The sequence below is a fragment of the Calliphora vicina genome, chromosome 1, assembly GCF_958450345.1.
Source record: "Calliphora vicina chromosome 1, idCalVici1.1, whole genome shotgun sequence".
In the NCBI taxonomy this organism is placed as follows: Eukaryota; Metazoa; Arthropoda; class Insecta; order Diptera; family Calliphoridae; genus Calliphora; species Calliphora vicina.
In genome coordinates, this window is record NC_088780.1 from 42037063 (window position 1) to 42181241 (window position 144179).

The window sequence follows — 144179 nt, forward strand, 5'->3', positions numbered from 1 at the left end:
TCGAAAGTGATATTGAGGATGACATTTATAATGATTACATGGAAATAGATGAAGGCCATGATCTTAGAATATATGTATATAAGTGTACGTAACTGTTGCAAAATATTTACTAAATCGAACGATAAACACAAATATTGCACACTAACGTTTTGTTGCAAGATTTTGAACATCTTTGTCTAACATTGTAATAAACCTTTTGCGTATTTGGAAATGCGTCAATCATGCACTGCCTGACTTCAAATTAGCCACGTTCACTGACAATGATATCAAACTTTGGTCAGATTCCCCTTATTGTGTAATTCCCCAAGATTAGGCAATTATTATTCGAATAATTCGAATTATTCGAACAAGTTAAAATCTCTTATTCGAATTATTCGTTTTATTTGAACAAGACAAAAATCGAATAATTGTAATTACTTTACAAAATCTTCTAAATAATTAGGTTTTGTGATATTTATTACAGAAATATAAATTTGGATATAATTAGAATATAACTTTTTTAGAATTCAATATTTTTGTTTAAATACTGTATTTTTCTTTGTTTTGCTATTTTCTGAATTTGATCTGTAACGGTTTACGAATAGCTTAGTCGTGAAATGTATATGGAAGCTTTTAGGTGCTCTGTGGAAGAATATGTAATGGCTGTAAAATAATGTCTTAGGAGGTCTTGAAGTTGGGCCTCGTATTTGTTGCAACTGGGAATGAGTGTGTGTTCCTATCTGGAATATTTAACAAGCTATATACATTTATTTTTTAAATTATTTAATACACTACTAAAAACTCGTTGCTGTCTTCTTAATACTTTTTAACAGATTATGTAACAAATGCAAACGACTTAATTAAAACTGTCATAATGTCTTAATAAAATGAAAAAAATAAAGATTAAAACAATGTGTTTTTCTTTTTTTTCTCTCATACTCTCTCATCTCCTTTCATTTTTTTTAACTATAAGCTGAAATTGCAAAAAGTAAACATCTGGTTTTGAAACAGATAAAACATACACATATCTACTAAGTATGAGTATGTATAGAATGTATATTATATATATAAAAGAGACTAACATTTTAATTAAAAAATCCTTAAAAATAAACTCAAATAAGAACCTCTTATGCACAATGCCTGTGCTATAATATTGAAAATTATACAAGGTTGATGAGAGAAAAACATCAACAAATTTGTATAAAGATGATCTAAAGAAACATGTTTTAGAAAATAATAAATATTATGCAAGTACGAAAGTCATGTAAAAAATATAAATACTTATTAAGTTACTCTAATTTTGAAAAAAACATATTAAATTTTGCTCTTCCAAACTTTATGGCTGATACAACCACTGTTGCCAAATAATTCCGGTAAAAATCGTCAAAATTGGATTAGAATATGGCCTAATCGACAAAATATAGGAAAAACTTTAGAAAAAAATAATCCAATAAACAATTCACGTATTTAAAGATTAGTGTTGTAAAATATGTATATGGAGGATTTCATGTCAAGTGAACCAACTTCTGAAATCGAATAATTCAGACACAATTTTGAAACAAGATCAAAATTTTAATTTTTTTCCGAAATCAAAAACTTTTTGACTTTTTTAGAAAATAAGCCCTCAAAAAAAGCTTATATATTTTCCTTGATGACCTATTTGGTCGCTTAGTGGGATGCAAGTTCGATAGCTATCAAAATAAATATTTTGTAACTCAAGACATACAATTTTTCACTTTTTTTGTAACTTTTTTTTCAAAATCGGCCCATTTTTTAATTTTTTATTTGCTCAAAGAAAGCTTAGGTTTATTTCTGTAAGAGCTTTTTTTATTAGTGAGATTCGAATGGGATATATAATAAAATAAATGTTTTGACTCAAAAATGTTATGCCTTGAGTTGCAAAACATGTATTTTGATATAGATCCCACTCGCATACCATAAAGCAACCAAAAAGCTCTTAAATGAATGGAGATAAGCTTTCTTTTGAGCACAAAAAAATGGGCCCATTTAGTTAGAGTTTTTTTTTTAAAAAAAAGAAAAAATTTTATGTCTTGAGTTATAAAATATTTATTTTATAGTTAGATATCTCGCTCGCCTTCCATAAAGCGATAAAAAACTGAATGAACCTGAAAATGGTAACAAGTTTCTTACTGCCATAAGTAACCAAACCCTTTATCGACTGACGGTACTTATATGTACCATAACAACAATATGAGTTTTTTATATTTTGGCAGATGCTGACCCAACGGTACCAGGTCCTTTTCGGTTCCTTGCAGGTCCTCAAAAAATTTTGTAAATAACTTTCTGAAGTCCTTGTTTTCAATATTTCATAAAAAAAAAAATTAAACTTTTTCAACGATTTAAAGCCTTAGTCAACAAGTGGTTAAGGATGTTTGATATAAAACCATTTTTATATCGAAAAAAGAACTTTTTGTTAAAAAATAAAAAAAAAAAGTACATTTTGTTAAAAACAAAATAATATTTTGAATGAATATTATTAATCCTTACCTAATATATAAACAAATTACACATTGGAATTATATATGTATATTATTTATCGTTTTATAAAGTGTTGCAACAATTTTTTTCAACCCCATTTACTTAGTAAAAAAATGTTGATATCTTGATTGTTTCTAGAAGATTTCATCCCAAATATTATAAAAATAGCAAAAAACAATATTTCGGTGTGTTACAAATATCAATAATGAATAATAACTTTAGCAGTTATATCTAATTTCAATATATAAATAAGCAAAATATTAATTTAACCATAAAATTAAAAATCACCAGATAACGAGTTATTAAATGCTTACCATAAATTAATTGCTTGATGTATGGGGTGCTAAAGTTAGCAAAATACTCCCACATATTCTTATAATTGTGAAAAGTTATAATGGGTTTTATTAAGTTGTGTTTGAGATTCGCGCTAAAGTACTTGTATCTTATTTTAATTATGCATATTAAGTTATGATAGATAAGAAAAAAGTTTTGTTTTTGTATAAACGTGTTCAAGTGTTCATTGCGAAAAGTACATTATTACAGAAAGCAAAGTAAATTATGAAAAAGAAAAATAAAATCACGATTCTTGTTTTAATTAAAATTTATAAAAAAGTGATTATGAACTTATTTTGTTACAATATGTACCTTCAATAAGTAGTTTTAATAATAAACACTTATTGTTGAAAAAGCGATAATAATTAGTATTTCCTTTCATTGTAATATATTGTAAGAAATTTAAAATATTTCTATTTTTTTTAATACTAAATTAAACAAAAAATATCACAACACTTTTTTTGAAAAAGTAGTAATAATATTTTAACTCTTTCAGCCACGCATTTTTGTGTATAAGTTTAAAATCAAATCAATTGCATTTTTACTTTAATCAAGGTTAGTTTATTATAATCCATGGTAGGCGTTCATATTGTTCAGGTTACGATGATTTTCGTCAAACAACCCGAATGTGAACAAAAGAGCGTAAAAATACACACAATTCATTCAGTTTCTTGATGTTGTTGTGGATATTTTATTTTTTAGCCAAAAGAACACACAAATTAAATGCCTCTTTTTGCCTACCAATGATTATAATAATTGATTAATCCATAATTTTTTAAATATTTGTAAGTGTTCTTTATGTAGGTACTATCATCAAATAAAAAAATATTTATTTTGGGCAAAAGAAGTAGGTAATAATGGACTTTGAAGTATTCTCTATATGCATCGGTATTTTTTGGAGAAAAGAGCGATTTTTCTAAAACACTTTTTTCAATATAATTTTGCAATACAATTATTTTTTTTTTCATGACATACATAAAAAACATATTATTTTATGGAAAAAAACATAAAACAATATTTTTCAAAACCGTATTATTATATAATGATTTTTTAAAATCGTCTTGTTATATGGCAACAAATCATCGTTGCGTATACAATTCCGTAACAAACGTTACTTTATTTTTTGTATGGAATTCATTTGGCCATCATGAAATTTAAAGTGAAATTGAAAAAATTCTAGTCAATTTTGAAATCTCTGATTTTTGAAATATAGAAGAACTGGAAAAATATATATTTTACTAGATTTAATAGAAACCTTTGACCAAAATGATTATTTTGTCAGGCAAGAAATTTTGCGGGAGGATAGGTATGAAGTTAATATGGAATATGAAGAAATTGAAGTTGTTGAAGATCAATCTTCGGAATATGTTGTCAAAAAATTGGATGACTTTCGATGTAAAAAATTTTCCTGGACAACACCAGAAGTAGGGCTGAGCTGCAATCGTCCATTTTTTTATGAAAAACTGTAGGTAAAATATTTCTGTACTATTTAAATTAAATTTATTTTAAGATTACTTGCAAAAAAGCAAGCAAATTTAAACTTGTACACAAAAAATTTTTAAAATCAATACGAAAACCCAAAATTTTTTTTACATTGAAGAAAATTATTAGCTACAGTCAAAAAAACACATTTCAAAAAAAAAAATTTTAAATTTGTGTTTCTTTGATCAAAACTATGTCATTATTATAAAAATAATATTTTTAAAACACTCCCAGAAAAATATGAAGCGAAAGCGTTAAATAGAATAAATTTGTCTTCAGTGAAGACTAATTTTGAATGTTCTTTATCATATAAAAACCAAATGCTGAAATTTTGAGCAAAATATGATAACGTTAAGAGAATGCCAGTTATTTGAAGTTTTTTATTTTGTTTTGAGTCAAAGTAGCAATATCTAAAAAAAATACTAAATGCTGAAAAAAAATCCATTTAAAAACAGTTTTTAATTTTATTTATTTATGGATGATTAAATTTGAAATATAAAATTTTTCGGACATCTATTGGTTGTATAACTTAAGAATTCGGGATAACTTATATGCCAATTTGAGGGGTACGTACCTGTTATGTATTCGCTCTTAGTTATTGCACATTATAGTATAAATAACAAGGTTTTTTTTTTTGCTTCGAAAATATTGAATTTTTTTCAAGTAAATGAACTAAAGCAAAACTTCCCGCTTTAGTGCATTTACTTGAAAAAACATACTGCTGAAGCACAGCGATTGCTCACCAAAGCTTAAGATGAATGTGTTCCATCGGTTTCAATGTGCCAGAAATGGTTTGTGTGGTTCAGTAGTGGTGATATTGATACGGAATACAAATATTGCCCAAACCATATAAACAAGTTTTAAGACTTAGAATTGCAGGCATTACTCCATGAGCTACTCAAGCAGCAGTTTCAAAACTTTTGTGAACAGCAGGATTCATCCAAAAACAGGGAAATTAGGTATCGTACGAATTGAAGCTGAGAATTCTCAAAAGACGCTAAAAAAGAAAATTATTTTTGCACCGAGTAATTACTTGCGATGAAATATGTATCCATTACGATAACCTGAAGTTTAAGATATCGTATGTGAAGCTCGGCAACCAGCGGAATAAACATCGAAGCCAAATATCCATGGCGATAATGTAATTCTCGGTATTTTGTGGGAACAAAAGGGTCCTATTATGAGCTTGAAGGGGAGATCGAAAATAACACGTCCATATACCAAAAAACCCAAATTGTGATTCATATTTTGTGATAAAAATAACAGATAAAAAATTATTTTTATTTACATGGTTTGGTATGACTTTTATTCGATTTTGTTGTTTTTAATGGTTTGATGTGAGACAAACAATTTAATTGTTCTTGATTAATAACTGTTACTTGCTCTTTTATTTACCTACTATATAAAATAACATAACAAAATTATCTATATATATAAAAGAGTAACGTTTAGGGGAGAAAACGTGTAAAAACTGTATTTTGGTACTTTTTTGGCACCCTATGTATCTTTTAAACCAATAAACATAGAATCAAATTTTAAATCGTATTCTTTACTTATCAAAAAATAAAAAATATAACTTTGGTACTTTTTGGAAATTCGAACCCTTAAGGGATAAAAATTGTGTTTATTTTTGGTACTTTTTCATAAAATATGTTTTTCTATAATTTGACATAGACATACGAATATTTTATTATGAGCTCCCACCACGTTACAGAACTTTATTTGAATAAAATTGTACCACCTCAATGGGGATAAAAAAGATACCAAAAAGGGGATAAAATCGGGAAAATACAAGCTGATATGTATCTGAGTGAAGTTAGTGTTAGGAATAGGAGATAATATTTAGGTACCAAAATGTGTGAACTGAACTATAGGTACTTTTTTGTTCTTCTAATGGTACTTTTTTGAAATTTCTATAACAATGGACTTAGAAACATGAAATTAAACATATATGGTCCTAAGTGAGTGAGAATTCTAAGGGGAGACCTTTTGGTACTTTTTTTTTATTCTAATGGTACTTTTTTGAATTTTCTATAACAATGAACTTAGAAACATGAAATAAAGCATATATGGTCCTAAATGAGTGAGAATTCTAGGGGGAGACTTTTTGGTACTTTTTCTTTATTCGAATGGTACTTTTTGTAATTTCTTCACCAATGAAGCCATGAAATTAAGCTTATGTGGACCCGAGTGAGTGGGAAACCACAAGTGGGGCGATTTTTGGTACTCTTTATATATTCTAATGGTACTTTTTTGAATTTCCTATAATAATGGACCTAGAGTTTCCAAAAAATCGAAGAATTTCAAAACCGCGGTTTCGGTTTTGTGATAATTTATTAAATATTAAGTATTATAGAAACAAAATTAGTTGATAATATAGGAAATGATATACAAATCTAAAGTTCAAACTTGACGGGTTATGGTTTAGTGAATGCGAATTTAAAAGTGATAATCAATGATACTATTTCCTTATTGCAATGGTACTTTTTGAATATTTTTGAATATTTAAAAATTTAAAATTAGGAACACATTTTGCATTTTCTATAATAATGGACCCAGAAATATGAAATTAGACATTTACAATAAGATTCACAAATTGAGACTTGATAGTACTATTTCATTCTTCTAATTGGGGTGGCGAAGCGCACCGGGTCAGCTAGTTATAAATATTTTTAAAAAATTGTAGAAAAAAGTAACAGAAATTTGTTGGTTTAAATTGTGGTAAAATATTTTGTAAAATTGAAACCGTAGAGAAAATATACATAGAGCGGAAACTAGAAAAAACTCAAACAAAAAAATTACTCAAAAAAGTTACATATACGAGTGTTGTTTCTGTTTTCACATAGTTTTTTTATTAATACATTCTCACCACTTAGGTTTTTGACAACTGAGTTAGGACTTTGACAGCAGAGTTTCCGCTCTATGTGTTCTCTATGATTGAAACTTTTTTAATAATTGTCTAATGTTGACGTTTTAATAGAGTGGTTAATATGTTTGAAAACATGATTTGTTTTATAAAACTTTAGATATTTTGTGAAATTGAAAATTTTACATTCAATGAACTATAAATGTATGCCTTCATTTTTTAAATGAACGCTAGGTAACAATAAACAGGTTGAAAAGTTTTGCCCCACCCGTTTATAGATTTTCATTAACTAATGAATAAACTACTATCAGTTAATTTAAGCATTTTTAGAGTGTATAATTACACAGGTGAACAACAAAATTAGGTTTCACTAACCAGTATATAGATTTGATGCATCGTGGTACAAAAAAGGTAAACTATTTTAATTCTAAGGATAGATTTTTCTAAAAATGTGAATTTTTTCATATGTTTCTCCATATAATTTATGATAACTTAAAAAGGGTTAGTCCGATATTATTGAAGTAGACTTAGAAAAGTTCAAAAAAGCCGATTAAAATGGCTCAGTTGTTTCGGAGTTATAATACAAATTGAAGCAAAAAATAAATTTTTTACGTGAAAATTGCAAAATTTTTGTGTTTTAAAAAACTCATGAAAAATTAAAGACGGCAGAAATTGTAGACATTGAATTCGCTCATTTTCACAAAATTGTATGTGTTTACAAACGTGTACTTTGGGTGTAAATTTTACATGTATTTTGTTTTTGTTACAATAAAATATATACACTCAAAGTACACGCTTGTGAGCACATACAATTTTGTGATTTGTTTTAGATTCATTTTATTAACTACTGAGCCGAATAAAACGCAATATATAAACGGTTTAAAGATTTATAAATCTTAAATTTTCTGAGTTTTTGTTAAAATAATATCGGATTAACCCTTTTGAGTTATCATTAATTATGTGGAGAAACGTCTAAAAAATTCACAATTTTACCAAAAAAAAAACGCAATACATCAAGATTGTGTAGTGGTTGAAAAAGCTTTTAAAATGTTTTCGATTTTGTTGCCCTGTGTTATCTGAAAAGAGAATAATATGCAATAGGAACTAAAAAAAATCTTTTTTTTCTTTGAGAATTATTTGGTAATTCTAAATTTCTACTTACTCTTTCTAAGTCTTTGTTTTATAAAAACAACAAATTTGATGTTAAGTGCAAGCATTTGAAATGAGGTTAAATGCAAAATAGACTTAAATAAGAAAACAAAATTAATGATCCATGTAAATAATTGAAACACAAAAGCATAAAAACAAAAGAACAAAATTAAAATATAAGGAAGAAGGAATGTTTAAGAATACTACTTAACTAAATGAAAGGATTTTTTTTAATATACTAATTAGAAAAACAAACAAAAAAGGTACAAAAAGAGTATATTTTTTGTTATTTAGGAAGATATGGGTTTAAATTTCCAGTATACTTTTAGGATACATAAGAAATGACTTAATGAAAAATCGCCAAAAACAAAAATGATAAATCACCAAAATGAAACGTTACCCATAATTTATTATAAAATGGCTCATAAGGAAGAAATGTAAAAAGGAAAAATACCCCAAAAATGTAAAGATAAATCTCCAATTTCTTACATATTTATTTAGAACTCTGCATTGATTTAGCATAGAAAATTTGTCATGTGTAGTGAGATATCTTCCGGTTGAAAGTGTTTTCTCCTTTGGGTTGTGTCTAAAGTCGGTTTCGCTGATATTGCATACAAAGTCTTCAACCATAACATATGTAATTTTCCATGTTATTTTCATTACAAAATTATGGAATATCACAATATTAAGGTCAAGCTTCTATATAACATTTGTCATAACATTGTATGCGGTTAGAAGAGCCATTTAAAATATTTTCAAAAAACTTAAAATAATGTTTTCTTTGCAAATACTTTAACTTTACTTGATATTGCTATGAATTCCTCTGACTTTAAATCAAATAACAGAGTTAAAACTATAAAATTAAAAAAAGACTATTTTAGAAGAAAGTGCGTTTAATCCAATAAAAAATACAAAATATGTAAAATAAATTTGATAAGTCCCAAACAAATATGTTCCTATATTTAGTCGATAACACACTTCTTCATACCAAATAAGCAAAGAAATGCTTTAACAGACTTTGAAAATATTTTAAATAGTGGATTTTCCAAAGTTTTGGTAACCTACACAATTTGTTAAATGAGACTTATCACGTTTACACACTCAGATAACGACAAAGTTCTTAATGAAGTTTCACAGCGTTTATACTTTAAATTTACAAACTTATGGAGGTGTTTGCATTAATTATTTGCCATCTGTGTATAACTGATTTGTGGTAATTGTTGTTCTTGACACATAATAAAGGAAACTGCCATGGTGTCATGGTGATTTTTGTTTTCAAGGACACCTACTTTGGTTATGTAAATATGCTTGGAATATTATTTTAATTATAGCGTAAACATTTTTTTATTTTCCCACTGATGGGAAAAAACCGTAAGCCACATTTTAATTTAGTAAACCAGAAAGTTGCTGTGAAGGAGAATATTGACGTTTATAATTACATCATTATTATTTAAAAAATATAAATAAATTTTGTATTTATTGATATGTAATAAGTAAAGATTGTTTAAATACTCATATTTATATATATCTGTGGAATTTTTGGCGATTGGTTCTGTTTACTGAAATTTAATAATATAAATCAAAAATATAGTGTAATTATTAAATAACAAAAATTTAACAGTTGCTTCTTCAATAGCTAAAACCAAACGATGCCAAATTTAAAGACAACCGGACTAAATGTTTAAATAAGATTTTTTGTTTTTTTTATTTTCTCTAGAAGACAAGATTTATTTCATATATTAATAATATAACATGTTTTGCTTATTAATTTAAAAATTAAGTAAACTTGGTTATTACAACTTGAAGAAAACCCAATAATATTAAATTCCACGTAAGGTGGTTTTATTCCAAAAATTTTCGTTTTACTTCTTGTGAAAAAGCAAAATATTAAAATAATCCCACTTTCGATCAGAATAGAATTCTCGCACCATATCCCCTCAGGATTGAAAAATTTGCGGAATTCCCGTGAAAAACTCGAATTACTACATTTATCAAATATACTTGTTATGATTGACAAATATAACTCATACGCTTAGGTTGTGAATGCGAAAAATTCATCTGTAACTATTAGACAATTTGTAATTATGCAGTGCACTGTATATCAAAACAAAAAGCAAATGCAGCATCATTTTAACAACATCATAACACACACAACACTAAAAAAATTAACTGATGACATGGATGACTTGGAAAAAAAATCAAGTCATTTAAATCATGTATGAGGCATTTGTTGTATGAGATGATTTTAATTCATTTTGTAGTATTTATTGTGTGCAAACAAATAGACTATAAAAATACAACTGAAATTTATATTTATATTATATTTGTAGGTCAAAATAAAAATACGAAAGTACATCAATCTGTTTTTCAATGTTGCTTTGAAAAATTTTACAATATTTAGTAATATGACCTGTTATATTATTACTTAAAAAGGAATACGGGGAATATAAGCCATAAAATGCTAATAATTTTCATGGAATTAAATAATACATATTTTAAATATTATCTGACTTAGGTACAACCGCTCGAATATTATTAAGGGACATTTAATAATTACATTGCTAAATAAAATAAAACACCACGAAGAAAGCCAATTGGCCTATTAGACGGTGTTTAATTAAAGCAAATGAAATTAAAGTATAAATCGTTAACGGTGAAGCTTATAACATATTTAATGATATTAAAGACAAACGTGTTTATTGTACTCGTTATAAAAACGGGTTTAAAATTAATGAAGTGTCTCTGAATCTTTCGCGGCATAATTGCTACAAAAATATAAATCTTCGAAAATGTTCCAATGGAACAAATTCAACTGCCCAACGATTTGAAGAAAAAGTGTAGGCCATTTATTAATGCATTTATTGCGTAACTTCACAGAAATTTTTTTCCTATTTTTTGTTTTCAAATAAAATCTAGGAGGATTGAATAATTTTAAGATTCCAGAAACATCAATTGTATTAATTTTTGATGTAGAATCGACTGGTGAAATCAGATTTACTATATATTCAACCGTTTTTGCTCTACAGAAAAATGTGCTCACCACAAGGAGTGAACATTTTCCAAAAAAAAGGACGCCATTTGTTTTTATACCCTTCACCTTCGTGAGTATATTCTGGATCCTTATAGATAGCGGAGTCGATTAAGCCATGTCCGTCTGTCTGTCTGTTGAAATCAATTTTTTGAAGACCCCAGATATCTTCGGGATCCAAATCTTCAATAATTCTGTCAGACATGCTTTCGAGAAGTTTGCTATTTAAAATCAGCAAAATCGGTCCATAAATAACGGTGATATGAGCAAAAAACCGGGACAACCTTGATTTTTGACCTATTTTTATATTTATAAACTAACAATGGCTAATACATTGAATTAATTTATATTGTACAAATGTTTCAAAATAAAAGCTAAACATTTTTTAAAAATCCCGCACCCAATAGGTTTATACAGCTCACCTCCTCTGACTTTGATGCTATTTGGTATTCATGTTGTCCGTACCCATACATAATTTATAGTTCAACAGAAGTTCCAAATTCGCTTGAGTTTGAATTCTGCAGATGCTCAAAATTCACACCTTCACAACTCATTAATACGTTAGCATAAGTAATTAATCCAAGACAATTATTTATTCTAACGTATTGTTATGAATTTTTTTTTTTGCAAAATTGTGAAATATTTTGATTATTTTACATTTACTAACATTTGATTAGAAAACATTTAAACAGTATGTTGGTTGATACTACTAGGTGTTACTTCCCTCATTATAGCATGCTAGAGATTTATTTTTGTTTGCAGACTATCAATTCTCTCACTCAATTAGTGTAAGTATGTACTTATGTTTGTAACATTGCAATTACACTCATTGAAATTATCAAATTCATTACCATATATGGTAATAACTTTGGTTTCATAAAATTATTTCTTTTTGTCTTTTTCCCACAAATGACCAAACAAATATACATACCATTGTCTTTTACACTCCTATTACATATATTAATTTAACAACGCATTTTTTTTGTTCTAAAACGCACTTAATCATCTCATTAAAACTTTCAAATTCATTATCAAAGTGACCGTAAAGACAAAAAGTCAAAGTGAAGATAAGTTTTTTTCTTAAAATTAATAATTTTGTTTAAATTAGTGAACATTGATTGATGACAAACAGAAAACAAGGAATTTATAAAAAAAATATAATTTTATTAAAGGAAAAATAAAAACCTAAACATATTGTGTTAATAAAACAATAAATAAAAGACATTTACAACAGTTTTCTATAAGAAAATTATTCTAACAATTATCTAGTGAAAATTTCGTTTATAACACAAGGTGAGAATTTTATTTCATTAGAAAAGCATGTGTCCAAATATAATATAGGCTTTTTATTTTTATTCCTCAAAGGAAATCATTTTCAATTTGGTCGTGGATTTCTCCAAGACCCAAAAATCATTTGGAAAACATCAAAAGTCTGGTTCAGTACCCAATTTCCAACTCGTGGTGGAAGGTTTCCACATAAACCACACGTTTTATTAGTGAGACACCAAAATCTACCAGCTTCACCATGTGATCATTGGTGATAATCCAGAGTTTAAGAAAAATCACATTTTCACATATCAAAACAAAATTCTTCTAAAAAACATAAATTTGCTAAAACTTTGCTAATCTAATTCAAATTTCTAATTAATAATACATAATTGAGATTTTCATATAAAACTACATATATTCTAAAACTTAAACTAATCATGCACTTAAAATAACCTAATTTTTCATAAAACAAGTTTTTAATAAAACACACAAATTCAATCTAACTTATATTTAAAACTATTATTGCACAACATTAATTAATTAAACCTAATTCATCATTTCTTTAAACAAATTAATATTATTTAAACAAAACTACAAAAATAAAAATCTGATTGTGAATTAATATAATAACTTAACATTAAACTCTAAATTATTGTATTATAAATCAAATTCAATATGTGAAAACATTTAAAAGTATTAAAATCAAATATAAAAACATAACTAAAACACATAATTAAAACACAATATATAATTTTAAAATGAATTAAAAGATGAAATAAAACAACTATATTTACTTAAAATTAATTTTTGTTATCTAATACTTTTAAATGTTTGAATTTGTATATGAAATCATAATGTAAAATATAACTATAATTTAATTTATACTAACATAATTTTTCGAGTGTAACTTAAAATATCTTTTATATTATTTTATTATTTGCTAAACCTACATCTTAAAATATTTTAATTACAAGAAAAAGTTTTTATTTTACAAGCAACAACAACATCACCATCATTATGAATTGATTGCTGGGCCCTACAATCGGAACATCATGAAATGGAACAAACATTTTATTTTGGTTGTGAGTAAATTATAAAACCCTTTATTTTTGTAATTTGTATTATTATCATAAGTAATTCTCTTTTTTTTTGTTGGTTCATTTACCACTTTGTTTCTTCATACTCATTATTTTTTTTGTTTTCTTTAATTTCTTTCTCATTCATGCAATTCTGTTTTTATGAATGAATAATTATGATCTTTATTTTGTTTACCTTATGATCTTTTTTTTTATTTTCTTATTTTTTTTCAATAAATACTTTTAATTGTTGTTATGAAGTATAAAAAGATGCAATTTTAATTTTTTTTACTATATGGGAAGGATAGACAATGCAAAATGTTTCTTTTGGTAGATAAATAATAATTTCATTTTAGGGACAGAAATTAAATTCAGGGTATGTATTCTGTCACGGCGTCTGGATGTCTATTAGTCAGTAGGGTGGGAAAAATGTACCCCAATCGGCACAACATCTTGCCATCTCAATAGCTTTGTTATTTAAAATATTTGAAGATTTTTTTTTACACTCTGTGGTAGTTTAAGCAAAAGAGTGTATTATATGTTAAGCGTCTATGAAACCGGGTTAAGAACCATTAATGCCACTGAGCTAGCTAAACATCATAATTTTGCCCTTAACCAAGTATTCTAATATATATTACTATCTTTTCTATCAAGGCGAATCTTCGACAATTTTTGTTATTGTTTTCGTATACGACGCGTAACAGTATCAATACAAAAACCATTTCTGACAATAACTAAATACATATTAGCAGGATTAGTATCCTTTGAAGAAAAATATTTTGAAGTATTTTATTTTCTTTAAAATTAATTGAAAATGGGATATTAGGCATGTTAGAAGATATCGGTACTTTTAAAAACAACATTAAATATACTAAAAAAAAATTTACACAACTGGTATCAACTGGTTCAATGTATAAGAGATATTACAATCTTGTGATCACCTACAATTCAAATACATATAATTTATTTTATCTCTAACATCACCCAATAAAAAAAAATTAAATTATAAATTGTTTATAATGAATATTTTTTCATTCGCAAAATGGATTTTAATTATATATTCACAAAATTGAAGTCATTGAATTTTATATAAGATATTTTTAGAAAACTACAGTACGACCAATATTGTAAAAATTAAATAAACAGCTTAAAAGTTCTGTGAAACTGAAATTAGGCGATTTTAGTCCAATTTGATGTCCAATTTGAAATTTGGACCTCGATAAATAGAAACCAAATTTGAATTTATAGTTTGGAATAGGTGAGCTCCGGTGCTATTTCACAAATGCTTGTTTCCTCCCAATCGTTTATAAGACAATATTCACAGAGGATGAAATGAATTCATTGTTGTAACTCTTACTCTTCAGTTTTTTATGTTCAGCATAAATTAATAACGCGTATGTATTAAGAAGAAAAACAAAACCAAGAAATGATATCGCCTACGAAAGATGTTAATAAAAATAAAAAAATAATTCTGTATTTTCCTTATAGGTTTTCATTTTTAATACATTTTAATTATCTTCACGGTTTTGTTTGGCTTTTAATTTTTTTATAGATTCTGTGCGCGTACACTGTTATGTGTTTTGCCAATAAAAAAAAATAATTTTATAAATTTTTGCAACATTTCGCATATACACATTATTTTTTTTTTTGTATTATGATTATGAAATCGTAAATTAACCCATAAACGACTACACAGTAGGTAGGGTGTTACTATAGACTAATTAGCGGTTTTCACAAAGGAATTTTTAAAATTTAATTATTTATAGTGAATTTTAAAAATATTCTAAAACAAAGATACTTCAGGGAAATTAACAATATGACTTAAAATGTATTCCTAGTATTCATAGTGAATACAAGGATTAATGTAATCACTACAATGTTTGTTATGTATACTAGACATGCCCTTAAAAGATAATACTTTATTGGAGGGCACTTGGGATCTTCAGTATACAAAACTGATTAAGGTAAAATTTAAAGCCAATCATATAATCCATAACCACGCGCAGAGAAAAAATATTGTTGTCCATGGTTACTGTAACCATTTAAATAGTGTTTTAAGTTTTTTAACAATATTCTAGTCACAGTAACTATTTACATGATTGTGGTAACCATAATATGGTTAATTTGCAATTCACATGATTGTGTCAACCATATATATGGTTACAGTAAACAAGTATATGTTTGTGACAACCATTCATATGATGAAGCACTTATCATATTATGTTGCTCTTGGCTCATAATCTGAGAACAACATATTATGATAAAATTATTCATCATATAAATGGTTGTCACAAACGTATACTTGTTTACTGTTATTAAATTAAATTAAATTAAAACCACTCAAGGCAAAGTTTTTTTTGGAGCAGGACTATATCATTCATTAATATATAAATACATATGTCTGCTGGTATATGTAATCTACACACATGCTCGCTTAGTGCAAAACCGTCACAACTCAAAACTAAACACTTTCTAAAAATTATTGTCTAACTGAAATCCATCAGATAATTCAACAGCTTTGCTAATACATATTTCGTAATAACTATTCGAAGTAAAGTAATTAACGGTAAGGTAAAATATAGTAATTCGGTTCACACATATTTGAAGAACAATAACAATAATGTAAAGATCATTTAACTCGAAACTGTATTTTTTGAGTTATGATGGTCTTGCATTGGTTGGCCTATATGTTTATGTTGATTTTCTTATTATTACCCTTAAGCTATGTTAATATTTCTTTTCCACAATTACAAACCTATACCTTTAGGCAAAAATAAAAGGAGGATAAAATGAAACAAAATATTTAATTAATGCCAACGTTCATTTAAAGACTTTTGTATTTCCTTAAGATAAAATGTAACTATTATATATTGTATTTTTTATATGATGTTTATATAGGCCTACATTAACGAATTTCTATTAAGTAGAGAAATAAAAATTGTTAATAAAAAACTTATATATTTTGGTTTTGTAATATATTGGTATATTTCCGACCTCTTAATTAAACTTTAATTTTAGTGTTGCTCTTGGGAATTAATCAACATTATTCTCTTAAACTTAATATACATCGCATATATTTATGGACTAAAACTTAAGGCGTTATGAAAGAAATACTTAGTCCAACAAATGCCACCACATTTAATTTATAAAGGATGTTCTATATGAGAATATACTTATATTTCTAGTTCCTTTTGTCAAATTTACATAAAGTAAATTCTACTGTCGAAATTAGCGCATAAATTTAGTTTAGGGATAAACACAACCAACTTTCTTACAAACCATTATTTTAGACTTCTTATTGAATAGCGTCCCTAGAATTCTGAAAGGGCATGTTAAGTAGATAATTTTCGTAGAATAAACATATAGTCCAGCTGGTCTGAGGTTTTCATTACAGTACGTCAAATTTTTAATTTTTTGATCGAAGTTAATGTCTGAGAGAATTCTTATTGTCAGAGTTATATTGTAAAAATTATGTAAAAAACGTGTAACTTTTTATAGGGACGATATAACTGCGAGCTAATTATATCTGTTTATTCGGAATTTCATCACAATTATAGCTTCACAGAACCGCCATATTTAAGAAACGAAAAAAAAATGGAGCAAAATAGAAAAAAAACACCTAAATATCTCTTGAACTAACAGAGATAACTTAAATATACATGCATGTTTTTTGCAGATATTCTGAAGGACGGGCGTTTTTTTTTTTAAATGTGAGACACAAGGTGCTGAGTAATTTTGCTAATTAAGCGTAACGATCATTATTTACAACTTTGGTATCTTTGGTGACCACCACTGAAATTTTCAGGCAAACATTTTTGTAGAATATTTTAATCCTTAAATGTCCTTTTGAAAGGACTTTTTTTGATTTTCTCGAAAATAGGGTCAAATTGACCACTAAATAGAGGAGATAGGGGGTTAAGATCTTCCACAAAAATTATCCTCATAAAATTACACAATATAACTCTGCAATAAGAATTCTCTCAGACAGTAATTTACAACATATTGTTACGAAATTGTACTTCAATTTAAATATAAGTGTTTTAACGGCTGCATAAGTATGGCAAAACTAAATAATTAATGATTAACATCGAAAGCTCTAGAATTTGAATATTCTAGTTTGAAGATCATTGTACAAATAAAGCTTTCTAACTAGATGGTAATGCAGCGTATATAAACTGGCCGTAAGAACACCAAACGATTGAGTTTAATTTGAAGCATCATTAATGAAAGACAGCAACTGCATTAACAGTTTATACTTATAAAGTTTGTGTGTATTTCTGCGAATTGATAAACATGTATAAAAACACTAAGTGACTATTTAACCTTTAACTTATGAGGTGGTGGTAAATTTACCACCCTCTCTTCATTTTTAAAGTTTTTTCAAAAAGGCTGGCGAAATAAAGTGCCTGCATTTTTGTTTCAAATAACATTTTGCTTTCTTTTTTAATTTTTTTTTTAAATTAAAATTGTTCTATCTTATTGTTAAAAAGCAAATATTAACGAAAAAATGTTTTTAAAGTAAAATTTTTTGCAAAAATTATAACGTGTAAAATTTACACCACATCTGTGAGTATGTCAAACATTTTCACGTCATAAGTTAAAGGTTACAACTGTTGTTGTATACATTTAAATAAATAAAGAGTTGTTACAAATTTCAAACTACTAAACGGCTTTTATTTGCAAACAAAAGTATCCGGTTTTGTTAAAGGAAATAAACCAATGTTTTAAAAATGTTAAAACGTAACAATATTTTTCATTTAGTATAATTCTACCTTCGTTAAAAAAATTAAAACTTTAACCCAGTGTAACAAAAAAACTCAGACCAGCTGGACTATAAGTTTACTTTACAAAAACGATCTACTCAACATGCTCTTTCAGAATTATACTATTCCAAATATGCTGTTGGACAGTGTTATTTTTAGGTATTTGGTGTGATTTAAAAATGCGATATTTTTTTTAATTTTCAGATCTTTGGAACATTTGTATTGTAGCTATGATATTTTCCCATATTTTTGGAAAGATATGGCTAACGATCCAAAAGAACTGCTCATCTTTTGAGGTAAAAAACGAATCAAGCCAATATCGGATACTCTGGTCCCAGGTGAAGCGTATCGCAGAGAGGGCATTCTTCATCGATCAAAACAAATAGTAGACGGACGGGGCACGGTCTGCACTATAAAGTGGTTGAAGCAAGACTTCATAACCACTTCATTCTAAATACTTTTTAACAGATATTGCAACATGTGGCCGAGCTTCAAGCATCATTTAAGATATACACAATCGTCTTTCAATATCTCTCGGCTTCAATTCATATGGTACCAAATTTCACTGCTTTTGGATGAATCCAGCTGCTCCTAAACATTTTAAAATTGCTGCTGGAGTAGCTCCTAAGTTATATTTAATTAGTCAGTATTGATTTTTAATATATTTTTTTGTAATGTTTGGTATTTCATAAAATCTGTTGTTTAATTTAATTTTCAAAGCTTCACACATCTATTTTAGGATAATTTTTTCTATGTATTTCATTTGTTGCATGCTTTTGTATTTTAACACGAAATTTGTATAATATACGAAAGTAATAATAACACAAAAACTGATTGAATTTCAGGAATTCAGTATTGCCGTTTTGATGCTAATGCTAATTGATTTGGTAAAATTTTATTGAATTTGCCTTATATTTCAAAAATTTAATATTTATTCAAATTCAAGGCAACACATACATACGTTTTGTTAAAAAAAATTTAATATTAGCTTTAAAACTAATATAATTGAGGTAATTGAAGTGATTGATCAAACTACAGGTTACAATTTTTCGATGAAATATTGTAATATGAACACAATTTATGGGGTCACAAATGTATACCGTAGAAATTACAAACAAAATGACAAACTCATGGGTGGCTTGGGAGTAGATAGTGCTTTTATTCATACAAACTAATTATATAGTGCTAAATTGCCATAAATGGGAACAATTTCATATTACATGACGCCCTAGATATTTAGGTGTATGATGTTGGAATTTTTTTTATTTCATTGATGATGAACTCGTTTTAACTTTTATTTTAATTTTATGTTTTTACAAATATCATAATATGATATTATTTTCGTATTTATGATACAATGTATACAATGTTTTTGGATTATCCTTAGCTATAATAAATATGCATATAATATTTATTAAACCCTAGTGACAACAACATACATATATTGTTTAAATACGAAAAGATTTATCCATAAACTTGACAACATAAAATATATCGCTGCAGTTTTAATATGAATAAAAACATGTATTTTCATAGCTACTTAAATAATTTAATATTAATATATGCAATAAAATGTGGTGTGTTTATGTCAATACCAGTTTTTGTGAGATTTGCATTTTTAAATATTTTAGTTGCGTAGTCAACACAATTTTATTCAAAAAGAATAAAAGTATTATTCAAAAAGATTTACTTAAATATACTATAAAAATACTAACAGTAGTTGGGAGTATTACTTAAAAATACGTGATTTTTTTCAAATTTGTATGTTTTATTTTGAAACACTTATACAATAAAAATTTATTAAAAGTATTCATAAGTATGAACTTTTCCCATCTTTATGGATTTCGCGCCAAAATATCTGCTCAACGAATTAAGCCAATATCGGATACTCTGTTCCTGAGTGAATTGTTTCCCAGATAGAGCGTCAGATGGGACAAGGTCTGCACTATAAAGCGGATAAGGCCAAATTTTCCAACCACTTCTTCCTAACTAGTTTTGAACATTTATTTTTAATATACGGTTTCATGCCCAGCCGTATATTTTGGGATTTTTCGGTTCGGCTTAGGTTCTCTGTGATGGTCTGGTCAGACTTAAGTACCTCATAAAATATAGGACACTTTTAGTTCCACCAAATATAGAGTATTCTTATGCCCAGTTTTTGACTTGTTATTTAAATACGTATTTAGTTAATTTTTACTTAAAATTAAGTTGTATTTTCAGTGCTACATAATTTATCTTATTTAAATAAGATAAAAGAATGGTAGCACTACTTAATATCAAAAATTTATCGATAGTTTTGCTTAAAACAGCTGTTCAACCAAAACCAAAATTGATACATTTTACACAATAAGAAATAAAAGTTTATTAAACAATAAAATTACGGGTAGGAAAATGTCAAAAAGAAGCTCCAATTGCCCCGCATCGGAATTGTAGTTTTTGCAAGACGCCGTTTTTAGCAAGGCGCTGTTGTTTGGTTTTTTTCACTACAATAGAGTGAAAAAAACCAAACAACAAAAGTCAGCTGTCAAAAACATATGGTAGTTTATGAAACTTAAATAGAATTTAAATGTCCAACGTTGGCCATTTAAGTATCATTTAAAAAAACACTGAGAATTTCATTTTCGTATTTAAATAGAACTTAAATATAATTCATATTTAAATACGAAGTCAAAAACTGGCTCTTAGCGCCGTAGATATTTAGCTTTGGTGTCTATTCTGCTGTTTGGTATTTTTAAGTCATATACCCAACATGTATTTTTTCAGAACCAAAAGTAAAAAATGAACTCTGAAACCTTAAAGGTGTAAGTATTGTAAATGACATACCATACTTAAACCTCAAACCGGCCAATTTTATTTTGAGCTAAAAAATATACAAGGTAATATTTTGCAAAAAAATAGGTTGGAATAAAAACAAAAAAATGCATCACAATAAGTAAATTGTTTGTCTCTTTACACATATTTACCGTTATAACGGGAAAAATAAGCAAATAAGGTAGCATTCAAACATTTAACATATCCCTCCTAAATTCCAGACTTGCCGGTTAGAGGGTTAACTAATATTTCTATCGATGGCATTTCATTCTGTTGGTAACTATATAAACAGAAGTCACCTATAAAAATTTGTCAATATCTGCTGATACATTTTTCTATCAAAATCATCTTATTAGATTTATCTGTCACATTGAAGTTCAGAAATTTCAATAGCAAATTTATGTGGTTTTGAAAATATTCTATTATAAAATGAAATACGAAATTAACGGTAAGCTCTCTTTTGTTGTCTTATTTCTGACTTTCTGGTTGAATTTTCCGTTTTGGTGTATTTAGGGACTTATAGTAGAATTTTACGTATAATATTTTTGCGGAACATTTTAATCCCTTACATCCCTGTTGTAATGGTGTTTGTTGCTCTTTTTTAAAAGAAGGACAAAAAAGACCCATGCCATGGGTATTTAGAGGGTTAACATATTATACAAAAATGTTCTTCGTAACATTTTACTTAAATTTGCTGAACACATTTTATACCTAAAAGTGGTTTCTTATGACGATGTGCAAGAGTTGGGAAACTTTAACACCCCCTCAAATGAAATTCAGATGTAAACTTTCAAAACGCCGATACACATAACTTGATACAAAAAACTTGATTTTGTTGTATAGTGTAATTTTAATAAAATCAAATTCAAACATTTTTATATAACTGTTTGTCTGGTGAAAATTAAAAAGGAACCAACACATGTACATTTTTGTTACTAACACATGTTTATATTTAGGTACTTTTTCACTAACACATGTTTAGTGTTAGGTACTGCTGTCAAGGAGTCGGACTACTTGTTATACTTTGTTTCGTACCATAAAACAAATTTCCAATATAATTTAAAATGTTGTTTTATTATTTTAAGAAAAAGCTTTTGGTTTTGATCTTTTATGTATATTTTGTTTTTTTTTATTGAAAAATATTTTCAATTATTTGAATGTATATGTTGGAAAAAGTTTTGAAGCTTTTTTCAAATAAAAACAAAAGTTCTATTTTAAATAAAGTCGAATTTAACAAAAATTAAATTTAAAATTTCTTTCATATTGAAAACAAATGTTTTTATATAAACCATTGGTCTCCAGCAGTACGCCCGCGGGCACCGTCTATGTGTGAGTTTCTTATATATGTGAAACCAAAATTAAAAAACGAACATGAGTTATTTTACAATTGTTGCCTGTGAAAGATATTTTCATAAGATATTTGGTTCAGTGTACACACATCGTAACACTAGAATACGAAGCAAATCTATTGTTGTGAGAGTTTGGTTAACAATGATATAAACTATTAGAATAGAATTTATTCATTTTTTTTTTTTTTTTTTTTTTTTTTTTCAGTATCTTTTTCTTTATTGAATCTTTCTTTTTAGAAATTTACAAATAAGTATTCAAATCTTAACCTAAACTAAAACTAAAGTTGTTATTGCCGCTGCAATATCCAACATGAGTGCTCGATGATTATCTGGCCAGATCCAGTGTTTCCAATCGCCTCAGTCGTCTATGACCCTCAAATGACAGCAATTCCCTGGCGAGGGGGTTTGGATGATTCATTAGTTTTGAAATGTATTTTAGACTGGAGAGTTTGATCTCCTCGCGTATTATGGGGACATTGAGATCCCTATGGATATTACTATTGCGAATGTACCATGGGGCACCTGTTATTGTCCTTAACAGTGCTGACTGCTTCCTTTGCAATTTTTCAACGTTAGATGAGGAGGCTGTTCCCCATAGCTGAATGCCGTATAGCCATATCGGTTTTATAATTGTTTTGTACAAAAGCACTTTGTATTCCAAGTCTAGAGCAGACCGTGGGCCAATTAACCAGAACAGTTGGACTGACTTTAATTTTATTTGCGTAACCTTGGCTTCAATATGGTGGGACCATGTTAAACGGCGATCAAGATGGATACCGAGATATCGCACATGGCTCTGTTCTGGGATTTTGATATTATTTATCTGTATGGAAGGGCAACTTTCTCGTCTTAAAGTAAATGTAACGTGAATACATTTTGTTGCATTGACCTTAATTTTCCATTTGTCCAGCCATTTTTCCAAATCGCCGATGTGAGACTGGAGTTGTTCAGAAGCTATTACGGGATTTTCATGTGTACTTAAAAAAGCGGTATCATCCGCAAATGTAGATGTGTGAGTCAGTGCGCTCGTGGGCATATCTGCAGTATATAAAATATATAGGAACGGCCCTAGAATACTTCCCTGTGGTACACCAGCGGATATTTTTCGACGTGTTGAGATCACATCCTTTGATCTGATTTGGAAAGATCTTTCTTGTATGTAATTTTTAAGCAGTTTATGTACGTTCGCAGGTAGTAATCTAGTAATTTTGTGTATTAGTCCATCGTGCCAGACTTTATCGAAGGCTTGAGATATGTCAATAAATAATGCGGAACAATACTGCTTGCTCTCGAAGGTTTTCCGAATAAGTGTAGTTATCCGATGTACCTGTTCGATAGTACTATGTTTCCTTCTGAAACCAAATTGATGGTCAGGAATAATGCAATTTTCGTCAAGGTGCACTATAAGTCTCTCAAGTAACAACTTTTCAAAAAGTTTTGAGAATATTGACAATAGGCTAATGGGACGGTATGATGTCACTTGAGTGACATCTTTTCCCGGTTTCGGTATCATAACTATATCAGATATTTTCCATGAGGATGGGAAATATCCAATACGTAGTATTGAGTTAAATATGAACAAAATAATTCTCAGTGCTGAGTTGGGCAGATTACTTATCATCGTGGTAGTAATTTTATCTATACCAGGTGATTTTCCAGCCTTAAGACCTTTGACCGTCGTCCTCACGGCAGAGAACCGGAATTTTAGTGGGGCTGGCACCACATTATTTATGACATTATCTCTAATATATGAATTTGTATCATTTGGGGTAAATACATTCTCCAAGTGATTGGCAAATGCTTCGATTTTTTCTGAAGTATTTTTTGCCCATTCTCCGTTCTGAAGGCGTATGGGCGACTCATATACAATAGGGCATTGCATATTTTTCACAGCTTTCCAGAGACTATATTCTGTGTTCTTAGTAGGGTCTAAGTTTCTAAGATAATTTCTCAGGTTAGATTCTTTATTAATCTTTAAGGCGACGTGAAGTCTTCTTTGGCACTGATTAAGTTTAGCCTTTACGTTCGGAGATCGCGATTGTTGCCATTGACGTCTGAGGGTTCTCTTTTCTTTGATAAGAGAATCAATGTTTTTAGGACATTTTGAATGTCTGTAATTCCCCAGGGTGACTGGGGGCGTGGACACTTTAACGGCGTTTGTTAAAATGTCTGTAAATATATCGACAGCGGATTGTATCTCATACTCATTTTTCAATGAGATGTTTTGTGGCAAGTGTGAGCTAACATACATTTTATACTTTAACCAGTTCGTTTTCTTGTTAGGGAAACAAGAGTAAGAGTTTTCCAATTTACTTGGAACTGCTAATAACGTTAAAACTGTAGGCGAGTGGTCTGACGAGAGGTCCAGCGAAGGGATCACTGAAATAAATTCTCTTTTTATATTCTTGATTACAGCGAAGTCAATTAGATCGGGAATCTTATTGAGGTCTGTAGGCCAATAAGTAGGTTGGCCACTAGATATGGCATCTAGTCTGTTAGACGATATTGCTTCTAACAGTTGCCTCCCTCTAGGAGTAATAAGGCGAGAGCCCCAAAATGTATGTTTTGCATTGTAATCACCAGCTGCTATAAATCTTGGACCTAGAGTCCTAAAATATTCGAGAAACTGCTCTCGATTAATATTATACCTAGGAGGACAATATATTGAAGATATTGTAACTCTACCATCAGGTATATTTATAGATGTGGCCTGGATGTGATCCGTTTTATATTCTGGCATTGGGAAATGCCTAATATCCTTTCTCACTAATATAGCTGTTCCACCACAAGCTCTACCACTTGGATGTTTTGTGTCATAAGTATAGTATCCGTTAATTCTGAAACAGTTCTTTATGGTAAAGTGTGTTTCAGAAACGAGTAGTACATCAATTTCCTGAAGGTGGAGAAATTGTTGTACATCATTCTTATGTTGGCTAAGGCCGTTAGCATTCCAAAAACAAATTCTTAGAGAATTCATTTTTTATTTAGCAGGATCTGCATGAGCATGCTTTGATTCTGCATCAATTGTTGAAACATATTTTGCATGTTCGTCATGAAACTGTTCATGGTTTGAATTAGATTCTCAATAGAGCTTTGAGAGTTATTGTCGGGTACTGGTACACCCTCTTTTAATGCATGTGCATATGAAAATAATGGGGAATTATTTCCATTGCTTCTTTTCATTTGGGTAACTGAACCCTCATTTGTCGTATGGGCATACGATTTGTTTTGATTATTGTTTTTTATGATACTTCTATATTGAGCACTAGAAGCATCAGGAAGGCTTGGAAAGTTAGAAGCCGTATATTGAGCATATAAAGGTCTTCTTGCCTTCGTTGATTCCTGTATGCGTAGGAATACTGGGCATCCACGGTAGTTTGCGGTGTGATTTTGACCACAGTTACTACATTTTCTTATATTATCTGTTTTTGAGTGGGGGCATTCTTGACTTTTATGAATATCTCCACATCTTACACATACAGAAGGTAATTTGCAGAATGTTCAGGTGTGACCGAACTCTTGGCAATTAAGGCACTGAGGTGGACCTTTGCGCTTAATTGGTTCTTCTACAATTATTTTACGATTTAGAAGATATCTTAAACCGTATATTGGATGAGTGTCACCCTTTTTCTTTAATTGAGAAGAGTTGAAAGTGATTTCAACTCTAAAAATTGGTTGAGGAATTTTATTTTTATTTATTATATTGTGAATGGACTTCACTTCAAAGCCTTCAGACTCTAGCGCCTTTTTAATATCATCAGTTGGCTCAGAACTATCTATACCTTTGATGACTACTGTCAAACCTTTTGCACTTTTCAGTTGATATGTATAATAGTTTCTTTTCTCGGAATCGAAATTATCAACAATCATTCTGAAATTTTTTTCCGAATAAGTTTGTACCTTTGTCTCTTGAATATTTCCTTTACGTAGAGAGACCACGTGGAAATTCTCCTTACCTACAAGTTGGGACAATTTGTTCACCAAAACATTTGTAGTAGGTTCGCGCAAATAAAGAGGAGGTGGCTTATAGTCTTTTACAGGCTTTGCGGGTTTTTCTTTACTTTCATGATTGTCAAGAATTGCAAAACGATTTTGACTTACCGGATTTTTCTTCGCCTGTTTTGGATTTGGTTCCAATTTTGATGTCCTAGGACTGGACTTGCGTTTAGTTATAGTGATGTAACGGTCCATTCCTGTTAGGATTTTTCCCGTATTTTTCACTATACTATTTTTTGGTATGGCACCAGTATTTTTTAATGTAAAACTCGATTGATTTTGCCTATCATCACCGGTTTTTATAGAGTTAATATTTTCATTACTACTATTTGTGACATTGATCACAGTAGCATTACTTTTTTCAGCAACCATTTGAGTTGTTGTTTGTTTTTCTATAATTTCTTTTATGTTGTCTTCTACACAATTGTTTTGTTTTGGCGCACTAGAGAGTGGAGATCTCTCGTTTGTTGTTGTTCTTACACTTAAATAATTTTTGTGATCTTTTGGATCATATGTATTATTATTGTTGTATGGAGAGCTCACAACAATGTATGCATTATTTCCATTGCTGCTGAGCCTCCTTTCACTTGTTGGAGAGTAAGAGAAACTCATACACAAACACACAAACACTACACTCTTTATTTAGGGTTTTATTTATGTTGTTGTTTTTTTTTTTATTACTTTTGCTTTGTTTTTTTTTTCTGATTGTTAATATTTGCATTAACAAACAGTTTTTTTTAATTTTATTTTGGCTGTTTAAATCAATATTTAAATATATTTATAAGTATTTAATAAGCGTCCATTCGCTGTTACTTATCTTTGTATATATATTTTTTTTTTTTTTGTATTTATCTTCACAATTATTTTATTTATTTATTTGTGAGAGCGATGTAAAACACGTCTATCCACTGTAAACGGCAGAAAAAACATCATGATTTATATTGATTACGTGACGTATGAGTGTTAATTAATATGATCTACAATTTTTATATTACTCATACGCATAGTGATGTAAAATATGAATGCAAAATTTACACTTCGCAATCGTTTGAAAATAAAAGTGCAAAATAACATAAACGAATGAAAGTTGGTTACCCACATTAAAAATATGTAAATAAAATTATTTATACTTTTTCGCGTAAGATGACTTTAATGATTCTTTTTATTTCGATAAATAGTCCGATCATATATCATAATTAGCCAAATAAATCTCGACTTAAAAAAACACGCGTTAGGGCCTTTTTATATTATGGCAACGATATACAATGACTAACACTAATGGAGAACCTAATGGTTCGAATTATTCGATTTTTCTCTTGTTCGAATAAAACGAATAATTAATAAGAGACTTTAACTTGTTCGAATAATTCGATCACACTTTTAAAATTAATCGAATTATTCGAATAATTTAAATTTTTTTTAAAAAATTAAAGAATGAAGTTTTGATGTCGGTTTTTTAATATTTTATTGTTAAAGAAAAACAAAAAATAACGTTAAGTTAACAATTCAAGTATTGATAATGTTAAAAAACATTCGAAAACAAAGTACATCATTAAATTTTCATCAGAAGCATTCTGATCAGATTAACTCCTGAACAATCTACAAAAAAATTTACTAAGAAATGCTTTCGATTTATTAAATATTTTGCAACACTTACGTACGCGGTTAATAACATCACTTCAATATATTTTAAGATCATGGCGTTTCTATTTCAAAGTTATCATTATAAATGTCATCCTCAATATCACTTTCGACGACCGTTTCAAAATCACACTCAACTCCACATTAATCTAAGTTAATATTTTGATTATTAATTTCGATTCTTCTAATATTTCGCCAGCTAAATAACAAATATTTTATTCCGTACATTTTATTTTCACTGGTTCAAGTCCTAAGTTAAAAATTTTGAAAGATTTGTTTTTAGAATTGTAACTTCTTGCAGTAATATTTATATATTTATAGAAAAAGCTATCGGAACACTCATATACAGTGATCGGAATCCCTTTATCTTTAGTTATTTGTCGAATTTCAGAAATAATAAAATTTTTGTGAGTCATATTAATTATTTAAATTTGGAATTATGAGAAATTATATATGAACATTTATTCGTTTATTCGATTATTCTGCATAAAATTGTTCGAATTATTCGTTATTCGAAAATGACCATTTTTAAATTGTTCGAATAATTATTCGATTAATCGAATGATCATTAGTCGAATAATACCCTAATTAATACGCAGTACCCACTACATTAAGGTAGTATTTTATTTCAGATTGCTTCTTTGTCTGGCTAATTTACGTTTTTTAATTTCAAGTATAAAGTTAGACCTCACCATAAAAAATTAAAAAAAAAAAACAAACTGATTCCAGTTTGCGAGCGTAAAAAAAAATCCCTCATATGCATATTTTGGATGTTTCTACGAACTGATTCCCTCAAGGATCGCAATCATATTGTTTTTCGCGACGCTACTCTTGATTAACTGCATCGTGCATCGGATAATACCATGTTGGAGATATTCAAGCACATATCCTCAATTAATATCATAGCCTCGTTGTAAATTTCCTCGCTTAGTTGCTAATTTGGATTTGATGTTCTAATACGCATCTGATGCAAAATATCATCACATATGGCATTTTGCACTGGCTCCACAAATCAGTTGGTTTAGATGGGAAGCATGTTGAGATAATTATCGAAAACGATGTTCGTATTTGATGAGCATTTGACGAAAGCACAGCATGTCCAAGGGTGTATTTCCTATGAGTATCATTATCTAACAATCGCAAGCGTTATAGATCGCAAATCTTGGAATTTGGATGTTGGTCCACAAACGTTTAATAATAGCAAACGCAATTAGAAACACTGATCGTTTCTTGAATGTACTGTGTAAATGCGACCTAATGCGTCGTCCTCAGTTAAGTACACTCTTTGACCATTTTCCAGATGTACGGCTAAATGAACAATACTTGGATGTCTTTCATGAATTGCAAATGAAAAAATGTGCCAAATTGCTTTGTTACACCTAGCATAGCGGCCCATTTGCAATTGAGTGACTTCATCGATGGAATTCTCAGCATTAGCCCAGCCATGGCACTGCCTTTGGTTACATATTTGCAGAGGTATTTGATAAGTGGGAGTATTAATTGGCGTATTAATGGTAGAGAATAATTTTTCTTTCTGTAAAAAACTTTTGTGGGCTATTGAGAACATTACCCAAAATGGTCCTGGCGTTCTGCGATTTGCTTTCAGTAAAAACTTAAATTGGATTACTACGAACATTTCCGAAAAAAACAAATCGATGCAGCTGTTTTGCGATTATATATGAATCAAAAAAAAATTGGCGTGGTCAATTTTTCTTTCAGTTAATACATAAATTGGACTACTACGAACACTCAAAAGAGCACTCACTCCATACATATTATAAACATTTTATTATTAATTAATACTGTGCTACACCAAAATATATATATGTAACTAAGAGGTGGTTGTAGGAATGGCGAAGCACTTCATAATATTAAAAACACCATACGAATCTACATAACTCTATAGATTTGTGGCTATAATTAATTAAAACAACGTCCAGGGACTTTATGACATTCAACATTATAGCAGGCTACATATTACCTATACTTTCATTTACAGCATATTCAATTTGAAAAAAAAAACTCATTCATATATTATAACAAAAACGACACAATAACTACACTTTTTTATTTATATCCATAAAAAAATTGATTAATATGCATTGATGTCAAAACTTAAGTTTTATTTTAACAGTATCATTATTGTTTTGGACTACTACATATCTATATTATTTTTTATTTTTACAACACGTGTGATCTTTATTGAATGAAATATTAAGCAAAGTTTTACAAAAAGTTAAAAATTAAAACAAAAACAGTTTAACAATTTATTCCATTTAATTAAAGCCAGTTAAAGCTGACAAAAGGGTAAAATTTTTATTTCACACAAAAACTTTTATAATGGAGGTAATTTTGGGATTCAAATTGAATTTATCTTTATAAAAAGTAATAAAATTTAACACGAAATATTGTTAAAAAATTTGCATATACTACGGTTTAAAACACAATAATAATACAATTAATATCTTGGACAAAGAACGACTATAAACATAGTTTTTCAATAGTAAAAACTATAACATAGTAGGGCACATTAAATAGTTTCAGGCACATAAAATAGTGTCACCAACATATATTATGATGTCCATGATATCCCAAGGCCAACAATTGTTCTCGGTCTTCTAAAAACCAAATACTGAACATTATAAATTCGGGATTTACAAACCGGTGTTTGTTTTTAATAATTTATACATATGTCATTTTGACGGGTACATTTCTGTCATTTATTCTAACTTCGTCCTTGAACATCTGTGTACACAACAATTTTTTCTTGTGCTTACATAATGTCGTATTTTGTACTAATGAATCGTTATATGCAGGAAGTTTTGCTTTACTTCTTTAGTTTAATAAAAATTACCAAGGATTGGAGGCATTACTCCATGAAGATTGTTCTCAAACTCAACAAGAGCTTGCAAAATCATTGGGAGCTACTCAAGCAGCAATTCCAAAATGATTGCGAGTAGCCAGATTCATCCGAAAGCAGGGAAATTGATTACAATACAATTTGAAGCCAAGGGACCTTGAAAGATTATTTTGTCCGAAATGATGCTTTAATGCTAAAAATCAAAATCAATTTTGCGTCGAATCATTACTGGTGATGAAAAATTGATTCATTACAATACCCCGAAGATTAAGAGATCGCATGTGAAGCCCGGCCGACCAGCCGAATCGACACCAAAGCCAAATATCCATGGCACTAAGGTAGGAGAAAAATGGTTCTATCTATTATGAGCAGCTGAAATCTGAACAAATCATCGTAGGGAACCTTGGTAAAAAAACTTCAAGAATATGCGTCCAGGCATGAAATAGTAATATTCCATCATTACAACATTTGCATGATGGGAAATTTTGCCTCACCCAAGACCGTGCCTCGTACGACTACTATTTGTATCACCGGTACAGAACGCTCTCTCCGGGATATGCTTCAATTTGGAACAGAGTATACGATATTGGCTTCAAAAGATGAGCAGTTCTTTTGGCTCGGAATCCATATGCTCATAGCTAGCAATGGCAAATAATTTGAAAAACACCCACATTTTAAAGTCATATACCCTATAGTAAACTCAAATAAATCAGTTTTTGAATGGAGAAAATTTTAGTGTTGTATATAAAAAATATTAGAAATATTAAATTTTAATTTAGTCAATGTAACACTTTTAAATATTTTTTTTTAAAAAAATCAAAAATTTACGTGGAGAACATTTCGGAATGTGCATATCTAAACATTGTATTTGCAACATGAAAGTATTGTTTTAAAACAAATATTTTTTCAATTATGTAGTTCAAAGAGGACAAATTACCTTTCAAGAGAATCTTAACTCTATACAATCCGACATTGGTAAGATACACAATACCACAATATTTCAATGTCCAAATGACTCTATAGCGAACAATCAAAGACTTGCTAAGTCTTTAAACTACAGCGGTTTTGTGTAAAAGTAAATGTGTAAGCAAACGTGAAACGCGTTATCGGTATCCCAAAAATAAATGCAGTTTGATAAAACAAGTATTGATTAAAAATTCCAATGTACATACTTAAATTTTTTGTTTTTCTTGAAAAATTTAATAATTTGAGGAAAAAACTTAAATGAAAATTTCCAAAAAATTCATCAGAGTTGATTTTTTTTTAAATTTTTTTAAAGACATCACACTTTTCGTAGTTGATTTTAAAATCATTTATTGACATATAAAAATTCATTGTAAATATACAGGCAAATCCCGGTATAACGAATCTCACTTTAACGAAAATCCGATTTAACGCACGGTCAAATTAGTAACATTGACTACCTTATATAACGAACGTTTCAAAAATTGTATGCTCGATATAACGAATGATGAGAAAAAAACAAACAAAATCCAAAAAAAATTGACTACGAAAGTAGTAAAGAATGTGAAAATAAGAAAATAAGTCGTTACAGTACCGTTTTCAATGGTTACTCTATTAATAGGTGCTGCCATTTTTTCTATAGTTGTTTTAATTGCTTGTTTTCACAATATCGAATGAAAGATTTCATTTGCATTCTATGCGAAAGAAAACTGATTCACATAAACATGAAGTTAGGGAATCCAAAATCAGCTATCTTTCGCTTAGAATGGGAACGAAATCTTTCATTCGATATTGTGAAACAGGCTATAATTCACGTGAATTAAGTATGGGAAACTGTAGAAGAATTTCATTGAAAGAAAAACTAAAAATTTGGATGAATGAATGAAATATGGAATAACAAAATTATCAACATGTATTTTGAAGAAAATAAAAACAAACATTTTATCGTGACTAAGTGTTTCCTGTAAATTATCTTTACATAAATTAAGTGGAATCTGGAATCTTCAAAATCTGTTATTTTAAATGTTTGTCCCTGAGTTTAATTTTCTGCAGGTTGAATCATTTTCAGAATCGAAATCCCTTACAATGAAGGCTTTATTAATCATGGATAATGCACCAAGCCATCCTCCAGAAGAACGATTAGTAAAAACTACTAAAAATATAAAAATTTGGACGATATTCATGCCTCCTAATGTCACACCGCTCATCCAACCTAGGGATCAAAACGACATACGTTTAGTTAAATTCCAATATAGAAAAAGTTGTCCAAAATTAATAAAAAAAAAACATCTCGATATAACGAATTTTTCAATTTAACGAATGGGCCTGACAACATATCGTTCGTTATACCGGGATTTGCCTGTACTCTATGCTAACTCTCTTCTAAGCCGAATCGATCTTCTAATTAGCAGGGGCCAAATTACCGCATTCGATATCGAATAAAATTTATCTTAATTTTGCTATTTGAGATTATTTAACTAGCATTAATCTTTTAAAAATGTATGTATTCAAATAAAATTCATTAAAATTATGTTATATATATATTTACAAAGTCAACTCCCCGAATTTAATAACAATCGGTTCATAATTAGTCATAGCTCCCATATAAGGCCAACTACCGAAAATCATTTCAACGAGTATAGATTTCTTAAAAATATTGGTATTCAAATGAAATTCAACTCAAATAAGTTTCATGTATACAGAAAACATGCTCCAGTAGACATTTTAAACGAAAACAGTTTGTAACAGTCATGGGCAAACACATACCACCATGAGTATATTTGTGTGCGTTAAGCAGCAGAGAGATGACTGACTGTAATAAAAGAGAGAAAATCATAAACATAAAAAAATCCGCAACATAACCTTGCTTCTACAAATGCTAAACAGCAACTGATTTGATTTTGATCTCTGAGATCGTAACAAAGCAACAAACAAGTGGTCATTTCAGTAAAACACAGACACACTAATACACACAAGCTTATAGTATAGTGTGTCAACAAAGCGTCAGCAGAATTTTTTGGCCTATGCACGCGTGCATTAGAATCCCAATTTTGCTCGTGACTGGTTTATAATCTTCTTCTCGGTGTAGGGTATCATATGGTCGGACTTGACCGAATATACTTTTGTACTGGTTTTTACTGTGAACAAATTTTTTCTACTTTTGTATTTCTTAGAAAAATATATCGTTGCATATTTAAAACAGAAACCGACAATTATTATTCGATTTTTTTCTTTTAATCTATTTTCAGTAAAAAAATTTAAAAATTTAGAAATGAAAAACGAACTTTTTCATCTAAAGATTCATCCAAGTATTTCCTGACAATTAAAATTCAAATGACTATTTATTTATTTAATTTAAAAAAGATGCAAAGTGTTTTTAACATAGACTTAGTTAGTTTCAAATATCTAATAAAAGTATGGAGTACTGGCTGTCCCGATGCGCTTCGCCACCTCAATTAGAAGAGATATTTAGTACTATTAAGTCTCTCTTTGAATTAATAATAATTCAGGATAAAATGTCTCTAGTTTCAAGTTAATCAAGAATTAAAAAAGTACCATAAAGACCCACATTTTGTATTCCCAATCAGCATCATGAATTCCTAATTTCATATTTCTCAGCCCATTATTATTGAAAATGCAAAAGAAATGTTCCACAAAATTTACCTTTTGCGAATTCTAACCAAAGTACTATTACAATAAAGAAATAGAACTATAGCCAGATATTATGCACATAAGTAAAATAGCTTAATATAATAAAAAGTACAATTAGAAGATAAAGTACCAATTTTCACAATTGCACCCCTGTCAAGTTTGAAATTAAAGTAATTTCCTGATTATAGGTTCAATATTATAAAAAAATTAAAAAGTACCATTTTGAAGAACGAAAAAGTACTCCTTAGTATGGTTTAGTTCTCCTTTTTTGGTATCATAATACTACTGAGCTCCCTTTTATTGAGTATTTCTTTACTTAGAAGCATATTAGCCAACTTTAATGTATATAAGCTAACTAATTTAATTTTACTAAAAAAGTACCATTAAAAGAAAATGTAACAATTTTTCTTTATCCTCATGAATACCCGTCAAGTTTGAATTTTAAATTTGTTAGCTTTCCTATATTATCAACTGATTTTGTTGCTATGACACTTGATAACACGGTGCTACGATGAAAAAAAAAATTGGAAAACGACCTAGCATAGGTTATAGGGCTTGCTGAGTACATTAGAAATTGTGTCAAAAGATTTTCAAAACACCCTCAAATTCAGAAGTTATTCCGAAAAAACAGTTTTCAGTTATGTCCCTGAACTTATCGATTTGTAACTCAGTCAGTCTCTGTCGGACTTTAAATTTTTTAACGGGGTTAAAACGAAAACTGGTTACGCTTTAAAATGACGTGCATTTTTTGATATATTTGTTAGTTATAAGTATTGTTTTTATTAAGAATATCTAAAAGAAAAACAACATTTATCAACTGTTTTGATTTTAATCGCTTTTCATTGCTTATTTTGATACGGAAGCTTATACGAATTTATACCAATGTATTAAGGAAATTTAGTTCTTAACAAAGCAATTTGTAAAAGTTATTCAACTTTTCATTAACACCTTTTTTTAGTATTTTTGCCCCCAGCCCATATGAATAAAAAAACAAAAAACTATAAAAAAATGTTTTCTACAATTTTTAATTTACAAGATAAATTTTGTGGAACTTTTTTAAAAAGTTTAATAACTTTTGCAAGTATAAACCGAATTTAATACTAATATCTCGTTTTTGTCTACATAAAATTGTCTATAAATTACTGTGCAAAAAAAATTAAAATAACTATTGTTGAATTTGAAAAATTAGGAAAAAAATAAAAACGAAAGCCAAACTATTTATAAAAACTTAAAAAATTTCTAGGAAAATAGATCTTATACATACATTTTATACATTTACCTAACTAAAATTGTTTAAAATTTTGAAATCGGTCTAAAAATGTGTGAGTTTGAGGTACTAAAGTACTGCGATTTACCCTAAATCAGTTTTTTCAAAATAACTAAAAATTTGGAGGGTGTTTCAAAATCTTTGAAACGGTTTTAGTATGTCCCCACCTAGGCCTACAACCTCCATTAGGTGGCTTTTCAAGTTCTGACAAAGAGTGTCATTTTGTAGCAGAGTGTAGTTAATAAATTATCTCAAAACCGACCGAAACCGATCGGTTTTCCATTTTTTAAAAATGAAACCGCGGTCATTATATTTACTAACATTTATGTTCATACTATTGCACAGTGGTTCCGCCCATAGGCCAAAAATAAATAAAACGATCACAAAATATTTAGACAAAATGCAAAAAAATTGTGTCTTAAATATCCAATCTTTTTAATGGCAAACCGGTTTTTACTGAAAATCTAACGGGACTTTTTAAAAATAAAATTGAAAGCATGAGCAAATATTCATTTGCAAAGCGCAGCTGAACGCTGGAAGAATAATTCAAAGCAAAAGTGCACTTCAAAACGGTCTTGCAATTGCTGTAGTCTACAAAATTAAATTATTTTCAATGGATTTTGAAGTTAAAGGTTTTTATTTTATCTTTTGAAAATAATAAAAACTAACTTGTGTTGTAATTCTTGTGAAATTAATGTTTTAGTATAACCTATATGTTTGTTACTTTTTTGTAAAACTTCATTATGTTTACTTAAAGTTTTAGTTGTGTTCCCCCAAGATTCCCCCGTAGGTTTCTTTTTCATTGTATTAATCTGATTCTTAAGATAATAAAAGTGCTGAAGTTAGTTGCGGAAATATGCGGATGGGCGTGTAATCTGTAATATACTAACCCGCCCCACAGAAGAATGCTTCATACATTTTTTTGCAAAAAGTGTAAGGAGTGGTTGTAGAGCGCTGAAATTTGGCACAGATAATTATATGGACCAAACTAAGAAACAAGTAAAATTTTATCAAAATCGACCACGCCCACTGCCCATACAATCCAAATAGATTTGTTCGCATAAAATTTTCCCTATTCAAGTAAAAGTCTAGAAATTTGGTACATATATTTTCTGAAACAAAAGAAGAACGTAAGTTTTATTAAAATCGGACATGCCCACCGCATACCGCCCATGCAATCCAAATGCAATACATTTTTGAGCAAAAATTATAAGGGGTGGTCGTAGAGTATTGAAATTTGGCACCGAGAATTATATAGACTAAATTAAAAAAAAAATTAAATTTTATCAAAAAAGTCCACGCCCACTGCCCATACAATCCAAATTGTTTTTTTCGCATAATATTGTTTATATCCAAGCAAAAGTCTAGACATTTGTTACATACATTTATTGAAACCAAAAAGGAACACATGTCGAGTTTCAATAAAATCGGTCACGCCCACCGCCCACGAAACCCATACATAGATAAGAATTTTTTGGATATTTCGTTTATTATTCGACAAAAAATGTTAAGTTTTCATCCTGTTCCGAAAACTATTCATTTTTTAATCGAAACAATAAACTCCCACCTTTCATTTTATTAAAAAAAGAGCTTGGGGGAAAGTGGGGCTACATTTTTTTTTCTCCATGGAAAATCAAAAATACAATAATAATTAGAGTCTTATAGATTTGGGCATGTCTTCTTAACGGTTTATGGTTTCCCCATAATTTTTTTTTACTGATGTTGAAATGTTATATTTTTCAAATATGTTAAAGGAAAATGGTATTATTAGGAAAATTATACCACTGAATTGCGTGAAAATATAAGTAAATTTTTGCTAACACCCTTGCATGGACTTTAGTTCAATTTTCTAAAAATAAAATAAAATAAATTTTTTCTTAAAACTATAAGTGTACATTTCATCTATAAACATTTCTCTACAAAATTGCATCATTTGATTGTTGAAATTAAGTGTTTGAAAAATTGACTTTTTGACACCAAAATCCCTCTGTGCACCGTCTTATTTTTGCATCGGTACATAAAAATCTGATCCATGGAGCTGAGGTAAGCAAGCTTGTAGTAGTGTCAATAGGTGAATTATCGGAGGAAGCAGCTGAAGCGAAAAATAAGCATATAAAACGTTTAGGTTGCAACATACCCGAAAAATATCGCGCAATGCTACAAATACAGAACTTCTAAATAGGCTGTTTTAAGTTCAGATCCATTTATTTCTGGAGGCCAAACTTACCAACAAAGAAAACAAGTAGTTTAAGTCAAGGCTTTTTAAATTTGATTAATATTTGATATATATCAATGCCCTATTTTACCTTACTACCTTATATTACTTAGTAATACCTCATATTGCATTATATAACTTTGTATAACTTTTTAATTTAGTTTTTTTTTTCAGTGTATAATTCAAATGAATTAAAATGGAATAAAAATTTACTTAAATTGTTTAAAACAAACAAATTTTCATACTGAAATATTTTATTTCAAAAATTCATAAAACAAATCTAAAAGCCAATTAACCCTTGAAAGATCAAAGGGCTACTGTGGTTACAGTTGTTAATATTTTTTCTTTTCTGCAAACTTTAAGTTCGTCGGGCATGCTATGAGGTGACAAATTTTGAAGACCCCAGCTTTTTTAGTTTTGGAGATATTGATTATTGACCGCTTGTTCATATAAGGGAAACCACTGTGTATTGGTATCTCGTTTAAGATTTAGTTATTTCTATCTGGGGATCAAAACTCTTCAAGACAGCAGTAATCGAAATATTAAGTTTAATTTAGAGAAATCGTGGTTTTGTATTCACTACACTTTAAAATTGCTGAGTCCGTCTATACATAAGTATAGGACGTTTTTTCTAACAGAAGTCGAAATACTATTGTATTTTGCAGAAGACCACAATCCTTTGAAAATCTTACTGTTGGGGGTCTGGTGTATTGTTATTATTACTCCAAACTTGTTTTGTACCCATTTTCAATAAAAGCAAACATAAGGCTGTACAATAATTTGCATTTAGCTACTTTTTCCATTATTTACTTTTTTGATAACACAGCTAGGCTATTTTCTGTAATACCTTTTATACTCCTATATTTTTCCAATTTATTTTCAATGTTTTTCATGCTCTTTATTTCTGTGTTAAGGAAAAACAAATGTTGTCTACCACTGCGCTATAAATGTGTTTTTACAATACATTAACCTATTAGATACCAATTATTTTTTTTAGGAATAAAATATATTTGTTACAAACTAGGAATAAAATAGAATGGAATACCTGAATTTGAAAAGGAATTTCTCTTAACAAAAAACTATTGTAATTTAATTTTGTAATTTTGAGCATTTACATATTATGCTAGGACAATATGAAAAAAAAAAATGAGAAAAGTAATTCCCAGGTATCGAAACACCTGATGTACATATGTTTGCAGTATAATTCACATATGATAATGAGAACATTAAATACACAGAAAAAAACTAAATTTCGTATTCAAACACAAAATTTATAAAATCAAACAAATATTATACTGAAATAGCACCTATCACAAAATTCACAAAATCAAACGCTACATTTCGTAATATTTTTATTGAAAGAAAATATTTTTTTTCTTATTAAAATATTATTACTATTAATAAAATATAATATTTGAATATCCTCCAAATATCAAACAATTTTTTTAATAAAACAATAAAAACAAATAATTGGTTTTTAGTACAAATTCAAACAATTTTAAATTTAAATCAATAAAAATATTCATACAAAATACAATTAAAAATTAGTAAAATTTTTATAGAAAATACTGTTATAAATAATGTTTTCTATAGAAAATACTGTTATAAATAATGTTTTCTATAGAAAATACTGTTGAAAATAATATTGTCTATAGAAAATACTGTTATAAACAACATTTTCTATAGAAAATACTGTTATAAACAACATTTTCTATAGAAAATACTGTTATAAACAACATTTTCAATAGAAAATACTGTTATAAACAACATTTTCTATAGAAAATACTGTTATAAACAACATTTTCTATAGAAAATACTGTTATAAACAACATTTTCTATAGAAAATACTGTAATAAACAACATTTTCTATAGAAAATACTGTTATAAACAACATTTTCTATAGAAAATACTGTTATAAACAACATTTTCTATAGAAAATACTGTTATAGAAAACGTTTTCTATAGAAAATACTGTTATAAACAAAATTTTTTATAGATAATACTGTTATAAATAATGTTTTCTATAGCAAATACTGCTGAAAATATAACAATAAAACAATATTTTGAATAATACAATGTTTTTAAAATAAAATAATTTTATACACATTTTTAATAGAAAATATCCTGGAATGAATGCTTGAGATGTCAGCCAAACTTGCACACTTTCCATATAACGGTAATCCAATAACACTGAATATTCTTTACCTACGAGAATTCATTATGAACTTTATTTATTAGCATATTTGTATTATTAATTGATAATCAAGCGTACTTACCATTTATTAAGCATTATCGCAAGAAGAATAGCCGGAATTGGCACCCAATCATCTGGAAATCTGAAATTGCACCGGGACGCTTAACAGTATTGCCAACTATTGTAATATCATACTTACCGAACGTTAAGCATGAAATCCAATATTATCGACGTCATTCAGTTAAACAATACCCGGTCTGGACAATGCAGACCACAAAATGGACAAACATTTAAACCCATTTACATAAAAATGTTATATTTTTTTAACATTTATTTTTCCAACTGTCTATCAAATTACATAAATTTGTTTTTGTTTCATAGTAAAAAAAAAAATATAAAGTCATTTAAAAAAAAATATTCGATTCTATTAAAATGTTTCTTAAAACCAAATAAAATATTTGTAAAGAAAAAAAGTTGTTTGTATGGAAGTGTTGCCTATGGTTTAACAAATTATAAAAATGTTTCGTAATATAAAAACGTTCTTGGTTTGCAGTACAATAAATAAAGAAAATTTAAGAATAAATATGCATTTTTGATTATTTAAAAAGTTGTCAGAATTGTTAAAAACAATATTTAAAATCAATAAATATGTTAATAAAACCAAACAAGCGTTTGGTTGGAAATATTTCATTCATAATTTTTTCTGTGTAACATTTGTTTTTAAAATATTTTCTTATATTAGCCAGCTTTAGGTATATAATGGGTTAATAAAGTTCAATCAACATCATTGTTATACACTAACAATGTTTATTTGTTTTTTTTTTGTTCTATTTCGAACATCAAAACCAAGTAAGTGCTTTGAGAACCATATTTTTCTAGCAATATTAAATATTGTGCTTTAAGTATACACGACCAATGGTGGCTGCTGTTTATTTTCAACGATTAACCTAATCCGGCAATGCGTTGCGAGTTTTCGAATTTCTTATGGCATATTCTTTGCAAACGAGCCACAACATTGATAGATACTATGTCCTGATATAGCAAACAATTTTATTGCAATAAAGCTTTGTGGTAATAAAAAAGTTCTTTAAGACTTTAAACTTTGATGATCATAAAAATTGCTGGAAGCAATATTATATTTTTTATATGTAATATATTTTGCAATGCTATCAATATTTATGAAGATGATTTTTCAATTATGTTTAAAGTTGTACAATAAAGAAAGCATTGTAGAAGTATCTGTGGCTGTCCTATTTATTTTGGGTAATACAAAATCATAATATTAATAGGCAAGTCGATTTCTTTAGACCCCTTTTACGCTCACATTATACATTCAATTTGGGCAAAAAATATACCATTTTAAAGGGATTTATTCACAGAAGTGCAGAATATATATTTTATTGAAATCGGTTCAGTTTTTTAGGAGTTATACGCGTTTAAAGATGTTACTAACACATATGCAAAATCGTGTACATGTGAACCTTAAGCAAAAAAGTAAACAAAGCAATGCGTGTTTGTGCAATATGTTGTTGTAAATAAATAAGAGAAACAATTAAACAGTATTGATTTCGCTCTGTTTTAAGTGAGAGTTGTTATAGAAAACAAAGAAGAAGACTTTAGTAATTTAAATTCGCTTTAATAAATATATTTTGAAGGTGTTTTTTTATTTTCTAACTCCCATATGCATAAACAATTTTTAAATTTATCAAAGGTTTATAAAACAAAATTTGTTTTATAAACCTTTGACAAATTTAAAAAACTGTTTATGCATATGGGGGTAAATATGTAATTGTAGATAAGTAAATATTTATTTTATAATTGTGACGATTTTCAACGGTTTATCACTGCATAAAGTTTAATGAAAAATGGGACGGGTCGGAATAAATGGTGAGTCGCCTCCCATACAAAGTAAATAGTTATTTCTAAATATTTTTGCTCTTTTACTTAGTGTAGGGTATTATATGGTCGGGCTTGACCGACCATACTTTCTTACTTGTTTTTGTTTACAAATTTGTTAAAATTAAAGATAATTGGTAGTTTATATTTAAATTTTTAGAGGTTGCACATTTTATTTGAATGTTCTGAAATTGCTCGGATTTAGGGTAAATTTAGTTTTTGATCACATAACATTATTTTTAACAAATACATTCCGTAGCCCATTTTCTAATATTAACGATTGTATTGTTTCTAGAACATTATCCCTGTTATATATGGGGTCAAAATTGTTCTCTGCACTAAAAAATATTAAATATATGAAATTTTTTTATTTGTATGCACTCTACTTGACTATATTATCTATTAAGAATAGGTACAGGTTCTCTGTGATGGTCTGGTAGATAGGACCATTTTGCTCCCACCAAATACCTTAGCGATACACAGTGGTATGAGAAAAAAATAGGGAAATAAATCTGTAACTTCTAAACCCTTAGTCCGATTTGAATGAAATTTCACAAATTTCATTCAAATCGGGCGCAAAGGGGAAGTGTTGTTGAGTTTAAGTTTTGAATCCGGACTTCATGAGCGCACTCGGAGCTGGGCCAGAGGTCCCCAAAGTAGGACACCTCGGGTATGTTCAATTTTAAAAGTAATCCTATTTCTTCGTTTGTGTTCCGCTTTCAAAAAACTTACATATATATAATCTTCTCATCGAGCTCTACATAAAACCTCCGCGTAGCTATCAATTATTTTTATAGCTTAGGAGATATTCGCATTTGGAAATTAAATTTTCAACATTTTTACCCACCCTACTCCAGTTTTTTGATGACCGCTGTTCCAAATATTTCCCGATTTTCTCCACTTTTCTTTTATAGGATTAACATTAGATGTATATAATAGCTGATGGCCTAGGTAGCCAGTGCTACTATTTTATATATTAATCTTGTATTTATATAAGTTTAATATCATGTAAATAAAAATAAAATAGATGTATATATCAAATAAAGAAAGAATTGTTTAAAAATCATGACTAAGTCCAAAGTTACATGCATTTGAATTTAAAAAAAATAAAAATGCGATTTTTCGCTATTTCGCTATAACAACTCGCAGATAATTTACCTAATATAGAAATTCATAAAAATGTTGCATACATAACAACATTTTTATACCCTTTACCACCATAGTGGGGAGGGTATAATGCGTTTGTGAAGATGTTTGTAACGCCCAAAAAATATTGGTCTAACACCTATAAGTATACTGATCGACTTATAATTACTTTCTGAGTCGATTAAACGATGTCCGTCCGTCTGGCTGGCTGTCCATGTAAATATGTTGCTATTTTGAAGATATTTCGATCAAATTTGGTACATAAAATTTCGGCCTAAGGAGCATGTCTATTGAAACTGGCTGAAATCGGTCCATTATTTCACCTAGCCCCCATACAAATGTCCTCTCGAAATTGGACTTTATCGCTCATAAATATTTAATTTATGTATGTATCTACACAAATTTCGCTCCAAATAAGTTTTATATATACAAAATTCATGTCACCAAATTTTGTTACGATCCATAGCTCCCATATAGACCCGCTTCCGAAAATCACTTTAACGTGTATAAATCTCTTAAAAATGTCGGTATATACACCAAATTCAACATAAATAACTTCCATAGTGACATAAATAAACGACCTAATTTCATGGTGATTGGTCCATAACTGGTCATAGCTCCCATATAAGACCTATTTCGAAAATCACTCAGGAATATAAATTATTGATATTTTAAAAGACAAATCTTTTTGCTCATTTACTTGGTGTAGGGTATTATGTGGTCGGGCTTGACCGACCATACTTTCTTATTTGTTATGAATATAAATAACAGTGGTAGGTAAATGCTCAGCGAGTTGTTAAGTTTTCCCTAATTAATTTGCCACGCAAAAAACATAAGGTAGACATGTTATATTAGGGTGGCCCTTAATAAACGAAAGTTGGATTTTGGCCATTCTCACCCTCCAGTTTGGTGAACATTAGCATCCTGAACAAAATTTTAGGTAAATCGGTTGGGTATAAGACGTGCCGCAAGCCCTCTGAAGTTTTGAGATGCATTTACAAGGGGAAAAAATGAATTTTTTCAGTTTTTGTAAAAATTTTGCCATTAAAAAATTACTTTTGTAATTTAATTTAAAAGAATCGAAATGTGTACATACGTAATTGTCGTTCTAATGAGATATAAAAAGCAGAAATGTTAAAGTTAAAGTTATTCAAATTTTTCAATATTTGGAATTTCTCTTGGAAAATTTCAAAATTTAAATCGCAGGTACGGAAAAACTGTAAGAGATATTTTCATAATTTTTTCACATTTTTATTCCCTATTGTGTTAGCAATAAATCCCAAATGAGATTAACAAAAAATTCTGAAATTTGTTTAACAAAATTTTTAAAAATTTTAAAATGGAGTTTTGAAACTGCCGTTAAAAAAATTTTTTTTTTTGTTCATACCTAAGAATAGGTTAACGGTATGCTACGAAGATAAAAACTCATATACAAGTAAATATGGACATATTTTAAGTAATAATTAACTTTTATTTTAATATTTATCAAAATATGTTAATTTTGTTCCTACGTTTCTTGTTCTAGTTGCCTGAGACACGTTAATGGCCTGGCGAATTTTTAATAACTTAAACATTTTATGACCAATTTCTGTTTTTTATGTCTCATTAGAACGACAATTACGTACACATTTCTATTCTTTTAAATTAAATAGGAAAAGTAATTTTTTAATGGCAAAATTTTTACAAAAACTGAAAAAAATAAAATCAAAACTTCAGAGGGCTTGCGGCACGTCTTAACCCCAACCGATTTACCTAAAATTTTTTCAGGATGATTTTTTACTAATGTTCACCAAACTGGAGGGTGAGAATGGCCAAAAAGCATCAAAACTTATGATACACAACTATTTTTCATAATTATTAGCACGTTGTTACTTTTAAATACAAACAAACGTTATTTACTGCACAATTTCATTTTAGCAAATTAAATACAAAGTAATTATTTCAAAGCCCCACAAATTTAAGTGAATGGAAATTATAATTTGATTGCTATGACAACAAGAATACAATACAATTACACATTTATCATTTGGTTTTTATTATGCTTCCCCATGAAAAGTGTTATTTTTAACAAAGATTAATTTACCAAACCAAAATTGTCAAAACAAAAAAAAACTAACAAACCATAGAGCAAAGCAAAAATGCACACAATCAAAAATATATAAAACCATAAAAAAAGTTAACAATTACCAACTGAAAGAAATCAGTTTAATTAAATGGTACTTTTGAATCTTAATTAACATAAAAACTTCTACTTTTCATTAACGAGAAAGTAAAACCAAATTAAATTTGCAACAAACAATAAAAAATAAACATTAAAGAACATAAAAAAGGCCGAAGGCTAAAAAAAAACCGAAATTTGCTTAAATTGAAATCCTCTGCACACACAAAAATAAAATAATAGTAATGACAAGATGTAAATACATATATGTTGGCTTCATAACGCAAGAGTTTAAGATGCCATTAGCATCTTAGGTTCGTTTTAATCACGTTGGGAAAATGTTGAAAATTTTACTTTTTATAGAGAAAGACAACCCAAATATATGACAATGATATTATTTATTGGAAAATTCAAAATTAATTAAATTTTTTTGCAAGTAGCAACTGTGAAATTTGGCACCTGTCATATATTTGTATTCCGATTATTAAAAATATAATCTAGAGAAATATCCATACTTAGCGGAAACTCTTCTGAAAAGCGCCGAAAATTCGTTCAGTGGGTAATGGAGTAAAGTGAAATCAATATAAATTTTACGAAAAAAATCATCTTCTCCGATGAAGCGCTTCCATCTGAATGGCGTCGTGACTACACAAAATTGTCGAAAATCCTCAAGCATCAACCGGCTTTTTTACAATGCAATAACAATTTCAGAACTGTCTCAAAAAAGAGACATTCTTACTGAGGCACTCTTTAAAACTCCCACATACACATTTACCAAGATGAAATATAATTTTGTTTTGCCTCGATTGTTGAATATTATGTTAAAATATCTTTTTTTAAAATTCAGGCGTTCACAATTATTTTTTTTTGTCGCAAAAAATTTGACTCACCCTAATAACCAAATATTGGACATTCATTTTAATTTCGAATAACAGAACAAAAATAATTATAATTAAAAAACTTTACTTTACATTGTACTTTGACATATCGCACTGGTTCCCCTAAAGAGAGTCAACTCAAAAATTTTAAATTTTCACTTTTTACAAGAAATCGATATACAGTGGTAATATATACCCACTTTAAAAATCTACACTTTCATTGTAATGTAGTAAAAAAAAACATTTTTTTTTACTCAACTGAAAACTTTTAAATTTTGAGTTGACTCTCTTTAGATATCAGCATCAAATAAATATCTTGTAGGGTGAGTTAGTTTCGGTCATTATAGAACTAAAGCGGTTTCAACCACCTCACCAGGCATCCGGTGCATGAGCCCCAGGAGGAGTTCTGTGTATTAATATAATTTTTTTACATTTCCAATAAATTTATCAAAACAATTGTCGTCCCTTATTATTCATTATTATTGATGTTTTAACACAAACCAATATATTTTTTGAAGCACAAAAATTAAAAATCTTAACAAAAAAAGTACTTAAAATACCAATTAATTACGCCTGTCTCTGAGGAATGATATTCTTTTATTTTCTGAATGGTTTTTTTATTGAAAATTGGCAAAATCGGTATATTATAGCCAAAATTATGAACCAAAATGTGAGACAGTTTCTATATTGTTTATACCGTAAATATGTATTTTTATTAAAATATTATTGCAGTTTTTATTATTTTATTAATTTTACTATTTCTGTCACATAAAAACGCAATGCGTTCCTACTTTAGAGAAACACAAATCGATTTTTTGTTTGGAACTACACAAGTGAAAAATCCAGCTGATTCATAACTTTACGATACAACGAAAATAATTCTGCCTTTATTGAGATACTTAAGGTAAAACTAGTTTGTCTTTAACATATAGCTAACATCAGATCTTTGAAAAACTATGTTTGTTACCAATAACAAGTTGAAATTTACCGCTGATACATTTTTTATAGTAAGTGAAAATATAAAATTAAAAAAATCTGGTTAACGAAGTAAAGGTTTTTTACAAAAAGCACATAAATCTGGCATATTCTTTAATGTGTTGCAAATTTTTTACAAGAATGTTTTAATATTTTCAGCATATTATATAAAATTTATAAATTGTTCAAATGATAAACGTAATCATAAGTAGGTGTACATATAAATAACTCGATCATGATAAAAATCACAAATATTTCAATGAAACAAAAGCACAATCACGACTAGTAAATGGAGTTTTTAAATAAAATGTTTAACAAGCAAAAATAAATTTATTTATTAATTCATTTATCTCATCTTAACTTGTAGCAAATGCCAGATTAAATTTTATTTATTATACACAGTGCAAAATATTTAATTATATTTATCTGAAGTGGTAGAATAATCCTTAATAGATTAATTTCAAATTAAATAATTATATGAATTAATAAGTATTTAATGGTTGGAATATAAGCAAAAGTGCGAACTGAAATAATTTTTATTTATTTTTCATTAAAATTAAGCATATTGAATTCAATAATGCTATACTCATTAGCAAAAAAAACATTAAGTATAAAATATGTAAAATATGCAAGAATATATGTTTACATTTATATAATAACAATGAAAAATGTTATTTTAACGCGTTTTGAATTTGATGAATTTTAATATAGCATGAATTCCATAAGACATCACAAACAAATGGATCATATTCGGTAGACGCATACTCTTCAGAGTTGTTTGGACGTTTGTGGGGAGGATATATTATGTTACTTTTGAATACTGTCCCAAAACCCACCTTAAAGTAACCAATCTGATCACGCACATTTTCTGAGTCGATTAAGCGATCCGTCCTTGTAAACCTTGTAATCACAAAAAAAGTTTGTGAATCGACACAATTATTAACAAACTTTTACTTTATTCCAAGAACGAAGCCTATTGAATTTGATTAGAATCGGTCGATTATTTCTCCTAGCTCCCATACTCTCATAAATACCTTAATTGTACATATATCCAAACAAAATTCAGCACAAATATTGTAAGTTTTACTTAAACCTAACTCCGACTACTAACTTTAGTGCTGATATTCCATCGTTTAGCATAGCTCCCATATAAGTACTCCAAAATTTTATGAATTAGCATAAATCTCTGAACTATGGAAATCTTCTATATAAATAAAAATCAAATGTCGTTCGTTGGTAATTGCATCAGTTGAGAACGGCAGGACCGATTTAAACAATTTTTTTTTAAAATGTTGACCATAGTCCAACTTAGGTTTTTACGAAATCGAAAATTGACCACGCCTACTTTTTTCGATATATCCAAAATCAAATAACGGCTGCACCGATTTGGCTAATTTTTTGTTGGAATGTTCATAGTAATCCAAATTAAGATTTTACTGAAAGAAAAATTGACCACGCCAATTTTTTTTCGATATATCCAAAAACACAGGACGCCTGGACCGATTTGGCGATTTTTTTTTAATGTTCGCAATAGTCCGCAGAAGTTTTTACAGAAATAAAATTTGTCCAAGTCCACTTATTAGATACATCAGCAAAATACATCGATCTGTGATCACTCATATTTCTGACATAAACTCGACTTTTTATATAAAAACTCAAATAACTCGCTAATAACTTGGCCAATAAGCGTCTAATCAAGAAAAGAGGCTCGATCTGTGATCACTCATATTTCTGACCAAAAATCTATTTTTTATATAAAAACTCAAAATATCTAAATTCGCTAATAACTTGGCCAATAAGCGATTAATCAAGAAAAGGAGCTCGATCTGTGATCACCCATATTTCTGAACAAAACTCAAAATATCTAATTTTTTTTTTGTATAACCAACACTCAGGGGATACCCCTATATATGCAGTGCATTGTGTTGATGGCAGGAAATAAAGTTGTGAGAAGGAGGAAAGAGGGAGTAGTGTTTGTTGACGTTTGACTTGAATTGATAAATATTATATTCCGCCGGAAATACGTTGGCAGGTAAAAAGAGTTTTCCCTATAATGTGTCGTGCGATCGATACTCAAATTAATAGTAAATGGGTGCGATCTGTGTGATAGTCGTGTGTTCCGAATGAAAGTGCGCGTATTGGGTATAAGATTACTTATGTCTACTGTATTACATTAGTAATACCACAAAAACCTGCCTGTTCTTATTTACTTGCAAATAAAATATTTAAATTTGTGAGCTTTTTTATTACAATTGACTGGACTCAAAAAAAAATCCTAGTTTTCCCGAATTTTTCAATTTTTTTTCTTGACAAACCATCTCCTGAAAATTTCGAATCGAATAAAAAAAAAATCAGACAAATCGCTCCAGTCGTTCTCACGTGATGACATTACATACATGGACCATTTCATTTTTATATATATAGATATATCAACGTATTTCATATACACAATTTCACAATTTCATATTGTGTCTTCTTTTGAAAAATGTACATACAAACAAAAATTTCTAAAGTTTGCTAAAAAATATATTTCCAAAACGACTGTGAAGATTGAAAACATGTTAAGCCTTTCTTAAACGTAATTTTATTGAGGTTTTTCGATTTTTGGGTTTGTTGAAGAAACTAAGCCATTTTTGAGTTACACGAATATATGTTGTGCGACCTCCTCCATAATAACTACTCATTGGGATCACATTTGGTCGGAGGCTAGTGAAAGGCTTATGGCATATTCAAATCATACAAAGGTATTTAAAACAGTATTGCCTTTGGGATTACCTGCTTTGGGATTTTACAACAAAAAGGTTACATCCTAAATTTCGACATAAAATTTCTGAAATTTTGAACCAAATTTTGACATATTTTTTTATATGCAAATGCATGTTTTTTCTCGAACGTCCAAATACAATGTAGGCTAATTATCCATCCAAATTGAACATTTTGCTGTAAAATGGCATCGATTTGTTAGTACATATTTTTGCATATTTTGTTATATTTTACTTCTTATATCCATTAGAGTGTCTCTTAGAATAAAATTGTTTGAAATGTTGAGATGGTACCCGCTGAAACTTTCGTAATGACCTAAAATACCACCAACAATTTTTCTAAAATTTTGCCATTAAGTAATTACTTTTGCAATTTAATTTAAAAGAATCGAAATGTGTAAGCAATTGTCGTTCTAAAAAGATATAAAATACAAAAATTGGTTAAAAAATTTTAAAGTTATTAAAAAATCGCCAGGCCATTAACGTGTCTCAGGCCACTAGATCAAGAAATGTAGGAACAAAATTAACATATTTTGAGAAATATTAAAATAAAAGCTTATTTTTACTTAAAATACATCCATATTTACTTGTATATGAGTTTTTGCCTTTTTAGGATACCATTAACCTATTCCAATTTGTGCAGATTTATGCTAGTATAAGCTTCTAATACATCTGATTTCCTGAACACTTATTCCAAGGGACATGAAAATTTCCATCACCTTCTCTTCCTTTGAATTATTTTAAGAAATATTTTAAGTCCATGACTCATTAAACTGATAAGTCTGTATTCAATACATTTCTTAGCGTTACTTTTCTTTAGAAATTAACCCGTGTAAAATATGTGGTTAAAAAGTTTAATTTATAGTACTCTAACTTGAAAAGAAAACAAGATATAGTAAGACAAAAAAATATAGAACAACCAAAAAATTAAAATCGCGATATTTTCAAAACATACATACTCATATATGCGGTATATAGTCGGGCTTTACCGACCATAATTTTTTACTTTTTTTCTAATTTCTAAAAACACACGATTTAAAATTTTGAAAAAATTTATAAATGTATATTTAATTATTTGTATCTTATGAAGCTGATGTCGGATTTTGTTGATTTAAGATTCATTTGAAAGATTATCATTTTAGTGATTTATGATGCATTTGAGAGATAATTTTAAAATTTTTCAAATAATTTTAAATAGTATATACAAGTATTAGTGTGACAGGAAGTCCTTACTAATAAATATTTCTTTATATTCAACAGTAACATAAAATCAAAATTTTTTGAAATTTAAAAAATGTACATATCCAAAGGATTCCAAAGTGTTAATCATTTTTAAACAATTTTTAGTATTAGTTTAACTTTTAAACTAATATTTATTAAATGATTTTATATTAGAATAATTGTAATATTTTATGTATGTATTTTTAATTTTTTATATTACTTTTTATTCTTAAAATCACATATAATGTAATTTAATATATTTTTAATGACTAATAAAATAATTAGAAAAATTAAAAAAAAAAATATTTTTTTTTTTACTTCAGTATTTTTCACTTTATTTTGTTCGGTGGGTTATTATATGTTAACATATTTGAAATCTAGAGTAAATTACCTTTTCAATGATACCAATAACTTACATCAAGACCCAGTGGTTGATTTATCGCCCCTTTTAACATATCTTTGCCCCTATGTGCATTGGATAATATGAATACATAAAATTACATACTATTTCGATTTTTTTTTTTAAATCGTGAATTTTTCAGAACAAGTAAAACTAAAAATGGCTCCATAGAGTATACGAATGCCAAATTAAAGCAAAGTCTGAAGATCCACGCCAAAAAATGTAATTTTATATAAATATTTTCTGGAATGAATGATACTATGTAGTTTTTGATATATTCATAAAGATGTATTCAAAGTAACATGCAGTAAAATAACACTGTGCACGAAATTGGCACTTTTTTGCTGTCAAGATGGGTACCTAGTGGCTTAAACTAATTCGGGTACGTTGATTTCCGTGGTGCTAACCGTTTTTTAGGTTATCTCGTATTTTCGAGATATACGCTTTAGTTTTTTGAATAAACTCAAAAAAAGGAAATTCCGCAATAAAATTAGAATTTATTGAATTACGGAAACTTTAATTTCATAATAATTTCTATGATCCTTAACACACAATGTATATTTTTTTGCTAAATACTTCTGCAGAGATAATTCAATAGTTATTTAATACAATGAATATCACGAAAATCATACATATTACTTACATTTAACTGTCATTACAATGGTATGTAATAATGGAACTCATCCATGATTCTTGACAGCAGCCTTCGAAAAAATTACAAACGAAAGAAACTTCAGCTGGCGCCAGCTATATTTCAATTTGCAAAATAATAAAAATAAATGTGTGCATTTGTTTGGATATATAACAATTCTTTAACTTAATATAATAGCGGAGTTCACTATTAAGTGCGAATAGTTTACCAACATTGTAAATGCTGGTAATACAATAACAAAATACAAAATACGTGTTTTAATACTGAACTCCGCTATTATATGTATGTAAAAAATGGAATTTATGTTTAACAGTAGTGCGTCCGTAAATTATGTACTAAATAGTATATTAAGCATCAGCATTTAATGAACTTCATATTGAATATTTTACTGCCATTATAGTTTAATATTAAATGAAAAGTTATCTATATTTAATAATTTTATTTACTGATAAAATTTCCATTATATTGTTTGCTTTTACATTTGCAACATGTCATATGTTTTAACGTATGTATGTTTCATTTTCGTTCGTCATAGATTTTTTTTCTTTTTTCCATTTACCAACTTTCATATCTACGTAGTATTCAGATTCTTATGAAAACATTTTAATTTTACAAATGACTTCATCAGCTTTTGTTTACTTTATTAAAATACTTATAAATTATGTTATAGACCAACATTTTTAATAAAATTGAAATTAAAAATCATCTGACATGTAGGACAGAAATTGTAACATTGTAAAGGCCTTGTTGTCTACTTATACACGCAGAGAAAAAATATAGTTGGGCATGGTTACTGTAACCATTTCAATATTGTTACAAGTTTTTTAACTATATTATAGTCACAGTAACTATTTACCATATTATTTATCATATTATGTTGCTCTCGGCTTAAGGCTTGTCATAATCTGACAACAACATATTATGATAAAATTATTCGTCATAAATATAGTTGCCACAAACATATATTTGTTTACTGTAACGATATATATGGTTGATACAATCATGTGAATCATAAATTAACCATATCATGGTTACCACAATCATGTAAATAGTTACTGTGACTATAATATTGTTAAAAATCTTGTAACACTATTTAAATGGTTACAGTAACCATGCCCAATTATATTTATTCTCTGCGTGTAGAATGTATTCATTGCATATAATATACATATGGGGGATTTCACGACAAGTGAACCAACTTTTAAAATCGATGTCTTCCGATCGCACAGTGGGAGAAAACCCTAATTTAGTGGAATTAAATTCGTATCTTCTAAACGCTTCGCCAAATTAATTTCATTTATATGGAAATATTGCAGGCAAGGGGGTAAGCTAATAAAGTAATGCAAAATTCGTGCTGCTACTTCAGTAGAATGAGCGGGAGAGGCTGCTAAACTACACTACCTCGGAAGAAATTCTAAGAAATTATTTTAATATATCGGTGGCATGTCACAGTGTCCATTGACATTATGTCCATGGACATTATGTCATTTTGGTAGTGTCACAATGTCCATGTGTAAAGTGTCGTAAAGTCCATGGACATAATAACACTTTTGGAGTGACATAATGTCCATGATATTTAAAAAATAATTTAAGTATTTATGTTTTAATTTAACTTCTATCGAATTTACCGTTGTAAATTTAAAGTAGTAATAAGACGACAGCTGCGATTTTTAGTTATCTGTTATCTGAATTTTGTGGAGTTCAGACGTAACAAATTTAAAGTTTAAAAAAGTAAAAGTGTTAAAGTGTTAAAATGGGTAATGTAAAATATAAATATAAACTTAGGAATAAATTTGACAAAAAAAGAGAGTTCAATAAAAAATTTAAGAACTTTCCCTTCCAAAAAATACGTTTTAATAATTTATTTACAAGAAAGGCTTTATTTAGCGAAGCCGCCTGCCGAGTTCTATGGAGAAGAAAGTCCCTAAGAGCAGAAAAACTTTATTTACAAAGACAAGTTTTTTGCACTCAGTAGCATGGCGAGCAACTATTCGGTATCGCAGAAAAAGGTATTTCTTATTGGCGGCCTGTGGCCGCTTTTAGGGGCTTCCTCCTCCATGGAACGCGGCAGGTGGCTTCGCTACATGAAGTTTTCTAATATATGAAAATATAAACTGTTACTAGGATCAAAAATTTTATAAAAATTAGTTTTTCTGAACAAAATTTGGACATTATGACACTTTCAAAAGTGTCATAATATCCATAAGCAAAGTGACATAGTGTCCATGGACATTATGACACTACCGAAATGACATAATGTCCATGGACATAATGTCACTTTATGGGGTGTCATAGTGTCCATGGACATTATGTCAATGGACACTGTGACATGCCACCAATATATCTTTCAAAAAATTTAAATTTTTTAAGTAATCTCATTTATAGCAAGTAACTATTTCAATCTATAGATTTTGGACATTTACCCTATTGCCAGCATAGGTCGAAATATTCATATAAAATTAAACTTTTTTTTAGTTCTATTAATAAGTTTATTTTTAAAAACGAATAACAATTACACTGTGCAACAACCAAAATCGGGAAATATTTGGACCCGCTGTCATCAAAAAACTGGAGTCTGATGAATCACTACGAAGTAATGGATCCAACAAAAGTTGCATAACATCTTTCGATAACGGTTCCACTTTTTTATAGCTTGCAGATGAAGTTCTGGACAATGTGGATATAACACAGCGTTAAAACAAATATATTAATATTGACATAAAACGCTTTGCAAATGTTTAAAAGGACTCATAATTTTATGTCAAATTTGGTATATGGGCATTTGTTTCTAGCAACTTGTAAGTAGTTAGAATTACATAAATTTAATTTTTATATAATGTAATTACCAATAGCACTTCTTATATACAATCTTAAAAAAAAGGATGAAATTTAGTACGAGATTTTATATCGTCCCAACGATAATATTTTCTTAAAAAAATTATATAAATTCACCTCGCACTTTTTCGCAGCTGAATTTTTCACCATATGTAGTCTATAATATAGCCTTGATATTGGTAACAAAATTAGGACTGCATCTCACAGCATTAGTAACTGGCAACCTTCTGAAAATTCAAAAAGTAAAAAAAAAATTCTATTAGAATATAGCTATTGGTTATCACAAACAGCGGAAAATATATTTTTATTTTTCTGATTTACCAAGTCTCATATTCCATCTATATAAAAAAAAGTAAAAATACAACTTAAAGAAAACCTTGTACTATCGTGCTTAATAACAACTTTGAAAACAATTCTTCATAAAAAACATGTCTGAAAAATTGTTTACATTTAAATAGTTGCCAATACCAAACCACTGAAGTTATTAATAAATATTAAATATTTTTAAGTACAGCAACAACTATAGATTAATATTACATAACAATAAATTACAATTTTACAACAAGATCGGTCCAGAACTCTCTGAGTTAGAGGGGGTCAAAATTTGACATTTTGACCAAACATGTGATTTTTCTCATCCATGTAACTTATTACCTATTGTTCTTAGCAAAATGTGTTCCAAATAGTTTAGATAGCTATTTCTTCAATCTTTCAAAAAAAATATTCAAAAAAAAAATAAAAAATTCTTAATATTTTTTTCCGAAATCAAATCTTTTTTAACTTTTTTTTCAAAATGGGCCCTGTAAATCAGAGATGTCCAAAGCTAAAACTGTATTTGTATTGGTGAGCGAAAAAGAGATTCACTGAAAGAAAATTTTAGTGAACTAAATAAAAGATGCCAATATTTTTAAGGCTTTATTTGTTAATAATAATCAAGTCAACAAATTGTCGGCGAAATATTATCATAGCTCATTAATGGGAAGTTCGATATTAATCATTTTCCACAAATTTGTAAATATTTAAAATATGTAAAATATTTGTTTTTTTTTATTTTATTACGTTGTTTGGATTAAAATCATTTCAAATCTGAAAAAGAATTGTTCATTGAGGTGAAAAACCAGACAAATCTTCAATGATTTTTTAAAGTTCGAAATATATTAAACAATCCAAATATTTCTTTCAGTGATCATGAACAAAAATTAAAAAAAAACTTAAAAAATAGTAATGCAACCGCTTAGTATGTTCATTCGCCGCTGTCTCAGTGACTACTAAATCAAAGAGAATAAGAATATGTGTATGGTTAGCTTGCACAATTGTGCTATGAAATGGGCTTGATAATAAAGTAGTAAACCCAAAAAAAATATATTATGTCATATTGATAGTGAAAAATTAAAGTGCTAATAAAATTACGAAGCTTAAGGCTCAGGGGCAGAATATATTAAACTACAAATGGACAAATATAGAACCAACAATGTCCATTTTCTGACATGGTTAATCTAGTATTTAACTTTTTAGTACTTCCTTTAAGTAAAGCAGATGAATTTTATGAACATATTTTCTAATTTTTTATTTAAAAATAAATATAAACCAAAATTCTTAATTTATAATATTTTAGCTTTTTTTTGGCTTTTTTTCTAAAGCGGTTTAGCTTTTTCTGGCCTTTTTTTGAAGCCAATATAGCTTCTTTTTTCGCCAGCTCCTGGCAACACTGCATATGAGTGTCCGTTTTCATGATTTTCTTCATATTGTTGGTATATGAAATGTTTTGCGTGTGTAAAGACGTATATACCCAGCAGTTTGGAAAGTGCCAATTGGAAACCTTGCATTAGCTATATTACTACTTGTACAACTAACTAGTTCGATGTGGCTGCTAAAGTGGTAGTTAAATGGTTATCATTTGCATTACATTTCAGCAGCATATTCAGTAATAAACAATAGTCAGATATTTGTCTTTAGTTTTTGAAAATAAATTCAAGAAAAATAAAATCTTATAAAATATACCACTTCGATGGCCACGTGTAATGTCGAATGTGGCCGTTTGTGTTTTCATTCTCAGTGATGATGTAGAAAATGCAAAAATAGAGAGTAGACTCACATCCCTGCAGTTCATCGCACTAGTTCCGCAACGTCGAATTAGTTAGCCACTGAGAACTACTACTAGTGAATTTTCAACCCACTCGCAACGTTATTGACTGGTGAATTTAACACGGGGATGTCATTGCAGGTGGCCGATTGGCACATTCTGCATAACACTTCACTATTAAATTCATTAGTACAAATACTCCAGCATTTGATAAAAAAAGAAAAAATAAATTTTTCTTATAAACCGATTCTCACAAAAGTTGGTAGAAAGGTTTATAAACTAGTTTATGTCCAATTTTATTACGATATTGATTATTAGAAGAAAATTATGAACACTAATTTTCTGAGGGGTACATAAAATTAATTTGTGCAAAATTGTATTAGAAGTGACAAATAATCAACATATTTGGGGCGGCATTTGTATGGAGACTAGGTGCAATCATGGACCGATATTTCTCATTTTCAATACAAACCTTATAGATAGCTCCTTTCTTTTGGGCCTTATCGTGTTTTCAACAGATTGTCTTAGAATCTTACTAGGACCCAGAATATATATACTTTATGGTCCTACGACCAATATTTCGATATGTTACAAACAGAATGACAAAATCAATATAGACCTATTTGTTTGACGATGGGGATAAAACGTTCCTGACATAGTGCACACTAGACAGCAAAAAAATTACAAAATTTCATGTATATCTCGACTCTGCGAAATATGGCCCAAGAAAATGTGGCTCAAAGTGAAAGACGAAATATGACCCACAAAATTATTATGATCACAACAACTGTAACATTTCCGGAAAATAATTAGGTAAATTCTCTGCGAGATGTTAAGTACACCTATCCCTCGATTTACACGATTGATGCGTTCCTGAAAAAATCGTTTAAATCGAAATGAAAAATGTTTGTATGAGAAATCGTGTAAATCAAAAAAAAGACCCAAATACGAATAAATTTAAAATTTTGTTTAGAAAATTCATTTATTTTAAAGTAAAGTATACATGTAGTTAAATCATTTAATAAAACAAAGTAAATGGAACTCATAAAAAACATGTCAGTTCATAAAAAAAACAATTAGAAACATATTTCTATTATTTCGTCCCCTCATTAATACAATAGTGTATAAGCATATACGCCATTTTTTTATTGCATAGTAAGAATCTACATAACTGATTCTATATTTGAAATTTGGTGAAATTCTACTTCCACAATGTGGGTCAAAAATATTACTTTTGTTCTAGATGTCTACTAACACAAAAATTTTAAACTTAATTATTTGGAAATGGAAAAAGTCCTCTTTACACATTTCAAATTTCATTTAAATCGGAATAACCGTTTAGAAGTTACAGATTTATTTCCCTCTATATTTTTGTTTTATACCATAGGGAAAAAAGCTTCTGAACATATGAAATAACACCGCGACTCTTAACAGTATTACCAAGCATTGTAATGCCATAATAAACGAACACAAATTATGTACTCCAATATTCCTTGACGTCACTAACTTCAACAATGCCCGGAATGTATAATGCAGAACACAAAATTGCTATAAATTGAAAACAATCTACATACAACATTTAAATATATCGTCACCTTAAATGCAAACGCAAGTAACTACACTTTTAATGTTTTTACAGGTGAATCAAAAAACGTTATAAAATCAATAATATTAAGGTACTCTTGGCAATTTTTTGCGAAATTTACTTATAGTATGGATACGTATTTTTTTTTTAAACCACTTAATTTCTTTTTGTTTGAGTTAATTTTTTCCGAAACAAGAACATTAGTCTTAAGTGAAGTACACATGTTATCTTTAGAAACACATAAAATGATTTAGAGAAATATTTAGAGTGATCTCACAACACATGAGAGATCATATTTGCAAATTTATATTTGCTGGAAAATGTGAACAAAAAAAAAAACTTGCTTAAATCTCTTAATATATTCTTTTTCACCCTTTTTTTTAATGAAGTGGAGACTTACAGTATCCATTTTAGAACCTTTTACTATTTTATTTAATAGAATTACTGCAAAATAAATTTTCCTACACAGTGTTATATTTAGAGTGATGTTATATAGTTTGTCAGTTCGTGTTTAACATTGAGAAATATTCATCTGGGTAACAAACTATTTATATATTCTTGATCCTAATGAATATCAGTCGATATTTCAAATAGCACTATTATAAATCCATACCCGAAAATCACTCAAAAATGCATAAATCTATTACAAATACCGTTCAGATTGAAGTTCCACATATATATTTTATAAACAAAGAATAAATTATTAAGTTCATTTCCGAAATCAAGATAAATTGTATGTAGCTCTAAACTATTTAGTTAATGAATTCATTATAAATTAGTTCATAGGCTTAATTCCTCTGTATTTCAAATGTATTGAATGAATTCCTTTGAGAATAAAATGGTTATGCTCATGCGGTGACATGCTCTTATATTTGATTTTTGTCTATTGAAATTACATTAAAGTCTGCATAAATGCAGATCGGAACAAAGTGGTAATAAATATATATATACTCGTATCTTCTAAACTACTGCTCAGATTGCAAACTTATGTACGAACACATCGCAGAGGAATACACAAGCTTTTGGAAAGTTGTCAGGGTTTCAAATGTAACTACACTTAAGAATTGTTTGGATATACAACCAATAATGGTACATTAAAACATCATTGTTATGTTAGTAAACCTTCTAAGGTTTTTTTTAATAAAAATACTTTATTTAAAAAGTATTTATGATATTAATTTTTTAAACTAAAAAACATGTAAATAAAAGTTATGACAATCTGATGGTATCAATGGTTTTAGGTCATGGAGATGTTGTCACTTTTTCTTCATTTTTAAATTTCTCTGAGTAGGTAATGGTGGATTCCCGATCTACAAATTTTCTTCCAGTAAATTTGTGCGAAGTATCCCCTACTATATTTGATACGACCGTTTGCAGTAAGAAATAAATACATTCGTAGTTATTTAAGTTTGAATTTCTTTAATAAAGTTGTCATTTTTGATCGCAAGCGTATACAAATTTGCGTGAGCATATAGTTTGGTAAAAAAAAAGCATAATCAACAACTCGATTTTGAGTGTGCAGTTACGTTCGTTTGCATTTAAGGTGACGATATGTATACTGTGTGAATAACTATTTTTCCAACTGTTTGTCAAATAACTTATTAAAGGCCATATTCATAAAGAAAGTTTTTAAATTAAAACGGTTTGAAATCAAATTTTGTATGGACATTGATTAAATTTAAATTTTTTATGAATACAAAAATACATAGTAAACAAAAGAAAAAATATTCAGGCATTTTAAAAATATGTATGTTAAAAATATTTGTAAAACCAAAAAAAAAACAATTAAAAATAAAATTTTATTTATAATTTTTTTGTGTTCAAATATTTTATCCAATTTTGCAATTGAGCCAATAAATAATCAGGATATGCACATGCTGTGCGAGATTTTAGGATTACTTTGAACATATTTGCCCAATTCACAATTGGTGTCGTAGCGTTGTATCGTTGTATGTCGTAATTTTTTTTATTAATGTTTTGTTTTTGTTTCGAAAAATTTGTTTGAAAAATATTTACGACATACAATGCTACAACACTACGACATCAATTGTGAATTGGGCAATTATTTTCTTTGATGTAAAATAATTTTATAAAAATCTGATTCTGATTCCTATTCTGATTCTCTCATATGTGATGAGAAAAATTGTAAAAGACATAGGATTGAAGATTCGCCGAAACAGTACTATACAAAATGTACAAACATTTAGTACGTCTCATATTCTAAAATAATTAAATAAATTGAATTAATTTTGTTTATAAAATTTCTAGCAGGTTTTATTATACCCTACACCACCATAGTACGGACAGTATTGGAGTAAGTTCGGGTAATATGGTATAGGCGGTTAATGTGGTATAGCTGCTCTTCTCTAAAACTAAGAGCATAAGAGTAGCGGTACCAAGCTTAAGGGTTTTATGAACCCAAAAAATTTACATTGGGTAAGTGTACTTCATTTTTGCAGGTCATGGAAATAGTCAGTTGTAAAAAGTCAGCATTATCTTGTGGTAGACTTTTTTTGTTATCTGTTAAAAATTAATTTTTTTATAAAATCACGTGTTTTAAACTTCATTAATTTAATTTTAAAGTCAAATGGGAATATTTTGCTATTGAATAATACATGCAACAATATAACATATTTAGTGTATATGTTTAATTTTATAATAATTTCAATAAACCACGTAGTCGGCTAATGTGGTATAGCTAAAGAATTACAAGCAAATAATATGCCAAAGAAATGTGAAGTATGAAAATGGGCAGCGGAAGATTTGAAGAACGCTATCTGAGTTTTTAAAAAAACAAATGGAAATTTGTTTCGCATCAGTCATTCAATGTCTCCTACGAAGCGAAGAATGTATTGAGGAGCTTCTGGTAAGCTTGGTCAGCCGCCAACATTAACCGAACCCATTGAAGATGATTTAAATAAAACGCAACTCAATTACAAATTAAAATACTATGCATCGGATAAGTTGTTTAGCATACAATATTAACAGAACATGGTATACCACATTACCCGCCAATTTTTTCAATGGCTTGTTTATGAGCTTTTTCTCTTTTTCCCAAATTTCTCTAAAACTTGAACTTAAAATACTTTTTTACTTCCATGGATGTAAACCTAAAACTTGTAGTAGAACACCAGCTGAGAACTGTTCCAATCGAATTAAGATTTTAAAAATTATAGTCAAATAAAAAATAGGTATACCACATTACCCGAACTTACTCTATGCTTTTGTGCTGATGTTTGTAATGCACAAAAATATTATTCTAACATTTACATGTGATATAAATTTCAATTCTCGTATTTTATGAACATGTCTTCGGATTTAATTGATTTATGATTCATTTGACGTAAAATTATAATATTGAGATCAAATCTAACTCAAATAGTTTTTATATGCACAAAAACCATGCTACTAAATTTGTTTGTGATCTGTCCATTATACTCGGTCGGGTTTGAACGATTATACTTTCTTGCTTATTTTAATTATTTTTATTTAAACCTTAAAACCATCATTGCTGTAGACTAGAGTGCTCCAAAAAAATAAAATTGCGAATTTTGACCGTCCCCCCCTCTAGAATTGTTCTATGTATTGTAGAAACACGTTGTGTAAAATATTAGGATGATAGGATAACGTTAACTGGTGGCGCAACGACGCTGAAGTTTTGAGGTGCATTTACAAGGGGAAAATATGCATTTTTTTCAGTTTTTGTAAAAATTTTGCAATTAAATAATGACTTTTACAATTTAATTTAAAAGAATCGAAATGTGTACGTAATTGTCGTTATAATAAGATATAAAAGACAAAAATTGGTGAAAAAATGTTAAAGTTATTAAAAAATCGCCAGGCCATTAACATGACTCAGGCCACTAGAACAAGAAATTTATGAACATAATTAACATATTTTGAGAAATATTAAAATAAAAGCTTATTTTTACTTAAAATATATCCATATTTACTTGTATATGAGTTTTTGTCCTCGTAGGATACCGTTAACCTATTCGCAGGTATGACCAAAAAAATTAAATTTTTTTAACGGCAGTTTCAAAACTCCAATTTCAAATTTTTAAAAATTTTGTTAAACAAATTTCAGAATTTTTTGATCATCACATGGGGATTTATTCACATCATAATAGGGAATAAAAATGTGAAAAAAGTATGTCAATACCTCCTATAGTTTTTCCGTACCTGCGATATAAATTTTGCGATTTTCGAGAAAAACTAATTTTTTGGCCATATTTTGGGGAATGACCAGAATTTCATTACTGTAATGATTTTTAAGTAAAAGCTATCCAGAATATTATAGTCCAGGTAATTTTAAATATAGTCTGAAAGTTTTACTAAAATCGGAAAACTTTAACCCTTAAATCGTGAAGGTCAAAGGTCAATTTTTTCAATATTTGGAATTTCTCATGGAAAGATAGCGAAATATTATATATTTTTGGGCCGATTTTGATGAAACTTAAGAAAAATATAAAATGAAGTCTAGTATTCACAATAACAGTACAAAAATGGAAATTAACCCTTAAGAGTACTTGGGGTCAAAATGAATGTGTGTTTCGTGATATTAAAAGTTGAGTGTCATTTGGACCCCAATTGCTATTAAGGGTTAATTTCCATTTTTGTACTGTTATTGTGAATACTAGACTTCATTTTATATTTTTCTTAAGTTTCATCAAAATCGGCCCAAACATATATAATATTTCGCTATCTTTCCATGAGAAATTCCAAATATTGAAAAAATTTACCTTTGACCTTCACGATTTAAGGGTTAAAGTTTTCCGATTTTAGTAAAACTTTCAGACTATATTTAAAATTACCTGGACTATATTATTCTGAATAGCTTTTACTTAAGAATCATTAGAGTAAGGAAATTCTGGTCATTCCCCAAAATATGGCCAAAAAATTAGTTTTTCTCGAAAATCGCAAAATTTATATCGCAGGTACGGAAAAACTATAGGAGGTATTGACATACATTTTTCACATTTTTATTCCCTATTACGTTGTCAATAAATCCCCACGTGATGATCAAAAAATTCTGAAATTTGTTTAACAAAATTTTTAAAAATTTGAAATTGGAGTTTTGAAACTGCCGTTAAAAAAATTAAATTTTTTTGGTCATACCTGAGAATAGGTTAACGGTATCCTACGAGGACAAAAACTCATATACAAGTAAATATGGATATATTTTAAGTAAAAATAAGCTTTTATTTTAATATTTCTCAAAATATGTTAATTTTGTTCATAAATTTCTTGTTCTAGTGGCCTGAGTCACGTTAATGGCCTGGCGATTTTTTAATAACTTTAACATTTTTTCACCAATTTTTGTCTTTTATATCTTATTATAACGACAATTACGTACACATTTCGATTCTTTTAAATTAAATTGTAAAAGTTATTATTTAATGGCAAAATTTTTACAAAAACTGAAAAAATTGCATATTTTCCCCTTGTAAATGCACCTCAAAACTTCAGCGTCGCTGCGCCACCAGTTAACGTTATCCTATCATCCTAATATTTTACACAACGTATTTCTACAATACATAGAACAATTCTAGAGGGGGGGACGGCTTGTACCTAGAAAGTTTTTTTCGTCCATACAATCTTGGAGCACTCTACTGTAGACATTACCCGTTATTTTTCTTCTTTATATCGCCATCAGGTTTTTTTCATTTACACAGCAATTATATATTTAACACTCAGCTTTTAAGAGTTTTTATTGTATAATTTTGAGAATATCCCAGCAGTTCTGGGTAGATTTTCCAAACAAGTGACTTTACCTATAATTTAGGATCATCAGTAATGTGATTTCAGTTATTGAAGTTATCATACTCTACACCACCATAGTGTTGAGGGTATTATGCGTTTTTGCTGATGTTTGTAATGCCCAAAAATATTATTCCGACCGACTCAGAATCATTTTTTGAGTCGATTAAACTATGTCCGTCCAACTGTGTCTCTTCAACGAGTATAAATCTTGGTAGCTGCATACAATACAACAGAAATAAGTTGCATACTGACGTAAAGAACTAGAACTAATTTCATAGCGATTGGTCCATAAATGTTCATAGCTCCCATATATGGTCGAATTCATAAAATCAATTTAACGAGTATGAATCTTGTAAAAATGTTGGAAGCCAAATTAAATTTAACAGAAATAAATTTTACACAGAAAGAAATCATGTGATCTAATTTCAGGACGATCCGTCCAATATTGGTCAATTTTCCGAAAATCAGTCATGAAAGCAAAATTATTTAAATTATAATAGAATAGCGATTTGCTCATATACTCAGTGTAGGGTATTATATGATCGGGCTTGGCAGACTATGACTTTCTTACTTTCCTAAGTGAAAGTTAATTGGCCAAATAGTAAACTCTGGATTATAAAAGGTCACTTAGTAGATTAATTCTACTGGATAAAATAACAGCAGTACAATTACTTCGAGACACTAAAGTGACATTAGGATTTACGCTGGATTACCTGTGATATATAAAATAACCAGTTGACTTCTTTTTTCACTAAAAAGATCACATAAGTGCCAAGTGACCCCAAAAAAAATAAAATTGGTGTCAGCCGTGTAATTTGAGGTTAGTGAAAACTAAAATGGAAACAATGGCTATTTTTAAAACTGCTAGGACACTGCTAAATTTACATGCATTTGTTCTTGGTAGGTTTTATATTTGAATGTATGTATAAGCGAAATTTATAGTATTATTTTTTCTACTTTTAAAATCTTGGCAGGTTTCACATTGCTGTGGAATACATTCAAGTTTAGCCATAAACATACATAAATATGTTAGTACAGTGTCGAGTTTAAGGTTTTTTTTATTTATAATATGTACTTAAGAGAGAGCGGTTAGAATAAGTCAAATGTTAATTTAAGAATTAACTTAATATTGATTATGAATAAGGCCTTAAATTGATAAGCTTCAGTTTGTGTCTCCGTATATCAGTTTAGAAAATTACACTAGTTTACAAGGTTTTTGCTCATGAATTGAAACATATGGGGATTTGTGTATTTAGGTCTTCTAACTTCGAAAAAAATATTAAAAAAAATCATGGACTTCAAACTTTTGAAATATTTATTAAAAACAAAACATATAAAAATGTACATTAAATTAGTACAAAAAAATTAAAAGTGAAGTGTTTTAGTTATCTTTTTATAATTATTTTCATTTGTCTACCTCACAGTAGTCTCCTAGCATATTCTGATCCCAAAAACTTTGATAATTCCTCTCGAAAAACTTCAAATCTTGATGGAAACGCTCTCTATGTTCGTCACTCATGTGTCCGAGGTTTTCCGGCAAAAAATCCACATGAGAATGTAAAAAGTGAATTTTGAGGGACATATTTACACCCATCAGTTCAAAATTATGTAATAAATTCGCAACAATATCTCCGTAATTTTAACTTTTCTTATTCCCCAAAAATTCTTGAACAACAAGTTCAAAAGAATTCCAAGCTGCTTTTTCAACATCGGTTAATAGACACTCAAATTTGGTATCACCCAAAATTTTTCTTATTTGAGGACCCACAAATATCCCTTCTTTTAATTTAGCCTCAGAAAGACTCGAGAACACGCTGCATAAATATTGAAATGCTGGTTTTGTTTTATCTAAAGCTTTCACGAAAGTTTTCATTAAACCTACTTTAATGTGGAGTGGCGGTAAAACTATTTTTTGTGGGTCAACCAAACTGAAATTTTTAACGTTCATTTTACCTGTAATATATTCACTACAATTTGTGCAAATCGAATGAGGGACCCACTTTTTATCCTGATTTGACACGGGGAATCCAAAATAATGTAAATAAGCATTTTGCAGTGTTTGTGTTGTAGGAAAACCTCGATTTAACTGAATAATTTTACGGCAAATAAAACAAAAATTGTCTGGGTTTAGTTTACACTTTCTAGAAGATATTTTAAAATAGTTTTTACTTTAGAGTTTTGTATTTAATAGCGATTTAGTAACGTTTATCTACAAAAAAGATGTACTGTTAAACAGTATTTACTTTTTTTCTGTTAATTTTTTTTGGAATTTGTCAAAAAAAATATAACTCTGAAAGTATCTAGTAGCTTCGCCAGAGTGTTGAGTACCTAAAAGCGATGTAAATACCTAATTACCACAATTCGGTACACTACAGTATGCATTAGTAGTACTCAGAGCAGGTGAAAAATAAAAACCCATATATCTCTAAATTTTGACGTATAGGTTTGAAACAAAAAATGGTCAAATAGCTAGCGTCCCTAGCTCTTCTCAAAAATATAAGTTTCATGCCATGAGCAAACAAAAATGTTTGATTTGTAAACTAGTGTTATTATAAAGGAATTTTTTTTAGTAGTCACCATTAATAATTCTTAAACTCGTTTTCTTAGTTGGCTTTTTCATGCCAATTTTTCTATTCCTTACCTCTTAGAGTAAGTTCGGGTAATGTGGTATACCTATTTTTTATTTGACTATAATTTTTAAAATCTTAATTCGATTGGAACAGTTCCACGCTGGTGTTCTACTACAAGTGTTAGGTTTACATCCATGAAAGTAAAAAAGTCTTTTAAGTTCAAGTTTTAGAGAAATTTGGGAAAAAGAGAAAAAACCCATAAACAAGCCATTGAAAAAATTGGAGGGTAATGTGGTATACCATGTTCTTTTAATATTGTATACTTAACCACATAACCGATGCATAGTGTTTTAATTTGTAAATGAGTTGCGTTTTATTTAAATCATCTTCAATGGATTCGGTTAAATTTGGCGGCTGACCAAGCTTACCAGAAGCTTCTGATGCGAAAAAAATGTCCATTTGTTGTTTCTAATAGCTCAGATAGCGTTCTTCAAATCTTCCGCTGCCCATTTTCATACTTCACGTTTCTTTGGCATATTATTTGGTTGAAATCCGTTAGCTATACCACATTAGCCGACTACGTGGTTTATTGAAATTACTAAAAAATTAAACATAAATATGCTATATTGTTAAATGTGTTCTTCAATAGCAATATATTCCCATTTGACTTTAAAATTAATTTATTGAAGTTTAAAACACGTGATTTTAGAAAAAATTAAATTTTAACAGATCACAAAAAAAGTCTACCACAAGATAATGCAGATTTTTTACAACTGACTATTTCCATGACCTGCAAAAATGAAGTACGCTCACCCAATGTTAATTTTCTGAGATCATAAAACTCTTAAGCTTGGTACCGCTACTCCTATGTTCTTAGTTTTAGAAATTACTCTAATATTATTATATTATATTAATATAATTTCCCCTATAATCCACAGGATATAGAGGCTTCAGCCTTACTGTTGTCGACTGAAACCGTAATACATTTGGAGAGCACACCTTGTTGTCACAGAATCCTGTACAGTTGAACAACAGAATATTTTCATTCTCAGTTAGAGATGACTATCATTTAAGAACCAGTTTAAATGTCGTATAGACATTAAGAATAGATTTCAAGTCTCTCTATATAAATTCGAATAATTTTCAGTTTTTTTCATCCCGTATGTGCCATCAAACTAACGTGGATGACAATAGCATTAGATATAGCATAAGTATAATTTAACGCGCCATTTCGTTTGTTACGCGATATAAAAGCTAAATTCAAAAATTCTTTGAATGCCATTAGAAATTGTGTCATATTCTAAAAACTTACTGGGTCACTGATTTTTTTTATTCCAAAACACAAAAGAAACAGAAGCAAAATTAATTCAAATTTAACGATTCTCCTAGATTTTGTTCATATTTACACAGCTTCACAATGATCTTAGTGCCGCCAAATCTAATACCTATTTGAATTATTTTTCCAGAAAATTACAACATGGCACTATGTGTCCAAAATGGAGGCAAAAATTATTTCCAAGGGAGCTAGTATCATAAAACGTTGTACGTTGTACAGTTGGACTAACCCCTCACATATCCGATAAACCCCCCTCCACCCACAACTCATTCAACATTTCCTAATTTCTTAGTTTTTCGCGAATTGTTTTTAATATGCTCATGTCTTTTCTCATAGGTCAGTCTGTCTTGATAGAATTGTCATTTGTCAGGGCCTCAATTTCCATCTGAAGTATTTGAAATACGTGAAATACCGACAGTTCTTCACCACAAATGTAGCAAAATACATTTCGGTCATTCCGAAAACATTTTCGCAATGAGGACATAATTTTAAAATCAATCTATTCATAGATACATTTATGCATATGATATTTATTTATTTTATTTTATTCAGTAATAAAAAGCCAATTTTGGCCAAAATAATAAAAAGCCAATTTGGCCAAAATAATGATAATACGAAACGGGTTCACTTATTTACTTATGACAGTCAAAGTAGATACAAGCCTACACATCGGGAAAATCAAAACTACAAACGGTATCATGGAACTAATATTTTTTTTTTCTTTATTTGTTGACCTGAATTATTGATCTGTTAAAAATAAATACAACTATCATTAATAAATGTGTCTCACAATTAGCTTTCATTAATTTTACTTTATCACTTTTATCCATCACTGCTTGGTATACAATTATTCTCAAATAAAAATCTCACAACTGTTTGGTTTGGCTTTGGTTTTCATGCAAGTATTTTTAGTGTTTCAACATGTTTTTGGTTTTACGACTTTTTGATATCATACAGAAAAAAAACAATAGAACCAAAATAAAACAGCAAAATCATGTTAAACAAACAACAGCCTTTATACAACTAATATTCTAGGAATACTTATGTGTAAGTGTATCTATGTATATTGCTGCATCTTTTCAAAATCTCCAACTCCGAATTCCTTGAGTGGTTTCTATATCATATCCATGTTTCAATTATCAGCAGCTGTTTTTGTTCTCATTTTTTTCTTTTGCCAAATGTTCAAAGGATCCAAAGAGCATTCATTTAGAAATTTTATTTCTCTGAACAGTAAAATGCGCATGTCTTGAAAGTTAAACATGGCAGTACTTTAAACCTAAAATTATTATAATATATTTTTTGTGAAAGTTAAATTTACAAATATTTAAAGCATTATTGTTTTAGCACGGCAATGTGATTCTTTTTCATGCACGTCTCAAATTAAATGTTATTCCTCTTTTATGTTTCTTTGCAATCTTATGTGTAGTTAGTATCTCAAACAAATATTTATACCGGTGTTACTTGAGGTTATTTGCTGATTGTTCTTTTAGAATAAAACACAAACAAGTCTTGTCATCTAATTATTAAGTGTTAACTTGTATTTTAACCACAAAACCATATATCCTTAAGCGACTAAGGCATTGAATTACAAAAATTGTAGTATGGGGACAATTAAAGTAATGAAAAATCGCCAAAAATCGATTTATGATGCGAATGAGCTAGAATTTAAAATGTATAATAGTCCTTGAGAAGTAAGTTATATCTTTTAGTTCTAGAGATACATATATAGATTTTCTTTTCGTTTTTTAACCCTTGTTGGCACGGAGTCCTGTCTCCATGCCTGATCCCCGAATCCGTAGTCCGATTTTGATGAAATTTTATACAGACAGTACTTGGCTGTTTGGATATTTTAAATTTTTTTATCATTCCATACCTGAGCCTGCAGAGAATGTGTACTTTTGTATGGTTTTTTTAATTAGCTACTTAGAAAAAGGTAGCCCTTAACATTTTTGTTCAATGTTTCGATGATTACGTTGTAGATTTATCAATACCTAGCTACAGGCAGATCCAGAGGGGGGTAATAGGAATCCCCCCTCAACACTGTGGTTCCAAATCAAAATCTAGGTGGACAAAATTATTTGGCGCTCTTTTTATCTTTTCAAGTTAAAGATATATAAAAAAATCATTAATAAGAAAAAATTAAAAAAAATACGTTTTCGTGTGTTTCTCAAACTAAATTTTTAAAAAGATCTGTATTTACTATATTTTAAGTTACAGTAGGGTCTAGCTATATATAAAAATCAATAATAAAAAAATTCCATTCTATAAAAATTAAAAAAAAGTATTTCGGCGGGTACTGGCGACTACAATTTTTTTACAAGGACATTCCCCAGAAGTTTCTTTAAATGATGTATATATAGTCATTGGACGGGCTTCGACGGTCTTTTTTGTGGCAAGCAATATAATATTCTTCGAAAAAAAATATCAGTATATTTGAGACCCAAGTTTAAAGGACTACAACAGGAAAATGGAGAGGAGCATAAATGTAAAATTTACACTTAATAAAAGCCTATATCAATGTTTATCTATGTTTTGAAGTATAAATTTTTATATGGTAAAACAACTGAGATATACGTAATTTAGTAAAGCAGTAAAATATTAAAAAAAAATTAACGAAAATATGATTCAATATTTTTGAACTTCTGGCGCTTCTGTCGAGAAAACGAAATGTGCAATTGAAAAACCCATTTGTATTGGAGGAGAACAGATTATCAGCTTCCGAAAAAACTTGGTTTTTCCAAATTCTGAAGATACCTATTTTTATAATTTTGTCCGCCTAGATTTTTATTTGGAACCACAGTGCTCAAAAGCGAAAATTTTTCATATAACAAAAAGAAAAAAAAAGAAAAATGTAGAACAAATTTTAACTTCCAAAACTAACAAACCATCACTAATACTCCTATTCAACTTTTCTATGACTATTATTAAAACCATATTGACATGGTAACTTAATAGTGGTTCTATTAAGTTCACAAATGAATAACAAATTTAAGAGGAATGGAACTCCCTAATACTACTCAGCAGTTCGACAAGGACTCAATACAGCAGTAAAATACACTAATTTTCACTATTGTCTAAATACCTATTTGACTCTTACTTGTATGTATTGGGTCATTCGTCAGGAATGTACTCGTTGTTATGCAGAGTGGAGATAGTTGTTACTTAAACATTTCCAGGTATTGCATGGCGGAGGCAGTCGTCACCTTACTGGTCCAAAAAAAACTAGAGATGACACTTGTTATAGTTGGGGGTAGTGCACTAAATGTTGATTGAAATCAGCATTGCACTATCACTCACTAAAATTGCAAATAATTTAGTTTGCACTATTTTTTATCAGCTTTAGTGATAATGCACATTTCTTAACTAGCACTAAAAAAATTAGTGATAGTGATAATTTTTTAACTATCACTAAACGAAGATTTAGTGCAAAAATCTGCACTACGATTAATTAGTGCAAAATTTTAACCTGCAATCAAAAAAAGGCTGCATTAAACATACTATCACTAAATTTTCAAAAATGAGTAGTCATGAAATTGTTGAATCCAAATTCGAAAAATAAAAATTTTAAATATTTTTTGTTATTTTTAATGAAATATTAGTCTTAAGTTTTAAATTAGTGTACAGAAATAAACTTAAACCATTTTGAACTTAAAAATTTAGTGCACAATTTGAAGTTGCACTCAAATTAGTGCATACAAAAAAGTTGCAATAAACTGATGATTGCATTTTTTTAAATCAACTAATTTTAACTCACTATCACTAATGTTTAGTTAGGCTGCTAATTTTCAACTCAGCACTAAATATGAACAAAATGATTGCACTAATTTTGCACTATCACTAAGTATTAGTGCAAACTGCAAAATTAGTGCACTACCCCCATCTATGATTATTTTATGGTCGAGAAAATGTTAGTTAGGTTGTGTCAACCTTTCACCATCAAAATATTTTATATAGTCATGTATTCTCATTCCTTTAAATATTTTTTATGATTTTCTAAAAAAACTAAATTTTTACTTGAAAAATTAAATTCATATTTCATATGTTTTAGAACCCACATATGCCGAAGTTTTATACCCATTCCACAAAACCGTACTTGTAGCTTAAGAAAGTGGGTCTAATCACTTGTTTATTTTGTTTACTGATAGAGGACATCTAAGAATTTCGAATTTTGTGATTTTGCAAAATTGCTCAACTTTGGCCCAATAGTTCCCCACCAAGGAATGACCTAATAATACCGAAAAAAATATTTTAAGTAGTTCGATTCTTACTTTATGGAAAAATTGTTTATCCACTGTTGCTCTGATTAAATTGGCATTCTTCCTACTTGTCATTTGATTAAGTCTCCCGTGGCCCTCCTTCTTAATCGAATGTGCCCACTAATATGTTGCGGGACAGAGGACTTGGGTGGATTTCGTACTTTTTCAAATGTTTTTCTACATGTTTCATGATCTCAGTATTTGCAAAGGGCACTTTGTGTATATACGTGTTTTTGATATACAACTGCGATCATTCTTAAAAACTTGTTTTTGCGTCTTTGGATCCAATAGAAACATATCGGTTATATTATCGAGTTGTAAAGTAGAAGTTTACAATCTAAACTCAGCAATTAATTTGAATTGCTTTCAATTTTATTTGCGTCAACTTTGCATCTATATGACTTTTTCATGAAATTCAAATTATTTGGAATTATTACTTCAATTTTTGGTTTATGTAAATACATATACATATATGTATGACTATGGTTTTATTTTTTGCTTTTTAGTATAGCTAAAAACATGCCTAAAGTACATGATGTAAATTTTAAATTTATATCACTTCCAACTCGCAAGGGACTAAACTGTGAAAATTTCAGGATTGTTCCAAAATAAATTTTAAATAATTTCTTTTCATAAACTCAACAAAATAATTTCCATTGAGAAATAAAAAATAATATTGTGTGAAATAACTTTTGATAATAAATTTCAATTTATACTTTAAATAACTGTGGTAAAAGTGTTGCATGTCTCTTTATGTTTAAATATTTATTTAGCTGATGACCTTAGGTAATACTGCATTTAATGTTAAAGTGGTGTGTAAACATAAATACGTTTTGCATTACTGACACAAATAGACAACACCTGTTGTTGAATAAGTTAAAGCAAGAAAGTATAGAAAAAACTAGACATGCGCCTGTAAATCCATTGCAATGTTATTTAGCACTTATTTCTAATAAATGCAGGTATATTTATAATGTGAAGCAATTTGTATACTTATGTGAAAATGTGTACTCTCACACAATTTGACTACATGGGGTATGAATAATAAATTACGTTTTTTTATATAGGCTAAATATAACTCATACGCCTAGACTATGAGTGTCGTGGTAGAGTAGCCCTTATTTCCCGCTTCTTGGATTTCGATGTTCCCAATATCTAATATTGTTCTCCGTTACAATTCTTATTCTTGAGCAAAAGCGGAAATTTAGGGTTTTGGGTCGAAGTAGGAATATTTTAAAAAAAATTAAATATTGAAAAAAAAAATCTATCATCGATTATTACCATTATAACTGCATACCAAAAAAATCATCAAATTTCGTGAATATTTTAGGCGTTTTATTTTTTGTTGTAGCAGTTAATAAAAGTTAATACAATTGGCGAGTGCAAAAATAGTAATAATGAAGTTCAAAAATTGATCACCTAAATATATTTAGTACAACTCTTCAATAAAAAGTATAGTTCAAAAAACAAAAATCGAGCAATCCTGATAGTGCAACAGAAATGTTTCAGTAGAGTGAGTTAACAGTTTGTTATATTTTATTCACTAACTCAAAACTTGAAACCATTATTGAAACTATTTATTAGAAATAAAAAAATCAGGGGAAAAGTTAATGCAAAAATAGATAAGAAAACAAAATATAGAAAAAGTAATGAATATTTTCTAACAATTACATATTTGCTTTAAGTAAAACTGGCTTTTAAAAGTTGGAATCGCTTAAATCAGAGGAGAGTCGACCACACTATCAAAATCAATATTTTCCATTTTGAATACCACGACAGCAGAAGTTGGACACAAAACCATTTTGTTTCTAGTATTTTTGATATAAACAGGTTTTGACTCACAGCATATCTATAGTGACTGTTCAAATTTTAGAATTGGAGGCATTGCTCCATGACGATTGCTTTCCAACTCAAGCCGAGCTTTCAAAATCACTGCGAGATGCAGATTCATCCAAAGACATAAAATAAAATAATTTATTTGCGAATTATTACTTGCGATAAAAAATGGATACATTACAATAACCCGAACCGTAAGAGATCGTATGTGAAGTCCGACCAACCAGCCGAATCGACACCCTGTTTGTGATGGGAGCAAAAGGATCCTATCTTTTATGACCTGCTGAAATCTGATCATACCATCACAGGGAACCTGTACCGAATGCAATTGATGGTGTTAAATAAATGATTACCTTCTAGTATCATTTCAGTACTTTCTTTTTGAGTTTGCATTTAGTAAAATTTAATGCATAGTTATTTCACAAGCATGTATCAAATATTTATTATTTGATTTATTCATGTCATCATTTCACGCACAGTTCTATGAGTTTGAAAAGAAAAGTATATTCATATTATGTGTTTCTGATATGTGAGTGATGGTCATTATTTACAATATTTACTCTTTCAACACACAAAAAACATTCATACAAAGTCACGAAAGGAGTGGTTACTGTGTCAAGGGTGTCAAATGAAATTGTTTTACAGTACTCTCAATGGCAAAATAAAAACTGTTGTGGGGCAAATAACTGTTCAGCTTAATGATTTTAAATATTAACGTTGCAAAGTATAGGTTGCTTTTGTAGTTTAATATTTGTTTATGATGTCGAAAATTTAAGAACTTAAAATTTGTTACACGAATTTTGTTCAATTCGTTCAAAAGTCTGGACATTTTATCGTTTCGGAAATATTCGAAAACTTTAAATAGGATATATTCTCATATATTCACAATGTCGATATACTAAATACGAGCTGACCCGGTGCGTTTCGCGACCCCAATTAGAAGAATGAAATAGTACTATTAAGTCTCCCTTTATGAATCTAATTGTAAATGTCTAATTTCATATTTCTGGGTCCAATATTATAGAAAATGCAAAAGAAATTACCACTAAAGTCACCTTTTGTGAATTCAAATTCATTCAGAATCCTGTGTGCTTAATTTTAAATTTTTTTGGTTTATTGTTATAAAATATTCAAAATGTACCATTGCAATAAAAAAATAGTACCATTGATTATCACTTTTGAATTCGCATTCACTAAACCATAACCCGTCAAGTTTGAATTTTAAACTTTTATTGCATTTCCTATATTATCAACCAATTTTGTTTCTATAACAATTAATATTTAAAAATTATCACAAAACCGAAAAAAACGAAACCGCGGTTTTGAAATTCTTCGGTTTTTTGGAAACTCTAGGTCCATTATTATAGTAAATTCAAAAAAGTACCTATAACCATAAAAAGTACCATATGTTTCTAAGTTCATTGATATAGAAAATTCAAAAAAGTACCATTAGAATAAAGAAAAAATACCAAAAAGTCTCCCCCTAGAATTCTCACTCACTTTAGAACATATACGATTAATTTCATATTTTTATGTAAAACATTACATAAAATTCAAAAAGTACCGCTACAATATATAAAAAGTACCAAAAATCAGGCGCTCACTCCGGTCCATATAAGCTTTACTTCATGTTTCTAGGTTCATTGGTGAAGAAATTACAAAAAGTACCATTCAAATAAAGAAAAAGTACCAAAAAGTCTCCCCCTAGAATTCTCACTGACCATATATGCTTAATTTCATGTGTCTAAGTCCATTGTTCTAGAAAATTAAAAAAAGTACCATCCGCTTGAATTTTAATTCACATAGGACCATATACGCTTAATTTCATGTTTCTAGGTCAATTATTATAGAAAATTCAAAAAGTACCATTATAATATAGAAAAAGTACCAAAAGGCAGCCACTTGTGGTTTCCCACCCACTCTGGCCCATGTAAGCTTTATTTCATGTTTCTAGGTTCATTATTGGAGAAATTACAAAAAGTACCGTTCAAATAAAGAAAAGGTACCAAATAGTCTCCCCTTAGGACCATATATGCCTTTTCATGTTTCTAAGTCCATTGCTATAGAAAATTCAAAAAGTACCATTAGAAGAATAAAAAAGTACCAAAAAGCAGCCACTTGTCGTTTCACACTCACTCGGGTCCATATAAGCTTAATTTCATGTTCCTAAGTCCATTGTTTTAGAAATTTCAAAAAGTACCATTAGAATATAGAAAAAGTATCAAAAGTCCACACTTGTGGTTTCCCACTCACTCGGGTCCAATATGTTCATTATTCGAATAAAGAAAAGGTACCTATAGTTCAGTTCTCACATTTTGGTACCTTAATATTCCTAATACTAACTTCACTCAGATACATATCAGCTAACTTTAATGTCGATAAGTGAAATAATTTAAAATGTTAAAAAGTACCATTAGGAGAAAAGTACCAATTTCCCTTTTCCTCCTTGAACACCCCTCAAGTTTGAAAATTAAAAATATTCCATTTTGGCAAAATTGGTTATGCTACAGACATGTCTCAAACTATTAAAATCTGTGTTAATGTGCCCAAGAAAAAATGTTTTAAAAAAAGTACCAAACTGTTTACCCGGACTTGGCCCAATATACACCTTTGCACTCGAGTTCCAAATAACACCCTGTTAGTTAATTTTTGTATAAATCCAGGAACCAATGTAAAAAAATGATCAAAATTGGCTTATTAATTTCAAATCAAATGTATTTTCCCGATTTTATCCCCTTTTTAGTACATTTTTTATCCCCATTGCGGTGGTAAAATTTTACTCAAATAAATTTCTGTATCGTGGTGGGAGCTCATAATGAAATATTCGTATGTCTATGTCAAATTATAGAAAAACATATTTTATGAAAAAGTACCAAAAATAAACAGAATTTTTATCCCTTAAGGGTTCTAATTTCCAAAAAGTACCAAATTCCTATTTTTTATTTTTTGATAGGTAAAGAATACGATTTAAAATTTGTTTCTATGTTTATTGGTTTAAAAGATACATAGGGTGCCAAAAAAGTACCAAAATACAGTACCCGTTTGCTCCCCTAAAAGGTTCGAATTTCGAAAAAGTACGAAACACCTGTCAGCTTATTTTTTAAATGGAGTAACATTCGGTTTTAAGCTTTTTTGTATCTTTATTAGTTTTGAAGATATAAGGTTACCGAATTTACCCGTTTTTTCCCTTTTTTATCCCCTAAACGTTCGAATTTCCAAAAATCCCTTCTTATCGGATCGTTTTGGTGAGCGAGGAACCCACAGTTAAAATTTCAAGATTCTAGCTTCAGCCGTTTGGGCTGTGCGATGATGAATCAGTCAGTCGTAACATTACTCTTTTATATATGTATATAGATATTCCAATTATACTCATCTTTATGCTGATATTCATTCACAGTCATGTTACTGTTACTTAAATCATTGTAAAGCAAGTAAGGAAGTATAAGCCCGACCATATGAAACCCAACACCAAGAAGATTATTATACTCAGTTTTCTTCAAAAATTTATATGCGAGCTATGACTAATTATGGCCAATCGCTATAAAATTAAGTGGTATATTTTTCGTATATATGATACGTATTTGTGTTGAATTTTATTCAAAAACTACAATTTTTAAGAAATCTATACTCATTAAAATTATTTTGGGAAGTGGGTCTTATATGTGAGCTATGAATTATTATGGACCGATTGTTATAAAATCGGTAAATAAAAAATTTACATTTTGGTGACCCCGACGTGATCAAAATGTAAAGCACAATCTACATTAAATTAAATTAAACAGAAACACAACCGAACGGTTTGAGGGTTTTTAGAGAATTTAAAACTTTATTTCAATGGAAAGGGTGACGTAGTATTGCCTGTAGAACCGACAGGAACAGCGGCAAATCTTTTGAAAGGATGACGTACCTATCACTCTCATTTTAAACTTCTAGTGCCGCTAACGGAGACTTCAACTGCTTGCAGAGATTGGCTTTTAAAAATGGGCAATGGATAGCTATCATCGGAGTTTGGAGCAGATATTATTGAAATTTCAAATGAAATGATGGTTCAAGACTCAATTGGAAGGTGCATTTTTGGTGAAAAATTAAATTCTTCTACAATAGAAAATCTGCCATTATTTGCCTTAGAAATAATGAAGTTTGTCAAATCAACGAGAATGTGTTAAATATTTTAGAGGGCGAGCATTTCACATACTTAAGTATTGACACAGTAGAATGTAATAGCATAGCCGAAAGAGAAAACTATCCAGTCAGGCTCTACTGAAGGAATTCCCGAATTTATCCCTGGCTCCTATTAATCCAGACCTCCCATTTGCGTTTTGCGCAGAACACAATTCGACATAAGGCATTTTCCATAACATTTTATAAACCACAAGTTCAGATGTTGGAAAAGTTGGGGATCTATCTTCCTAAATCAGTTTTTAGCCATGTCCAAATGTATGTTGCATTTTCTGGAGCAATATCCCTACATGATGTTAGTGTGAAAGTGACTCATGAAGATTAGAAGCAGGGTATACTTCGAAAGGGCAGTATTATCAAAGAATATTGTCTATAAAGAAATTGTTTGATTATTTATTGTTAACTTATGAAAGTTATTCATATTTGGTTTAAATTTAAGTAACTGAAGGAAATTTAAGTAAATTTTAGTTATTGCTTTTTAAAAATTCAATCTTTTATTTAACCGGTTTCGATTTTTCGACTTTGATGATTTGACTGGCATGGGCAGTAGACCGTCTCACTTTTAATTTTTTTTCGAAATTCCTTCAGGCACATCGACTTCTTTAATCTACTCTAAAAACCAAGAATTTTGGTGTATAACACTTAAATATTGGTAAACGGGAAGTGGTCTCTCAAATCGTTTTTTCGTTGTTTTAGGCAAAATGCATTTTTTCCAAAAAATTAAAAAAAACTTGCTTTAGTAATTTACATCTAACTCAAACGGTTTTTAGCGGGTTTAAACCTAATTACTTGCATTAGGAAGCTAATTAAATTTTCTAAATGTTTCTTAGAGCAACATTGCCTTAATTTTTGCTTACCTTTTCTTATATAAAAATTGAACGAGGCAAAATGTTTATATTCTGTAAATGCAGTTTGGTAGGAAATTTTAAAATAAGGATTTTGGTGTAAATAACAGCAGCATTCTGTTAAGAGAAACTGCAGTTTTAGTTGAAATGGTGAAATGACTTAAGTTTTTATTTGTAAATTTGCTTCAATTTCATAAATACATTAATATAAAGTAAAAAGAGATTGCGGTTTTTTTTATTTTTTAAAATTTGTTAAAAGTGTACTTTTGTTGGACGAAATGGCATCCGCTTTAAAAGTGCAAATTTTTAAAGGACGGTCAAAGGGAATCCCGCAATTCCTAAAAATTGGAGCGAAAATCCCAAAAATAGTATTTTTACAATTTTTCCATCGGGGATGAGAAAATGCTTTATGGTTAAATAAGGTTTCCGTTTTCTGATCCGAGCTTTGGGATTTTAGAACATGTGGCCCAAAGTTGAAATTTTTATAAAAAATTTGTCAAATTCCGAAGGTCGTAGGGGCGGCATATTTGAAAACTAGGACATGTTTTTTATACCAAATTGTTCTCCTTAAAGATGCTTTAGAGAAAGTCATAAAATTGTTATACGTTCTAAAAGAAAGTTTTTTTTAACAAAGAAAGAGTAAAGTCACCTTTTCGCCAAAAAAAACAGCAAAAATCTATTAAGTATTTTTTAAATTTTTAAATTGAAAATCGTGTATTTTTCAATCCATGATCGATATTGCTCTAACATCTTTTGTATGTTATTGGCGATTTAGTTGTCTAAGTAACGCAAAAAAATTCGAGTCCATTCGGTCCAAAAGTACGACCTATATATTTAAAAAAGCGGACCAAGGTATGGCAAAATTTAAACATTTAAATTTTGAAATGCCTATAACTCGAAAATTATAAGCGACAAATAGAACACGTAAGCACGTTTTTCAAGACCTAGCCAAGCGCTTTCCAAAAATCAGATGGGAAACAAGAAATGGAACGTGTTTAAAATTTATACATGTCGATGGTACCCTACTTTGAGACCCCATAGCGCCGTCCCTGGAGCATTTGTAGTGCGCATTTTAAAACATTAAACTTGAATACTCCTTAGCTACCTCATAACAAATTTTATCCCGATCGGACCAGCCGTTTAGAAATGCCAGATTTATCTCCAAAAAATGTTGATTCTGCCCCATTGTGAAGTGATGAAAAACAGTGAGCAAAATGATTTGATTCAAGTCTTTTTAGCATTTTCCCAAAATGCGCCCAAACTGCAACAAAAGTACAATTTGAACAAATTTGAAAAAATAAAAAAACAACATCAACTCTTCTTACATTATATTAATGTATTTATGAAATTGATGAAAATTTACAAATAAACAACTTCAGTCATTTCATCATTTCAACTAAAACTGCAAATTTTCTTAACAGAATGCTACTGTTATTTACATCAAAATCTTCATTTTAAAATTTCCTACCATACTACATTTACAGAATAGAAAAAATTTACCTCGTTCAATTTTTATATAAGAAAAGGTAGCAAAAATTAAAAAAAATGATAAATTTGTATTTGAAAATCTGAATTTGTAATGCTATGAATAAAAAACCATCGAACAAAATGGCAATGGTGCTTTAAGAAACATTTAGGAAATTTAATTAGCTTTCTAATGCATGTAATTAGGTTCAAATCCGTTAAGAAGTGCTTGAGTTAACCTTCGCTTTACCAAAGGTTTTTTATGTGCGTGGTTTACCAATACCCACCCGGGTGACACTACACTTCTATAAATATATGCGACGAACGAAATTTTAAAAAATTGAAAAAACCTTATAAAAAGTTTAAAATGGTTCTATTAAATTCTATAGAACTATAGAATTTGTTCAGTGAGTACAAATTTCATTTAAATCGAAACAAAATTAAAAAAAATATTAAACCAATAAAATCGATGTGGTCACCCGGGTGGGTATTGGTAAAGCGAAGGTTAAAAGCAAATTACTAAATAATGATATTTTAATTTTTTGGAAAAAATGCATTTTGCCTAAAAAAACGAAAAAGCGATTTGAGAGACCACTTCCCGTTCATCCATATTTAAGTGTTATATACCAAAATTCTTGGTTTCGAAAAAAGTGTAAAAACTGAGACTAATGGACAGGCTTTTCAACTAGTAATAGATAAGACCCTTTTGCTACCACAAAATACAGAGATTACCTCAGCGCCATGGATATTTGGCTTTGGTGTCGATTCGGCTGGTTTTACATACGATCTCTTACGCTTCAGATTATCGTAATGGATCCATTTTCATCGCAAGTAATAATTTGGTGCACTCGTGGTCTATGATTACAAAAAGCTGTTGTCAGACTGCTAATGTGGTTCTTGGAGTTAGAATGAAAAATCATAAGCCATGGATTAGCGAAGTATCTTGGGCTGAAATCGCAAGCGCCTTAACAATATCACAATTCTAACAAAAACAGCGGATGCAAAAATGGTGGCCAAGAGAAACTATCGAGAATAAGCAAAAATCGTAAAATCACTAGTATGTGCTAAACGTAAGCGACACTATAAAAAAATAAAAAAGGGTCCATTTTGAAAAAAAAGTCAACAAATGTTTTGATTTGGCAAAAAAATTCAAAAATTGTATGTTTTGAGTTACATAAATCTGTTTGGCCAAAATGTCAAATTTTGACAAGAACTCAGAGAGTTCTTGACCGATTGGAAGGCATAGATTTCAAAAGTGACATGAAATCCCCCATATGTATATTATCAATGAATGTTATTATTAGATTTATTTCACTCACATAAAAGTATAAATTTTATTTAAGTTATATGTTTTAGTACTTATGTAAAAGTACAAGACCTCTGAAAGTAAATTCAAATAAATATTTTTTTTTACAAACAATTTTTTTAACATTTTGTTTAGTTCACAAATAATAAAACACTTGTGAAAAAGTTACGACAAAAATCTGTTACAACTTATTTGTTGTTGATACTTAGCTACATAGAAATCAAGACAGCAATCTTTGTTGTAAGTTCTACTAGTAAGAAATAAAAGGTTTTAAAATAAAAATTGTATGTATACATAAGTATCTAAAAAGTATGTTCTAAAAACTCCATATATGTTTGTATGTGATGGCGATAATGCAGCATGTGAAGTTGGCAACAACAGCAATGAACTTTCTTGCTGATTTCATGCACTTATGTGCACTTGAGTAAAACAAAAAAGTGAATCTACCAACATATTAACCATGATAAAAGTTCTATCTACTTGTTAACGAAAAAGTTGGAAAAAGCAAAACACTTTTGGCACATTATAGTTGGGTATTTACACTGATAATTTAAACAACAAATCGATAAACCACGTTGTTTTGATTCAGATATTTGTACCCCACAGTGGGGAGGGTATATTGGGGTAGTGCTGATGTTTTTAACGTTCAAAAATCGGTTAGTAGGTTCAAAGGTGATCGGTTAGTACAAATAAGTTTTATATATGCCGATCGGTTTGTACCGATCGGTCTAAAATTTATCATAGTTTCCACATAAACACAACTTTTGAAAATTTCATTAATGAGCATAAATTTCTGACATATGTTAGTATCCAAATAAAAGTGAACACAAATAAATTTTATATACAATCTATGCCACAAAATTTTATAACTTTCGGTTCATATGTTGTAGCACCCACTCCCGAAAATCATTTTAAAGTGCATAGATTTCTGAAAAATATCTATATCCGAATAAGTTTCATATATTCATAGGACATATCACCTAATTTTAAGACGACTTTATGAATTTATGTAGAGTTTAACATAAATTACATCTTTACAATTTTGTTAGTGCTTCGAAGGGTTAAAATCTCTACTTAACCTGTAAACGTAGTCCGATGGAAGTATGGAAAATTCCAAAACAAACTAAGGACCACCCTATTATACATACATTTTTCAATGTAAATTCTAATATTTCTGACTGATGTTGTCTAAAGCCATTCGCATTCGTTAAACTGATTTTTGCCGCATCGCTAATGTAAATAACTGCACTGTTTCATCTTGGTAACATTCAAAAAAAGTTTAGTTACGTATTTTAAGTAACTGAAAAATTTTAAAATTTACTATAGCTATTTTAACTAAAATCAGGTTTTAAATTCATTTAGCAATTGAATTTAACTTATATTCACAAAACTAATATTAAAAGTGTCTTTTCTGAGTTTATTTTTTTACGCTGACATCGATATAAAGTATTGCTGTTATTTCAATTGCAATTTCTTTATTTTTTTTAACAGTTTCAATAAGATAGTGACATTCGTTGGCATGAAGATTTTTCATTTCAATTTTACAATTTCCACTTAATGTTTGTCTTCTTAAAAGTAATGTAAAATAGAATTTTTTTTCTCACAGAGGCAAAATAAAAATAATGGCTGCATTTAGTGGAGAAAACCACATACAACATTTTTATTACGTACTTTAATAGTGCCACATTTATTGCATTTTAAACGAAAGTATTGCAATTGCCACCACAACTTAACTGTGTTACTAATATATTTTATTATTATTTTAAAATAAAGTATGTTTTTAGGTATTGATAAATATGTATGATATAGTGAATAATATTTTTTTGAAGGACAAGCCAAAGTTTAAAATTTAAAGTAAACTTCAATATTATAAAGCAACAAATACGCATTTTATTTCCAAATCACAATAAATCTACGCAACGTAATATTTTTTAAATTAACCTTTTTAATATTACACAAAAGGCATTTTTATATATATCTAATTTATTTGGTTATTATTTTCAAATTACTAGTAATTAATGTCTTTTTATTTCATTTTATTGTGTTCATGCGGTTATATAATATTTAATTAACTAGCTGACCCGACAGACGTTGTCCTGTCCAAGTTAAAAAAAAGCTTGTCTTCGATTTCTGAAATTATGGGAAGCGGTTTGAAAAGGGTAAAAATAGTTTAAAAGAAAAAAAAAAAGTATTATTGAATGATAATTTTTATTCATATAGGACATAGAATAAAATATATATAGAAGTGCTATTGAGCGCCAAAGAACATAAGTTTGTTGTCATATTTGTTGTACATATTTTGAGTTTTTATATAAGTAATTGAATTCTGGTCTAAAAAATGAGTGATCACAGATCGAGCTGTTTTTCCTGATTAAATGCTTATTGGCCAAGTTATTAGCGAATTTAGATATTTTGAGGTTTTATATAAAATATCGAATTTTGGTCAGAAATTTGACTGATGAAGATCGAGCTCGATTTTTGTTGAGAAATATGAGTGATTTTTGTTCAGAAATATATATACATATATATATATATATAAAAAATCGATTTTCTGTCAGAAATATGAGCGATCACAGATCGAGCTCCTTTTCTTTATTAAATGCTTATTGGACAAGTTATTATCGATTTAAACTATTGTGAGTTTTTATATAAACAATCGATTTTTGGTCAGATATATGAGTGATCGCAGATCGAGCTCTGTTTGCTTATTGGCCAAGTTATTAGCGAATTTATATATTTTGAGTCTTTATATAAAAAAATAGAATTTTGGTAAGAAATATGAGTGATCACAGACCGAGCTGCTTTTCTTGATTAAACAATTATTGGCCAAGTTATTAGCGTATTTAGATATTTTGAGTTTTTATATAAAAAATAATCGGATTTTGGTCAGAAATATGAGTGATCACAGATCGAGCTCCTTTTCTTGATTAAACGCTTATTGGCCAAGTTATTGGCGAATTTAGATATTTTAAGGTTTTATATAAAAAATCGAATTTTGGTCAGAAACTTGAGTGATCACAGATCGAGATATTTTTCTTAATTAAACGCTTATTGGCCAAGTTATTAGCGAATTTAGATATTTTGAATTTTTATATAAAAAATCGAATTTTGGTCAGAAATTTGAGCGATCACAGATCGAGCTTCTTTTCTGGATTAAACGCTTATTAGATATATTGAGTTTTTATATAAGCAATAAATTTTTGGTCAGATATATTAGTGATCACAGATCGAGCTCTGTTTGCTCATTGGAGTTTGGTCAGAAATGTGAGTGATCACAGATCAAGCTCTTTTTCTTGATTAAACACTTATTGGCCAAGTTATTAGTGAATTTAGAGATTTTGAGTTTTTATATAAGAAATATAATTTTGGTCAGCAATTTGAGTGATCACAAATCGAACTCTTTTTCTTGATTAAGAGCTTATTGGCCAAGTTATTAGCTTTTAGCTATTAGGTTTTATATAAAAAATCGAATTTTGAGTGATCAAGATCGAGCTCGATTTTTGTAGAGAAATATGAGTGATTTTTGGTCAGAAATATGAGTTATCACCAGGGACCAGAATATGCAAATGCATGTTTTTTCTGGTGAGTCTAATGAGCACATGGATAAGATATTTACACGTTTCAGAACTATTTAAGAATTTTGGCATCGATTTGCTAGTACATATTTTTGCATATTTTACCCTTAAATACATATTTTTGCATATATTTGTTTTAAGAGCATATTTATGTCATATTTTGCGTTTTTAGAGCATATTTTACTGTTTAATAGCATATTTTGAGTTTATCAAAAACAAATTTTGTCTTACTTATTTTTCGCTGTTGTGTTACAGGTTTTTACTTCAAAATTGAAAAATAGATGGCTTTTCACCAAAAAAAAATTTAAAAAACTGAATTTTTTTTTTAAATTTAAAATAACAATTCGAAAAATTTTTTTATCCAAAAAATTAAAAAACTGAAAAAAAATTCTTGTTCACCTAAAAATATTTACATTTTTTATTTTGAAGTATAATTAGGTGAAGGGTATATAATATTACTTTTTTTTAATATAAAATAAGCACTATTTTAATATTAGCTCCATCTATATATCAAATTTTAGTTCTAATTCAAACTTAACCGTTCTAAGTGTTAAGAAATATTGTCTTTTAAATTTGCTCCTGTAACATCAATTGATGTCGAGAACATTTTCTATGTATAAAAATGTTTTTAGATCCAATAGACACGATTTTTATTTGAAAATTTAAGTAAATTTTTTTTGGTTAAAAATTATGTAAAAGTTTGTTCTTTTAAGAGCATATTTTTTAAATTTTAAGAGCATATTTTAAAGTTTTTACTGCATATTTAAAGCGCCTAAAACGCTTTTTTTAGAGAATATTTCCGGTTTCCCTGGTGATCACAGATCGAGCTCTGTTTACTTATTGGCCAAGTTATTAGCGAATTTAGATATTTTGAGTTTTTATATAAAAAAAATCGATTTTTGATCAGAAATATGAGTGATCACAGATCGAGCTCTATTTGCTTATTGGCCAAGTTATTGGCGAATTTAGACATTTTGAGGTTTTATATAAAAAAAATCGATTTTTGGTCAGAAATATGAGTGATCACAGATTGAGCTCCTTTTCTTAATTAAACGCTTATTGGCCAACTTATTATCGATGTAAGCTATTGTGAGTTTTTATATAAGTAATCGAATTTTGGTCTTTAATAAGTGGGCGTATTAGTGGACAATTTTTATTTATGTAAAAACTTTTGTGGACTATGTATTGCGAACATTAAAAAAATAATTAGCTAAATCGGTGCAGGCGTCCTACGATTTTAGATATATCGAAAAAAGTTGGCGTGGTCAATTTTTCTTTCAAAAAAACTTAAATGGAATTAGCCAAATCGGTGGGGACGTTTTCCGATTTTAGATAAATCGAAAAAAGTTGGCGTGGTCAATTTTTCATTCCGTAAAAACCTAAGTTGGGCTATGACCAATATTTTAATACAAATTTGTCTAAATCGGTCCGGCCGTTCTCTACTGATGCAATTACCAACGAACGACATTTAATTTTTATTTATATAGATAGATTAAGTGAATTCGCTCATTTTCACAAAATTTAACTTTTTTGTTTGATATACATAAAATTTAGTAGTTAATGTTCTTCTTTTGATTGTTTGAAATTTTGAAAAAATTTCCCTATGTTATGTACGATTTTTCACATATATATTGTTTTTTAATTAAAAAGTGAAGCAAAAATATATTTTTTATGTGAATATATAAATTTTTTTTGTTATAAAAAAATCATCAAAATCGAAAACGGCAGAAATTGTTTAGATTTTAGATACTTTATCGCAAAGCAACATATAATAGGAACAAAATCAGATATCGATCATAAAAATCGATGGGATGTTTTCGAATTTATTCACAATTAAGTGAATTTGCTTATTTTCAGAAAATTGCATGTGCGTACTTTTAGTGTAAATTTTAGTGTTTTGTTATTGTAACCAAAATTCAATAACAGAAAAAAAATTTAAAAAAAACTTCTCCATAGAATTTAAAATTTGTACCATATTTGTACTACTGGAGTCACAATACATCAAAATTGTGTAGTAGTTTAAAAACCGCTAAAATTTTTTCGATTTAGTTGCCCTATGTAATGATTTATTTTGTAGTATTGTAAGAGCGAAAATAGCATAACTTGGATATAATAAAAATTATATTAAACTTATTTATTAATAGAGAATTAAATTTGTCTATAGTCTCAAAAACTTATTGAGCAAAAAGTAAATGGATTAGTGTTAAGCTATGTGTTCAAATATTATTAGTTTTTAAACATCAATAATTCGGAAAGTTAAAAATGAATTTGGGAGTCATTTAAACAACTGAATTTAATAGCGTACAAAAACAGAATACCAAGCGCAGCACTGTGAAAAAATAGAGAAAAAAAAGAGGGAAATAAATCTGTAACTTCTAAAATCTTAGTCCGATTTGAATGCAATTTGACATGTCCAAAGAGGAGTGTTGTAGAGTTTAAGTTTTGAATTTAGACCTCACGGGCCCTCAACGGGTGCGGTCAAGGGTCCCCAATATAGGACACCTCGAGTATGTTTAATTTTAAAAACGAATATATTTCTCGTCTGTGTTCCGATTTCAATAAAAATACTATCAATTATCTCTTATAAATTAGGAGATATTCTCAGTTAAAAATTAAATTTTCAAAATTTTTACCCACCCTACTCCAGTTTTTTTGATAACACCAGGTCCAAGTATTTCCCAATTTTTTCCATTTTTCTTCGTATATCTCAAACAAAGATAGAATTATTTAAAAATCGTGACTAACTCCAAAATTGTATGGATTTGAATTTAAAAAAGGCGAATTTTCGCTAGTTTTTGGAAATCTAAAAAAATTCTAAGAAGATGTATTAGCAGTTTATACATTTGGAAAGCTAACTTCACACTACATATTTTAAATGAAAAAAATTTAAAATTTTTTGATACCGAGGGGACCAGGTCCCTCCAATAACGCCTACTTTGTATGTAAAAATTCTCTAATCGCATAGTCGATAACAATATATAGTAACTCACTTTAGATGGCCAAATATGTTCTTAATTATTTTGTAAAGGATTCCGATAACACCGCTCCTAGTACGTATAATAAAGCCAAAAATCTGAAAAATCCGATTTTTGAACTTAAATATGCTTTTTTTTATAACCTTAAAAATTATTTTTAAATATTTTGCATTACATTTTGAAGCTATTGAATGCTGTGTTTTGCATTAAAGTAAAAATTTAAATAAAATATAAAATTTTAAATCGGCAAAACATAATTTTACCAAATCATGAATGGTAAATTTTAAACGACTGTATTTTTTAAACAATATGATATTTACGTCATTTCTTCCAACATTAAACACTTCTAGAGATATCGTACAAAAGTAAAAATTACTTTCTCGGATAAAATAGAGTTTAAGTTTGATATGTTATCATTATTTATTAAAACACAAATTTTTCATACCCTTTTATGTTAAAGTCGTACTTTAATTACAAATATAGTTTTTGTGCTTGTTGCGGTCACTTTAAAGATTTTTTTTTTTTTTTCAATTTGCGGTTTATAAATTTAATTCAACATGAATTTATACGATATGTTATAAACGACGAGGTTACGTGAAGTTTAGAGTTTATCAACACAGTTGTTGGTTTCCATTTCATACCACATACTCATAATTTACTATATGTCATCACAAGTGTTAACACTGTTTTGGATGGGATAAGAACACTGAGAAAAAATTTATAATTATGTTATGATTTCGAAATAATTCATAAATAATTTTTATACCCTACACCACCATAGTGGGGAGGGTATTATGCGTTTGTGCAGATGTTTGTAACGCCCAAAAATATTAGTCTAACACCCACCTTAAAGTATACCGATCGACTTAGAATCACTTTCTGAGTCGATTAAGCGATGTCCGTCCGTCCGTCCGTCTGGTCGGCTGGCTGGCTGTCCATGGAAACCTTGTGCGCAGAGTACAGGTCGCAATTTTGAAGATATTTCGATCAAATTTGGTACATATTATTTTTTCGGCTCAAAGACCAAGCCTATTGAAACTGGCTGAAATCGGTCCACTATTTCACCTAGCCCCCATACAAATGTCCTCCCGAAATTGCACTTTATCGGTCGTAAATGTTTAATTTATATATGTATCTCCACAAATTCCGCTCCAAATAAGTTTTATATACACAAAATTCATGTCACCAAATTTTGTTACGAGCGGTCCATAATTAGTCATAGCTCCCATATAGACCCGCTTCCGAAAATCACTTTAACGTGCATAAATCGCATAAAAATGTTGGTAAACACACAAAATTCAACATAGTTAACTTTAATATAACCCCACTTCCGAAAATTGAAATTTTAAAAGAAAATTTTTTTTGCTCTTTTACTTAGTGTAGGGTATTATATGGTCGGGCTTGACCGACCATACTTTCTTACTTGTTTTTCTTTATTTTTAAAGCATTCGTTAATTTAACACCGTTTCTGCGTGATCCAAATTAATAATAAATTGTGCACAATTTACGTAAATCCTTTTAAATTTAAAATTCTTAAAATATTCTGAGTGTAGTAAAAACTACCACACACACGAGGTTTTAGCTAATTATTTACTAAAGTTCACATTTCTTGTTGCTATATTTTCATTTTTTTTTACAAAAAGCTATAATTTGGACAGAATGAAAAATCTAGTAAGTGGAAGTACATTAAACGTACTTGGGTTAACTTTTTCATCATAATAGCTGTTGCAATAAATTCAGCAATTGTACAGTTTACTTTTAAATACTATCTGTGTAATATGTGTATAAAATAAATTAAAACATTAAAAGGTAGGAAAACGTAGTGAAGAAAAAATATCGGTAGTTTAGTGTGCAAACATGATAAGTCTACTTTTTACGAAAATAGAGTTTTTAATATAAAACGCTAAAACAAGTAAAGATACATTGTTTGTGTAGCAAACGTTTACAATTATTTCGATATGTGTTTAGAGTCTAAAATGGTATCAATATTTCCTTTCTATCACAACCCGTTAAAAAGTTATGTGGCTTCAAAGTTATTTATTTAACTATTTTTTTGTTAAATATTTACCCCCATATGCATAAACAGTTTATAAATTTATCAAAGGTTTATAAAACAAAATTTCCATACAAAATCCGTTTTATAAACCTTTGATAAATTTATAAACTGTTTATGCATATGGGGGTTACTATATTGTTAAATAGTAAAAAAAAGTTTAGAATTTTTTTTATTAGCTTGCCTTAAGAAAACATAACTTTTTAACGGGTTGCGATAGAAAGGAAATATTGGTACCATTTTGTTAAGCTTAAAATGCCCTTTCATCGTGTATAATTTAAAAATCTAAAATACTTTTTTTATTTTTTTATGAACATTTTTAAGGATTCAAAAAACATCAATTGTATTAATTTTTGATGCACAATCGACTAGTGAAATCGGATTTGCAATATATTCAACCGTTTTTGATCTACAGAAAAATGTCCTCAAAATGCGCGTCTTTAGGTGCGTTGAACCACCACAAGGAGTGAAAGTTTTCCAAAAAAAGAACGCCATTATTTTTATTTGCATAAAAACCTTCAGAAAAATGATGATACCCGAAAAAAATGACGTGATCTGGTCACAAACGAACTCTAATGTACATATATTTTTTTAATAGTTTTTTTTTTATTGGATAGAATACGAAATGCGCAAGATAGGATTTGATTTTAGACCTATGCACAGTGGTCGGTGCTGTATGGAGTCGGCGGCCAAAAATACTTCCAGTGTAGGTATCAACTTGTAATTTCGGTCACGGCTTTATAAATATGTCAGAACTGTTTAATGATAAAATGGGAGTGTTTGATGACTTATACCCACCCCCTACCATACCTTAGCATCCAAATTCACCACAACGCTCAGTGCGAGGTTATGACATTCTAGTTAATCAAAATTCCATATCTCGGTAATAAATAATAGTACATTTATAATTTTTGGTACAATATATAATAAGGATATTACACACATTTTTTCAAAAATGGGCGTAATTGTACAACTGCCACACCCACTCCCCATATAAGTGAAACTATAAACTTTTTAAAATTTGTAAAAAAATAAAAATCAATAAGAATTCTTAATAAAAAAATTGCAAACTAAATCTGGGTGTGGTCCGCCCGCTCATGTGAGTTTAATAAAATAGACTCCTTTTAGGCAAGCCAATCAGAATATGTATTTTGAACTTTTGCATTTTTGCCAAAATTTTGAAATTTTTTTGCAGTTGTAATTTGAGCGTGTTTCTAAATTACTTTCTTCAAATGTGTAGCCCTCATTTTTAATATAGTTTTTCACGACATCCTTCATGTGAACGCGAAACTTTGCAATTATAAGATGTGACTATTGCAAAAACAATTTATAATAAGGACCAAATTCATAATGTAAAAATATTAAAAGTCCGTGGAAAAGAAAAAAACAAACACAATTCTTTACATGCATAACAATAACAAAGCAACGCGAACATAAACTTACAAAACACCTCACAAAAATTCAAAGTTGGACATTGAAAACAACGAGGCCGCTTTGGTGTATGGGACATAAATCAAAGAGATGCAAAAGGATGCAGCTGAAATTTCCAATTTTAGAATCTTGGAATATTAACTAATATACCAGAAAAATCCCATTGGAGACATCAGGGGGAAACACAACTAAAACTCTAGTTGAAATTGAAATATATGGTCGAACGAACACTAAAAATGACACTGGGCAAATATTAATTTTATAAAAAATACACAAGAAGCTAAACACATTGTAATTATCTTAAAATTAAGTTAATACCTTCCAATTCAATATTCATTTTGATTTATTTCAAAAAAACATTTTTTATATGGTTTTAATTAATTTAAAGTTGCGCTTAATTTTCCACTTTTTCACTCTGCAAAAACCAACTGTCAATATGCTCTCACTTTTGAAGCTATTCCTGAAGAGTATAGTTGGAATAAAACAAAGACAACTATAAATTTTAAAACCTTGTTTTTATAAGAAATAGTGATGACACATTTGGTGACAAACTTTTCACTTTGTTTTTTTATTTTTGGCCTATGGGATCGACCAGTGTGCTATGGTTTCTTGGGGAAACATTCTTAGAATTTTCCGTAGATTCCGTTTCTGCTATACGATTTTTAACTTTTTGATCGTCTATACAAATCGACCCGGCCTAATATATATACATTTATTCGTTTTATTCGATTAAAATTTTTCGAATTATTCGTTATTCGAAAACATTTATTTTTAAGTTGTTCGAATAATTATTCGTAAGAAATTATTCGATTAATCGCACGATCATTATTCGAATGAATACCCTAATGGCTATCCTGCGTATAATTTTAGAAGCTAATTCACAAGACTTTGTCAGTTATAAAATTTATTTACTATGTAATGGTGCTCTAAACTCAAATTAGCAAATGAGCGATATGCAGTGATCACAAGTACGATATTTGCATTACATTTACAGTTTGACAGGCTGAGTTCCAGTCACAAAATATTATTATTTATACTACTTTATTCTACATTTGCTTAAATATCTAACTTTTTTGGTCTTGAAGTACATCTAAAAAATTCATGTAAATCTACTACTATAAAGTAAATTTTCATGTAAAATTACACAATATGCGTAAATTTAAGCACAATACGTTTATCAAAATCAATCTTGTATTTAAATTTTTATAATACAATAGGCATTTTATGTTTAAAATTTCATATATTGTGCATAAATTTAAGTTTTACACATAGAGTGTGTAAACTAATTTAAACGTTTAATATATAAATTATCAATATTTTAGTTCTAAAAAAAACAAAAACCATTTGTTATTAAAAAAAATATTTGAATTTACACACAACATATATTTTTACCCTAATTATAGAAGAAGAAAAGTTTCCTACTATTAATGTAGGAAATTTAAATGAAAATGTATTAAAGTGTAGCACTCCTGTTATGTGACTTTCTTCTCCATCATTGTTAATGTTTGATTTTATAGAAAAGGTTCTAATTTATTCCACATCTACCTTTTTAGTCGAACCACCACACACTAAATATTACATTAATTAAACATTTGCCAAGTTCTTGCTAATTTTTCGAGCGGAACAGTTATGAAGTGTCCTTAAGGCATGTTGAAATTAACAACATCGTTTAATTACTGACATGCTGTGAATACTAAAAATATTTGTGTTTAACTTCTTGCTAAATTAAAATAATCTGAATTGTTTTCAAGTTGATAATTGTTAGGTTCCAACACTTTTATTCAGCTGTTAACAAATTGTAATTTTCAGTCAATAACAGACATCTTTTACTTTATTTTTTTTTAATTTTCAGTATCTTTGAAATTTGTTTGTGTAAGAAAAAGTTTGTTTTCTGTTTATATTAAGTACTTAGTATTTCTTAAAAAACTTATGAATTTGTTTTAATGTTTAACAAAATCACCTCGCATTTATTTATTTCAGAATATGGTGTTGCTTGAATCATTTAAAAATGGTTTGATTATGACTTGTCAACATTTTGACATGTTATACATACATACATATGTATTTAGAAGTTTGTTTTGTTTAATAATATATATTCTTTCTACTGGGGGTTATTTATACACACTGCAAATCACTTAAATAAGAAAAAATCACAGTGTATTGAAAGATTAAAAATATTTGCATTTACCTTTATGTCAACAGCAAAACTGCTTTACGCACGTCAACAGCAATATACCTGGGTATGTTCATACGTTTTGTATGGTGAAATTTCTGTTGGAATTTCTGTATTATTTTTTTTATTTTGTTAGAAATAGACAAAATGTTCAAAAAATTTATGATAACCAGTTTTAGCTTTACATTTAGTAATTGTTTTTTGAAAAAAGTGGTTGTGTAGGTATGACAAAAAATGCTTTTTATTGAGTGTTTGCAAAGAAAAAAATTTTTCAAATTAAATTTGATTTTTTATTTATTAATAGTTTTTAATGCAATTTTAGAGTTCTATAGACTTTTCTATTAGATATAGAAAAATAAAAACAATTTTTGAAATTTATAATCAGGAATCCCGTAATTCCTATAAAAGTTTTGAAAATCCCAAAAATGAGATTTTGTAGTTTTTTTTGTTATAATATACACACCTGGAGGGGGGTTATCGAACCCTTTACCAAATAATTAAGAACTTATTTGGCCATCTAAAATAGATTACCTTATTTTGATATCGACTATGCGATTTGAGAATTTTTGCCCTAAATTTGAATTTTACATAAAAAAGGCGTTATTTGAATGGACCTGGTCCCCTCCGTATCAAAAATTTTCATTTTCTGTAGATAACTTAAAAATAAAAAAAGTACTTTTTTCCCAAAAACTAGCGAAAAATCGCCTTTTTAATTTTTTTTTTAAATTTAAATACATATAACTTTGGAGTCAATCACGATTTTTAACTCTTTTTTGTTTGACATATATATTTCTTGTTAGAAAAATGGAGAAAATCGGGATATATTTGGACTCGCTGTTATCAAAAATGTGGAGTAGGGTGGGTAAAAACGTTGAAAAAATACTATTCTTTTTAATTTTATCATTATATTTGCATGCGTTTTACTATGGACATAAGTGTGCAACTTTGTAAATGGGCTTTATCTTCCAGTCGCTTATATGAGGAATATATTGGATATATTATATATGTGGAAAATTTCGTTAAAATCAGAAATGGTAAATACGACTGCGATGGATTATCGCACTGGGAATATTGAAATTCATGTGATAAAATACTAGTAATGTAGGAAATATGTAATTCAGTGTATAATCCAAAAAACATTCGATTAGATAATAATAAAAAAATCTTCGATTTGTAACATTGACTTTATTAGTTTCTGTACCTTTTATAATTAAAATATAATATACATTTTATAAATGTTTTCTTCCTTTTCTCTTACTTCTTAAACCTAACGTGTTTCGGTCGAATAACACGTAGAATTTTTCTTTATTTTTGGCTCTCTAGATGCCCAACAACAGCTTCACAATTTTTGTTTTTTTATCCATGGCACTTAAATTGCTGCTATTAAAAATTAATTTTACTGAGATTAAACATTCCAGACAGGAATTTTATTGTTTATTTAACACAAAAACAGTTGAAGGTCAATGTTGGTGTTAAGCTGAATATAGACTGATGAAACAAGTATTATAAAAATATTTTCAAACAAATAAGGGAAATTAAAATGCAATAATATTTGAAATGGAAAATAAATTAGTTTGTGGGGAGTCAGGGTAAATATATACATGTGAGTGTATTGAAACTTATTAATTTTAAATCAAAATAAAGTAAAGTTTTAAGCCTGGAAAACTTATTTAATTTTTGGTACACTTTAAAATGCAAGTAAAACTCGAATATTCAAAGAATATTCTAAACGTTATTGGATTTTGCTAAAATGTTCCATATTTAGTTCTTGGAAGACGAAGAACAAATTCAGAGTTTGTGATCACCGAAAACCGAAAAAGTTTAATATAGGGGACACTTATCATACATTTTGTACACATATTTTCCAGTATTGTACAGAAATAAATATTCGAAAATGATTATAATTATCTTCATATGTTAATACTGTAATTGAATCGAATATATAGTAAACAATTTCTAAACTACTAGGTCAAGAAGGTCAGTGACAAACTAGGGCAAATACTGGCTATGAGAATGCGTTATAAAATTAGTTTAAATTAATATATTTTTCTCAACATTAACCATCCCTAAGAATCAACTGATAACCAACAATTGAAAACAGATCTCATATTTTGCAATAAATTAAAAAAAAAAATTAAATTTCAATCTGGCATTATTTTCCAACTAAGTTTTTGAAACATTGGTAGGAAGTAACTAACAATTTGTGATGTAAATTGTGAGTCTTTAACCCTGCTGTTAGGTTTGGACCATTTTGGTCAAATTTTTTTTTATTTTTCATATAAATTTGCAATGGCTTATCGTATCAACTTAAAACGTCTGCTCAGGTATTATTTTTCTATTTTAATGATTTTAGTTAGTTTTTAGCTATATAGGATAACATAGAACAGAAACAAATTAAAATTTACAAATCTTAGGTTATGGACCATTTTGGTCCATGCAATATATTTTATTCTTTATATGAGTAAAAGTAAGACAAAACAATTATGGCTTATTGTTATTTTCGAAGCAAGATGAAAAAATTGTTTTTCGATTCGATTTGCATACAAATATGTTGGATATAATGCATTTGGCATTACATTTGAACTTACATCAATTGCAAATTCCCCATTTTCTAGTAGCTGAAATTTTTATATCAACTCTTGTAGATGGTACACTATTTGATGGCGAAGCTTTTTGTTGAGTCAATAGCTCTGCTGCAAATGGATTTTTAGGTTTGACTGTCCATTTCAAAACGTATTCTTCTGATAGGCACATAGCTAACTGGCGTAAAAACTCGGATGTATCATCTATATTTGAAAATACATCATTTTACCATCTATTTAGTGTTGTAGTAACTAATCGTTTGATCAGCAGTATCAACGCCTCCTAAGATAGATAAAGGAAACTTTGTACAGTTATAATAAGAAACGATTGCAGGTATCTTGTTATGATTATTGATGGAGCTCATCAATATAGTTCCTTTAGTTTTATGGCCGATATATATAGCAAACAAGTGCTGCGATTTCACTAAAAGCAAATGCGGATGTATATAAAGGAAATTTTTTGGACATAAACAATTTCGGTGGAAGTTTTGTTTTCCCGAAATGTTCCCATATATGTCCGTCTCCTTTGCATCTTACTCAAAAGATGAAGTTATCACCTGTTATCAGGATGTTATAAAACATTGAAAGAAGAGTTTTCCAATTGTCCCATAACTCAAACTTGTCACTACTTTTTTGTTATCTTCTGTTGACAACATCATCCAAGCTGAGAGCACTAGTATCAATATGCCAAAACTTGCATCAAACTAATCTTCGTTTTTGCCACTGCAATATAAAATTATTATGATAACCTAATTACGTATACACAAGAATTTGAACACCAATAAATCTTTCCATTTACTTTCAAATTTAAGTCTACCACATTTATTCGTATTATCCATGATTATTTTCACACCACAAAGCGTTAAACCTGGTGGTAATGATGTAATATTCTCCGCTGAAGCTCCAATGTGACGTGGTGAAGGAATCCATTGCATTTTGGTTTTCGCAATGTATAATGCATCTACAGCATAATCTGCTTCATTTTCTTCACCATTGTTCATTTCACATTCATCAATATGACTTTCTTTCAATATTTTCATCTAATATGGACGAAAATAAAATATCTGAATCAATTTCATTTAGAATTTCGGCAATATCACTGATAATATTTCGTCAATTTTCCATTTTTTTTAATTTTTTTATAAAAATTTATATATTCACTTTTATAAATATTTAAAATGTCTGGTCAAAGAGTTTTATGTAAAATTTTTTATGAAAAATACAAAGAGGACCAAAATGGTCCCTTACCTAAGATTCGTAAGTTTTTTTTAACCTAACAGCAGGGTTAATGATGTTTTAAAAATCATATTTTTGTGTTTGTTAGTCCATATAGAACAATAACTTGCCATCAGTATTAATTAAAAAGAACGTTTCCAACTTCAATATACATCATGCTTTCGAAAAATGTGGTGAGAGAAAATACATACATACGTAACATTCCACAGTGGGACAGAATCAAAATTTTTTGGAAATAAATCTAGAATTTCTAAACGACTGATCCGCTCGGCATAAAATGAAGTGGGTATAGATAAGGAGTATTCGAGTTTAAATTATTAAAATGGACTCTTCAAATTCTCCAGGATGGCTCAAAGTAGGGTACCTTCAACATGTAAAATTTTTAAACACGTGCGTGTGCCATTTATCTCTTCCGAGTTATATGCATTTCAAAATTGAAATTTTAAAATTTTGCCAATTTAAAATTTTGGTGCCATACCTTTGGTATAAAAAACATATGTCGGCCCTACGGCCTTCGAAATTTGACCTATTTTTTTATTTAAATTTCAACTTTGGGCCACATGTTCTAAAATCCGAAAGCTGGGATCTGAAAACGCAAAGCAGTTTTGGTAACCATGTTCCCTATTTATCCCCAAAGCATTTTCCCAGTCCCAAACGAAATGTGGACCCTATGGGTAAAATTGTAAAAATACCATTTTGGGAATTTTCGCTCCAATTTTTAGGAATTCCTATATTCCTTTGACAATTTCTTTTTACAGTTTGTTATTTAGAAATATAAATTCAAAAAACGTGGAAAATTTCATTGAGTTTTTTTTAATAAATAAAGATTGTATTATATTATTTCAAGACCTAGCAGAGCGCTATGCAAAAATATAAAAATCTTTGAAATCGGATGGGATACAAAAAATGGCACTAAAATAATCCTTGTTTACGGCCGCTTCAAATTTTTTTTTTATTTATTTCCAAAAAATTTTGATTCTGCCCCACTGTGCATTCTAGCAAGGAATGAATCAACTATAATAAAATTATCACGCTTTTAAGGAACGAAGACATAAATAATTATAAAAGCCAGTATGTAAAAGTCAGACTTGTTACAGAAAGATTTAATATCTGATTCGAAGTTTCTATATTCCTAACATATTTTTCAGTTATAAACAATTGTTTAAATAGTTTTAATATCGAAATTAAATCAGAATACCTTTTGATAATAATGCATCTAGCTCTAATTTAATCTCAGTTGATTCTGTACCAACTAGTCTCTGTCACACTGTATCTGTCATATAGAAATCAGCAAGAGAATACCAGAAACTTATGAAGATTTAACACATGTTTATTAAGTAGGCCTCAAAAATTATCAATGTTCCGAACTAAAATAATGGCTTACTTCATGTTAAAATACATTTTCCGATTTTGTGCAAATGTTCAGTATTTAATTTTTATATTTTGGTTTGAATTTACAACAAATCTGAGAGACTACTAAACAAAGACCATTTTTTGCTTATTTACCCACCAACAATATATTACGGGCCACGATTTTTAACCTTCATTGGGTCTTCGCGTTGAATTTTGACACCATTTTGAACTTAAAATTTAATTTTTCCTGAAAGTAAGTAGTTCATATTTTATGAATTTTATTTAATTTCAACTGTCAGCAATTAAATTAGGTTTTCAGAAAAAAAATGCCAAAAAAATAAATATATAAAATATTTTGCTAAGGTCATATTTGCCCTGGAGCATAAAACTTGAATTTTTGTCACGCAAAATTAAATAAAATGTTTTCAGAGCTTTGAGTAGCCGCAGAACAAAAGTTACTTTTTCGCACATTTAAAATTTTTGGGAAAATGAGTTTTATTTGTTTCGCCTCCTTAAAAACTGAATGAACCTGGAAATGATAACAAGTTTCTTACTTGCAATAGATACATCTAACTGCCAGAAGGCACCACATTAAATGTTAAGGATGTTTGATATAAAACAATTTTAATATCGGAAAAAGAACCTTTTGTTAAAAAATAAAGAAAAAAGTACGTTTTGTTAAAAACAAAATTAAAAAGTATGTTTTTTATGATTTTTTTAACGATAATATTTTAAATGAATGGTAAATACCAAAACTGTGTTTTTCTTATTCTTCATAAGGACTTTTGTCAAATTTTACCCATTTTGAAATTAATATTTAATTTCAAATGTCAACAATTACGTCAGGTTTAAAAAAATATCTATTTTCAATTTGGGTCAAATTTGTCCCAAGGATCATTCGTCAGTAAATTTGAAGACCTTATGATGGTTAAATAAAAACATTTATTTGGTTCATCCGATTTGGTTAATTTTGTATTTTCTAATTCTGCTAAAATCATGCATGTTATCGTGAACAAAATATGTAAAGTGGTAAGTCCGAACAAAGCTTTTCATATATTTTGATCCAATTTTTTTTACCAGTTCAACATATATTCTTATTTTTTTAGCTAACTATTTGTGTAATGTTCGGTGTTTTAATTGTTTTTAGGCAATATTTAAGGAAATTTGCATCCCTATCAATAGAAAGACCAACTAAAATACTAGAATTTTGTATGGACGTAGAATGTATATACTTCTGTGGATCTACGACCAATATTTCAATGACAAAATAAATCACCAAAAAAAAAAAATATGAGTGCTATCTTTTTGGTAGTGGGTATAAACAGGAAATATCAACTAGCTTTCTCGACTTTAAAACATGGGGTCACCTTAATGTACACACATATATAAACGTAGTTATGTAAATACAGATTTTGGTCTGCATAAGTACACCTGAATGCATAGAATTTATAACTTTTTGTGACAAATACTGTACGACCATAGATGGATATCAGTAGAATTTATGATGTTGACTATAATGGCGATGACAATGCAGCAGACAATATTGCTATGGTTATATTTTGTAGTTGAACAATAGCAAGTGGACTAATTTAAGTCAAGGAGTAGGTATATAATAGTTGAAATTAGTTGAGGTAGTGCCTACTCGTTATAAAGTCAGTAATAATTAAGATTTTAATTTTGAACAATTTTCCAACTTTATTTTATTTTGTATCAACAAATTTAGTTTCTTAAATTTTATGACATACATAAATACTAAGCCGTATATAAATATACCATGCTTATTTATTTTATATATTTTTGTTAAAAGTTGCATTTATATTTAAGTATAATAATTTTTCAGTTTTATATTTAGTCGTTAAATACGTTAAATACTAAATTTTACATCCCATATAACTACGTGGTGGTTTCATGAATTAATTTGTGGCAATATAAGTTAGAATAAATTATATTGTTTTACCTGCTTTTCAAAACATCCACGATTATTGTTCAACATATTGAAGTTGAGTTGTGATGTACTTGATCCATCTTGAAATTATTTTCTCATTTACAATTGTGAAAAAAAATTTCAAAACTGAGTCAGCTCAAAAGTTGCTGGCATAAAAATGTCCATTATTTATATTGTCTTATATTTGGTTTAGCCATTCAGAAATTCATGATGTCTCAAAAATTCATAAAACTCTATCTAAATATAAATATTTTGGTATAGATTTAGACTCCATTGTAAATAAACATACAATTAAGAAAGTATAGTCGGGCTTGACCGATAATACGCTACACTGAGTAAATGAGGAAAAATATTTTTCATTTAAAATTTCAATAATTTATATTCATGACTAGGGGGCGAATTTATATGCAAATGCATGTTTTTTCTCGAACGTCCAAATACAATGTAGACTAATTATCTATATGAATCGCACATTTTCCTGTAAAATGGCATCGTTTTGTTAGTGCATATTTTATTGGTAATGCATATTTTCTTATATTTTAAATATAAGAAATGCATATTTATAAGCATATTATCCAAGTTTTAAATAAAAAAATATTATTTTTGGTCTTCAGTGTGAAATATGTTCTCTGGACAAAAAGTTTTTTGTCGAATTTTTAAGACATTTCGTTATCGAAAGATTTTGGAACTTAACATTCACAGTTACCGCTCCTGACAGTCATTTCCCAGCAGTTTTTGGAGACTGTCCTGAACTAGTGATATTTAAAGTCACAACTAGTTATATAAATAGAAACGTGACTAGTTATTTTAACACATTCATGTATAAAGTAGAGGGTCAATTGGATAACTTAGAGACAAATACACTACACAAATAACGTTTAAAGAGACTAGATTACTTTGAGACACTTACGTGACAATTGTCTTCACGCTAGATTACATGGGATATATAAAGTAACCTGCATTACAAATAGCACATACGTTTCAAATGACCCAAAATATATAAATTGGAGTCAGCCAAGTGATCAGACCTTATTAATAGCACTGTCCTACAGCATTTTTGGAACAGAATAGCGACCCTAAATGAAGTTTCGGATTTCATTTACCTTAGAAACTAAAAAATTTGAATATTGGGATTTTCCATGAACAAAACTATAAAATTTTAATTAATGTAAAATTTTAACGGTTAAAGATATTATAACAAAATTTGGAAATAGTGTAGATCCAAATGTCCTTAAAGTAATCGAATTATAATCTTTAACACTTTTTATTTGCAAATACCAAAGTTCTTAATACGGGGAAAATGTGTTCCAAAAACTGAGTTTTTTAGAAAAAACCCTACGGCGACGTTATTTACTGTGTGATAGTAAAATAACTTTGTACGTGTTTAAATAAGATACATGCATGTAGCTTTTTCGAGGATCGGTGTTCTGCTTTTTTAGAATTTTTTGCTCAAACCAAAAATTTTTTTTTTTTAATTGGCAAAGTTTGGATAAGTCTGGAGGAGACTAGGTCCACTTAATTGAGCCAAGTTTTACCTTCTATGCTTTGTCATTAGGTTCTCTTTTCGAATCATGTACAAATTTTATATAGTCCCGAAGAAAATTTTTTTCTACAAAAGAAAAAAAACGTAAAAAATACGGTCAATTTTACAGGTACCTATAAAAGATGCGTATCACTTTTTATAGGGACGACATGACTGTTAGGAACTTGTTTGTATAGTATTCGAAATTTTATCGCGAATACAGGTGATATTTAAAAAAAAACAATTTCGAACCACCGTAGTTTTTTTTTTAAAATGTGAGACCCAAGGTGGCGTGCAATTTTGCTAATTAAGCGTAAAGTGCTTTGGTGACCCCCACTGAAATTTTCCGGCAACAATTTTCGTTGAATATTTTAATCCTTAAATGTCCATTTTGAAAGGACTTTTTTCATTTTCTCGAAAAGAAGGGTCAAATTGACCCCTAATCAGAGCAGCTAGAGGGTTAAGATCTTCCACAAAAATGATCCCCATAAAATTCCACAATATAACTCTGACAATAAGAATTCTCTTAGTCATTAACTTACTACATTTTTTTCAGTTAGTATACTGCTCCCTTCGATCAAAAAATGAAAACTTTGATCCACTGTAAAAAAAAATTCCGACCAGGTGGACTATAAGTTTATTCTACAGAAATGATCTACTCAACGTGCCCTTTCAGAATTATAGGGTCGCTATTCTGTTCCAATCAAAAAGTCTCAATTTGTTGGACAGTGTAATTACCGTCTATAAGGGATACATCTATTAATTGCTTAATTGCTGGGTTATAACGAAATAAAAATTAAGGTTGGATGCTACTTTACAGCACGATCAAAATATTGATGATTTTAAAAGGAAAGTCACAATATAGAAGCTCTAATGATTATGGCTTTAAACAAGTATTCATACCAAGATATTACAATTAAAATATCCATCGGTTTTTTCAGAAGCAAAATAATTTTAGAACTTTAATTGTTTAATTCCTTGTATAATTTAAAGAGTCCTAACTGCTGGGAACTGTGTTGTGTATTTTTTGGTCTTAGCGAAATCCATACTTATGTTTCTGCACAAAAATATAAGTGCATATTTTTTAACTTTTTAGGTCATCTATGTATTTTTTTATTTATTTTTTTGCCGAATGTAGGGGTCGCCTTTTTATTTTTCGTTATATCTTTGGCATTTACAGTCGGATCTTATAGTATGATATATGAATGTTTTTGTCTCGAGAAGAACAATATTTTTCTCTAAGGGCCATTGACCACAATTATCCCGTTTTACTATTTATCCACCAGATCTGTGTTCCTACCACCCTAATGTCAGAAAATTATAGCTCCCAAGAAATCATTAAACTTTTGCTAACGAAGTAATTCGATATTACCTCCACAGAAAAGTCTGCATTTACCGTCGGATGAAAAAGTATGATGTAACGAAATTGTGTCTTTTTGTCAAAGATAATTAGATAAAATTTCGTACAAGCTTTTCTAAGATCCGACTGGAAATCGGCACAAAAAATTAATTTATTTTTTTTCGAAACTATCTTGCAGAACTGCATTTTATTAGAAGGTGTACAGCGAATTTTGTTTTTATATAACGATTTTGATTTATCTTTAATACCTACCGTATCAACGGAGAGCAATTTTAACCTGTTTGCTCCTTTCGTTTGGCCCCTATCTGTTTTAAAAACAGACAGACGGACATAGCTAGATCGTCTTAGAATTTTATAAGGACCAATAATATACTACATACTTCTGTGGGTGTGCGATGAATACTTCGTATTTTTTTGTGTATTTTTAAAAATAAATTAAATAAAGGAACACCTAGTAATTAATATATACGTTTTGAGACTAAATTATTTTAAGATGACTTTTGAGGTCAAAATGACCATTCCAATTATTATAGAGTGTTGTTTAGAGTTGTCAAACCGGTTTTCGAATATTTTTTAAAATTTATTTAAAGATTTTATGCGATTATTTTTAATAATTTTAATACAACAAGTAAGAGAGCTATATTCGGCTGTGCCTAATCTATTATACCCTTTACCAAATTATTCTTAAAAATAGTTTTTTTTTTAATTTTTAAAAAATCTTCAAAAATAAAAATCAAAAAAATATTTTTCCGATTTTGACCCCTTGTAGGGTCCAACTTATGTATGTATATGTCGTTGCACAGGTCTTTGAAATATCTATCATTAGATATCTATTGTCTATATTAATGATTTAGTAATCCAGATATGGGTCAAAAATAGATCAAAATCGAGGTTGTCCTGTTTTTTTCCTTATATGTCAGCCATTTGTGGACCGATTTTCTCGATTTTAAATAGCAATCGAGCCGAAAGAATTCCCGATATATTGATGTATGAATCACGTATGTAAGTTTTTTGGGGGCCACGGAAAGTTGATTTCAACATAGTGGCGGACAGACGGATATGGCAATATCGACTTTGCTATCTATAACGATCCAGAATATATATACTTTGTGGGGTCGCAAATGAAAAATGTAGAAATTACAAGCCAATTGACAAAAAAGGCTAAAAACCGGTTATTCGAACCGGTTTTTGATAGAAAAAACCGAAAACCGGTTTTTAAAAATTATGCTTTTTCGAATTATTCGAAAACCGGTTTTTCGAATATGTCGAATATTTGACAACTCTAGTGTCGTTGTTTGGTCTAGATATAGCAAAACAAGTATATTTGGAAATATCACACTCGAGTGTGAAATTATTCATTACAGTGCACTTCAGTAAATAATTTTGTCAATAATTTACTTAAATATCTATTTTATTAAGTAAATTTTCATTCATATACATTAGAGTTCGTTTGTGACCAGGTCACGTCATTTGATTTTCGGGTATCATACTTTTTCTGATGGTATTTGCGCAAATAAAAATAATGGCGTCCTTTTTTTTTGAAAATTTTCACTCCTTGTGGTGGTTAAACTCACCTAAATACGCCCATTTTGAGCACAATTTCTGTAGAGCAAAAACGGTTGAATATATTCCAAATCTGATTTAGTCGATAGTGCATCAAAAATTAATACAATTGATGTTTTTTGAATCTTTAAAAATATTTTCAGAAACTCACAACAGGGGTCGCAAATTTCATAAAAAAATAAAAAAAAGTATTTTAGATTTTTAAAATAAACACGTTGAAAGGGCATTTTAAGCTTATCAAAATGTTACCAATATTTCCTTTCTATCACAACCCGTTAAAAAGTTATGTTATGCTTACCGGAAATTTAAACTTTGGAATTTTTTGATTTTCATTTTTAATATTTTTGGAAAAAAAAATTTTGTTTTTGACGCATAGTTTTTGCGTGTGTTTGACCACACGTTGGTAATGTTAAGTGTTTTGAAGTCTTTTGTTCGGTACACTTTTTTAAGTTGTTTATGTTGTTTATGGTATGTATTTTGGAAAGTATATTAGCAATTAATGTTTCAAAGTAGTTAGACGTAAACCAAGGTTACCATTAGATCGATTGTGTCGTAATTACAAAAAATATTTAATTACCAATGTCACTATCAGTACCAACGTGTGGTGAAACACACGCCTGTATTTGCTGCCACCTAGCGGCTTGTATATTCACCAGTACGCTGGGTAAATGGCCTTAGGTTCCTTTTTGGAGATTTAGTAACACACGGCAATACATATATAATAATTCTGATTTTTTTATATATTATATAATTAATTTAAAAAGAGTCCATTTTTGGACACTTTTTCAAACACCACTTATGAGAAAATTTTCCAAAAATATTTTATTGTTGGTAAGAGACCAAACCTTAATATAAACGCCTCATACATTTTATTATTTATATTTATCTGTGTTTTATATTTACTCAAAGTTAAGAAATGATAAACGAGGCAAGCTAATAAAAAAATGTCTTTTATGATAATAAATACATGAAATGGAATATTAATGCCTCTTAAAGAAAACGTAATTACAGTTCAGCTAGAAGCAATATTAATTACAAAAAATGTGTATAAATATTTTTGTCTTTGTTTGATTTCGCCTGCAGTGTTGAATATATGGTAAGTATTTGGTGGCTATATTTGTTCTAATTCATACATAACTATGTATATTAGGGCTGACCCTAAAATAAGCTGTCCAAGTTCCCAACTAAAATGAATGTTTTGTTTGTTTGATGAGAACATTTCTCAAAATTTTTGGTCTGACATTTACTTTTTAAGGTTTTTATGATTTGTTTCTTTGGAAGGTGCTTTAATGCCGTATCTGAATTCTTGTAATAGTCAAAATATATTCGAAATTTAATCGTTTTTAAAAAAAATTAACTTGGGCATTAATATTATATGGAATATGTCCATCCTTTTACTAACTAAATAATTTCTACTTAAATGCATTTCAGTATTTTGCAAACTGGTTTTATAAGTTTTAATATTTTGTTACAATATTTTGGCAATTGTTTTTATATAGTGGTTATTATTACTCGTAAAATACATAACACTGAGCATTTTCAACATAATTTTTGAATTCAGAGAACCCAAATCCTTATACAGTCACTATATAATTTTGTTCATTTAGATTTGAATTTGAAACCTGAGTGTGCTCTTACCTTATTAAATTTAATTCTGATAAACAGTTCAGGTATATTTTGATTTTGTCATTCTTATATAGAAAGAAATCACAACATAGCTACCATCATATAAGGACCACTTCCAAAAAACTATTAACCTTCATAAATATTGTTATCGAATAAAACTTTTACATGGCTCAGTTGTGTGTACGCAAAAATCAAATCGCATATTTTTTTGAATAGCGATCCATATTTGTGCATAGCCCCCATCTTCCGAAAATCACTAAAATACTGGCTCGAATCTTTAAACAATATCAAGTATTTTAATTTAATTTCAATGTTAATTTCACCATCTAGACATTTTTCGTTATTTTTCTTATCCTAAATTAGCATATTACATACGAGCTTAACATGTTATAGTCATGTTTCAAATTATTTTGTTTTTTGCAAAACAAACGAAAAACTGTTTCATTTGCGGGTAAATACAGATTTGTTTGGCATACATCATGGTTTTTGTGGCAGTGATAACTTGTCATTAGACTGTAGTTACAACAAGAAAACAAGCTCTCAGTTTTTAAATTAAACACAAAAATTTAAATTGTAATGCTAAAAAACAATCAATATAAATTTTGTAATTATGTGAAAATAAAGCATATGTTCTTAAATTTATGCTAGGCTTAACCCGTTGTGGACCAAGGATATAAATCGTTGAATTATTTTTATTTTTTTTATAGAAGACCTGCAATGAATCGAAAGGGACCAGCAAGGATCCGAAAGAGACCTGATACCGTTGGGTCAGCATCAGCCAAAAGTTAAAAACTCATAGATTTTTGTTTTAATTTTAATATATTGATTAGTATTGTAACTTTTATAACATTTTCTATTACAAGTCTATTTAATGGGTTATAATTCACCGTTATTCTGGGTATGCGAGTTTGTCAATAGGCAAAAAAAATAATATTCCAAAGATGATAGTGTACTTCAAAGTACTTTTGGGCAAAAAAGGTCAAAATATGTTTTGTTTTCATTTTGTTATGGTACTTATAAGTACCGTCGGTCGACAAGGGGCTAATATTTAAATATCCATGAACAAATTTCATGTATTCAGAATGATAAGCAAAACAAATTCTCTCATATTCTAGGTTAATATTATTTTATATTTAGAGAGATATACTTAATATGAAATAGGTACCACAAACTAAATATCATTTAGCAAACTTCAGTCAATTAAAAAGTGAATTTGGATGAAGCCGTACTTTTAGAATATTTTCATTAGAATGCCACTACTACGTATACTTGTTATCATTTAATCTAATACCCACATTAATCATACAACATGATGTCTAACATTTTTAGAACAAACAAAAAATAAAAAGTAAAAATACTATGTTCTTGTATATTCACCATCAATAAGTAGTTTTGGCCTTCTTTGAGGACTTGAATCAGTTATGGTCCGAACTGTACAGTATTTGATAGAGCGATTAATTTCTTACAAATGAATTATGTCGAAATTTATGTTAATATTATTTATTGACAATAAAATATTTTTCTGATATAGGGGTTATATGGCGGTTAGGGTTAATTTCATTATAATCTTTAGTCATTTTCTGAAGCGGACTCAGGGGGACAAAAACAGCTTTTAAGTTTACATTTTTTTTACATTTTTAAGCTAAACTCTAACATTATTGTAAATAATTCTTATCATGTTTGAATTTTGTTTTTCTTTCTTTATAAAAATTGTTATCTGTGCAATTATTCATAAAAGTCAAGTTCAAGTACAAATAAGAGAGTAATGTGCATATAAGAGAGCTATATTCGGCTGTGCCGAATCTTATATACCCTTCATCAAATTATACTTCAAAATACAAATTTTAAATATTTTTAGGTAAACAAAATTTATTTTTTCTTCCAAAGTTGTTTTTTTAATTTAAAATTTTTTTTTTTAACTTTATATATTTTAAAAAAAAATTTTTTGTTTTTTAATTTTTGTTTTAATTTTATAATTTTTTTTTTAAATTTAAAAAAAAAAATTTTTTTTTTGGTGAAAAAAAAATTCTGTTTTTTAATTTTTGTTTTAATTTTATAAATTTTTTTTTTAAATTTTAAAAAAATTTTTTTTCCCGATTTTGACCCATTATATGTCCAACTTTATATACGTCGTTGCAAAGGTCTTTGAAAGATCTATCATTAGATATCCATATTAATGACTTAGTAATTCAGATATAGGTCAAAAATAGGTAAAAATCGAGGTTGTCCTGGTTTTTTCCTCATATCTCAGGCATTTGTGGACCGATTATGTTGATTTTAAATAGGAAACTTCTCGAAAGCATGTCTGACAGAATTATTAAAGATTTGTATCTCCTAGGGGACTTTTGTATGAGACCTAGGTGAAATCCTCATAAATGGAGAGGATCAGCCAGCTAGCTTCTTTCGTTTGGACATATTGAGTTCGCAACGGACAGACGGACGACCAAACCTAGATCGTCTTAGAATCTTATGAGGACTTTTTGGTTCTACGACCAATATTTCAATATGTTACAAACGCATCTTTTTTGAAGGTGTGTATAAAAATCACTATTAGTGCTGTTGGACAATAAAAGATAAATATTTGAAAACATATAAATAATACTGACTTTACTGACTGACTTTGCACTTTTTGGATTTTTTTTGTATGCTTTTATCTTTGAATTGCTCTCTTTCATCACATATCACATGCAGAACATTTTAGCAATATCGTATAACCTTTAGAGGTTGCACTTTTGATTTGAAGATTTGTATTTTATATGCTCCTAGAAATTTTTTTTGGCATCGACAAACCATTATAATTTAATACCAATAAATCATAAAATTTCTTGAATATCTCAATATCCAAATTATGCATTTTCCAAAAAAAAAAATTACAGAAAAATTTATATAAATAAGGATTAAAAAACCAAAATTTTAACCGTTTTAGCTATTATGCGTTTGAGTGGGTACCACTTTGAAATTGGCAGATATCGTAGAAATTTATTTATTGGGTTAAATATAATTTAACTTAATTTAGTTTAAAAAATGTAAAATCTGGGTTTTGCTTGAAATGTTATGTTTTTTGTTTGTATCAAGCTATAATGAGTTAATCAGAAAAAAACGTCAGATAATATTTTTATTTTATCTATGGTTAAATGAAATATAAAACGCGTTTTTAATGTTTTTTTATTTTGTCAAATATTGCCATTTTTGTTTTATGACGGAGATCATAAACTTGATGACGGAGTTAGGCACGAATTTTTTTTTAACACTGCACGGTGGTCAATTCTGGCCAAAAATCCATATCTTCTTTATTTCTTCATAAAAATGTTTGAAATTTGGTATTTGTATTAAGAATAACATAACCAACCGATCGGTAAATATTTATAAAAAAATTGGTCATTCAAATTTCTGATTACATATACTTTGTTTGTCAAAACAATCATGAACGTTTTAAAAGCATCGAAAAAATTAGGTTATTCATGTAAATGCCTGAAATTTAGTCCAAAAATGATGAATAGTATAAGTGATTGAAAAAAATGGTCGTACAAATTTCGGATTACCTATACAGGGTTTGGCCAAACAAACGTGGACGTTTTGAAATTATCAAAAAAGTTAGGTTATTCATGTAAAATTTTAAATTTGGTGTACATTTAAGAAAAACACACTTGATCTATCGCATAAAATATTATAATTGCACATAGGAGTTTGCCAAATAAACATTGACGTTATAAAAGTACCGAAAAAAGTATGCCATTTTTGTAAATGGCTTCAATTAGGTTTATAATTAAAAATAACATAAATGATCCATTGAAAAAATTTCGACATACAAATACATGGTTTGGCCAATTCAGCATAGACGTGAATAACTCTCAAACTTACATAATTTTTGAAATTGACCAAAAAAATACAAAAAAAATGTGTAAAATATGTAGGCACTGAAATCGTTCTGGTTATTAGAATGGCAGATAATTGCAGCTAAAATTTATTGTACTTACTCTTGATACCTTACAGTATTAGATGTAATTTACACTTTCTATAGATTTTAAACTAGTACCAAATCATTTCACTTTTATATAAAAATAACACGTAAAAACTCCTTAATAACTACGTAGAATGGTTAACTGCTAGCTGTTATATAAAATCATGTGTTAATTTGCAAAAAGAAACTTTAAAGAAAAAAGCACAGGCTACTTCAATTAAAAAGTAAAAAATCACATTTTTCTTATATTAAATGACAAGAAAAAACCTTTGACTTAACAGCTCTATAAATAACCATATAGTTACTTTATAGCCAAAATAATTATGGTACTGTATATTCTGAAGTGTTAAGAAAAATTTACCATCAAAATTTTATAAAAATTAAAAAAACAAAAAAAAAACATTTTTGGCCGGAATTTACCACCGTGCACTGTCTCCAAATTATTTTAGTTCAAATCGCTTAGTAGAAAATTAATATAAATAATAAGTAATGTTGCCATCGAAAAATATTTCCATACTGAAAAACATAGCGTAACATTGAATGAGACGGAATTGTCAAAAACCTAACTCATGCAACAACAAAATATATGTTGGTCAATGTATTTTGTTTTTGTATCATACATATGATTTTTTGTATTTTTGTTTGACAAAACGGAGTTTCTCGACTCTATGTATAATTCTCTATGCGGAAAAACTTAACCTCTATAATACAATTCACATAATAAAAATATTTAAGTTTCTTTTATCATTGCGATCTTAAGAGATTTTAGAATTCATTTATGCACTTAACAAATCCATAATCCTTAACTTTATTTGACCACTGACTCTTAACGACTAATATAACACGCCAAACAAATGCAATGTAAGTATAATGTAAAATACCAACATTAATGTATAGGTACAACTAAGTCTTTGAAATGGTTTTACTTACTAAAATGGAAAAACATCTTTGGTGCTCATACATATATATACTATGTATTGCAACATTGTTTTGAAAATTTAACCGCCACTATTTACACAATATACTTTAACGACAACTAGTTGTAGAATTTTTCTGTTTTTCTTTAGCAGAAAAACAAATAAAAACATTGTTAATGTAGCAGTTTGTCGCCATGAAATGATGCAGCTGCAAGTATTATGAAGAAGAAAACATACTCGTATATACAAATAATTTGCAGTTGTCTACATTATTGCGTTGGCAGCAGTATTGCCATGCACAGATAAAACTTATTTTTAAGGAGATTATAAAGGAATAGCTATGGTACGCTATGGCCGAGATAGTAGTTAATATATTCCTTAAAGACAGTAATTGACACGAATATCTGATCACTTGGTTAACTCCAATTGATATATTTGTGGGTATGTGCTACTTGTTAATTGGTTACTTTATATATCTCAGGTAATCTACCGTAAAGTCAGTTGGCACTTAAGTGTATCAAAGTAGTATAGTAGTCACATTAAACGTTTATTTTGTACTGCACTTTTTTGTGAGTAATTCGTCCAAACTGGTTTTATACAAATTGTGTTGATATAAATCTCATTTAGTTTGTTTTCTTTTTGCTTAATTATACTTATATCCCATGTAAACTAGCGTGAAGTCAATTGTCACTTTAGTGTCTCTCTTTTTAATTGACTATTTGAGGTCAATTAGCACCTCTACTCTGTTCAAATAACTAGTAACTGATCATGTAACCAGTTAGTTAGCTAGTAACTGACTTTATCTAACCGATACGTGAATCCAATGCATTGACATCTTTGGACGAGCTATAAGACAATGTCATTTTAATCCAAAAGAATCAATTGACCCCCTGCATAGGACATGTACGTGTTAAAATAACTAGTCACAACCACAGGCATAGCTAGCGAGGGTCACAATATTTATAGGATAGACTCCATATCAATGTTGAGGAAGTCGTCGTCCTCCTCCACATCATCGCGGGCCTCAACAACTAGTTATGTAACTTTTTGTCATCCTAAATAATAGGTAACATCACAAGTTCAGTACAGTCTCCCATAACTGCTGTGATACGATAAAATGTGTGTATTTTGCAAAAGATAGCATGTGTTTCAAATGCAATGTAATGGTTTACATCGACCACAAAAAAGGAGGAATTTATATAAAAAAGGAAGAATAGATATAAGAAATTAATTTATAGAAAAAAAAAAGAATAAAATATTTTTAATATTTTTTTTCCGAAATCAAAAACTTTTTTGACTTTTTTTTAAAATGGGTCCTTTTTTTTTTTTTTTTTTTTTTTTTTCTTAAAATAAAGTTTAGATATTTTCCTTGAACACCTAATTGGTCGCTTAGTGGGATGCGAGTGGGATATCTATCAAAATAAATATTTTGTAACTCAAAACATAAAATTTTTGACTTTTTTTGCAAAATCAAAAACTTTGTTGACTTTTTTTTTCAAAATGGACCCTTTTTTAATCTTTTTTTTTAAGTCAAACAAAAGCTTAGATATTATCCTTGAAGACCCTTTTGGTCGCTTAGTGGGATGCGAGTGGGATATCTATCAAAATAAATATTTTTTAACTCAAGACTTACAATTTTTGACTTTTTTTTTTGCAAATACGATTTTTTTTCCAAATGGGCCCTTTTTTTAAAATTTTTTTGTAGTCAAAAGAAAGCTTAGGTCCATTCCTTTAAGATATTTTTAGTCTCTTAGTGGGATGCGAGTGGGATATCTATCAAAATAAATATTTTGTAACGCAAGACATACAATTTTTTAATTTTTTTTTGCAAAATCAAAATTTTTTTCCAATATGGGCCCTTTTTTAATTTTTTTTTTTGCTCAAAAGAAAGCCTAGGTCCATTCCTTTAAGATATTTTTAGTCCCTTAGTGGGATGCGAGTGGGATATCTATCAAAATAAATATTTTGTAACTCAAGATATACAATTTTTGATTTTTTGGCAAAATCAAAAACTTTTTTGACTTTTTTTTAAAATGGGCCCTTTTTGTAATTTTTTTTTTTGCTATAAAGAAAGCTTAGGCCTATTCCTTTAAGATGGTTTTGATCGCTTAGTGGGATGCGAGTGGGATATATATCAAAATAAATGTTTTGTAACTCAAGACATACAATTTTTGTGTTAAAACATTTATTTTGATAGATATCCCACTCGCATCCCACTAAGGGACTAAAAATATCTTAAAGGAATGGACCTAGGCTTTCTTTTGAGCAAAAAAAAAAATTAAAAAAGGGCCCATATTGGAAAAAAATTTTGATTTTGCAAAAAAAAATTAAAAAATTGTATGTCTTGCGTTACAAAATATTTATTTTGATAGATATCCCACTCGCATCCCACTAAGGGACTAAAAATATCTTAAAGGAATGGACCTAAGCTTTCTTTTGACTACAAAAAAATTTTAAAAAAAGGGCCCATTTGGAAAAAAAATCGTATTTGCAAAAAAAAAAGTCAAAAATTGTAAGTCTTGAGTTAAAAAATATTTATTTTGATAGATATCCCACTCGCATCCCACTAAGCGACCAAAAGGGTCTTCAAGGATAATATCTAAGCTTTTGTTTGACCTAAAAAAAAAGATTAAAAAAGGGTCGATTTTGAAAAAAAAAAGTCAACAAAGTTTTTGATTTTGCAAAAAAAGTCAAAAATTTTATGTTTTGAGTTACAAAATATTTATTTTGATAGATATCCCACTCGCATCCCACTAAGCGACCAAGTAGGTGTTCAAGGAAAATATCTAAACTTTATTTTAAGAAAAAAAAAAAAAAAAAAAAAAAAGGACCCATTTTAAAAAAAAGTCAAAAAAGTTTTTGATTTCGGAAAAAAAATATTAAAAATTTTTTATTTTTTTTTTTAAATATTTTTTTTCGAAAGATCGAAGAAATAGCTATCTATACTATTTGGGACACATTTTGCTAAGAACAATAGGTAATAAGTTACATGGATAAGAAAAAACCCCTGTTTGACCAAATTGTCAAAATTTTACCCCCTATAACTCAGAGAGTTCTCGACCGATGTTGTTGAAAAATTGTGTCTGAGTTACTATCCAATAGAGCTAACCTTGGTGCAAATTTCATCCCGATCGGAAGACATCGATTTCAAAAGTTGGTTCACTTGACATGAAATGCCCCATATGTTTAATATCATTATGCATAACTGAGTTATTTTATAAAGCTTTGATTATTTTTTATTAAAATTTATTTTATTCTCGTTGGAGACCTTCAGAACTGAAGAGTTCAAGAACCAGTTTCAATCAATTGCATTTGCATCATGATTTGAGAACAAATATTTTTTAATCATATAGATGAAAGTGGACATAATTATCTTAAATCAATAACATCCGACTAAAACTTCATTAAGCATGAGTATATAAAGTTACAGTAAATGTAGGTTTTCTTGGTTTAAAAAAATAGTGAATAAAATCGAGAGTAATTTAAAATAACAAAAATGGAAATGTCCAAAGGACACCAAAGAGTGTGTGTTAACCGAATATGTTCAAAATTGGAAATCCCAAATTCAAAAACTTGTATTTATTCTCTGTTCGTTGATGAAATTCATGGTGTGTAATTTGTATTACTTATTTTTGCATTTATACATAAACAATTTCAGTTAATTTAAAATAATTTGAATTATTTGATGGCAGTTGCTTTTAATTTTCCAAGAAAATAAAGATGTTAAACTGGTTTCAAAAAGATGTTTTAGAACTAATAAGTGTTCTACAGAACTAGTCTAGAACCAATCTATAACTAATGTCAATAAATGATTCCTTTAAAACCCTATAGAAGTCCTATAGAATCACAATAGAGTGATGAAATACGGCTGCCATGAAATATTCTGAAGCGGTTCTGATTACACTCGTTCCAGAATTAGTTATTTGAGAACAAATTCGGAAATTTTTCTGGGTACCTATATTTTTTGTCGTTTTTCTTAAAAATGTTCATAGTTTCAAATATTAAATAAATATATTGTTGTGTTCCAAAATTTTTGATTTTATTTCATTATGATGATGATAGCAAAGCACACCGGGTTGCTGCTAGCTTTAAATAAAAATACATTATATATTTAAAATGTACAAATTTGTATTTATGTGCATAAGAACCCTATAAATTAATCGCATAGCTTGACTAAATGCCAAATTAGTTAAATAGAACAGTAAAATACAATAATCCTCAAACAGACAATACAACTTGGCCAAGAAAATTACTAAAGCAATTAAAACAGATAATTAATTCTTTAATTTAAAATGAGGAACACTATTATGGTAAACGCTATAATTACTTATTTTAAATTATATTAAAAATGCATTTTTTTGAAATTAAAAGTTTCATTATATGCAATTTATTCTGAAAATATTTTTAAGTAAACTCATTGTCCTCTACTATTTAGAATCATTGTAATTCTTAAAAATATTAATCTAATGAGGTTTGTATTATAAATCAGCAGTTTAGGTTTCCAAGCAGACAAAATGTTTGATATAATGTGTACCCAATGAATATGAAAAATGAGATTTATTAATTTCAGTACCAAATTTTAAAAACCGGTTAACCGAAAATCAATATTTTAAATTAACCGGTTCGCAAAAAAACGAGATTGCGACGAAAGACCGGTTTTTCGGTTAACCGGTTTATAAACACTAATCACTACGAACATGGAAAAATAATTAGCCATATAGATGTAGCCGTTTGGACAATTTTTCTTTCTGTAAAAACCTAAGTTGGACTATGACCAACATTCCCAAAAAAATGTCTAAATCGGTCCAGCCGTTTTCAACTTATGCAAATACCAAGGAACGATATTTGATTTTCATTTATATAGATTATAAATATTCATAACAAAAGACTCTCATAGCATCGTTATTGCCTATTCAATTATCCGTCTCAAGAGTTTTCAAAAGTAAGAATTTACAAGCATTATCATCACAATCATATGCATCCCAGACATAACTCATAATATGAATAACAAAAATTTTAGCTTAGAATGCTATTATTTTCCTTTCTATTGAGGTTACATGTTTATTTATAAAAATATACGCATTTAATACAAATTACTGCTAAATTCTAAGTAACTTAATAAACACATTGTTTGCATTTGATAAATTTATAAACAAGTTCTCGAGTTTAATTTATATTAAATAAATTTACTACAATAAATAAATTTAAAAATTTCATTATAAATTTATTTAAATATTGAATATAAAAACACAATAATGATCAAATAGATTGTTTAGCTGTTAATGCATAATTTATTGTTATTGTTATTTGTGGCATTATTGAACTAAATTTAGATTGCTTTAAATTTTGTTCATTAGGGTGTTATGTTTTGTTGTGCCTCAAAACATCGTATGGACAATATTTTTTTGATAGTAAAAATCTATTTGCGATTTCTGATTTTTTTTTATTAAATTTTTTGTTAATGTTTAGATTAAAGTTATAATAAATTTCAGTCAAAACCAGAAAAATATTGTGATATCATTATATATTGGAAATAAAGCTTAGTGAGTATTCTTAATTAAATATAATGAAATAAAACTACAAAATAATATTTGCAAAATTTTAATTTATCTGAATAAAAAAAATCAAACTTCAACGTATTTGGTGCGTAACGTATTTGCAAAAATTGCAAAACGATATACCCTATTGTACACAAAATAAATTATGAAAAAATGTGTGTATTCTTTGTGACATATTAATAAAAATACTAGCATAACCCGGTGCACTTCGCTACCCCTACCCTAGTAAAATTAAAAAATATGAATGGATTTCTGATAATACAAAATATTGAGAATCCCTCAATTACAGTTCACTTGATATTCGAAAATAACTAACTAATTTGGTATTGGAGATATCACCCCATTGCTCTGATTCCACACATTTTTAAACATTTTATGTCATTCCTAATAAGCCGATCATGCTTAGCTAAACTTCGAACAGTAATCAGGAATAAATTCGTTTTTAGCAAACCTCCGTAGAATGATAATAAATTTATTGATACAGAGTTTAAATATATTTAGAATTATAGTTCTCCATATATTCAAAATTAATTATTTACTTTTTCCCACGACCAGTAATGCAATCCTGACCATTTTCAGCCAATCTATGTAAAATGGTATGTGAGCTATGCAGACAAAGTTTGAAGAATCTTGCAATTATTACTTTGTTTGGGAAGTGACTCACCTTCCGACCCCTTTCATTTTGGTTCCCCAAATATTCGAAATCAATATTTACTCTGTATGGGAAGTGCTACGCCCTCTAATCTAATTCCGTCAATATTAATCTAAACTCCGCACAGTAATAAGAAATTAATTCGTAAAAAGTTTAAACACTTTTATAATTATAGTTCTCCAGATATTCGAAATTAAATTAAATATTTACTTTTATTATTGGGTGTATCACGCCAACTATTCCAATACCGAAAATTTTCAGCGAAACTATGCAAAATGATAAAAGAGCTATTTAAACAAAATTTTAAAAATCTTGCAATTATATTTCACAAAATATTAAGAAATAACAATTTACTTTGTATGGGAGGTGACTCACCATTTGTTCCGACCTTTCCCTCTAAGGTTTATATAAGAACAATTTTGAATGGAAATTTTGTTTTATAAACCTTTGTTAAATTTAAAAATTGCTTAAGCATAGGGAGTTAGAAAATATAGTTTTTTAATTCACTTTAAATTACTAAAGTCTTCTTCTTTGTTTTCTTTAACAACTCTCACTTAAAACAGAGCGAAATCACAACTGTTTATTATCTCTTATTTATTTACAAAAACAACTGGACAATCACACATTGCTTTGTTTACTTTTTAGCTTAAGGTTCACATGTACACGTTTTTGCATATGTGTTAGTAACATCTTTAAACGCTTATAGCTCCTAAAAAACTGAACCGATTTCAATAAAATATATATTCTGCACTTCTGTGAATAAATCTGTTTAAAATGGTATATTTCTTTCCCAAATTGAATGTATAATGTGAGCGTAAAAGGGGTCTAAAGAAATCGACTTGCCTATTAATATTATGATAAGTATATCGTCATGTAAAATGTAAAATGACGTAATATTACATTTCATAAGTTTCTGCTATAAACTTGGAAACAATGTTTTTTAAAGTAAACTTTATGGTTTGTTTCTTACGTCATTTTGATTTGTTATTTTCTGAAACCAAAATAACGTAAAAATTTGTATTTTTATTAAAAACATTACTAGGTTTTTTTTATATTTTTATGTTTTTTTATTTATTTTAATTTGAACTTATTTGAACTAAAAAGGGTACTTTATTATATTTTCATAAATAATTACCAAGAATAATGTAAAAATCTACTTATTAATTAATTACTCAAAAGTTTGTCTGCTGAAACAACAGATACTGAAGATGTTGACTTTACTTCTTAAAAATTCTTAACCTTTGGGATTCTAAACAAACAAATCAAAAGAAAGTGCATTTATTAATGATTTCTTGAAATTTCAGTACAAGGTCCCAGCAGACCTTTTCACACGTTCTCGTACTAAACACCTTTAAATCTCAATAGAAACTAAACTACTGGTATATAAAATTTCCTTGGAATAGATGTGTTGCTCGGGTATACTTTCCATGGACCATCAAGGAGTAATTTCAGTTTCACTCATCGAAGTGTTAAGAAAATCGAGTATTTGATACGTTTTTTTTTTTTTTTTGAATTTTGGATATACATAATTAGTAGGGTATTCGAAATATTCGATTTTTCTCTTGTTCGAATAAAACGAATAATTCGAATATGAGATTTTAACTTGTTCGAATAATTCGATCACACGTTTAAAATTAATCGAATTATTCGAATAATTTAAATTTTTTTTAAAAAAGTAAAGAATGAAGTTTTGTTGTCGGCTTTTTAATATTTTATTGTTAAAGAAAAACAAAAAATAACGTTAAAGTTAACAATTCAAGTATTTATAATCTTAAAAAACATTCGAAAACAAAGTCCATCATTAAATTTTCAACAGAAATATTCTGATCAGATTAACTCCAGAACAATCTACAAAAAAATTGACTTGCAAACCCTTTAGTTTCCATTTTTGAGCTACGCTTTATACAATATAAACGTATTAAGAACTTTTTTATGTCGTTCATTAATTCGGGTTTTAAATTGAGTAACTAATTCTTTAGTAAATTAATTATTCACTATTTCTAAATTATTTATAACAAATTGTATTATACATCAAGCTCTTTCAACGTTGCCGAATCTTTGCTTAATAAAGTGGTCTTGGGGAGTTACACAATAAAGGAAATCTGTCCAAAGTTTGAAGTTTGATATCTTGTCAGTGAACGTGGCTAATTTGAAGTCAGACAGTGCATGATGACGCATTTACAAAAACGCAAAAAGTTTATTACCATGTTAGACAAAAATGTTCAACGATGTTCAAAATCATGTATAAGACGAACTCCATGCTTTTCTTGCAATAAAACGTTAGTTTGCAATATTTGTGTTTATCATTCGATTTATTAAATATTTTGCAACACTTACGTACGCGGTTAATAACATCACTTATATACATATATTTTAAGATCATGGCCTTCATCTATTTCAATGTAATCATTATAAATGTCATCCTCAATATCACTTTCGACGACCGTTTCAAAATCACATTCTCCATCACATTCAACTCCACTTTAATCTAAGTTAAAATTTTGATTATTAGTTGCGATTCTTCTAATATTTCGCCAGCTAAATAACAAATATTTTATTCCGTATCTTTTATTATTATTGGTTCAAGTCCTAAGTTAAAAATTTTTAAAGATTTGTTTTTGGAATTGTAACATCTTGCAGTAATATTTATATATTTATAGAAGGAGTTATCGGAACACTCATCTACAGTGATCGAAAATCCCTTTGTCATTATTACTTATTTAAATTGGAAATTATGAAAAATTTTAAGCAATTTAATAAATTTAAATATATATGAACATTTATTCGTTTTATTCGATTATTCTACATAAAATTGTTCGAATTATTCGTTATTCGAAAATAGCCACTTTTAAATTGTTCGAATTATTCGATTAATCGAACGATCATTAGTCGAATGAATGCCCTAATAATTAGGCAGCATTTTTGAACAATTGATATTGAAAACCACAATACGTATAATTATTAAATAATATTAAGTTATTATAACCGAACTGTTGTCAACTGTTTTTAAAAAATAACTTCAAATTAGAATTGATAATAGCTAAATTTAAAAATATATTGAACATTTTTGCAATAAATCGCAAAAAAAAATATTGTTGAATTTTGACGACTTTTCCCATTACGTCTAAAAGTCAGTGGTTTATCGTTAAATTGTATTTCCAATATTTCTAAACAGTTTTTAAATCTTTCAAGGTTTTATAAAACAAAATGGCCATACATTTTAATAGGACAAAATTAACTTTTTACAGTCTTATGCAAAAAAAACCTTATTGTAGACTTAAAACACAATTTTGTTAACGAACACTTTAGCTTTAAAACCCATTTATAAAAGTATTGTATGCAAAAACGTTTGTTAAAGGCATAATAACTAATGTACTGATTTTTGTCTAAGCTGGCAATGCCCAGCAAAAACTTCGCTTACAAAGGCTAAAATGTCTTTTTAATAATGTCTTTTTTAATAACTTACTTTTTAAGTAGTAAAGTCTAAAAAAACAAAATAAACAAACAAAACAAAAAAACTGTTACTTTTTTTCAATTTGCCCATTTTTTTTATTGCATGTTCATTTTTAGAAAAACAGAAAAGAATATTGCATTACTGTGTGAAAACCATTATTTGATGCACAGTGAAATAACTATGCAGTGGTGTAGTGAGCACAACGGCAGACTACCAAACAGAAGGTTGCAGGTTCGAATCGTATATTTTTTTTTTTATTTTTTTGTGTAAATAAAAATTAAATAAATATCTAAGTCTACTAACAAAACAACTTTTTTCTGGCCAAAATATGAAGGATTACTTTTGGGACATCGCGAACAAAAATAATGACTCCTTAAAGTAGAAAAATAAGTAGTTGAATCGTCAAATTCCCCTTATTTTTCGGCTTATTTGTAAGAAAAGTTTTTGCTGGGTGCTTCTCATTTATTTCCCCTTTTTCATTGTTAGTGTTGCTTTCAATTAGGATAAAATATTCGTTAGTTTTCTTTTTTCCATTGATTGTTTTTAGTAATAATACATTTTTGAAGATAACAACTAATTTTAGAAAAAAATGTATATCTGATTCTAGTAAATTTATATTAAGCTAAAATGTATTAATTTACAAACTTTTTTATATAGTTTATTTCAATTATTATTAAAAGTATTCGAATGACGAATATTCTGTGATAAAATAAACGTCACTGTTATATAATTTATTTTATTAATTTAGTTTTATTGACATTTTGTTAAATTTTAACAAAATTTAATGAATTTCTATGTGGAAACACACAGTTATAATTCCGAAGTTTAGATTGTGTGGACCTTCTTCCACAATGTTTACACATTTTATTACTATATAGCGTTGCAGGTTAAAAGTAAATGACAAAAATGCCAATCAAACTCACTTGTGAACCTCATGTAGTTCACTGCCGGAGGAATATCAAACAAAATCATATACTATTAAAATGGAACTTATTCCCCAGCGGTGTGGAAATTGTGTTTAGCAATTGCAATAGTATCGTCTGTTATTCCAAATTTATCTTTAAAATCCTCTTTTTTAAGATAAAAAGTAAAAAGAATTCCTTAGAATAGGTTTAAAGTAGGGTTGAACCATTATTAAATTTCATATATTTAACAATGGTTTACTACAGGTGTTTTAAGCTAATTTTCGTTTTTGGATATACTTTTATCGAATTTAGCTTAACAACGGTTAATAAGCCTGTTGTAAGTTTTTTAGCATAAGACTGTTAAATTTTTACAAAAATGTTGTTAAATATTTAAAAATTTTGAATTTTACGCAATTATAGTTCTAATAAATATAACAATTCATTAAACAATTTTGAAGAAAATTCTCTACAATATTTAAGTGTCTTATAGCACTGAAATAAGAAATATAGAATAAAATTAAGAATATTTCAGGAAATATTCCATTATAACTTACACCACCATAGTGGAGAGAGTTTTTTGCGTCACTTGTAACACCTAAAAATATTAGTCTAACTAGCTATGTCCAAAACCTGAACAAGCTAGAAACTGTTAGTACATATTTGCAGTTCCACGAGAATGACAACCACGACTGAAAAAACAAAAACCCTTGAAACTTTTTTTCAAGATGATATGAATAGTAGAAAACACTATAATGTTACTATGTGAAAGTATCTAGAACTTATTACAACGTTTTAAGGTCAAAATTAATAGTTTAAACTGACTATATTTTTAATTTAATTGGTATGTTTTAGATTAAGATGGCTGCGAAAACTAATCTCGCAATTAGCATTGACTCTGATTGTTTTTTTTATATTATCAACTTGTTTATTGAAACCGAAAATATATTTTCTCTATATTTTTTTAGTTTTTGTACTATAAGAGAAAAATCAGTCACGTACGGTATGTCACGTACAATGTTAAATTATTTTATTATAAAATCTTCCACAAATTGTATTTACTTAAATATGATGTATTATAAAAGAAAAATATTTGGTTTAATGTAAGAAATTAAAAAAAACATAACGCCTCTCACGATTCGCCAATTTTCGCGTATTTCTACATGTACCTCAAAATGACTTCCGTTTTATGTCACGTTCGATATACCCTTATTTCGCTCGATATTTTGGACTACAATGTTTCGAAAGAACTTATTATTTTTTAAAAATATAGTATCCTCTGAATGGAACATAAAGACCAAATTATTTTGCAGATACTCTTATTTTTGCAAAATCTATTCCACTCTATAGGCGTACAAATGTCACGTACGATGAGATGGAATTGCCCATATAATAAATTAATGAAAAGACTATTGTAAGTTTTAATGCATATTTTTAAATTTTCAACTTTTATATTACACAGAAAAAAAAAATTCATAATTGGAATGAATTTTGTAATAAATATTATTAATCGAACTTGACTTTTTTTTCCCAAACTTATTTCATTCAAAATAAGAACATGTTCATAAATATTATAAAATTTTACATGACGGAAATTTTTGCTTTTTTTACTTAATTTTTTTAATAAATTGCATTATAATTGTATTATATAATGAATTAGTGCAAGAATATTTGCATAATAGCCATATATTGGCCAATATTCTAAGATAAAAAGGAGAATATCTGAAACTTAAAAATTATCATTAAACATAATAAAACATTCATAAATATAAAAGCATTTCATCCTCTTAAATCAATTTAATCATTTTCGCGCTTTTTATATCATTTTGTAGCTAAAAATCATAAAAAAACTAAAAATTTTCCATGAAAAATTTCAAACATTTTTGAACAACATAAAAATAAAAATGAAATTGAAATTATATTTTTCAAGCCTTCTAGATTTTATTTCAAAACATAAAATATTAAAAAAATCATACTATTTAAGAAATTATTTATAAATGTTATGAATTTAAATCAATGAATTCGAATCATAATATTTATGTTGAAACTTTTTTCTGTGTAAGTACCAGAAATTTAAGAGGTGAAATATTAACATAAGATTTCGGATTAATATGTTTATTTTCTATATTCTACCGATATGTGTCACTAAATTTTTCTTTTTGAAATTCAAAAAAGGTATACAAGCCATCAGAATTCAGTTTAAAAGATTCTCCAAAATTTCTGATTTCGGGTTTTGTTTTAAATAATTATTTTAAAGGAAAACATTTACCGAATATTTATTTGGTGTAGTAGTGTATTCATTTATTTTCACAAACAAATAGATCTATTTGATGCACATTCGATTTGTTTTTCACTTTGGGCACACATTTGTAACAGAGGCAGTATTAATGGCTTTTAACAGCTTAGTACAACTATCTGTAAGCTGAAACAGAATAGAATTCAATAATTCTCCTATTGTTGGTTTTCAGTGCGGTTCACAAATACGTACTAGTTTTGTTCAATTGTTCCTTTTTTAATTTCTACGAACGACTTTTAAGCTTTAGCTTTTTACAATAAAACTCAAGTAAATCATCTGAAAGTCTTTTGATATACGTAGTGTTTATTATTACATTTTTCTTTCTAGTGGATTTATTGCTTGAATTTTAAAGTATTTTAATATGAATATGATAAAAAAAGTCGCTTAAGGTCAATTTAAAAATTACAAGCTAAATGTATTCAATGTGCTATAAAATAAATTTTTTTCATTTACTGAAAGATATTTGTTATTTTTATCATAAAGATTTGTGTGATGTTTTCTCATATTAAAAATTTGAAATTCTACTTCCGCTTTAAATTTGTTTTTATGAGTATGCAACAATTTTGTTTTAAATTGATATGAATGTTTTTTTATTGCTTACCCCTGGATAATTAAAGTTTATTTTGCTTTTGACCTCCGGCGTCTTTACAGGCTTTTTATATTTTTTGTTTTGTTTTTTGTTCATAAACGTACGAATAAATCATGTTAAGTATTTACAATTTAAAAAGCAATAATTTAATTATGTGTCATGAGCACCTGTGGATGGTGAAATTTTAAATACATAAAATTTTTGTAAAATAAATGCTTTGGAAATTGTTATAATCGCCATATCTACTACTTATACAAGTATTAAGTATTTGTTGCACTGAAAACCAAAAAGTTTGTTCAGATAATCTAAAATGTTTTTACGGTCCTGCTAATTTATTATAATAGTTTGTAGATATGGATTTTGCGTTCCGCTTAAAGTTTGGAATTATGATTAAATCATACATGAAACTTATCTTTATTGTGTGTCATTACTATACATTTTATGAAATTTTTATTTACTTAAGTTTTTTTTCAGATGTAGGTATAAATCGATAAAAACATTCCAAATTGTGACTAGTTATTTTAACACATGCATGTGCTCAAAAGGAGGTCAATTTACCCTTTTGGATTGCTCTGAGACTGTCTGATAGCTGGTCTAAAGTAGTCAATGCATTGGATTAGCATACCGATTACATAGAGTCAGTTATCTTACTAGCTACCTAACTGGTTACTTGATAAGATGCATATTTTAACGTGTAAGGCTTCTAATTGACCTCAAATAGTCATTTAAAAAGACATATCATCGACTGTCTCATAAACGATTGCTTGTAAAAAAAAAACCTTCCTTCAAGAAATTTCCAACTGATTACTTCTTTTGGGTAAAATAAGTTATTTCTTAAGTACAGTACAAATAAAACGTTTAAAGTGACTACACTCTAGGTTACTTAGAGACACTAAAGTAACAATATGAAAAACATATGAAGTTTCATATTATTGCTCCATATTATGAAATGCAAGAAAAATGTTTTACTTTAGACTAACGTCAATTCAACAAATGGGGATTCCCATTTATATACACGGTACTGAAATAATTTCAGCAAGTACAAGCTCTACTCAGTATTGTGTTGTGAGTGTATGAAAATTCTGCATACATAGAAAATTGCAAATAAATTATTAAAGTTAAACGGGTACCCTGACACACACATAAGGGCTAACTGCTAGGTATTATATCGCACACCCAGTTCAAAAGTGACACAACTCAAAATTAATTTGTCGGGTTACATAAAACCGAAAAATTAATTTTACGCTTAAAATATCCACAATACAATTGCTTATCTACACGCAGAGAAAAAATATAGTTGGGCATGGTTACTGTAACCATTTATATAGTGTTACAAGTTTTTTAACTATATTATAGTCACAGTAACCATTTACATGATTGTGGTAACCATAATATGGTTAACTTACGATTCATATGATTGTCTCAACCATATATATGGTTACAGTAAACATATATATGTTTTTGACAACCATTTATATGATGAAGGACTTATCATATTATGGTGCTCTCGGCTTAAGGCTTATCATAATCTGAGAACAACATATTATGATAAAATTATTCATCATAAATATGGTTGCCACAAACATATATATGTTTACTGTAACCATATATATGGTTGAGACAATCATGTGAATCGTAAGTTAACCTTATTATGGTTACCACAATCATGTAAATGGTTACTGTGACTATAATATAGTTAAAAAACTTGTAACACTATATAAATGGTTACAGTAACCATGCCCAATTATATTTTTTCTATGCGTGTATACATAAGATATCAGTATATTCTGTTGTTGTTAACTGTGGCTAAAAAACTCTAATGTCTTTCATTATGTTTCAGTTGGTACATATTTATTTTCGATTTCAGAAAAATAAAAATTTTGAGTTGTGTCTAGGGTTTGGGGTTCGGGAATTCCAGCCCGGGCAGAGTTTTCTCGTCGAATGACTTATTGAATGTATTAGTAACTTTGACAAAACAATTTAAAAAAAAAAAAAAAATTCAATGACGGATATATAACATTATTTTTATGATATAATAGCGGTATTCACTATGTAGAGTACTTTCTATAGCAAAGTACCAGTTTAGCAGAAAACAAAATACATTAAAACTACTTTTTTACTGCTTTCCTTTTTTTAAACTATATGAGGTAATTTTGAGTTTCATATTTTTGTTTTGAAATGAATTTAATTTTATTTTAAAATATGTATATTTTATATAAAAAAAAATATAACAGAAAAATCAAAAGAAAGAATCTAAAACGTGCATTACAAATCCCATTAACATATTATCCGACATCGAATTATAAAGATACGTTCACAATTTATAAAATTTTGTGACACTTAATTGCTCTTTTACTCTACTATATCATGAATACCGCTAATATTTAGTTTTATAGTAACAAGTGATCTCCAAATATTTTAACAAACTTTTTTTGGTTTTATTTGGGTACAATTGAATGTAATGTATTGTTTTTCTTTTTTTTGTTTAATAAAATTACACAATTTTATAAAATAATTTTCTTTTTTACTTATTTTTCTAATTAAAAAAACATTTCCGGGAATCCCGGGAAATGAAATTTTTCATTCCCGTTTCCCGGGAAATTAAATTATCCGGGAAACCCCAAACCCCAGTTGTGTCACTTTTGAACTGGGTGTGCGATATGGATGTTAATTTAAAAAAGCCTGCGATTTTTATAGTCCATAACAAAGGGGATTATCATTGGAAACAAATAAAAACACACTCTAATAAATTTTCCTGTAAATTTACTATATTTATAGTAGATAAAATTTTTCCAACAATAATTAGGTAAACATACAAGTTATGAGTAAAATCGAATATTTACTCACATTGTATGTAAAAATATAAACAAAAACGGGAATACAAAATTTATATTTTAGTAAGAATTGATCTAAATTCATAATTACTAATAAATTCAACATTTATTGTTGGAAGAAATGTCAGTGAATTTATCAATAATTGGGAATTTAGCACAATTCTTACTAAAAAAAATATATATTTATCTATTTATGAGTTTAAAAATGTTTAGCAATATACCAATTTCGAATATTTTGTGTCTAAAAGTATATTGAAAATATGTAAAGTTACAGTTAGTCAAAAGTTTCTTTCTTTGTTTTAGGTGAAAGTTCTTTATGTGTTTTAGGAGATTTGTGCATGTTAAAGTGATTTTCGGAAGCGGGTCTTATATGGTAGCTAAGACTAATTATGGACCGATCAAAATAAAATTTGGTGACATGAATCCCGTATATTTGGAGTGAAATACCTATATAAATTAAATATTTAATACCGATAAAGTCCAATTTCGGGAGGACAATTGTATGAAGGCTAGGTGAAATAATGGACCAATAAAAAAATAATATGTTTCAAAGTTTATCAAAATATTTTCAAACTTGCGACCTGTACTTTGAGCACAAGGTTTACATGGACAGTCAGCCAGACGGGTGGACATTGTTTAATCGACTCAGAAAGTGATTCTGACTTTCGTGTTTCATGTTGTCTTTATTACAGTCCATTTATGACCGACTGTGTTCTCAAAAATTACTTGAGAACACAGTCGCCGCAAATATCAGTGCCATCAGTTTAAAACTAATTTGTTCTCAATTTTATAAAGTTTTAATTTTGTACTTTGAGCACAAGGTTTACATGGACAGTCAGCCAGACGGGTGGACATTGTTTAATCGACTCAGAAAGTGATTCTGACTTTCGTGTTTCATGTTGTCTTTATTACAGTCCATTTATGACCGACTGTGTTCTCAAAAATTACTTGAGAACACAGTCGCCGCAAATATCAGTGCCATCAGTTTAAAACTAATTTGTTCTCAATTTTATAAAGTTTTAATTTTTATATATCTCTTGGGTGTATTTTTGCAGACAAAAGTATTTAAATTAAATTAGTAAACATATTGTGCTTAAATTTAGGCATTTTCTGTAATATCACATGAAAATTTACTTGGTTTATAACAGTAACTTTACATGCATTTTTTAGAGTGCAGTTAATGACGAAAATCATAAACTTTATTGAAAAATACTTTATTTTCAAAGAACTTTATTTACTAAACATACTGAACAAAGAACATTTTCAAATCAGCTCATAAAGTAATAGTAGGTTGATGGGTATAATAAACAAAGGATCTGTGTCCACTACTTTTCATTACTTATCTATCGTATTATGTGTTAAGATACAATATCAACCATTCATTTCAATTGCAAAGAAAATTTTAGTTGTTTTCATACCGAGAAAAACCTTCTCCGTTTAAAATGAGACCAATGCATGGTTTAATTCTGAACAGGCGCGGATCCAAGGGGAGAGAGAAATAGTATATTAACCCCCCCACCAAACTGAATAGTTTTCATATAAAAAGAGGAAAAAATGTAATATGTACAATGTAAAATAAATTTTACTTTTACATATAGTTGACCATGATCCGTATCTGCTCCTGACCATAAGATTACACAATCAAATGACAGAAGTTGTTCAATTCGTGTAGAGATTAAAATCTAAATGAATTATTAACGGTTAAATGGTTTTGTAAACACATGACACTGGAGGATAGATGCATAAATATGTTTGTAAACATACATATCGATTAATTCTTAGATTTTCGGTTTGTTTATGCATTTCAATTGACAACTGAAATGAAAAACGAAACACCATTACAAATTTGAAATCATGAGAATTGAATTTACCAAAACACAAGAGAAGAAAGAATCTCAGTAGAATGATATTTACGTACAAGGTTTGGGATTTGATATTTTTAAAAATTTAAGAAGAATTTAAAATGTCTATGTATAACGAATTAAGTATATGGGGCATTTCATGTCAAGTGAACCAACTTTTGAAATCGATGTCTTCGGATCGAGATGAAATTTTCACCAAGGTTAGTTCTATCAGACACATTTTTTAACTTATGACTTATGGCAGTTAGATGTATCTATTGATAAGTAAGAAACTTGTTACCATTTCCAGGTTCATGTAGTTTTTTAAGGGGGTGAAATAAATAAAACTCATTTTCCAAAAAATTTTAAATGTGCGAAAAAGTACATTTTGTTCTGCGGCTCCTCATATATCTATAAGTATATGGTTGATTTCATGTCAAGTGAACCAAATTTTGCAGTCGATCGGGATGAAATTTTCAACAAGGTTATTCCCATTGGATAGTAATTAAGAGGAGAGGAGGAGGTAAAAATTTTATATTTTGACCAAGCAGGTGTTTTTTCTTATCCATGCAACTTATTACCCTTTGTTCTTAGAAAAATGTGACCTAAATTGTATAGGTAGCTCTTTCTTCAATCTTTCGAAAAAAATATTTAAAAAAAATAATAAAAAAATTGTAATATTTTTTTTCGAAATCAAAAACTTTTTTGACTTTTTTAAAGCAAAACTTAGATACTTTCCTTGAAGACCTACAGTAGTTTCCAGGTAATTAAAACAAAAATTGTTTCCTAAATTCCAAATTTCGTATTTTTAGTTCCATTAGTTTCGGTCATATCACGCTGAGGTGTTGTAATGATTTTTCCAAACATTTTTGAGAAACTAGAAATATTAATAATAAATTTCATACTCTTAGGTACTTTTGTTTTGGCTCTATCGCACTTAAAATTCAGTTGATGAAAAAAATTGAAGTATTTGTCTTAAATAGCTGGTCACCACCGTATTTGGTGACCAGGTCGCTTAATGGGATGCCAGTGGGATATCTATCAAAATAAATATTTTGTAACTGAAAACATAAAATTTTTGACTTTTTTTGCAAAATCAAAAACTTTGTTGACTTTTTTTCGAAATGGACCCTTTTTTAAATTTTTTTTTAGTTCAAGCAAAAGCCGAGATATTTGCCTTGAATACCCTTTTGGTCCCACTCGCATCCCACTAAGCGATCAAAATAAATATTTTGTACCTCAAGACATACAATTTTTAACTTTTTTTTGCAAAATCTAACTTTTTTTCAAAATGCAAATTTGGTGGCATGTCACAGTGTCCATGGACATTATGTCACTCCAAAAGACGACATTATGTCCATGGACATTATGTCATTTTGGTAGTGTCATAATGTCCATGTGTAAAGTGTCGTAAAGTCCATGGACATAATGATACATAATGATTATGTTTTAATTTAACTTCTATCGAATTTACCGTTGTAAATTTAAAGTAGTAATAAGACGATAGCTGCGATTTTTAGTTATCTGTTGTCTGAATTTTGTGGAGTTCAGAAGTCACAAATTTAAAGTTTAAAAAAGTAAAAGTGTTAAAGTGTTAAAATGGGTAATGTAAAATATAAATATGAATTTAGGAATAAATTTGACAAAAAAAAAGAAAGTTCAATAAAAAATTTAAGAACTTTCACTTCAAAAAAATACTTTTTAATAATTTATTTACAAGATGCTTTATTTAGCGAAGCCGCCTGCCGCGTACTATGAAGGAGAAAGTCCCTAAGAGCGGCCATAGTCCGCCACGCAGAAAAACTTTATTTACAAAGACAAGTTTTTTGCACTCAGTAGCATGGTGAGCAACTATTCGGTAACCCCGAAAAAGGTATTTCTTATTGGCCTGCGGCCGCTTTTAGGGACTTTCTCCTCCATGGAACGCGGCAGGCGGCTGCGCTACATGAAGTTTTCTAATATATGAAAATATAAACTGCTACTAGGATCAAAAATTTTATAAAAATTAGTTTTTCTAAACAAAATTTGAACATTATGACACTTTCATTATGACGCTTTCTCCTCCATGGAACGCGGCTTCGCTACATGAAGTTTTCTAATGTATGAAAATATAAACTGCTACTAGGATCAAACATTTTATAAAAATTAGTTTTTCTAAACAAAATTTGGACATTATGACACTTTCAAAAGTGTCATAATATCCATAAGCAATGTGACATAGTGTCCATGGACATTATGACACTACCGAAATGACATAATGTCCATGGACATAATGTCACTTTATGGGGTGTCATAATGTCCATGGACATTATGTCAATGGACACTGTGACCATGCCACCTGCAAATTTCATCCCGATCGGAAGACATCAATTTCAAAAGTTGGTTAACTTGACATGAAATGCCCTATATATATATTAATTATTTGTATTGAATTTTATTGGAATACCATAATTTATGTTAGTTAAAGTGATTTTCGGAAGTGGGCCTATATTTCAGCTATGACTAATTGGTGAAATTTGGTGAGGAGAGTTCGGCTAATATAAAACATATTTTAATTTGGTTTGGATATCTATATAACTAAGATATTTATGAGAGCTTAACTATTTTCAGATAGGGCAATCGTATGGGGGCTAGGTGAAATAATGAACCGATTCTAATCAAATTCAACAGGCTTTGTCATTGGGGAAATGGAAGAGCTTTTTCCATATTTTATCGAATTATCTTTGAAATTGCGACCTGTAGTTTGATTAAAAAATTTACATGGACAAATGTTTCGTGTAACAAACATCAGCACTAACCCAATAAACCCTCCCCACTATGGTGGTGTAAGGTGTAATGAAACACCCGATTTGATTATATTATTAGCAAATACAAATAGTAAATTTTAACTTAGATTTTAATGTTATCGGGAACAAAATAAGTTAGTGGTAAGTTTTTCGTATAAATTTTGCAATAACTTTTTGTGCCAAATTTAGCTTTCGACAGTGGCCGAGAAATTTTACGAACGAACAGAGCTATGTCATCTTAGAATTTTATAAGAAACCTGAAAACAATTTTTATATCCTAAACCACCATAGTGGGAAGGGTATGATGCGCTTGTGCAGATGTTTGTAACACTAAAAAAAATTATTCCAACACCCATCTTAAAGTATACCGATCGACTTAAAATCGATTAAACGATGTCCGTCTGGCTGGCTGTCCATGTAAACCTAGTGCGAAAATTGCAGGTCGCACTTTTGAAGATATTTCAATCAAATTTGGTACATTTAATTTTTTCGGCCCAAAGACCCAGCCTATTGAAACTGAATTCATGATTTCTCCTAGACCCCATACAAATGTCCTTCCGAAATTGGACTTTATCGGTCATAAATATTTAATTTATATATTTCGCACCAAATAAGTTTTATATATATGAAACTCATGTCGCCAAATTTTGTTACGATCGGTCCATAATTATTCATAGCTCCCATATAGACCCGCTTAATAAAATCATTTTAACGTGCATAAATCTCTTAAAAATGTTGGTATACACACAAAATTCTACATAAATAACTTTCATATAGACATAAATCACACAACCTAATTTCATGGTGATCGGTCCAAAATTTGTCATAGCTCCCATATAAGGCCCACTCCCGAAAATCACCCACGAGTTCAAATTATTGTGTATTTTAAAAGAAAACTGTTTCTGGTCATTTACTTAGTGTAGGGTATTCATGGTCGGGCTGGGCTGACCTACTTACTTACTTGTTTTCTTTAATTTTATGAAATTTCGTTTAAACCAGTTTTCAATATTTAAGCCTGCAATGTAAAACTATGAATATAATTCTTCACATTTTTGTTTTGTTAATGCGGTATTAAATATATTTAACAAGTTAATTATGATTCAGGTAAAATTATTTTAGAAAATCGAAAGTTAGTCAATGTTCATTCACTTTATAAAACAAATTGTATATAAAATGTAATAATATATGTCCTGTTATAATGCTTAGGAAGAAAAATGACAAAAAGAAATATTTAAAAATAATTATTTTCAATAAAACTAGAAATAATTAATTTGTTTTCGACATTTCATTTTAAGTTTTTCATGTTTTCTCTTGTTTCACGTTACAGGAATGGCATAATTGAGAACTTATTTTCTAATGATTCTAACTTATATTGTTGTGTCATGGTTTAAGCAAAATTTGGAAATGTAAAATATGGGGTTTTTTGGTGCCAGAATATAATGGGTTATTGATGTCAGAAAAGTATATATTTTATATTTAATCATCTATGTATGTGTATATGAAATAAAAAAAACAATTTTTAATTGGAATACATTTTCAACATTTAATTTTCTTAATTTTTTTGAAATATAAAATCTATTTTTAGTTTGAAATTTTTTCAACATTTTATTTTTATATTAAGGGTACTCATTTAAAAGCTTATGTTTCCCGTTTGTGCAAATTTGCACGACGTATTTCATGAACACACCTTTTAAATTTTGTGCAAGTTTATACAGAAAATTTATATTTGATGAAAATGTCAAATAAAAATAAATTCAACAAAAGCTTTAACAATTTTTTTTTTTAAATTGTATAAATTTTAATTCTAAAATTGTTGAATGAAGGTTAGGTCTTTGGAATAAACGATGGTTTACATATTTTGGAAGATTTTGTTTATGTTCTAGCTGTTTTCATACCCAATGCCATTCAGTCCAATAATTCTATTCCAAAGTTACTAAATTTTCACATGCACAAAATATACTGTATGTATATTTTATTTGATTCCAAAAGCAGCTACTTTTGGAACAAAAAACTCACGATTTTTTAAAGTCAAAATTTTCTCAAATTTTTATTACTTTTTTTCAAGCGGATTCTTTTCCGTTACCGCAAATGTTAAAAATAGATTCGATCCAGGTTGATATATTTATAAAAAAAACTAATTGCGTTTTTTGAATAAAAAAAATAAAAAAATTATCTCCAAACTTTACCTCGTTTTGTGGGTGAACTTTTTTGACAACTGCGAAAAAGTATGTAATTTTTTAAAAAACTTTCAATGTTCCATTCTGCTATGATAGGGCCATTTTGATATTTGTAAAAAAGTTATAGCTTTTGCTTTTCAGATAACGAGACCTTGCGAATACCAAAAATCGAAAAAGTTCAATATAAGGGTCATCCTAATATTTATTTTGGTCGGCTACAAGAAATTCTGTGTTTTGTTCGGTGTTAAAAAAACAAATATTTGTGAAAATGCTTACATGTTTAATATAAGGATTTTCTTTTTCCAAATAATCTACATTTTAAATATTTTTACTGAATTTGTGTCTTTTACAAAACAGATAATTTTGTTGGCAATTACTGATATTTTTATTGCAAATATAGAATTTTATATACTAAGATTTATATATGTGTATTAGAGTGACAATCAGTTGTATGGAAAAAAAATTTTGTTAAAATTTGGGTTAATTTCCATTTTTGTGCTGTGATTTTAAATTCTGGACTTTATGTTATACTTTCCTCAAGTTTCATGAAAATCAGCCCAAAAATATATAACATTTCGCTATATTTTCATTAGAAATTCCAAATATTGAAAAATTTGACCTTGACCTTCACGATTCAAAGGTTATCGTTTTCCGATTTTAGTAAAACTTTCAGAAGATATTTAAAATTACAAGGACTATAATATTATGAATAGGTTTTACTTAAAATTTATAACAGTAAGGAAATTGGAATCATTCGCCTAAATATGGACAAAAAATTAGTTTTTCTTGAAAAACGCAAAATTTAAATCGCAGGTACGGAAAAACTGTAAGAGGTATTGACATAATTTTTTCATATTTTTATTCCCTATTTTGATCTCAATAAACCCCAATGTGATGATCGAAAAAATCTGAAATTTGTTTAACAAAATTTTTAAAAATTTGAAAATGGAGTTTTGAAACAGCCGTTAATAAAAATTATTTTTTTTGGCCATCCCTCCGAATAGGTTAACGGTACCCTACGAAGACAAAAACTCATATACAAGTAAATATGGACATATTTTAAGTAAAAATTAGCTTTTATTTTAATTTTCCTCGAAATATCTTAATTTTTTTCCTAAATTTTTTGTTCATGTGGCCTGAAACACGTTAATGGTCTGGCGAATTTGTAATAACTTTAAAATTTTTTAATCAAATTTTGTCATTTATATCTCATTACAACAATAATTACGTACATATTTCGATCCTTTTGCATTCAATTGCAAAGGTATTTATTTAGTAGCAAAATTTTTTCAAAAACTGAAAAATTTGCATTTTTCTCTAATTTTGGCGATAATACAGTTTTTGGGTCATTTTGAACCAAAGGAGATACAGGGTTAATTTCCAAAAATTTTTTTTTAATGTAATATTCATTAATATAAATAAATCTACACATTTCTAGAAAACAATGCAGAAAGTTAACGAGTTTCACCTATTTATTCCATATTAACAGTAAAATTTTGCATATATCTGAACTTTGACCTCGATGCGCGTCCAGAAATCGTTGCCCGATTTGGCTCAAATTTTCAGCACTTAACATTTAGGCCTAGTGTCACAATATTCCACCCGGCACTCTTTGAAATCTAAAAAAAAAAAATCGGCTGTCACTCTAATGTGTATATTACGTATACATTTTTTCATATTTCAATGTAAATGAATATGTCGATTACTATTTGAATATCTTCTTTAAATTTTTTGTTTAAAAAATTTCCAGAGAAATCTGCAACAGTTTAAATATTTGCCTAAATACTGTAAACACTACAATTTTATAAATTTTGCATATTGATATAGCACATATTTTTTTTAATTTCAATTATATTCTTGTAACTGAATTCATGTTTGTTAGCAAATATATTTTTGAAAAATTTTATTTAGGTTGTATTTGCAAGAAAACTATACTGAAATCAATTGAAGTAAACAATTTTAATTTCAATAAATAGTTATTATTTTAGTAAATTATTCAGGCTCTAGTTCATTAAATTGATTTCCTTAGAAATACAATTTTATTTATTAAATTTTCATAATTTTAAAGAATACAGAAAAAGTTATATTTAGACACACGGCAGAACTATTTTGTGTCGATTTATGTGTCACTTGCAAACATCATCTATTTAACTCACCAGTTTACAGAAGTAGAATAAAAGACTTTTATTAAAGCTTTCTTTAATCTTATTTCTATTTTTACTGTGATTGAGTTAAACGATGTTTACGAGCCTTTTCAGCAAGGTATTCTATGGCATTATTACTGCTTTTGTTAGATTCACATAAAACGTTGTAAAATTCTAGTAGAAATAACAAGTCTTTACTAGTTGAATGTTTGTAGGACATTGAAATATTTATTTAATTTTACTTCTTAATAGCTAAACATAAAAGTCTTAAAATTAACTAGAACTAATATAAGATCTCAAGTACTCTTGTGTACTTTAAACCTTATCAATGTAATATTTCCATCATAGCGTGGGGTAACAATAGAACTAGTGATAAGAATATATTTTATTGCCTATTTTTAACTCTCACTTAATTGTCTATGCATTACATAAACAAAAGAATTAATGTGCATCTTACAACTAGTATTCTTATCGGTACTTGGGGATGACATAAAAACTAAGTGATAAACATTTATTTGTAATACAAGTAAACTAATCGAACAGTTTTTTATGACTTAACCCATGCACTTTTACTTATGATTTATGATATTTATTTTTCCATACTTCAGATAAAATATACTTAAATAATCCCGTGTTCAATTCTGAACAAACTTGTTTGTGTCCAATTCAGCATGTTATTAATACTGGGTACTATGGAAAAATATTGTCCGATTTGCGCCCTACTTTACAGTATAATTTCAGAGTATTTGTGCAAAATTGTATCAGTATTGCAGCATAATCAACATATTAATAACTGCCCAAACAGTATTCCGCGGGGAAATTTATATGGGGGCTAGGTGAAATCATTGAACGATATTGTCAATTTCAATACCAAATAAATCGTATCAAAGAGAGTATTTGTGGATAATTTGTGCCAGCTAGCTGCTTTCATTTGGGCCTTATCCCGTTTTCAACAGACAGACAGATGGACGGATATGTGGGTTTGTGATAAATATTTTGATGTCTTACAATTGGAATGGCAAATATTGATTTTGCCCCCATGGCTTAAAATGTTTCTACTTAACCCATTCCTGCCTAATGGGTATTTAAATACCCAAAAGAGTGACGACAGTAAAAAAATTTTAACGAGAGCCATATTATAGATTATGACTTCAACTTGCGTTTTTATTTAGAAGAAGAAGCCCAGAAAAAAAATATTTTTTTTTTTACTTTTTGACATTATCTTCCGTATAGGTAAAATGGTGATTTTTTTCTATGTCGGAAAATGCTCAGTATTTTCCCGGGTTTTTGATGATTTGATTTCTACTCGGAAATCAAATAGGGACTTTTTCTCATATTTGCGATAAAAACAATGTAGCTTCCATGCATTAACCATCGAAAGAATTTGTAATAATGACCAATACCACTTCTTTCACCGAACCCGAATGCGATATTTTCATATAAAGTTTTATATGATGTCATCGTATCATCAGAAAGCAACTTGTAAAACTGTTAGTTTTGTCGCCTTACTAGAGCTCCTTGCCGACGTAGTCTAACATTACTAGAGGTTGAGGTTACTGGTACATCATCATCCTCTCTTTCACTCGACCGCATTTCCTCATTCCAATTTCGCGAGTCAGATTTTGTTCGTCGTGCAACAATTGCAAATTGTCATTTAATTTCTCATTGTCACTAATGGCATCGATATCATCAGGTGGAATTATATTGATATCAACAGTATCTGGTTGTTCGCAAAAATTTTCCTCAGCATCATACCAGTTTCCAATAATGTCTTGTAATTCGGTAGTAGTAAGGATTTTCTGATGACGGATCATTTTTATAATCACACTTATCTTGGTTGGCGTATGTGTTGCCTACGACAGTTTCGTACTAGATTAAATAAGCAGTTTACATTTTATCTTTAATCTAGTACGAAACTGTAGTAGTCGTAAAACACATACGCCAACCACGATAAGGGTGAATATAACAAATATTAAAATTTTTCACTTTTTATACCCTCCACCACCATAAGTGGTGAATGAGGGTATATATAAGTTTGTCATTCCGTGTGTAACATTGAGAAATATTCATCTGAGACCCAACAAAGTATATATATTATTGATCCTTCTGAAATTCTAAGTCGATTGAGCCATGTCCGTCTGTCTGTCCGTCTGTGTAAAACACGCTCACGTCCAAATACGCAAACAAACTTTGTAGAGTTGCAAGAAAAATGTTTATTATTGTCCTAAGCAGTTTGGTATTGAAAATCAGCGAAATTGATAATTGATAAAAAAAAATTGATAATTTTCACATATTTTTGGACATTTTTTTTAAATATATTGCAGCTAATATAATAAAATTTTGCACTCGTTACTTTTATGATAAAAGGAGTAACTCTGGTGAAAATTATAAGAATCGGTCTATGATTTCTCCTAGCCCCCATACAAATTTCTTCCCGAAATATGGTTCTATGGTCTATAAATGCCTACAGAATAGGAATATCTATATAAAATTCAGCAAAAATAAGTTTCGTGGTAAAAAAAATATTTGACCATAGCCCCCATATAAAGTACACTTCCGAAAATCTCTTAAATAAGCATAAATGTCTTATAAATGTCGCTATCAAGTTGAAATTCGACACAAATAATCCCCATATATACCAAAATCGATGTAAAGATCGGCCGATAATTGGTTATAGCTTTCGTATAAGGACCACTTCCGAAAAACACAATAACCTACATAAATATCTAAAAAATATCAATATCAAAACAAAATTTCACACACATCCGTAGTTTATATTTAGAAATCATACTACTGGATTTTGTGAATATCGGCCATATTTGACCATAGCTCCCATATAAGATCTACTTCCAAAAATCAGTTTAGTACTCATAAATCTCTTATAAATACATTTATCATGTTAAAATTCGACAAAAATTATACTCATATACATGGAAATCACTGTACTAAATTGTATGCAGATTGGCCGATAATTGGTCATAGCTCCCCTATAAGGACCATTTCCGAAAAGGGTATTAACCTTAAAAAATATTTAAAACATATCGATATCAAAATGAAATTACGCACAGATCAGTAATTTGTATCCAGTAATCATACTTCTGATTTTTTTGAATATCGGTCCATATTTAACCATAGCTCCCATATATGGTCCACTCCCGAAAATCACAAAAATCCTCATAAATTTCTTACTAATATAGTTATCAAAATAAATTTATTCAATATATACAAAAATCGATGTACCAAATTTTATGATGATAGGCCCATAACTGGTCATAACCTCCATATAAGAACCACTTCAGGAAAACACATTAACCTGCACAAATATACAAAAAAATATATACTGAACCAAAATTTTACACCGATCAGTAATTTGTATCCAAGAATTGTACTACACGATTTTTTAAATATTGGTCCATAATTCGGCATAGCTCCCATATAAGGTCCACTCTTGTTAATAGCGTTGTTTATATGAAATTCTACAAAAATAGCCCTTAAATACTTAGGACCATAATAGGTCATAGCATCAATATATTAAACCAAAATAGTACACAGATCAGTAATTTGTATTCAAAAATCATAATACTGAATTTTGTGAATATTGGTCCATAATTGGCCACAGCTCTCATATAAATACATAAAAATCACGTAAAAATATTTTATGACAATCGAATCATAATAGGTCATAGCTCCCACATAAGTCCCACAACCAAATATTTTGAAATTTATCTAAATATATTTGTATACCCTTTTTTATACTCTGTTTCTTCACTTGAGGTTAAAAGGGTAAAATGTTGATCCAAATGTATTAACTAATTATTAAGTATATAAATTGTTAAATTGCATACGTTCTAATAGGAATTTCAGTTATAAATTTCTGAATTAGATACAATTTTTTGTACATTTGAAATAAAATATCTTCCGCGTAAACTAGTATTTCTAACAATTGTTATATTATTTCAGTTGTTATACCATCATATTTAGGTGGAGGGTATTTAAGATTCGGCATGGCCGAATATAGTACTCTTACTTGTTATAGTTATATTGTTTGCTTTTTTACACAGAGATACACTTTTACACTTCGCTTCACTAAGATAAATATTTTTAAAATATTCAAAAAAAATATCTCTTTAAAGCCTGTTGGGTACTTAAATACCCATGTCATATCCCGGGTATATAACGAGGTAACAACTTCTACGGGCCACCAGGTACATTTATAAAAATTTAGTTAAAATCGTACGAGCGGATCTATGGTCAGGCATTATGGGTTAAGTAATAATTCAAGTCCCAGGTTAGGTGTAGTTTTGAGAGGTATCGACAGAAAGCCAAAAACATAGAATAAACACACAGAACAGAAGGAGAGAGTAATATATATTGAAAAATTAATCTCTTTTCACACATACGGGTGATACAATAACAAAATACATGCAATACATTCTCATGAATTAGGTTTTTGATAACAGACTTAGGTTTTTGGCTCTCAGTTACCTATCTAGTTGTTGTCTATGGCCAAAAACATAAGTCTGTTGTCAAAAACCTAATACGCAACAAGTGAGAAAATTATATTCGGCTATGCCGAATCTTATATACCCTTCACCAAATTATACTTCAAAATACAACTTTTAAATATTTTTAGGTAAAAAAAATTTTTTTTTAATATTTAGCGGAAAAAAGTTTTGGTGAAAAAATAAATTGAGTTAAAAACTATTTTTCCCGATTTTGACCCATTGTAGGTCCAACTTACTATGGACCTACATATCATTTGATATCCATATTGTCTTTATTAGTGACTTAGTAATCGTCAAAATCGTCAGATATACGTCAAAAAATATGTCAAAAATCGATGTTGTATTGATTTTTTCCTTATATCTCAGCCATTTGTAGACTGATTTTCTCGATTTTAAATAGCAACCGAGCCGGAATATACTGATGTATGAATCGTGTATGTAAGTTATTTGGGGGCTTAGGAAAGTTGATTTCAACAGACAGACAGACGGACAAGGCTTAATCGACTCCGCTATCTATAAGGATCCAGAATATATATACTTTATAGGGTAGGAAATGAAAAATGTAGAAATTACAAACGGAATGACAAACGTATATTTACCCTTCTCACGAAGGTGAAGGGTATAAGAATGTATAGTCATATATTTTGCTTTTGTATCACCCATGTGAAAATATAATCATTTTGTTTAATTTTTTCATTAAAATTTCTAGAAGGCATTTCATAAGAAAATATTCTTTCTCTTTTACTAAAAAAATGTTTTCCAGTAAATGATACTAAAATAACAAATGTTTTGTTTTGACTTTCTTTTTTGTACAAAATTTACCTAATACAATTTGTTTTTTATTTTAACAACAATAAAAACAAGTAAGAAAATATGGTCGGTCAAGCCCAACCATATAATAACCTGATAAAAAATATTTTTTTTTAAACTTAAGAATACTGAGAAAAAATGTGCTTTTAAATACATGATATTACAAAAAGGTTTTCTTTTAAAATAAATTGCTGAATATTTACATTATTTCTTGTACATATACTTACATATATGCATATACATTATGGTGGCCCTTATTTTGGACAATTTTTTCGTCATCTTCTAATCCCTGCTAAGAGGTATAACTACATCATGAAAGGCTTAAACGTCGAACGCAACCATCCGGTTACTGAATGGCCAAACATACAAGCACATTTTGAAGACGCTGCCAGATAGCATATTGGTTACAGAACACCACGGAAAAGGCTGATGACACTTGAGATCTGATACAGTCAAGAAGAGGTGGAAAATCTTGATGCAGCCAAAACTCGATCGGAGTAAGTAGCGATGAGGGAAGACTGCAGTCGACAAGACAAACAAGTAAAGCGAAGCGCTAGAAGCGACAAATGAGGTTTTTACATAAAACTTGCATGCGATGCCCAAAAGGCTTCGGATGAGATATTTATGCTATCATCAAAAAGATCACCGGTAAAAAATTCGGAACCACAAAGCCTGTAGAGAACAGCGGGGTAGTGTTAACAACATCCCGGTCACAACTTGAAATATTTAGACAAGACTACTCTAGCTTATTGACCAACCCACTATTTGCTACTGAAAGCACATGTACTTACACTAGCCATTGCGTGAGACAAGATATTCCA